Source organism: Ovis aries, chromosome 8 (assembly GCF_016772045.2).
Source record: "Ovis aries strain OAR_USU_Benz2616 breed Rambouillet chromosome 8, ARS-UI_Ramb_v3.0, whole genome shotgun sequence".
NCBI lineage: Eukaryota > Metazoa > Chordata > Mammalia > Artiodactyla > Bovidae > Ovis > Ovis aries.
The window spans coordinates 75,118,258-75,262,436 of NC_056061.1; the positions used below are offsets into that span (position 1 = coordinate 75,118,258).

General features: G+C 44.7%; 1 protein-coding gene across 1 annotated transcript; it reads left to right on the top strand.

Moving 5' to 3' along the window:
* The first annotated feature begins 33,395 nt into the window (after nt 1-33,395).
* PPP1R14C (protein phosphatase 1 regulatory inhibitor subunit 14C) lies at nt 33,396-120,585 on the top strand. The gene is made up of 4 exons (XM_027972555.2): nt 33,396-34,200; nt 100,329-100,412; nt 101,763-101,795; nt 118,991-120,585. The coding sequence occupies exons 1-4, from the start codon at nt 33,889-33,891 to the stop codon at nt 119,063-119,065; spliced, it is 504 nt and encodes a 167-aa protein (XP_027828356.2). The 5' UTR covers nt 33,396-33,888; the 3' UTR covers nt 119,066-120,585.
* The last annotated feature ends 23,594 nt before the right edge of the window (nt 120,586-144,179 follow it).

Consider the following 144,179-nt stretch of genomic DNA (forward strand, 5'->3'; position numbering starts at 1 on the left):
CAGAATTCTTGGAACAAGTAGACTTTAAAGGTGGAGTTTAGGGGACAGAGGCTTTCAGTTTAGATGGCAGTCAACAACAAACAAATAAGCAAAACCAACTAAGAAAGAAGGGAAAAGAAGTAATAAAAGAAAACACAGATACGGTATTCCAATATCACGTGTCTTATCGCATGCAGTGACTTCGTGGCCTCCTATTTATTCAATGAGCATTGTTAAACACAGTCACGAGGAAGTGCATCCTTAGCTCTGGATGAAGCATACACCAAGTAGACTTGGAGGATATAGGTCTGTTAGAGAAGCTGAATTAAGTAATAATAAGTGAAAGATGGAAATTCAGAGCCTGTGTCGTGGGGCTCAGAGAAGGTGAGAGCTAGCTCAGCTGGGGCAGTACAGGAAAGGCTTGTGGGGAAGGAAGCCTGAGCACTAGGACTTGAGGAATGATGGGTGGGCTTTGGTCTTGTTGGCCTGGTTGCAGGTGGGGCGAGAATAGCAAGGACTTGGGCACAGAATGAGCAGCGCCGGGCTCAATAAGAGGAGAGAGCCTGAAGGAGGCCTGGCATGGACTGGGAGAAAATTGTGCTGGGAGGAAGTTCAGAACCAAGCTGTGGAGCTCCCTGAACTCTTTATGGTCTTCGGGAGTCATTGGCAACCCTGGGCTTGTCAGTAGATGGCTGAAAGTAGTACTGTGTGGATTAGAGGTGATGATCTGGCCTAGGGTGAATACAAAGCCCTCTTCTAATTATCTAAGACAAAAATCAGCACCAAAACATTCCCCTCTCGCCTTCTCAGTCTTACATGTGGAAACCACAGTGTCAGAAAATTGGGCGGGAGTCGTCTCTCACACTTCCCTCTACGTATTTGGTGGTTGGAGGTCTGCATTAATGTATTTGTGATGTTGGACCTGCAAGACAGAAGCTTCCCCACAAATAGCACAGGAAGTGCTGCCAAGAGGGGAGTCACTGGCCAGCAGGGCCTCCCCGACGCAACCCAGCCTTGGTTTCCTGTCTCACTTCTTGGTTGGTGGTGGTGGTGGTTTCATTGCCAAGCCGTGTCCAACTCTCGCAACCCCATGGACTGTAGCCTGCTAGACTCCTCTGTCCATGGGATTCTCTAGGCAAGAATACTGGAGTGGGTTGCCATTTGGTTAGGGGAAAAAAAATAGATGACTTTTGTCAAACTCCCTGAGAGACAAGGGAGAATTCAATTGAACAATGGTTGGAAAACATTGTTTGAAAGCTTGAAAACTACTGCCCTAGAATAGCCTTGTACTTTAGAACATATAAATTATCCCCTAATGCTGTAGTAGTAAAGATTTCTCGTGGGCCAGCTGTGTTCAGTCTCATGAGAAGCATTAGGAAAGACTTAAAACATGTAAGGCACAGCCTTCTCAAAAGGCCACTTATACGCATGAACCATTAGCACAAGGTCAGAGCATCAGGTGCGGAATTGTATGGGCAGAGATGGAAGCTGTTGGAGATTTTACAACATCCTGAAGAATCAATACTGGGGAAAAAAAAATCTATGAAGGAACCGCTTGGGGGCCTTATATTGTATTTTGGAACTGTAGTTCACAACCTATCCAGTGTGTTTGGTTTTCATGGAATATTATGGTGAGAACATATTTGACTTGATTGGGGTTTCACTGAAAGTTCATAAGGCACCTTTTCTTGTAGTTCTAGTTACTGGTTATTTTTCTGGATGATGAAACATGGGTATGAAGATAGAAAAATTCAGTCATCTGTCTGCTTTTTGCTTACTTTGCAGGGCTGAATTTTAAACTGTTCTTTTAAATGTTGGCAGCATGTAGACTGAGACATGGGAAATGATAAGAGATTCTAACCATGGTTAATGAAATCTGTAAGGAAATAACCATGGATATGTTGCCTTCTGTCAGTGTTTACTGTATGACATGGAGATTAATTTTTTTTTTTAATTAGGATCATCACTGTGGCCTCCATTTCTTTGATGAAAGCCAGGTTAAATCCATGACTTACTTCACAGATGTGAATGGGTTCCAATCTTTGTTAATATTTGCATATTACAGAGGTCAGGTTTTTTCTTTCTTCATGGAAGTGGGATTTTTCCTGGTCTTTCATGTTTAGGATATTTAAAATTGTTGGCTCTGTCAAAAACTAAACAGAAATAACAGTTATGATCACTGATTTTTAGGCTGAATGGACTCCTTGACTTAGGGTAAAACTTTCCAACATCTAACAGAAGGGATTTATTCTTAAGACATACCTTAGATGATTCCTTCAGTTGGGTCAAACTCAACACATCTGGTATGGGTTGAACTGCGTCCTTTAAAATTCATATGTTGAAGCCCTAATCCTCACTACCTCAAAATAAGACCATCTTTGAGAGAGATTCTAAAGAGGTGATTAAGTGAAAATGAGGCCATTAGGTTTAGCTGTTATCCAACCTGACTGGTGTCCATGTAGGAAGAGGAAATTTGGATACACAAAGAGACACCAGGGGTGGGCAGAGAGGTCCTCCATGTGAGAACAAGTGAGGAGACAGCCATTTGTAAGCCAAGGAGAAAGGCCTCAGGAAAAACCAAAATGTTGACCTCTTGATCCTGGACTTCTAGCCTCAGTAGCTATGAGAAAATGATGCTCAATTATTTAAGCTACCCAATCTTTGATATTTTCCTATGGCAGCTCTAGCAAACTAATACAACACCCAAACCCAAATTTATTGCCTGTTCAAAGCCATTCATTTTGTGGCAGAGGAATTTACTACTCACTGAACATCAGGGAATGGCAACCCACTCCAGTACTCTTTGCCTGGAAAATCCTATGGGCAGAGGAGCCTGGTAGGCTGCAGTCTGTGGCGTTGCTAAGAGTCGGACACAACTGAGCTACCTCACTTTCACTTTTCACTTTCATGCATTGGAGAAGGAAATGGCAGCCCACTCCAATGTTCTTGCCTGGAGAATCCCGGGGATGGGGGAGCTTGGTGGGCTGGCGTCTATGGGGTCGCACAGAGTCGGACACGACTGAAGCGACTTAGCAGCAGCAGAACATTCACATAATTCCCCTGAAAGACCTGCCCGCCCACAGCCAGGTGGGGCTGTGCACTAGCTGGTCTGTGGGCATCCACAGTCTTATCCCCGGACCCAGTGACCAAGGAGGCGACAGTCCCGGAGGGGGAGCTCCACGATGGTGGGGTTTCCACCTGGTCCCTGGGAGACTGAGTGGAGCAAAGCCTCCCCCAACCATGTAGAGTATGTCTCCCAGGTGAGACACAGTTCATTACTGTATTAAGCCTGGGATTTGGAAGGTTTCGTTTGTTTCTTCTGCTTAGCTTTGTTTATCATGAGCAGTAAAGTCTTCAGCCTCCTAGTTCATCTGGAAGTGCACATTTAGCCGCATATTTGGACTCATAATTTCACATCTGACTGATGATCAGTCTTTCGTTCTACTCTTGCAGCTTCCCACAGGCCTGCCCCTCCTTTCCTTTCATAGAGGTGCTACAGTTATCTCTCTAAACAAGTGATAGCATGATGATGATAATGATGGAGGAGCACTGTTCCAGGCACTGACCTAGTGCTTTCTGTACATCAAGTCCTTTATGAAGTAAGGCAATATTATCATATTATTCTTTCCAACAAAGAAATTGAGGTGCAGAGTCTGATGTGTTCAAGTTCACACAGCTGGTAAGTGGTACAGCCAAGATTTGAACTTGGTAATATGGTTTCCATTGCTTTCTTATAAACTCTGAGTTAACAGCCTTTCCAGTTCTGTTCCCAGGGTATCCTATCCCTTTTCCCATCAAGGACCACCCTCTTCTTCTGACCGCTTCCAGCCCTTCATTCCAGTTACAGTCTTCATTGCTTCTGCCCTCTAAACAAATTCTGCATTCGTCACCGTTGCTTCCATTGCTCTCTGAATTGCTCTGTTGCCCATTCTTTTTCTCCCTTGGCCCCGCCTGTCAGCATCTTGTGCATCCTGCTGCTGCTAAGTCACTTCAGCTGTGTCCGACTCTGTGCGACCCCATAGACGGCAGCCTACCAGGCTCCCCCGTCCCTGGGATTCTCCAGGCAAGAACACTGGAGTGGGTTGCCATTTCCTTCTCCAGTGCATGAAAGTGAAAAGTGAAAGTGAAGTCGTTCAGTTGTGTCCGACTCTTAGTGACCCCATGGACTGCAGCCTACCAGGCTCCTCTGTCCATGGGATTTTCCAGGCAAGAGTACTGGAGTGGGCATCCCTCAGAGCCCCATTCATTTGCCACCTCTTCTGGGAAACCTTTCTTCAGTCTTCATTCAGCACTCCCATAATCCCTTGCCCACAGACACTCATGGTTCACTTATTTGTGTCTATTTCTCTCTCTAAAGGATAAGTTCCCTGAGTGCTGAGACTATATATATATATATATATATATATATATATATATATATATATATATATTTGTCTTTAGATCTCCTCTGCAAGCAGTGGACACAGTATACACACACACACACTCACAATCTTTGGGTTACACTTCTTGATTGCAATTAAGAGAAAGGAAAGTTTCCTTGAATGCCTTGCACTTAACAAGAGATAACAATGTTACCCCTCCTCACTTTGGCCACCATAGTTTAGGATTCCCAGTCCCTGTGTGGGAGTGACTTTGTTAACATCAAAACACTTTCCTTCATCCTCTCTCTGCGTTCGTTTCTCTGAGCTGGATGCTACCACTTCTCATCTGTGTCATGTTAGCAAATTGTCCCTTTGGTCTTTATATTAGAACTGTTTTTCACTGGGTTTCAATTCTTTCTTAGCTGTGATTTATTGATTAAGAGCAGCCTTTCATCCTGGTGGCACTTTTCAAGCATGTGGTGATATAGGTTCCAGGGAGTTGCAAGGAAAGAGAAGAATAGCACTCCTGCCGCTCTCCTTCCCTGCAGGTCTCCACCCTTCAGCCTTTTGTGAAGCCCACGGCCCTCTTCTCTCAGGGGTGGGCAGCAAGTTGAAAGGAAAGTGGAGTTCAGTCACTTCTGCCACAAGTATTTCTGGGTCAAATGCAGGACAGATTTGAAAGTTGAACACAATTGGATTTTCTGAGGATTTCAGCTAAGAATGTATTTGTGTTTGTCATTGTCTTACATAGACATGCATTTTCCCAGACATGGCGGTGACTTTCTAACATGGCCTTCAGTAATCCTCACCTTCTGGAGTTATGCTTTTGTCTTGTTTCTTCCCAAACGAAGTAGGGGAGCAGTTCTGTAAATAATGGGCTATTGCAGAAGGGATGGGTGTGATTAGAAGCTAAATCATAAAAGTGTGGCTTCCACCGTGAGGCCATGCAGAGGTCCGTGTGGCAGTGAATGGTCTCCTGCCAGGCGCCAGCGCTGAGAACAGCCATGTGTGTGGACCGTCTTGGGACAGATGCTCCAGCCCCAGCCAAGCCTTTGGACGACTGTAGCCCCAACTTCAGCTCATGAGAAACTGGAGCTGGGTCAGCCCAGCCAAGTGACTCCCCAGATCCTGACCTGCAGAATCCATGTGAGATGATAAATGTTTATGTTTGTGTTAAGCTGCCAAGTCTGGCACTAACTGCTTGTGCGGCCGCAAACAATATACATGGTACACGAAATTGCATTTTCTAGGCTCTTTGAGAGTCTATTGTGTTTTCAGTTCTAATAATACTTTTGGCACTACAGAGAGTCTGACTCTGTGATTGAAATTAAAAGTCAGTGTAGAAAGGAAAATGGAAAGATCATCATGGTTTGGTCAAATGCTCAGCATAGCGAGATTGCCTCAGTTCCCTCCTTCGGGTATGCCTGGACGCTTGGAACGGCCCCAAGACAAGCTGCCCTTACCTGTCCCTCCCCAAGCTCCTCTGCTCCCTGCTCTTGGCCACCCACCCCCACGGTGCACTATCACTGCCATGAGGACACAGAGACACCCACCAACCCCCCAGGCAACCTGGATGTCCACTCGCCTTCCATCTGCCAGCATCCCAACTGCTCTGATGAGGATGCTGTGACTTTGAACTTCGTGAAATGTTTTCTTCATTAACCCCAGAAGAGGAGACGGCCTGCTGAGACACAGATGCAAGTGCAAAATCAACAGAGGCCAGGTCTTCTTTTGGCGACTGGAAGAAAGAGCCGAAGGCAGTGAAATCTGCCTTTCACCGGGTGGGAGAACGTGAGTCATTCATGACTTCGACAGAATGAACCAGTCCCAGAGCCAGACGGACCCCTTTACCTGAATGAGCAGGTAAAATCACCAACAGTGACTTGCACAAAATGGGATCTCATCTTCCCATACAACAGTTATCTCTTTGTCAAGGGGACCTGGAGATAGCTACAGCAGGAGTCCAGTCATGCACTGCTTCGCTCTGGTCTTGAAAAAGATGGACTTGCCCGCTCCTGTTTCAGGAGGGGCCTTTGGCCATCAGGGGCTATCTGTACCACCAGTCTGAAACACTGAACACTTCTCTCCTCCTCCCCATCGTTCTCTCTCTACCCTCCTCCTTCTCTGCCCTCTTCCACACCAGCACACTTATAAAGTCCATCCTTACCATTCTAGATAGTGTGTTTGGGGCACCTTATTATTTAATGGAATTCTGCAGTGCTTTACAGGCCAGGAGTATGGAAGACATTGTGTAACATTCTGTAGGAATGCATCTTGTTACTTAACAAAGATCATAACCGAAGCAAATATATATATTAAGTGTGTACATGCGTTCCTGTAAAATGTTTAAAAACACAAGTCATCTCCAACTTAAATATTTGTGGTGGATCCATATAATTTAGAGAGAAATGCAAGTTTAAAGCTCCATGGTTAATGTATTCAGTGTTCAAACCATACCGAGTCATTTAGGCATGAAAATATACTTCATCTACTTTGACTACATCTGCAAGACCCTGTAGCTGCCAAATTTTCAGTTGGCTTCCTGTCTCATGGATAGTTTTTGGAAGATATTCTCAATAATTCCTGCTTTAGGGACACACACAACACCTGCCACTGCCCACCTCAGATCACTTGGGGTTTTAATCTACTGATGCTCACGCTACGAACAGGTCAGACGTGGCCAAGTGCCCATGACAGTGACCTTGGTGGTCCAACACACTCCTGATAATTTAGCTGAGCCCCTGGCCTAAGGGAGGACAGGTGATTCCGGTCCTTTTCAGCCTCCTTAGAAGTTCAGGCCTTTCCTGAAGATCATGGTCAACTCCAAGCCTGTCTATAGGGGCTGGGGTCAGCCGTCTGCCCCTCAAGCTCCTGACTTCTCTTTCCTGCTTGCCCAGGGCTGGTCAACTCAGACCAGCTCCAGGTGACACAGCACATTCTGGGACAGAATGGTGCCTGCCTTTTCCTCTTCACAGTGTCAATCAGGTGCTCCAAACAGTCCCCTTCTCCACCCCTACCCTGCCCAAACCCAACAAGAGCTATCGTGTTACCGAAGTTTCCTGGGAATGTGTAATTCATCAAACAGAAACTCACAATGAGAAGTATGAACAAATTCTACAAGTGTTTGCTCCCCTGGGGGCAGTCAGGGCAGAAAAGCACTTTGTGCTTCTTGTCTCGGGGAGACTCTGGGGGCCTCCCAGCCAGCTGCCCCTAAACTACAGTCATAAGTCACATGTGCAAAGTCTGGAGGAAAGCCCTGTTCTCCAGGAGGACTGTTGCTCCATCAGTGGCTGGGCTGGGCAGCTCTGCAGCAGTGGGCTTGTTTCGTGGTCTCCCTCCTGTGGTCCTCTCTCTTCTGCCACATCCTCTCCAGTTTCTTCATTCTGTCCTCTCACCAGCCCTGTTCCTACCACCACACCTTTCTTACCACCAGCCCCCCACTACCCAGGCCAGCGGGCTTCATCCAAGGCCAGTCTCCTCTAGGCTGTTAAGACTCTAAGCTTCACCTCCTCACTTTCTCTAGGCTGGTACCTTGATAAAGTCTTCCCTGCTGATGCCCCAGTTTGAGACCTCAGCACCTTCCAGAGCCTTCTCTGCTCTTGAGGGAGCACACACACATCCTACAATGCTCTGTGCACACGAATATAACACACAGGCCTTCGGTAACCCAGAGGTGACTGTCTGGGGAGAAAGTGCAACCTTAAGGAACATGGTCATGGGGAGGATGGGGGGACCATCTCTAGGGGCCGGATGGTAACCCTCCAATGAGACAAAGCTGGCAAACTTCAGCCCACAGCTAAACAGGGATCACAGACAGCTTTTGTTTTGCTTGTGCACTTTTCTAAAATTCTTATTTAGTTGTCATGCATGCTAAGTTACTTCAGTCATGTCCAACTCTTTATGACGCTATGGACTAGAGCCTGCCAGGCTCCTCTGTCCCTGGGATTCTCTAGGCAAGAATACTGGAGTGGGTTGCCATGCCTTCCTCCAGGGGGTCTTCCCGATCCAGGGACAAAACCAGTGTTTCTTAAGTCTCCTGCATTGGCAGCTGAGTTCTTTGCCACTTGCGCCACCTGGGAAGCCCATTTAGTTATCAACATTGTACAATTAGGAGAATTCACATGAAAAACTGTATTTCTGGAGTCTTTTGAAAACTTGAAGATGTAGCCACGTGGAATCTACATGGCCACGTGTAGATTTAGGGGGACTAAAGATTGATGCTTTTGAACTGTGGTGTTGGAGAAGACTCCTGAGAGTCCCTTGGACTGCAAGGAGATCCAACCAGTCCATTCTTTGGAAGGAATGATGCTAAAGCTGAAGCTCCAGTACTTTGGCCACCTCATGCGAAGAGTTGACTCATTGGAAAAGACTCTTATGCTGGGAGAGATTGGGGGCAGGAGGAGAAGGGGACGACAGAGGATGAGATGGCTGGATGGCATCACTGACTTGATGGACATGAGTCTGAGTGAACTCCAGGAGTTGGTGATGGACAGGGAGGCCTGGCGTGCTGCGATTCATGGGGTCACAAGAGTCGGACACGACTGAGCGACTGAACTGAAAGACTGTACCAGAATTTATTTATGTATGTGGCTGTGCCAGGTCTTACTGATCACACATGGGATCTTTGATCTCATGCAAGATCTTTAGTTGCCACCTGTGAACTCTCAGTTGTGGCCTGTGGGATCTAGTTCCCTGACCATGAATCAAACCCAGGCCCCATACATTGGGAACTCGGAGTCTTAGCCACTGGACTGCCAGGGAAATTCCTGTGCCTGAATTTAACATGCCATTGGGGCTGCTCTACTTTCCTGGGGCCCTAAGGGCTTCAGGCTGGGGAAGGTCTTTCTTCCCCAGGGGATGGGCGAGGGGCCACCAGCCCCCTGGGTAACCAGTGCCAGGTGAGGATTTGGAGGAATTCAGAGTCAGGATTCTCTGCTCAGTACCTGCATGTCTAGAATCAAAAGCAAGCAAGTGAAAAAACTTGCACCTGAATAAACATGGTTTCTCAGTGACGCTGATGTCAACACTTCTAACCAACTCAGAGGCTGTGTCACTCAGGAAGTTCCTCAGAGGTCAAGGAAAATCAGTTTTGGGGAGGCCCCTGGGGAAGGGAAGGGAAGGGAGGGGGTTGCTGGCTTCAGGGACAAGTGACCTGTAGTCACATAGGGTCCATGCTTGGTTTAATGCTCTGCTGATGTTATCTTAAATTAATGATGTTTTGAACAAGGGTCCCAGAGTTTCATTTGCGCTAAGAATCTGCCAGCAGTACAGGAGACCTGGGTTCAATCCCTGGATCAGGAAGATCCCATGGAGAAGGGAATGATAACCCATGCCAGTATTCTTGCCTGGAGAATTCAATGGACAGAGGAACCTGGTGGACTATAGTCCATGGGGTTGCAAAGAATCAGATATGACGGAGCGACTGACACTTTCACTATCAAGCAATTTCCCCCAATTATGTAGCCAGTCCTAGCAGAGCTTAACCAACCCAGGACCACCCATCTCACCAAAGAGATATTTTTCACATGAGATGCTTTAAAAGAAATTTTATTATTCTTTTGACCACCCTGTTCTGGCACGCAGGATCTTTGTTCCCCAATCAGGGATTGAACCCATGCTTCCTGCAGTGGAACTCAGTGTCTTAATCATTGGACCACCAGGGAATTCCCCAGGTAAGATGCTTTAAAGAGACTTGAAATGTTGATGGGTGCCCCCGGGGCTCTAGTGCTCTGAGCAGAGAGTGATTTCGTGTGAATTGTGCCCATCAGTGAAATTAGAGAATCCAGTCAATAGACGATGGAGCTTCCAAGAGAATGTGGGAACAACTTAACACACTGTTAAGTGATCAGAGGGCTGCTGCTGTCTCCGGGGGCTGAAGTTAACAACATCTTTTCTGCTTTAAGAAATTTTGCAGATTGTTGGATGGGTGGACCTGAGTCAGCTGGGCTACAAGTGGAGTTGTGGTGTTGTGAAACTGCAATGCTCACAGCCTTCAAGTAAATGTAAATGTTTTGGAAACCTCTGGAGAGTAATCTGTGGGGTTGCTACTTTCCTTCCAAAGGAGTGCACATAAATACCTCGCTGCCACAACAGTAACTTAGACAAATGCTTTCAGGATTTAAACTCCCGCAATGGAGTATTTCTGCAAGTATATTAGGGTGATGAAAGTGAAAGAGGAGAGTGAAAAAGTTGGCTTAAAGCTCAACATTCAGAAAATGAAGATCATGGCATCTGGTCCCATCACTGCATGGCAAATAGATGGGAAACAGTGGAAACAGTGTCAGACTTTATTTTGGGGGGCTCCAAAATCACTGGATCTTCCCTGGTGGCTCAGACGGTAAAGCGTCTTCCTACAATGTGGGAGACCCAGGTTCGACCCCTGGGTCAGGAAGATCCTCTGGAGAAGGAAATGGCAACCCAGTCCAGTACTCTTGCCTGGAAAATTCCATGGATGGAGAAGCATAGTGGGCTACAGTCCATGGGGTCGCAAAAAGTTGGATATGACTGAGTGACTTCACTTTCACTTTCAAAATCACTGCAGATGGTGACTGCAACCATGAAATTAAAAGACACTTACTCCTTGGAAGGAAAGTTATGACCAACCTAGATAGCATATTGAAAAGCAGAGACATTACTTTGCCAACTAAGGTCCGTCTAGTCAAGGCTATAGTTTTCCAGTAGTCATGTATGTATGTGAGAGTTGGACTGTGAAGAAAGCTAAGTGCCGAAGAATTGATGCTTTTGAACTATGGTGTTGGAGAAGACTCTTGAGAATCCCTTGAACTGCAAGGAGATCCAACCAGTCCATTCTGAAGGAGATCAGTCCTGGGTGTTCTTTGAAAGGAATGATGCTAAAGCTGAAACTCCAGTACTTTGGCCACCTCATGCGAAGAGTTGGCTCATTGGAAAAGACTCTGATACTGGGAGGGATTAGGGGCAGGAGGAGAAGGGGACGACAGAGGATAAGATGGCTGGATGGCATCACTGACTCGATGGACGTGAGTGTGAGTGAACTCCAGGAGTTGGTGATGGACAGGGAGTCATGGAGTGCTGCGATTCATGGAGTCACAAAGAGTTGGACACGATTGAGTGGCTGAACTGAACTGGACTAATTAGAGTCTTTTGCTAAAATTCTAGCTCATACATGGTGCTGTGCTCAGTCACTTAGTTGTGTCTGACTCTTTGTGACCCTGTAGACTGTAGCCCTCTAGGCTCTGCTGTCAGTGGAATATTCCAGGCAAGGATAGTGGAGTGGATTGCCATTTCCTCCTCCAGAGAATCTTCCTGACCCAGAGACTGAATCCATACATCTTGCGTCTCCTGCACTGGCAGGTGGATTCTTTACCACTGTGCCACCTGGGAAGCTCATATGTGGACCTTATAGTAATTAAAAGATGAAATGAGGAAATTCTTTGCTGGTCCAATGATTGGGACTCAATGGCACCCCACTCCAGTATTCTTGCCTGGAAAATCCCATGGACAGAGGAGCCTGGTGGGCTGCAGTTCATGGGGTCACTAAGAGTCGGACACAACTGAGAGACTTCCCTTTCACTTTTCACCTTCATGCATTGGAGAAGGAAATGGCAACCCACTCCAGTGTTCTTGCTTGGAGAATCCCAGAGATGAGTGAGGCTGGTGGGCTGCTGTCTATGGGTCACACAGGGTTGGACACGACTGAAGCGACTTAGCAGCAGCAGCAGCAGCTTCCACTGCAGGGAACTCAGGCTTGATCCCTATTTGGGGAACTGAGATCCTGCAAGCTGTATGGTTCAGCAAAAAACAAAAAGGGAATTGATAGATTTTAATGGGTTGAATTGTGTCCTTTCCCAAGCAAATGTTGAAGTCCTAAGCCCCAGTACCTCAGAACGTGTCATTGTTTAGAAGGTCAATATTGATGTAATTAGTTAAGATGCGATCACACTGGAGTTGGTGGAAGCTTAATCTAATGTGACCAGTATCCTTGTAAGAAGAGGGAAGGACACATAGACACCCAGGTGAGACAGCCATGTGACAATGACCGAGGCGGAGGTGAAACACTACAGCTGCTGGATGGTGAGAGTCAAGATTTGGTGGCCACCCTAGGAGAGGATGGGGCTCTGAAGGTTTCTTCTCTCCAGCTCATTGAGGGCCCTTGACTTTGAACTTCACCCCTGAAAGTGTGTAAGAGCACATTTCTGTTGCTTCAAGCCACCCAAGTTGTGGTAGCCAACCAGCAGTCCTAGGAAACTAACCTGAAATATATAAGTAAAAAAAAAAAAAAAAAGTGAAGTCGCTCAGTTGTGTCCAACTCTTCGCGACCCCACGGACACCAGGATCCTCCATCCACGGGATTTTCTAGGCAAGAGTACTGCAGTGGGTTGCCATTTCCTATATAGGTCTTCCTCAAATGGATCTTTTCTCTTTTTGGGTAAATCCAATTCTTTGTGGATCTCTAGATTTACAATTTTAAGGAAAAAGAGGCACTCCATATTTTTTTATATCTTGATCTCACTTCAGTTCAGTTCAGTTCAGTCGCTCAGTCATGTCTGACTCTTTGTGACCCCATGAATCGCAGCATGCCAGGCCTCCCTGTCCATCACCAACTCCCGGAGTTCACTCACAATCACATCCATCGAGTCAGTGATGCCATCCAGCCATCTCATCCTCTATCGTCCCCTTCTCCTCCTGCCCCTAATCCCTCCCAATATCAGAGTCTTTTCCAATGAGTCAACTCTTCGCATGAGGTGGCCAAAGTACTGGAGTTTCAGCCTTAGCATCATTCCCTCCAAAGAAATCCCTGGGCTGATCTCCTTTAGAATGGACTGGTTGGATCTCTTTGCAGTCCAAGGGACTCTCAAGAGTCTCCTTCAATACCACAGTTCAAAAGCATCAATTTTTCAGCACTCAGCTTTCTTCCCAGTCCAGCTCTCACATCCATACATGACCACTGGAAAACCATAGCCTTGACTAGACAGATCTTTGTTGGCAAAGTCATGTCTCTGCTTTTCAATATGCTATCTAGGTTGGTCATAGCTTTCCTTCCAAGGAGTGTCTTTTAATTTCATGGCTGCAGTCACCATCTGCAGTGATTTTGGAGCCCCACAAAATAAAGTCAACCACTGTTTCCACTGTTTCCCCATCTATTTCCCATGAAGTGATGGGACCAGATGCCATGATCTTCGTTTTCTGAATGTTGAGCTTTAAGCCAACTTTTTCACTCTCCTCTTTCACGTTCATCAAGAGGCTTTTGAGTTCCTCTTCACTTTCTGCCATAAGGGTGGTGTCATCTGCATATCTGAGGTTATTGGTATTTCTCCCGGCAGTCTTGATTCCAGCTTGTGCTTAAAGCTCCCCAAATGTTGGCCTCATTAGTAAATTTCAGTATTTTTAATGCGTGCTGTAGTGCTTAGTACTATAAATACTATTAACAAGAGGTGATGCTAGTCTGAGTATTACATTAAGGAGAGTAGCTTTCATGAACAAGGGTGTAAATATTATAGTGAATGTGTAGGAATCCTCAAATGTGATCACAGGCTGTGGCACTTTTGTCTCTCATTCTCAAGTTTCTCTGTAGGCTTAGTCCTCTCCTTGTCCAGGCTGAAAGAACTAGAAGATTTTCTGGTCATTTACAGTTTTTTTCTGGTCACTTTCAGGCCCAACTTAAAAATTAATATGCCCAGGTTGGTATGGTATTGAAGCTTGAACCTTCTCTAAAACTTCTTTCCTGTTCATCCATCCAGGATTAATACGTGAGCACAGAGTGAACTTCTGGAGTGATGGAGCCAGTACACTTTTGGATCGTTTGCAATAACGCTTAGCTGTTCTAATGAACACAAGCTGTGCTACTGATCCAGAAGCAGGTGCATAAGCGAAGTGCGCGGCTCATGGGCCAGATGGAAATAAGTGATGCATGAAATCCATGCATGATATTTATTTCCCAGAGAAGTGATGCATCGACTGAAGTTTTCCTGAATCGCTTTAAGACATCGTTTAGTGCCAATAAAAGGTCTGCTAACTAGCTACATCCTGGGACATGTCCTGGGGTTGGTCTAATGAGTCTGTAAATAGTCTGTAAATAAACATGATCCATGTATAATCTTAGCCTGAATGAGCCACACTAGCAAAACTCCCTCATTCCCATTCTAATTTCTCATGTGCAGTCCGAAAATTTACTAAAATCTCCAGGAGGTTTGGCCAAAGGAAGTTATGGGTCTTGACCCTGCAAACAAAACCATTGCGGCTGTCGTCTTTCTTGTCTGCTTAAAATTTAATTTCAATTGTGGTCATTCAAACCATAGCCAGGGGAAATGTGGCATCTGGAAAGATAGCTATCTAAGGAAACAAAGAGTTCAGCTTTTAAAACAGGCTATAGGAATGTATGTGCAATCACTAACTTTCCCTCTTAGGAAGGCAAGCCAGCACTCTAGGTCTCTCCCAATGAATACACTATGATTGACACCTTGACCATAGGATGTTAATATCTGAAAGGATTCTCTATAACTGCCTGACTCGGGAGAGAGAATTGAGTAAGTGAGAGCTCTTTGAGTCTGAAAGTAGTTTCATGGAGGAGGCTATGCAGTGCCAGAGTCTCAGGTTTGGAGGAACATGAGTGAGCTATGACCCGGAAGAGCTTTCCCGGCAGTGACTCAGTGGTGCTTCTTCATCTCAAAATGATGCCCAGACATAGTACTCACATTCAGTGGCTTCTTCATAAACATTTACTGGAAGAGGAACTCCTAGTGAGAGGCTGTGTTGTGTAGATGGGGCTATACTGGCTAGCTCTGCCCCTTATTTCCTGTGTGGTTTTGACAAGTTACTTAGCCTCTCTGTGTTTCCATTGCCTCATCTGCAAAATGATGAGTTGTTGTGAGGATTAAACAATGGTTCGGCTGATAAAGAATCTACCTGCAATGCAGGATACCTGGGTTCGAATCCCTGGGTAGGATCTATCCTGTGGATAAGTGAATGGCTACCCACTCCAGTGTTATTGCCTGGAAAATTCCATGGGTGTAGGAGCCTGGTGGACTGCAGTCCATGGAGTTGCAAAAAGTTGGACATGACTAACATTTTCACTTTTTTTTTTCTTCAGATGTAAAAGAAACAATTATGATAGTAATTGGCACTTAGCAGGGTTATATAAGTGTTGCTGTTGTTATTACAGTAGACGTATTTATAGTCCCCTTGAATACTGACTTTCAGAATGTTGAAGTGGTTCTCCATATTTCATTAGCTCATTAGAAGAGTATAGAAGAGTTATAGCTTATCAAGATATTTTCATGTCCAAATAGCATTTGATATTTAAAAATCTTGAAGTTTTTTTTTTTAATTAACATATGCAGTCGAGTACTTATTCATTAAATTTACTGCTTGCCAAATTCCATGCTAGGTACTAAGGAAACCAAGCAGTTAGCGAAAAAGTTAATGTGTTAGTCGCTCAGTTGTGTCTGACTCTTTGTGACTCCATGGACTGTAGCCCGCCAGGCTCCTCCATCCATGGGCTTCTCCAGGCATGAATTCTGGAGTGGGTAGCCATTCCAGGGAAAGTGAATGGTAAACGAAGTCATTCTTTGTTTTTCTTCTACGTTTTTAGAATCTAAATCTTATTGGTTAAAAAACATTTAATTTTGTCCAGTCTCACAAATTTTCTGAAAGCACTTTGACTTTGTATCTTAAATATTTATACTTTCTTAAACTGGTCCTCACAGGACCGTTTTACAGCCTTCTTTGGCTTACTAACAAAGCTTCCATTAAAGAAGAAATTAACTGATGTTCAGTGTATTTGTATAAGAATAATTTCATTTTTAAAAATAGATTAGATTTATTTGAAACAGACATTTGAAAAAAGTTCTAAGTGCATTATTTTGTATTTGTTTATTTCTCCCCCCACTGAGTGAAAAACAGAAGGCGTCTCAACATAGTAGGAGAGTGGGTGATTGAGGGTGCCGAGGCTGTGACCCCTGGGAGGTGCCTCCAGCAGGGCTGGGTGTAGCTGACACAAGCTGTCACTCCCTCTTCTGGGTTCATGAATGCCATGTACCTGATGGCATTCTTCTTCGTAGAGTCTGGATGCCACCTCACAGCCCAGCTCCAAGCAGAGCACTAAGTGACTCCCCCCTGGACACAGGGAGTCTTCATTTGAAGTGAGACTTGTTTTAACCCCAAGTCTGCAGGAGACTGTGGTTAGCAGTCAGGTACATGCTTACCTTTAAAGGCTCCGTATTAGTACCTAGTGCTGGGGTAACTCAGAATTACAATCTGGATGGCTTAAACAATAGAAACGCATTGTCTCCCAGTTCTGGAGGCTCCAAGTCCAACACTGGAGATGAGGCAAGGCTGTGCGCTCTCCAGAGGCTCTGGGCGAGGATCCTTCCTTGCTTCTTCTAGCTCCTGATGGTCCTGGCAATCCTTGGCTTGTAGGTGCAACCCTGTGATCGTCACCTCACATGGTGTTCTCTGGGCGTCTGCACTCTGTCTTCCTCCAGACACAGTGTGTCTGTATGTCTATGTGGCTGTGTTTCTTTTCCTCTTGGAAGGACAGCAATCATGTTAGATTAGGGGCCCACCTACTTCAGTATGACCTCACCCATTACATCTACAGTGATCATATTTCCAAATTCAGCCACATTTGTGGAGCTGCTGGTTCCAGAGTGTGGGGAGGTGTGGGTTTAGCACCCAGGACATTGGAGGTGCCCATGGGCTCTGCAGCAAGGTTGTCAGGTGAGGCAATAGGCTCGTGGTTCTAAGAACGACTTGAATTTAGCGGGCAGGGACACTATTCAATCTGGTACAGGCTTTGCCTTCTGTCTTCATCACACAGCTGGCTTTTCCCCAGTGGTAGTTGCTGGCTTGGTCTTGGAGGGTAAGAAAGAGGGCTGGCACAGGAGACAGGGGACACAAGTAATGCGGAGAGGCCATGAGAGGCTCTGTTTGCCGGCAAAGGGTAGTGATGGTGGATGAGATGCTCGGAATACGCACCTGGGAGAGGTGGGGGCCTGCACACTAGGAAGAGGGACACATTCCACTCACTCACAGCTTGGTTCACAGCTGGATCCAACCCGCAACTGCATACTGCCCTGCTTACCATCCCTCCTCCACTCCCCCCACGTCCCCACCCCGCATCCCCTGTGTGGAGTCTGGCTTGTTCCTCTCCCAGCCCGACTGATTGTATAAGACCAATTAGGGGATAGGGACTTCCCTGGCAGTCCAGTGGTTGAGACTCTGCCCTTCCACTGCCGAGGTCACAGGTTCGATTCCTAGTCGGGGAACTAAGGTCCTGCCTACTGTGGGGCCAAAATAATGGGGCATACAGCAGAGTTGGTAAGTTAGATTCTGACCTTGTTTCCTGAAAAGTCTCCACATTTCTTGGTTCACCAGAATCACAAATTTACTAGAAGTTTTATTTTCTAAAATGTCGGCCGCAGTCACAGTCGCCATCCTGCAATATCTATGGTGACAGATATAGACGTACCTGGAGGCTTGTCTTCACTCATTACGCTCTGCAGCATTTCTGGGCTTCTCTGTACAGAGCCTCTTTCTAAGGGTTCAGACAGCCAAAGGGCATCTGTGGAATTTTTAATAATTCTCTCTCTCCGTGGGTTGAGCAGTTGGGGCAGCGAAGGTTAATGCCACTTATTACTTATTCTACAGCTTATTGCCTTGCAGTCTACACTAAGGGCATCATGCACACTCACTTCTCGCCTCATTTTCTGGGCGGTAGCATTGTTGCAGCACCATGCTATAATTTAGCTTGTTTTTCGAACATAATGTATGCAGCATAGTGACAGAGATTTTTCTGTTATCTTAAACATAAAAGCTGGAAAGAAATACCATTCTCTGCTTTTTTCAACATATTATGTTTCCTGGGATCAACATAATTCTCTGCACAAGGTTCTGACAGACCATTCTCTTCCAGTTAAAATAAAAAATTTTTTCCAGTTAAGTAATCAGATTTCTTGGTGACATGATCAATTTACATATTTATGTAACTTTACAATTATGTCTGATCCTCTTATTATTCCACAACTGGAGATGTTTTTGTCTGTCTGTAAAGATCCATTCTTTTTATGTTTCAAAACAATTGCCAAGTCACATCACCAGTTTCAAACTGTACCGTGAAACTCATACTGTGACTGAATAGTCATTTCTATAGAAATCAATGTATTTGATTAAGCACTTATGGAGGATTGATGCTGCTGTTCCTGAGGTCTTTGTGGAGCAAAGCCAGAGAGAGTAAATAAGAGTGAGAAAGAACAGAATAAGGCTGAGAACAGAGGGCAGTGTCTGGGGAGTCATGAAGCTTGTCCCCAAGTGGTCCTGGGCCCTGGCCCTCCACCCTTGCTGCACAGTGGATTCACCTGGGAACTTTTAGCACTGATGCCCAGGCCTGACCCCCAGAGACATTGACTTCATTGATATGAGGTGGACCAGCATCAGATTTTCATCCCACGTGTCAGGGAACCGGAAACTGTACACCTAGTGGATGCCATATATAATTGCCAATTGATTTCAGAACATCTCAGTTCTCGAAGTGGAGAAGGGGAAAGGAAAAACTTCCTTCCTCACTTAAAATTAAAACTTGACTACTCCAGATCTGGAACCAGACTAGAGATCTCTGTGAGGAGAGGGTTTATGGTCCCTTGAACGCTGCTTGTGCCCTGAGGCTCTCTCACAGTGACCCTGGCTCCACCAAGCCAAGTTCCAAAGGAAGGAAAGGGGATGCTCCATGTCTATAACTCCCTGGCTCAGTCCTAAGCTCACAGCCCGGCCCTAAAGGGCCTGTGCAGAACTGAGGAAGCTGGGACTTTCGGGTAAGGTCTTACTAAAGACCAGACTGGAAGGTAAAAGATAAGATCACAGCTCCACTACCCAAAAAGCCTCAGGGTGGAAGGCAGGGTCTCTTGCAGCTTGGTTTCTTTCTCTTTCAAATGAGTGGAATCATCAGTCTCGAAGGTAGGTTATCTGCAGGGTTGGGGGCAGGTACCAGCATTTATAATGTAGCATCTGACACATCGTTGGGTATCAGTGATGGGGAGCTTTGGGGATTATAAGATTCAAACTATTATAAACCTGCGACACTTGCTTCAGATAAGACTAGCTTGGGACCTGCTAACCTCTTCACTTCCCTCTTCAGTTTAGTTCAGTTCAGTCACTCAGTTGTGTCTGACTCTTTGCGACCCCATGGACTGCAGCACGCCAGGCTTCCCTGTCCATCACCAATTCCTGGGCCTTGCTCAAACTCAAGTCCATTGATTCAATGATGCCATGCAGCCATCTCATCTTCTGTTGTCCCCTTCTCCTCCTGCCTTCAATCTTTTTCAGCATCAGGGTCTTTTCCAGTGAGTCAGTTCTTTGCATCAGGTGGCCAAAGGATTGGAGTTTCAGCTTCAGCATCAGTCCTTCCAATGAATATTCAGGGTTGATTTATTCTAGGATGGACTAGTTTGATCTCAGAGAAGGCAATGGCACCCTACTCCAGTACTCTTGCTTGGAAAATCCCATGGATGGAAAAGCTTGGTAGGCTGCAGTTCATGGGGTTGCTGGGAGTCAGACACGCCTGAGTGACTTCACTTTCAATTTTCACTTTCATGAATTGGAGAAGGAAATGGCAACCCACTCCAGTGTTCTTGCCTGGAGAATCCCAGGGACGGGGGAGCCTGGTGGGCTGCCCTTTATGGGGTTGCACAGAGTCGGACATGACTGAAGCAACTTAGCAGCAGCAGCAGCAGCAGTTTGATCTCCTTGTGGTTCAAGGGACTCTTAAGAGTCTTCTCCAACACCACAGTTCAAAAGCATCAAGTCTTCGGTGCTCAACTTTCTTTATGGTCTAACTCCCACATCCATACATGACCACTGGAAAAACCATAGCCCATACTAGATGGACCTTTGTTGACAAAGTGATGTCTCTGCTTTTAAATATGCTATCTAGGTTGGTCATAACTTTCCTTCCAAGGAGTAAGCCTCTTTTAATTTTCTGGCTGCAATCACCATCTGCAGTGATTTTGGAGCCCAGAAAAATAAAGTCAGCCACTGTTTCCCCATCTATTTGCCATGAAGTGATGGGACCAGATGCCATAATCTTTGTGTTCTGAATGTTGAGTGCCGGGGTCCAGCCCCAGTGGATCCAGGGAATTCGAAGCTGGGGACGGCATCGGCGTCTTTGGAAAAATACATATTTAATTACAGATATAGAGAGATTAGAAATGGATAGTGCAGTAGGAGATAGTGTAGTGGAGAAAAGGAGGCTGAATCCAGATGGGAATTCAGCCAGAGAAATGGGAGCAAGAAGGAAGCGACATGGGGGAATCAGTCTTTCCGGAAAGTGATCTATTTTCTTTATTTTTAGGTTTGCTTATATACCTTTTGTTACACATAGGGATGAATACAGAGTCATGCGGGGGTCAGCAGTCCTGACCTTTATCAAAATCAGGTGCTTCACATAAAAAGGTCTTAGGGATTTTATGATCCTTTCTTCCTGATAACCAAAAAACTTATTTCTTCCAAAGGTGTTTTTTCTTAAACCAGGTACCACCCTCCAAATAAAGTTACATTCCTATAGAGTGAGGGTGTAGTGAGTTACAGTCAAGAAAGGAATTTATTTAACCCAAGGTTAACATGATTAATCTTAAAGGTTAATGCTTATTTCTCCTATATGCTTAAAGGTTAATACTTACTTCTTCCTATATGCTAGTTATATTCATTATAAGGGTAGGGAACATGGAGATTTAGCAGCAAACATCAGCCCAACAAATGAAAATCCTTTCACCAATGCTCCCCTTAAGATCTGTTTAGTCTTAAGATAGTGATAAAGTTACATTTTTACATAACAAGGACACAGTGATTTATAACAAAGCACAGTGATCTATTACAAAAGAGAAAATTCATTAACTCAAAAAGTCTAGTATTGCTAACCTTAAAAACTACTATATTTCCTTTTCTATAGTCCAAATACATTGATTAATATATTCCCAGGTGCCTAAGGATATGGAGGCCTGGCAGCAATCATTGACTCAACAAGAAGAAAAAGCCCTATGCTAATTAAGACTCCCAAAATACTCCAAAACTCTCTGTGCTGTTTATGGTTGAGAGGTAGTAAACAATCATGTGCGTAGTGGCAGGAGTATGGATAATCCTGTCACACAAGCTAGTCTGTCAGCAGAGAGGTTTGACCTGAGACACCCTTGTCCCACCCAGAGCAGGGAATTAGCAGCAACTATTGACACAACAAATGAAAAACCCTTCACCAATATAATTCCTAACCAACCCACTATACTAATAACTTCTAACTCCCCAAAAGAATTTGCCTTTAGTGAGTCTAAAATATCTAGTGCCTCTCAGATTGGGAGGCTGTAAACAATCACATGTGGCCGGACGAACCTATACAGGCAGGCTAGATAACCTTCAGAGCAGTCCGTAAGCTGAAACACTCTTGTCACGCCCAAGAATTTTTATTGCCTTGGAGCTGCACGTTTACTCCTTCTCCGAGAGAAATGGTTATGGGGGAGAGCCCCCCGGAAAGTCAGAGGTGTAGGTGAGAGCATAAAACAGACTCTGATTTTGGGGTAGATGCTCAGGAACAGAGGGTTTCCTAAGGCTTGATCACGCCTTTGGGTATGCCAAGGCTCCTTCCTCACGACCTTTGCCATGGGTGGAGTTCCTCACACTGGCCCCCGGCAGTTGAGCTTTAAGGCAACTTTTTCACTCTCCTCTTTCACTTTCATCAAGAGGCCCTTTAGTTCTTCTTCACCTTCTGCCATAAGGGTGGTGTCATCTGCATATCTGAGGTGATTGATATTTCTCCCGGCAATCTTAATTCCAGCTTGTGCTTCTTCCAGTCCAGTGTTTCTCATGATGTACTCTGCATATTAGTTAAACAAGCAGGGTGACAATATACTCCTTTTCCTATTTGGAATCAGTCTGTGGTTCCATGTCCAGTTCTAACTTGCTTCCTGACCTGCATGCAGGTTTCTCAAGAGGCAGGTCAGGTGGTCTGGTGTTCCCATCTCTTTCAGAATCTTCCACAGTTTATTGTGGTCCACGCAGTCAAAGGCTTTGGCGTAGATATAACCAGCCCCTTTGCCTTGTGCTGGAGCCCACTGTAACACAGCGCAACACACGGTACAACACGACACAACGCAGTGAGGCCAACAGTCCTCAGAGACACGCAGGAATAAGAGGTGGATTATTTTCTTTTTTCTTTTGTTATTTTTAAAACATAATTTTATGATTACATTTATCTGTTTGTTTTTGACCATGCTGGGCCGTCGCTGTGGCTCAGGCTTTCTCTAGTTGCAGTGAGTGGGGCCAACCCTTCTTCGGGGTGTGTGGGCTTCTCATTGTGGTGGTTTCTCTCGTTGCAGAGCACAGGCTCTAAGGCACACGGGCTTTGGAAGTTGTGGCTCCCGGGATCTAGAACACAGGCTCAGTAGCTGTGGCACACGGGCTTGGTTGCCCAGAGGCATGTGGGATCTTCCTGGAGCAAGGATGGAACCCACGTCTCCTGGATGAGCAGGCAGATCCTTTACCACTGAGCCACCAGGGAAGCCTGGGGTGTGGATTTCTAAAGGAAGGTGTCTTGTGCCATCCTCCACAGCACGTGGCGGGCAGAGTGCAGAGGCTACACACGCTTTTCAGAAGGTGAACGTCCTTCTGGGTCGCTAGAATCAGCCCCGTTCTAACGGAGACTTCCAGAGGAGGAAGTGAAGACCAGCACCTCATTCACCCAAGCTGGGGGGCAATATCCCACTATTATTGCTATTGATATTATTACAGCTATTAGAGTTGGTAAGCCACTCATCATGACAACACGGGACCTGTGGCACAGGGATTTTCAGAAGGTTGTTCCTGAGCTGGTGCCCGTGGCTCGTCTGGTCTGTTTCTGGGTCACGGCAAGATAAGCACAGAACGTGAGGGTAGATGTTTGAAAAATTTTAGAGACAACTGATGTTGCCGGGGACCAGTGGTACACACAGGCATCAGACAGCAGGGTTTGGAGCAGTCTGAGCGCTGTGACACTCGCTTGGTGAGTCAAAGACGACGCTGGCTGCAGATTAGCTGTGCCCTGTGGGACCACGCCTCAGTCCATGATGACCTGGTCCTTTACCACACACAGATGGCCTGAGGTGGTAGCCTTTGGAATCATTCCTCATTTTGCAGATGGAAAAATAACTGCTCAGCCCACAGCAGAGTCAGGTGAGAGGAGAACTGGAGTCATCATCGGACTTCACACCTGATTCCTCAGCCACTGTCTCATAACAGCCTCAAACCAACAAGGTGTTGAAAAGCTGAAACTAAATACTGAAAGGGCGTTAGAGCTCCAGCTGGTGTGCGGGCCCTGGGGAGAACAGAGAGACAGTTATTTCTTTTGTTTACTATGGAAACATAGTAAAAACCCTGGAGCATCTCTGTAGAGGGGAGAAGTGTGATTTCCTGTAAAAGAACAGCCACCACCAGACTGAGCCTATACTGAGGAGAGATGGGAGAGACCTGCATTTCTGTATATTTGTATTGGAGAGCCAAGGGGGAGGTGGAAAATAGCATATAACCAAAGTAGAGATTAGCTTCACTCATTCCCTATTTTGGGGCATCTAACATGTGGTGAGCACACTGTTCTTGGTGCTGAGAATATAAACTCCAATTAGCCACCTCCTCCTCTTCCAGAGTTTGCAATCTAGTGGGAGGGACAGATGACTTAGCAGACACCTTCTGCTGACAATGAGAAGCCTAGTGCTACTACTGTTTTGAAAAATGAAAGCGAAGTTGTTCAGTCGTATCCGACTCTTTGTGACCCCATGGACTGTAGCCTGCCAGGCTCCTCCGTCTATGGGATTCTCCAGGCAAGAACACTGGAGTGGGGTGCCATTTCCTTCCCCAACTACTGTTTTAGGAAGTGGAAAAAGTGAACAGTGGAGTCCCTGCCCTCATGAAATTTACATTCCAGCGGGAGAGTGAGTCAGTTAACAAGTACATATGCACTTTTCAAGAAGTCATTCGAATGAGAAGGAGAAAAGAAAGCGATCAAGGGGTGAGAGGGTGCGGACAGGAGGCCTGTTGAGGAGGTGACTTTGGAGCAGAGATGTAATCACGAAAAGCTTGATGGGCGTGTGGCAGATGGTGGCCAATGTGCAGACATGAGAGTGACACCGAGCTGAGACCAAGGATATCTTGAAGAGCTTAGTCCAGCAGGTGAGACCTGAGATGATCCTGGAGGGGGTGAGGGGTCAGCCTAGCACCATGGGGAGCTTGGAAGGGGTGTATGAAAGTGAAAGTGAAAGTTAAGTCACTCAGTCATGTCCGACTCTTTGCAACTCCGTGGACTGTATGTAGCCCACCAGGCTTCTCCATCCACGGGATTCTCCAGGCAAGAGTACTGGAGTGGGTTGCCACTTCCTTCTCCAGGGGATCTCCCGGACCCAGGGATTGAACCCAGGTCTCCCACATTGCAGGCAGACACTTTAACCTCTGAGCCACCAGGGAAGGGGTGTATAGGCACAGGTAAAAGTAGATGGTGAGTGTTCTGTATTTGGGAATCCACGTTCAGGGAGATGTTGGGCAGAGTGAGGTATGTATGTGCTGGGATGTGGAATGTTTGAACAGATGCTGGAGCAAAAAGCAAGGGCTGGAGCAAGAAAAGCCTGTATGCCATGCGAGGTTGTTTGTACTTTAGCCTGAGAGGAATGGGGGATATGGAGGGATTTTTTAAGCACAGGATCTTGACCACCTTTGCTTTCAGAAATCTCTCTGTGGGAGCAGTATAGAGAACGGATGGAAGGCAGGTCATGAAGACAGAGTCGGAGAGCACAGGAAACATCCAGGGGAGAGTGTGAGGACCAGAGAAGGAGGCAGATCTTAGATCCAGACAAACATGGGACCATAAAGATTTGCTTATTGATTGGACAAGGTGGACAAGAGAAAGAGGGAGATGGTTCTCAAGTTTCTAGATTAAACAAAGAAGTGAGTGGTGCTAAATAGTCCTAAAAAAAGGAAACTAGGAAAAGGAAGTAGGACCTATGAAGTTGGTGATGCCATTTAGAATTTGTTAATTTGAGGTGACTTCAAGGCATGTAGGTGAAGGTGCCAACTAGGTAAGCAGTGGCTACGTGTGTTTCCTCCATTTATTGGAACTTGTCGATGGGAATGCTGAGTCTGCTGTGTCATGACGGGAGCAGGTTCCCTGTGGAGATGTTTCCCACCGTTCACTCCACATCCCTGGAGTCAGGACATGCCTATGGCCATAGTTTCTCTGCGACATTATTGGAACTATGGTGAGTTCTCTCTGCGGTGTTTAGGATCCCTTCACACTTAACAGCAGGCGCTGTTCTAGGTGCTTTTTCTCCAGGTGTCCATTCTCCCTCAGAACAATCTGGGAAACAAGTGCTACTGATCCCTTTATAGATGGACAAATGGAGGCACAGTGAAGTTAAGTAACTTGCCAGGGTCACACAGGGCCTAAGCGGCAGAAGTGAAGTGAAGTCGCTCAGTTGTTTCAGACTCTTTGTGACCCCATAGACTGTAGCTTGCAGGCTTCTCCCTCCATGGGATTTTCCAGGCAAGAATACTGGAGTAGGTTGCCATTGCCTTCTCCATAAGTGGCAGAGGTCAGATTCAATCCAGGCACTTGGGATATGGGCTTTGTGCTGGGTTTTTGTTGTTGTTGGTTAGTCACATCCCACTCTTGTGCCGCGTGGAGTGCAGCATGCCAGGCTTCGCTACCCAGTTCTATCCTCCAGTTCTCTACTATCGCCCAGAGTTTGGTCAAATTTGTGTCCACTGAGTGGGTGATGCTCTTTAACCATCTCATCCTTTGCCTTCAATCTTTCCCAGCACCCAATTCTTGTCCTGAGGCTGGAGGCTCTACCAATCCCTGATGGCCTTCTGTCTTTACCCTCCAGGGACTCCCCCATTTCCTGAGGGAGTGTGGAGGTTCAGCAAAGGCCCATGCTCATGTCCAGAGCATTCCTTTTTAGTTCTTTTGCAGCACTTTCAGGAGGATCACACTCAAGTTCTGTGTCAGTCATTTGGGGTCAAAATTGTTGACCAGAACACTTAATTTAATAGTGACAGAAAGAGAGCACTGGAGAAATAAACCATCCTAGAGTGTGCCAGGACTGACGCTCCTAGGTATGGTTCTGGCTGACAGCAGCTCTTTTCCAATTCTGGGTTGCAACCCTTTAGGAGGTTGGGAAATCTGTTCAGTAGACTGTGAGCAGCAGTCTTTAGAAATAATAGACCAGAATAGAAGAGGATGTGTCAGAGTATATTACACATAACATGGGTAAGTTATGTGTGTAGACATATATTTAGGTCATACCAGAAATGTATTTCTTATTGTGGTTTGTGGTTAAAAAATGTTTGAATGAACTGGGCTAGAGTAGCCTTTACTGTGCTAACCATCCATGACCAAAACAACATTCACTGTACTGTTTTGCTCTCAAATGAATTGAGATCAATATATATTTGTGTTGTTGTTACTTAGTTGCTAACTCAAGTCCTACTGTTTGTGACTCCATAGATTGTAGCCCACCAGGGTCCTCAGTCCATGGGATTTCCCAAGTTCTTTACCACTGAACCACCAGGGAAGCCCCCTGAATCTGCGTATTTTAACAGTAAACACACTTGCATAGTGCTTGGGCACTAAAGGTGATGTACCTGTAGATATAAAGCTTGGATCAGGATTCTGCTGGAGGCTGTTCATCTGGAGAGTCTGTGACAGGTGGAGGGTAGGTTGTCAAAGTAGAAGAGTCATTAGGAGACAGAGTCACCTTGAGTGAGCGTATGAATGAATAAAAAAGCAGAGGGAAGAACCCTGGAGAACCACTTATCTTGAAGGTGGAGATGAAGGAAAAGGAGTTCACCAGAATCACTGTGATGGGCTTCCCAGGTGGCGTGAGTGGTAAAGAAAGTGAAAGTGAAAGTCGCTCAGTCATGTCTGACTCTTTGAGACCCCAAAGACTATACAGTCCATGGAGTTCTCCAGGCCAGAATACTGGAGTGGGTAGCCTTTCCCTTCTCCAGGGGATCTTCCCAACCCGGGGATTGAACCCAGGTCTCCCGAATGGCAGGTGGATTCTTTACCAGCTGAGCCACCAGGGAAGAACCTGCCTGTGATGTAAGAGACAAAGAGACATGGGTTTGATTCCTGGGTCTGGAAGATCCCCTGGAGGAGGGCATGGCAACTCACTCCAGTATTCTTGTCAGGAGAGTCCCAAGGACAGAGGAGCCTGGTCACAAAGACTCGGACACAACTGAAGTGACTTAGCAAGCACGGATGCATGGTGATGGAATAGGCAGAGGTGGGAGCAAAAGCAGGAGGATGCTGGCCAGGAGAGATTCAAGACTGTCAAGTGTGGCGAAGTAGAGAAGCGCTGAAAAAGCACAGACTGAGCTGAGCAACATGAAGACTTTGCTTGGCAGCGGTGGCAGTCACACTGCAGAGGGCTGAGTGTGAGTGAAGACAGAGATGTTGGGGAATGGACAACTCTTCCAGAACACTGGACAGTGAAAGAGGGAGGGCAGGAGGCCATTGGCTGGACAGGAGAGAATCGGCTTCTCTCGAGAGTTTCAGTTCAGTTCAGTTGCTCAGTCATGTCCTACTCTTTGCGACCCCATGAATCGCAGCACGCCAGGCCTCCCTGTCCATCACCATCTCCTGGAGTTCACTCAGACTCACGTCCATCGGAGCCCGTGATGCCATCCAGCCATCTCATCCTCGGTCGTCCCCTTCTCCTCCTACCCCCAATCCCTCCCAGCGTCAGTCTTTTCCAATGAGTCAACTCTTCACATGAGGTGGCCAAAGTACTGGAGTTTCAGCTTCAGCATCATTCCTTCCAAAGAAATCCCAGGGTTGATCTCCTTCAGAATGGACTGGTTGGATCTCCTTGCGGTCCAAGGGACTCTCAAGAGTCTTCTCCAACACCACAAAAGCATCAGTTCTTTGGCTCTCAGCTTTCTTCACAGTCCAACTCTCACATCCATACATGACCACTTCAAAAACCATAGCCTTGACTAGACAGACCTTAGTCGGCAAAGTAATGTCTCTGCTTTTGAATATACTGTCTAGGTTGGCCATAACTTTTCTTCCAAGAAGTAAGCGTCTTTTAATTTCATGGCTGCAGTCGCCATCTGCAGTGATTTTGGAGCCCAAAAAAATAAAGTCTGACACTGTTTCCCATCTATTTCCCATGAAGTGATGGGACCAGATGCCATGATCTTCATTTTCTGAATGTTGAGCTTGAAGCCAATTTTTTGCTCTCCTCTTTCACTTTCATCACAGAAAAAGACAAAATGTTTGATAAGCGAGGCTTACAGGAAGCCACAGGGATACTTAATCTTTGTTAGAAGGGATGCAATGAAGCTATGGGTTTCTCCCCCTGTTTTTCATCATCTCTGAACTGTCCCATAAGAATTTCTATTAATTGTTAAGACAAAGAACTGTGACAGTGACTGCTGTTGATTGTGGTTATGCAAATAGTGGCTAAGTTCATTTAGGAATTATGATTTTAAATTGTAGTACATAATACAATCAAATGCCCAGAATTAAGAAGGAGAAAAAAAAAAAATCAGTGAGGGAAGGGGAGATGAAGTAGTAGCCGAAAGGAAACTACACTGATATAGGTTAACAATATCAGTTTTCTCACTCCATAAAGAATAATGAAATAATGTACTGTATTCTGAAAACTAAAAATACTGTGAACAGTTGATAGAATCCCAAAGAACAGATGATATTTTCTCTACTTTTATAATGAAAAACAGACTTATTAAGTTACTTTTGTTTGTCTATTTGCTTTATCGCATCTTTGAGAGAAATCAGGGGCAGGCATCTTATCACTGACCTGTATGAGTCAAGATAAGAATTCTCTGTTGAGGTCTGTAGCTTTGGGGACTGTAATTATCACAGTCTCAAAGTAGATTTCCAAGTGTTGCATAATTATTGTGACAATTAGCCTTTAAAAAGTAAGGAAATTGGGTCTAAGTATGAACATTTGTATTTTAGTCCTTCTTTCCTCCAGGAATGAAGAAAGCCCTGGAACTCTTGATTTTCACCATTTTCTAACAACCTTTAGCTAGGATTTTTCCAGTAGTCATGTATGGATGTGCGATTTGAACTACAAAGAAAGTTGAGCCCCAAAGAATTGATGCTTTTGAACTGTGGTTTGGAGAGGACTCTTGAGAGTCCCTTGGACTGCAAGGAGACCCAACCAGTCACTCCTAAAGGAAATCAGTCCTGAATGTTCATTGAAAGGACTGACGCTGAAGCTGAAGCTCCAATACTTTGGCCACCTGATGCAAAGAACTGAGTCATTTGAAAAGACCTTGATGCTGGGAAAGATTGAGGGCAGGAGGAGAAGAGGACAGCAGAGGATGAGATGGTTGGATGGCCTCACTGACTTGATGCATATGAGTTTGAGTAAGCTCCCAGGGAGTTGGTGATGAACAGGGAGGCCTGGCGTGCTGTGGTCCATGGGGTTGCAAAGAGTCGGACACGACTAAGAGACTGAACTGAACTGATTAATTGTTTTTGATTAACTGCCATTAAAAAATTATTTAAAGTAGAAAAGAAAGTGTTTGCCCTGAACAAATTTACACATAAATCTTATAGATAAGAAATATCTTTGGTTTTACTGAATTTAAATATTCATCTGTGTAAATGGTTTCTAGCCCTTGCTCCCAAATACTTGGTCTTCAGTATTTGAAGTCTGCAAAACACAGTAATTCTATGATCCATCAAGATTTGAACATTGAGTTTTGATTATTCAAACATGGAGAGTCGTGTGTGTGTGTGTGTGTGTGTGTGTGTGTGTATTTGTGGTGGGAATGAGGCTGTGCAGTTCACATTGAATATTCCACTTCCCCGGAAGTCCAATGGTTAAGACTCCCAGCTCTCAATGCAGAGGATACAGATTTGATCCCTAGGCAGGGAATTAAGATCTCACGTGGCCCACAGTGTGGCAAAACAACAACAACAACAAAAAGATGTCCATGGTATATTCTTATGTTAAAAACAAAAAAGGTAAATTATGTTCTGGGTGGAGCTATGGGATTTATAGGAAGATGGGACTCTTGTTTAGTTCAACTTATAATTCCAAGTCAAGGTGACTCATTTGGGCATCTAAAGGTCAGTGGACCTCTGGAAGGAGGCTGACTCCTCCCTGGCTATTTTTCTACAAGTCAGGATGCAAAAACTCTAAATTTCTTCTTAAATGTCTCTTAGTACTTGTCACTTTTGAAGTCATGAAAATGAAAGCTGAATTTTAAGCATAAAGGAAAAAGCATCTTATACAGTGAGAAAAAACTGGCACAAGAAATTCTCAGAAAGAACTTGGTGAATTTTTATAAATCCTTTGAAGTTATTCTCGAATGACTGAATTCATTGTCCAAAGACTCAAAATAGGGAGTTAGAATTTCCCACTCTTTGCCACACTCCTGGATCCCAGGCATAGTTTTCAAAATAAATGGGAATAGCCAGGCCCCAGTGCCAGAATGAGGCTGAGGTTTTATATAGTTTCTCCCTCATGAAGTACAATTTTAGCTGTTTTTGTTTTGAACAAAATTCTCTTGGTTAGTCCAGTTGGTTAAAGCTGGTGCTAGCTAACTTGAATAAGTGCCAGACGTCTAGAGGGAGACAAGCTTAGTCTCTCTCTGGGTTGGGGGGAGAGTCTTGTTGATCACTGCCTACCCTCCTCTGCCTCCTCAGCCTGGCTGACAAAGCTTCTTTTTGTTGATGTGCTTGCCCTCTTGGTTATGAGCACAGGGTTTAAAATGATCTACCCCCTAAGGCAGGTGGGGGTGGAGGTCATGGGGAGAATTCACATCAGTCTCTCAGGAGCAAGTCAGGATAGTTTTGTCTCCCTTCTCCATGAGTAGCTGGGTAGGAAACCTACCACCTTAAGGACACCTGGCCTCTTCCAGGGGGCAGGGATTTTAGCCTCAACCCCTTCTAATTATGAGAAGGGTCCAAGACCTAGGGACTTCCCAGGTGGCACAGTGGTAAAGAATCCCCTGCCAATGAAGGAGAAGCAGGAGATGCAGTTTCAATCCTTGGGTTGGAAAGATCCCTGGAAGAGGAAATAGCAACCCACTCTAATATTCTTGACCAGATAATCCCATGGACAGAGGAGCCTGGCAGACCACAGACCGTGGGGTCGCAGAGTTGGACAGAACTGAAGCGACTGAGCATGCATGCACCAAGACCTATACCAGCCACTTTTTTTTCCCCACACAATCCCCACTAGATCTTTCCTTTCATTCTGCAAGGCCAGACATGTCCCCATGATGAACATCGGGCATGGAACGCTTTAGGAAAATCCCATTCACAGTCATGTTCTGGCTGGAAAACCCCAAATGAAAGAATAAAGCAGACACAAACCTGGGCAGAAGAAACCAGGGAACCAGATGCAAAGCCAGAGGAGTCAGAATAAACCTCTGGCCACTTTTATATCCAGTGTCTTTATGTCTTTATAGCTGTGAGTCTAAGGGCCCAGCTAGAATCCTCTCCATTGAACAAAGTGTTCAGAGGAAATTGACTTGATTCTTTATCTCTGAGAAACTCGGGTAGCTGCTAGTAACCTTTGCTGCTGTGCTGTCCGACTCTTTGTGGCCCAATGGACTGTAGTCCACCAGGCTCCTCTGTCCATGAGATTTTTCAGGCAAGAATACTTGAGTGGGTTGCCATTTCCTCCTCCAGGGGATCTCCCCAGCCCAGGGACTGAACCCAAGTTTCCTTAGTCTCCTGCATTGGCAGCCAGATTCTCTACCACTGAGCCACCTTGAGAAGTGCCCAGTAGCATTTAAAAGAATTTCGTACAAGCAGCTTACTTGTGTTTGAGTATCTTTATGATTTCTTTCAATGGTCTGAACAGAAATGTATTGTTATGTACCAATACTACATAAATATATGTCTCCCAATAATTTTATACACATAAACAGGCAGTTTTCTGCTTATAACTTCTGCTCCATCTCCTTGCCCTCAACCTTATAAGAAACTCATTCATTTATAACTTTTCCTGGCTGTATAGGTTGGTCATAACTTTCCTTCCTCACCAACCTAGACAGCATATTAAAAAGCAGAGACATTACTTTATTAACAAAGGTCCACCTAGTCAAGGCTATGGTTTTCCCAGTGGTCATGTATGGATGTGACAGTTGGGCTGTGAAGAAAGCTGAGCCCTGAAGAATTGATGCTTTTGAACTGTGGTGTTGGAGAAGACTCTTGAGAGTCCCTTGGACTGCAAGGAGATCCAACCAGTCCATCCTACAGGAAATCAGTCCTGGGTATTCACTGGAAGGACTGATGTTGAAGCTGAAACTCCAGTACTTTGGCCACCTGATGCAAAGAGCTGACTCTTTTGAAAAGACACTGATGATGCAAAAGATTGAGAGCAGGAGGAGAAGGGGACGACAGAGGATGAGAAGGTTGGATGGTATCACCGACTCAATCGACATGGGTTTGGGTGGACTCCGGAAGCTGGTGATGGACAGGGAGGACTGGTGTGCTGCGGTCCATGGGGTCGCAGAGTCAGACACGACTGAGCGACGGAACTGAACTGGCTGCATAAAGTTTTAAAAATAGTCTCTGCTGTTATTTTCCTAGCTAAAAAGAAGTTGTCTGGCAATGGTATTGAGAGAGGAAAGGCGGCCGTGCAGGGAATACTACAATACCAGAAATGGAAGACCGGGAACCAGCAGGGACTCACAGAGAAAGATTTGCGTCCCCAGTCTCTTGCCCAAGAGACAGAGAGTCTTCTGCCCTTTAGATATAAAGATACCTTCATGCTTTGTCTATGAAGAAACAAGACACGGTGTAAGAGGAGGAAAACTGGTCTGGAGAGTATTTTTCAAGCGCGGGATTGCCTCATGGCACAAACGTCGCCTAGTCAATTTTCTCACCAACCGAGGGAGAAAGCTGCATGAATAGGGATGGGTGTTTGGAGCGGTGGGGTGGGGCCAGGAGGGGAGGAGACACGTCCCCGCCCTCCCAGGAGGCGGGAGGGAGTGGAAAAACCTTTGCCAGGGACCTGCGGCCCCGTGCCTTTCCGCGTCGCCTGCCCCCCCCCACCCCCCCCCCCGCCCTCGGCCATCGCCAGTCCCCCGGTAGCGCTGGCCGGGGCCGCTGGCGGCTGTGGGTTTCCTGCGCTTCGGGACGGCGGGAGAAGAGCAATCCTTGTGTCCCGGGGCACAGAGCACGGTCATCCGCGCAGAGGACCATCCCTGGCGGCAGACCCTCACCAGTCCTCCCGGTGTCCACACCCCGGCGCCCGCGTCGTCTGCGCGCCCACATTCGCTCCGCCGCGCGCAGCTCCCACGCCCCTGGCTGCTGCCTGCCGGGCGACGGATCCGCCTCCCCGGTTGGACCGTGAGGGTCGTCGGCGGCGTCTTTAAGGCTGCGTCCCCGCCCCTACCTCCTCCCCGCTCTCCCCCGCCCTCGCTTCTCCAGACCTCCCTGGAGCTGGCGGCGGCGAGGAGCAGGTGCCGGCGAAGCCTTCGCATGCCGCTGCCCGGCCCGAGGTGGTAGCGGCGCCCGGCGCTCCGCCTGCCCTCCTCCGGGCCGCACTTCGGCTCCTACGCGCGCGGGGACATGTCGGTGGCGACGGGCAGCAGCGAGGCGGCCGGCGGGGCCGCGGGCAGCGGTGCGCGGGTTTTCTTCCAGAGTCCCCGGGGCGGTGCCGGCGGCAGCCCGGGCTCGAGCAGCGGCTCGGGCTCCTCCCGGGAGGACTCGGCGCCCGTGGCCACCGCGGCTCCCGCCGGGCACGTTCAGCAGCAGCAGCAGCAGCAGCGGCGCCACCAGCAGGGAAAAGTGACGGTAAAATACGATCGCAAGGAGCTTCGGAAACGGCTCGTGCTGGAGGAGTGGATCGTGGAGCAGCTGGGACAGCTGTATGGCTGCGAGGTACCTGGGCGCGGGGTCGGGAGGGTCGCGGGGCGGGGGGCAGACTCGCGCACCGGGTTGTGCTAACACAGGAATTCTCCACGGCTCTGGCTCCCGGCTGCGCGCCGCCCTGGTTCCTGGGGACCGAGGGCTGGGAGCGAGACGCGGCGCGTTCTCTCCCCAGGGTGCCCTCTGGTGCCAGGGCTCACCCTGCTTAGGTTCAGCTGCCGGGTGCCCAGAGAGCTGGGGGCCCCTTGATGATCGTGGGGAGGTCGGGTCTTGCTCAGCGCTCCCAACCCCGGGCTCTCCTCGGCTTCAGCTGCATCTTCCCAAAGTGGGGCTCGGAGGGGCTCACCCAGCTGCGCGCAAGAACAGGACTCCCTGCTAGGATCCTGGCAACCCCGAGTTTTGTGGAGAGGGAGCAGGGAAGAGACTGAAAGCCGCTTCACCGAGAGGAGAGGTTCTGGGGATCCCAGAGGCCCCCTGCGTTCTTGAAATAATATCACAAAACCGTAAGCTGAACGCGTTCCCTGTTCCAGCCAGCCCCGACGCGTGTCTCCACGATTTGTCCTTGCTTTACCAAAGCTGCACGCGTTGAGCTTTGTTGAAGCAGGTTTCTTTCTTCCTGCCCAGTTTCAGTTACTCCCGTTGATGGGAGCAGAATGAGAGCCTTGGGCAACCTGGAAGGGTTCGGGGTGGAGGAAGGGAGCCTGCGGGTGTGCTGGGAATTCCCCAGCTCCCACTCCGCCGCGATATTTACTTCCCACAGTTCAGGGGCTAAGCCTGTACGCAAACCTGCCGCATAAGGAGAAATGGTTGATGTGTTTTTGGAGAAATATTAAGAACAAACTGTAACAAAACTGTGCTTACCGAGAAACGACAGAAGCTAAAATGCTCTCCCAGGAGACTTTTTAATGGCAGTGATTGTAAATGAAGTATTCTACTTCTCTTAAGGGAGTGGAGTTTGGAAAGGGTGGAAGGATGAAGAGGGTTAATAATTAAGGATATGGCTTCTGAGTTAAAGCTGGGTTTGCGTTCATCCGGCTGTTACCCTCTTCAGCAAAAATGAAAGCCAGATGAACCCACTGGCTTTTCCTCTGGTTTGGATTTCACACATTTTATGGCCTATTGTGAATACCTATTTTCCTTAATATTCTCATCGAGTGAGGAAACAGCATTCTCATTACGGACTCCTGATGAATGATTATGATATAATGAAGCTTGACTATATGACTAATGGGCTTGTAAATTTCCTCCAGCCCAGCTCTTATAAAAGCACTTTAATTGCATAAATAAAAACTGGCCCAAATCGAAAGTGTTTATGGTGTTTTTTTAAGTAGGAAGTTGGCAAAACTCTTTAAAGAAACAATATATTTGATTTCAATGGGATTACTGTGGGGGTGGATGGAAGACTCAGTCTTGCCTCTGTAGAATCCAATTAGTTTTCATTTATTTCATAGTAGTCTTTATGCTCCATTTTGGGTTTAGAGAAGATTTGGGTTAATAGAGAAACCACTGTTGAAATTATGCTTTAGTAATGCTGCTTTTATGGCAGACCAATTACATGTAGCTTGGGAAAGAGTTCCAGCCTCTTAGCAAGGTTGGTAAATCATGTATTTTCAAAATTCTCCTAATTGGTAAAAAAAAAAAAAAAAAAAAAGGAAGATTGAATGCTCATTGTATTAAACATGTATATTAGGTACCTATTTTAAAGGGTAAAGATGACCTTGAGTCTTTTCCTTGTGCTTCTCACATTTCAGACCTCCACATATAGCAAACAGCTAAAAATCTGAGAGGTTTTGTGGTAAAATGACACAAGATGCTATATGCTGCCGGCTTGTTATTAAAATGTGGCAGGTATTTCTGTGCAAGTTGCTTGTTCTGTCATGTTAGGTTAAAGAGCTATAAGTCATGTTGGCAATTTATAAATACTATGCTGATGCTACACCTTCACTGAATAATAAAAAGCCTGTGGACTAATAAGTAGCCATATAAAGGACTATCTTCTTCCATCTCTTTCTCCACTAGTACGGCTCTATTTTTAGCTTCAGCTCTCTGGTCTGATAGCCTCTCCTTGCTGATAGTTTCAAGTATTTCAGCCTCTGGTATGTAAACTGAGAAGAACCTAGCTGGTTTGTAGCTCTGAATCTCCTGAATATGAAGGTTAGTAAATGTCCAAATGGTGTGTGTGTGAAATTGACATGGAAAGCCAACTTGCCAGACTTCAGCTCGGCCAGAGGCTTGAGCTGTCTACTAGCTTGGGGGCCTTCTAGATGTAATTTCAGAAAAACTTGCATCAGGCAGGTCAGCAGTTAGATGATCTATCCTTTTCAGAATAGGAAATAGTGGTCTTTTAGAGTGCCATAAAGTGTGATATTTTAAATTAGAAAGGAGTGGGGATAAAGAAATACACAGAATAACTTCCCAGCTATGGTTTTATCTAGAAGTTTGCAGTGGCCAATCAGTTTCGTATAGAGAATAACACAAAGAGAATTTATGGAGTAAGTACTTGTGTTAGGTCCCAGGTGTTGTTCTAGGCACTTTGTATACACTGACTCATTAGTCTTTACAACAACCCATATGAACAGGGTGCTGTTACCCTCTCAGACACAGCAGAATTAAAAGGCTTTCCCAAGCTCCGTAGCTGGTGGATGGCACTGGGTGGACGGCATGCACTCTGAGTCCATGTTCCAACCACCAAAACTGCTTCTAACTCTGCAGCGATCTGTGTAAGAAAACAGGTGGAGGCCTCACAGCATGTGTCTGAATATTTAAAAGTGTCTCTTTAAAATGTGTTCTATCCTCCTACCTTGACAACTGTATCTTCATAATGACCCAGAAAGGGAGGTTTGAACCGTGAATTCCCAGATCTCCCAAAGCTGAGAACTGATCAAAAGAACCATTCCCTGGCCCAGGGCCTGCTTCCTTTGGCTGTTCACCTGTGATACCATCCTACCTGGTGAAGGGCATTGTATCCACTTGCACGTCCAGTCTGTCCACACCCTCCGCCACCCCCTAACCATGCCTCTGGCTCCAACCAAGGAGGCCAGACCTGGGAAGAGCTGGTTCATGCCTTGGAAGTGTCTGCATATTTGATCAGGGGATGCTGGGGACTTGAAGTGTAGCCTAAAACCAGATGGAGGCTTACCGGTCCTGGATGAGGAAGTCTACCTGGTACTCTGCAGGAAAATGCCTGTGGCAGGAGTGGCCCAGGGCTGTGACCCCTCTTACACAGTCTAAGCATAGTATTGTTAAACAGCATAGCCTTTTGGATATAAAAATAAATGTCTTTATAGATTCTAAAATGGTTATGTTTATAGTTATTTTCCATTTCATCTACTTGTACAGGTAGTTACATTTTCACCTAGGAATTTGATCATCCTGGAACTGCAAGGTTAACTCTGCATCAGCATGTAAGGATTTCTGTTTTAAGACATTTTCATATCTCTCCCAAACCCTGATGGTTTTAAAGAGCACTTGATATCTGGCATAATTCTACTTTGACAAGTATTGCAAGAGGACTTACTGGATAAGTCATGTCAAGTTTTCTCATCTTGCCCAGCATCAAGATAACATCGGTACTTCCAGTTTTGCAATTTGATTTGCTTTGGAAATAAAAGCCCGTCGTTAATCTTGAATTACTGAAACCCCCACAGCAGCCTAGGCATAAACAGACTTGTACACAGAGGGCATCCCCTGGTGATCCTGACTGTCCATTCAGAAGGACTTTCCTTTTCCAGCATCAGTCTGCATTTTAAAAAATTTTATTTATTTTTTTAATTGAAGGATAATGGCTTTACAGAATTTTGTTATTTTCTGTCAAACCTCAACATGATGTCTACGTTTTAAAAAGTGGTTTCTGGCACATTACACTTTTTCATCTTCCCTTACTCCCTACCATCTTCATTCTGTAAATCAGTGGTTCTCAAAATATTTTGATTGTGGCCCTAGAAAGAAATTCCCTTGCTTCCTGATACCTACACTGACATATGGATGGGTGCAGAGATTCACAAAGACCAGTTAATATTACCATGTATGCAAAAGAAAAATTACCAAGTTAATCTAAAATGTATGCATACAAGCCAAGTTGCTTCAGTCGTGTCTGACTCTTTGCAGCCCCATAGACTCTCGCCTGCCAGGCTCCTCTGTCCATGGGATTCTCCAAGCAAGAGTACTAGACTGGGTTGCCATGCCCTCTTCCAGGGGATCTACCTGACATAAGAATCGAACCCACATCTCTTAAGTCTCCTGCATTGGCAGGCAGGTTCTTTACCACTAGCACCATCTGGGAAGCCCCTAATATAAAATATGACTTTATTAATATTTAAATACAATATTCTGTTCTATTTAATTTACCAGAATTGCTGGCTGTGACTCTCTAAATTGATTTCATCACACATTTGGGGGGTTGTGACCTGCCATTAAAAATGTACTGCTCCAGAAAGGGAAACACTTAAACATATTTAAGAGACAAAGCTAAAATTTATTAAGTACTTTCTGTATCAGGTATGACTCATGTAATCCTAGTAACAACCTCTGATAGTCCCGTGGATGTGGAAACTGAGGCTCAGAGAAGTCTAGAAGTTGCCTGAAGCCCCTCAGCTGGAACACAGCAGAGCAGGGCTGTGTCCAGAAAGCCAGATGTACCCTAACCACTGCTTCCTGAGATGGGACAGTGCCTGGCAGTCTCTGTGAACCCTGTAGGTTACCTGCTCCTGGATGCAGCTGTGATAACTTTTGGGTAGACTGATGTTGCATGTAGAGGGACACAGGTGTCTGTGGGTTTGTTCTTGGATCAGGCTGCTTCTTTTCAGTTCGGGTCCTTACTTTGTTCTCAACTCCCACTCTACAACATCTAATTAGCCTGCTTTGCTGGAAGGTAGAAACTGCTGTCTAGAAGATGGTTTGCGGATAATGTGGCGAATCCCCATTTAGGTAGCTATTTGAGAATGAGTCGGCTTTTCAACAAAACTGCTTAAAATGGATACCAAGGAGGAAGGGGGGATGGGATGAATTGGGAGATTGGGATTGACAAATATACCCTACTATGAAGTGGGTTGCCATTCCCTTCTCCAGGGGGATCTTCCTGACCCAGGGGTCAAACCTGGGTCTCCCGTGTTGCAGGCAGATTCTTTACTGTCTGAGTCACCAGGGAAGCCCCTAATGTATAAAATAGACCACTAATGAGAACCTACTGTATAGCACGGGGAACTCCACTCAGTGCTCTGATCACCTAAATGGGAAGGAAATCCAAGGACAGGGGCTATCTGTATCCATGCAACTGGTTTCACTTTGCTGTGTAGCAGAAACTAACACAGCACTGTAACACAACTATACTCCAACTAAAAAAAAAAAGAACTGCTTAAAGAAAACACCATAAACTCAATCTGTAAAATGTTATGGAATAAATTAAACATGTTTACAATTCTATGAATAAAAGAATTGAAATTGCCAAAGGCTGAAAAGGAAACTGTGCTTAACAAGTTCCCTTTGGAGCAATGGTTAGGGAAATCTGACGCGGAGGCAGCAGGTAAAAGAGTAAATGCTTTGAAGTGAGGGAACCTGAAAGCTACACTGGCCCCTGCATTGAGTAGTGCTGAGATGGGGCATCTTCCTTATTAACTTCTGAGCCCCACTTTCCCCTGTGTTTAAGGCGGGGTCATTATGAGTTCTGCATGGGTCAGACCACGGAGCTGGAACTCAGTGGGTGTAATTTGAACCACGCATGCATGCGTGCTAGGTCAGTCAGTTGTGTCTGACTCTCTGTGACCCCAAGGACTGTACCTCGCCAGGCTCCTCTGTCCATGGGATTTTCCACCCAAGAATACTGGGGTAGGTTGCCATTTCCTCTTCCAGGGGATCTTCCCGCTGCGTCTCTTCCATTGGAAGATGGATTCTTTACTACTGAGCCTCCTGGGAAGCCCCAGTTGGAACCATAACCAGCCACTAACTGTTGGTCATTCTCTATGATACAGGAGGGCAGAAGTGGGGAAGAAAATGAAGTCTTCATACCTAGTTGTTGGTAGAGTTTGGAGATGGATATGAGGTCAGAGGTGTTGGTGTGTCTCTGAACTTGAACATGAGCAAATATCATCCCCCTCCCCTTTTTTTCTAGCGCCTTCCTTATTCTGGAAGTGCTTGTGAATTTTCATTTATGTGGAGAGACCTTGCTATTGTTCAGTCACTAAGTCGTGTTCGACTCTTTGCGACTACAGCATGGACTGCAGCATGCCAGGATCCTCTGTCCTCCACTCTCTCTCTGAGTTTGCTCAAATTCATGTCTGTTAAGTCGGTGATGCTACCTAGCCATCTCATCCTCTGCTGCCCTTGTCTCCCTTTGTCTTCAGTCTTTCTCAGCATCAGGGTCTTAGGCATCAACAGTTTGAAGGCAGGGTTGATTTTAATTTTCTTCGTCTGTGTCCTTAGTAGGGCTCAAACATGAAGCAATAGCGTGAATGAATGAAAAAGAATCAACCTTCAGAAAACTTTTGAAAAGTCCTTGTTGTTTTAGTCCTGTATTATTTTTAGCGATGCTCCTTTATCATACTCCTGGCTATGGAAAAATACTAATCTAGGGTTTTGTTAAACAGTCATCCATATCAAGCTCTTGCATCTTCACTGTTTGATTTCAACATTTTTGGATATACGCCTACCTTCATTGACTTATTTGCTTGAACTAGGAACTTAAAGACAGTGGCTGCAGCTAATTGATTTTTAAGCTTAGATTGAGAGAATTCTCTTGACAATTGAACTTCTTCCTCCAGTGTCCTGTTCACTCTTTCCCTTTGCTTCTACTGTGCCCCTCACCACACTAACCTACCTGCCCTTCTCATCTCTGGCAACTCTTTGCTTCCAGGATCTTCTGTTTTTCTCCCACCATTGAAACAACCTGGCTTCCTAGGGTGCCCTTGCTCACCTCACAGCTGTCCTCTTTCTAGATGGAGGGCGCAGTGAAGTCTGTTTCATCTTCCTTCTGGTCTGCACACCATGTGCATAACTGCGTCTTGCGGTCTGCTATCCTGTCTCTGTCTCCTGTACTTGGCTATTTCACACCTTCACCTGGCTTTGCAAGGTACCTTTCTTGTTACCTGAACTGCCCCTCTCAGCCTCCCGTGTTCAAGCCAGGCCACTGCCCTCCCAAGCGGGCTGTTAATTACTCTACTATCTGGGCTGCTTTTTCAGCCTCCCCTTTTCACCCCAGCACACACACAAGTTGCAGTGTTGCTTTTTGTTACCAACAACCCCCTACCACAAAAATGCTTTCCTTTTTCAATCCTGTACTTCCTTTGATTGTGGCCCTATCTTCTCCTTCCCTTACTATTTTTCCAGATCTTTCTCCTCCATGACACCATTGTTTATCCATCACCATCTGATGTTGGCTTCTGCCACGGTTTCCCTGAGGATCTCCTTGTTGCTCAATCCAGTGGGTTTGTTTGGGTCTCTATTTCATTGACCTTCTGAGGCCTTCGGTGCCCTTCCGCATTTCCTTGGGAACCCCTTTGCTCTAAGCAGATCTCTCCTGGGTCTCATCCTTATCACTAGTGACTCTTCCAGCCTCCTCTCTGCGTTTTCTTCCTCTGTCTTCCTCTTCAGTGATGTCACACCGGGTCTGTCTTTGGGTCCCTATTCTGTTCTCTCTATTTTTCTTCCCACTGCTACATCCTCTTTCTGGGTGATATGAATATTCCTGTGGCTTCAGTTGCTGTTCACACACTGACAACTCTTCGATCTCCATTTTTAGCCCTGATCTGTTTTCGGAGTACCAGACATATTCAGATACCGGGTGGGAGCCTCACCTTCAGCTGCTCTGAAGCTGAGTTTCTTGTCATCCTCTGCAAACCCGCCCTCTTCCTCAGTTGCCTCGGTGGGTGGTGGGCACGCTGTCCGCAGGTGTCCCAGCCCAAATCACGCTGGCTCCCTTCTCTGACCTCTCCCTGCGGGTCACACCCAGCAGTCAGGAGACCTTGTTGATGCCTGCGCCTTCAAGCCCTGGAGTCTGACTGCGTGGCTTCTCACTGCCACCCCTTTAGTCCAGCACCTTACAACGTCTCACCTGTATTATAGCACCAGACGCTTTGGTCTCCTGTCCCTCAAATTCCTGCTACTACGAGTACTAGTACTACTACGAGTACTGGTACTACTACAGTCCCTCCACTAGTGCTGCTGGTATTATTACTTCTGCTGCTCAAATAGCTCTCGGTCAAGGGCCGGGTGATGTAGACATTCTATCTCCTTTATGGGATGGGAAGTATTATCTTCACTGCTTCACATTACAGAGGAAGAAACTGAGGTCAGAGAAGTTGCTCCTTGTCCCTGTCCAAGGTCACGGTGACTCCCAAAGTCACACGGCCTCCATGCTGCCATTGCTCCCATCAGCTGCTTGTCTCAAGTTCTTACTGCACACCCGATCCTTGCTGAGCTGGAGTTCAGTCCTTGCAGTAAGTCGGGAAGGGAGGTCAAGAGACTGCAATACAGAGATCTTGAACCACAGGTCTTGTTCAGAAGTAATATCGTCTCAAGTGGCGAGGCTGGAGCGAAGCCCTGTCTCCAGTTCCTGGGATGGGGTCTTCTCCTCTGATCCCTCACCTCCAGCTCTCCCTCCCCACAGGAGCTTTGGAGCCCCATCCACGTGGCTGGAGTGTTTCCAAAATCCCGACCCGATCTAGTCACCCCCATAGCCTTTGGGGCTATGACAAAGATCAGGGGTCCCCTCTCTGGTCCCATCTCTTGTCCCCACGCCACCCCTGCTTCTTCAGTTATCAACCGAGATCCCAGTGCAGGTGAGGCGGGAACCCCATCCCCCTTGCTTTCTCCCTCTGCCAGCGTCACCTCTTTCTTCCTCCTCCTCCTCACCTGTCTACCTCTTACCTGTTCTCCTCCAGGAAGCCTCTGTGGCAGGTGCTGTCCCTGGCAAGCTGGCCGACAGGCCTTTGCCGGCTTGTGCCTACCCGTGTCTCAGCACCTTTCTGTAATCCTGTCCCCTGGCCTTGCTGCCAGCTTCATCAGGGTGGAATCTTGTGGTCCCTGCAGCCTGGGTGGCCTCTTCATCCTGTCTGCACTCAGGGCTCCAGGACCTGGCTGTCAAGTAAGTGATGCACAGACTGGCCCTGTAGACCAGTTGGCAGCATCTTCTGGTGCCGTGCATTTCAGAAGTACATAACCCAAATTAAGTGCATTAATGTAGTATGATCTGCCTGTATTAAAAACCTGCTCTTCTTGGGACTTCCCTAGTGGTCCAGAGATTAAGACTCCTCTCTTCCACTGCAGGGGACTCGGGTTCAATCCCTAGTGAGGGAACTCAGATCCCACATACAGCATGCAGCATGACAAAAAAAAAAAAACAAAAACTTATCTTCTATCATTGATGAAGTTTTGATTCTTTTTCATGGTTAGGAATTATATCCATGTAGTTTTTTTTTTTTTTTTTTTTCCTGGAAAATTCCCTGAGCAGAGGAGCCTGGCAGGCTATAGTCCATGGTGCCACTAAGAGTTGGACATGACTGAGCAACCCAGCACACAGTTTTTTGAGACTGTGAATTAAAAGAGTATCTTGATGGAATAAGGCATTGATGCCCTGGTCATAAAAGTCTTCAAAGGGAGTAATCACACATTACTGCTGTTCTTCTCTGTAATTTTAATTTTTTATTATGGACAAGAATATTACTTTGTTTGCACAGTAATTGTTCACTTCTTTGGGAGTGGAGGTGCTTGCTGTACTGGGAAGAGGTGAGGTCTTTTCCAGCAGCAGATAACATTCAGAGCGACAGGCTCACACATGTCTTGATGGAACAAGGAATGAAAGCCAGGATTCCTGCCTCTGCTTAAAAGTTCAGGCCAATAAATTCTCACCAGGGTTTTCTTAGTCAGCACTGGCATTTTGGAAATCTGTTCCACTGCGTAAAAGCTGAGAAAAAAGGAGACCAGAGTGTGATTTAGTCTCTAAAGCATCACTTTATGGTTGAAGATAAAATGATCACAAGGGTTTTTCCTTTTTGAAAGAACCCTGGGGGCAAACTGTGGAAAGACTTGTGGAGGGCAAGAATATTCATTTATTCATTCATTCCAACAGACATTTGCATAGATGGGGAAAGAGGAATAAGACGCCATCATCCATTTAAATTAGGTAAGAGAAAAAGAGAAAGTAAAGGAACCCTGTCCATTATAGGAGGAGAATGGAGGCATCCACATAGTTGGAAGTCCTTTGATGGCAGCAGCTCTCTCCTGTTTGCAGTTGAATATGTGTTTTCCATACATTTCTTTACTGTCTTTTCATACTGCTTATGGGATTCTTGAGGCAAGAGTACTGAAATGGTTTGCCATTCCCTTTTCCAGTGGACCATGTTTTGTCAGAACTCTCCACCCATCCATCTTGGGTGGCCCTGCACAGCGTGGCTCATAGCTTCCTTGAGTTACACAAGGCTGTGATCCATGTGATAATTTTGATTAGTTTCTGTGATTGTGGTTTTCATTCTGGAGGCTGTAGAATTATAGTTCTTTTTTTCTGTCTGTCATAAGGGTGGTGTCATCTGCATATCTGAGATTGTTGATATTTCTCCTGGCAGTCTTGATTCCAGCTTGTGCTTCATCCAGCCTGGCATTTCCCATGATGTACTCTGCATATAAGTTAAATAAGCAGGATGACAATATAGAGCCTTGACATACTCCTTTCCCAATTCTGAACCAATTTTCTGCCACCCTTATGGCAGAAAGTGAAGAGAAACTAAAGAGCTTCTTGATGAAGGTGGAAGAGAAGAGTGAAAAAGCTGGCTTAAAACACAACATTCAAAAAGCCAAGATCATGGCATCCAGTCCCATCACTTCATGGCAACTAGATGGGGAAACAATGAAAACAGTGGCAGACTGCTTTCTTGGGCTCCAAAATCACTGCATAAGGTGACTGCAGCCATGAAGTTAAAAGACACTTGCCCTTTGGAAGGAAAGCTATGACAAACCTAGACAGCATATTAAAAAGCAGAGACACTACTTTGCTGACAAAGGTCTGTCTAGTCAGAGCTATGGTTTTTCCAGTAGTCATGTATAGATGTGAGAGCTGGACCATAAAGTAGGCTGAGGCCCAAAGAATTGATGCTTTTGAACTATGGTGTTGGAGAAGACTCTTGAGAGTCCCTTGGACTGCAAGGAGATCCAACCAGTCAATCCTGAATACTCACTGGAAGGACTGATGCTGCAGCTAAAGCTCCAATACTTTGACCACTTGATACAAAGAGCCAGCTCATTGCTGGGAAAGATTGAGGGCAGGAGGAGAAGGGGACAACGGAGGATGAGATGGTTGGATGGCATCACTGCCTTAATGGACACGAGAGCAAACTCTGGGAGATGGTGAAAGACAGGGAAGCCTGATGTCCTGCAGTTCGTGGGATCACAAAGAGTCAGACACGACTTAACAACTGAACAACGACGACAAATGTACCGCCTAGTGGTTGTGTCCTTCCTTTCCTCTAAGCCTGTTTTCGGGAAGATTACCTTAAATTCATTGACATTATGATGTAAATGATTAAAAACATGTTATCTTTCATTTTAATAGGAAGTAAAGTCTTCAGTAAGAGAAAGTCATCATTTAATAACTGAACTTCAGGAATGAATAAACAGGGCAGGCTATATCATTTATGGGCTGTGGGACCTTGTTGGTGTCTATGAAATCTATGACTCAAAATCTGTTTCTAATATGATGCTGTGGGAATGACCTGGCCTCTGTTCTAGTGGGCGGCCTGCTTACCAGCCAGATGACCTTGGCGACCTATCATATTCATGATAGGCTTTTGTTTTCAGGTTTTCTTTCCTCATCTAAAAAACAGGGGGAGGAAGTCTAGGGCTTCCTTGACTGATCTTCAGAGGTTCTATAATAAATCCGGATGTGCACTGGAGAAAAGGAGATTTATTAAAGGGAGGGTGATGCTGTAAGCAGTAATAGAGGGGCTTTCCTTTCAAGGCAAACCTGAGACAATTATTAGACTAGTTCACTCAAAGATCATCTGATTTCCATAGTCATTTCAGTAGCTAAAGTGAGTGTCTCCACCCTTCCCTTGCATAATCTCTTGTGTGATGCCACTTGGATGGAAAGGATCAAATTGAGAAGGCTTTTAAAAAAGAGAAAAACACTCTTTCCCCTTCTAGTACTTTCCCCCTACCATTGACTTCCAAGTTGAATTTGAAATCTAACAGTGCAGATACTCGGAGCTACTCTTATCTGCCTTCTTTTTTTTTTTTTTTTGCATTTAATTGGGCTAACCTTTAAGAAGAGCTGGCATATCTGACTTAAAGCTTTTAGGCATATAATTTTTAATATTGGCTGTTAGGGACTTTTCCAGTTCTAATTATTTGTCCTTTATCTTGGCAGCTCATAATTAACTAATGGTGGTATTTATTTTAACTTGAGGAGGATTTGTGTTGAGATATAAAATGAGCATTCGAGAGAGAAAAGTGCGGCAGATTTAGGAAATAAATTTTTAAAAAGGCGAGGAGCATAAATTAGCCTAAATAAGAGGCTGAAGAAATCTGTACTCAACAAATTAATTTCCACTGGGGAATTTATTCCTGGAATGTCACTTTATAGTTAGATTTAGAACTAACATAACAGGATAGAAAAATGAAATTAAGATTTTTCATAGACAGTTCTGGTAGAAAGTGGAAAGCAGAATTGATAGCTCCTTATAATACTGGTTTATTTTGTTTTATGATAGGATCCATAAAGCCCCATCAGATAATCCCATTCAATCTGTGCAAAAGCTCTGTGATGTAAGCAGTCATCCTATTTCTAAATGAGAAAATTGAGTCTCAGAAGGGCTTAGTAACATGCCCAAGTTTAAATTGCCAGTACGAAGAACAAGACTCAGACTCAGAAGCAGTTCTTGGAAACCGTGAACATCAGTTTCACCTTCACCCCTGATCATTTCCAAGTATTCTAGCATTTTTGACCAATACATCAGGCAAAACTTTTCAGCTTAATTTATTTTATATACTTTCAAATATTCTGCATCTTAGTTAAACAATTTATAGCATTCTGTTACTTTTCAGATGAATCATTTACCGGATTCAGCTGTTTCTTTAGAAAAATTCAAATCCATTAGTTTTCAAGTGTATATCACAGTTAAGTGTATTACTTATTTCGTTTTGCCAGGTTTGCATGAGTAGTTAGTATTGGGGTTCATGAAGGATAAAATACCTACTCTGTATCCTATGGCTTATTTAAAGTGAGTTTCCAACTTTTTACTTCAAAACTCCATTTGAGCAGATAAATGGAGAACAAGTAAAAAGTTGGAAACTCACTTTAAATAAGCCATAGGATACAGAGTAGGTATTTTATCCTTCATGTTTGAAAATCCCCAATATTATCTTTGACATGAAGTAAAGAAATAATGCTTCTTCCAAATAAAATATGAAAAATCCTAAACAATATCTTTTGCTTTTGCTAAAGAATATTTTTGTCCCGAGCTTTGTGGTCAACCATCTGTTAATATCTTTTATGTTTTCTTTGTCAGTAGTACTACTGACAGAGCTACTTTATTCATTTCTGCGAATATTAATTGAATCGAGTCTGTTTCAAGGCAAGCAAGTAAGGTGATGCATTTTCAGACTGGTAAAGATGACTTTCCTGTTCTCATGAGCTAATATTGCACATAACAGTTCTAATTAGTCAGCTGGTTTTTCTCCTGTTTGTGATGGGGTGTGGCAGCTCTTTAACAAGTTGAAAGAAAATGAGTCATTGATTGGGTGCTAAAACATGATTATGCTTGCTATAATGATAACACTCTCCAAATATTACAACTAAAAAAAATAACATGTACTATCTCTGGTAGACAAGTGTCTTTTGTTAAGCTAAAATATTCCATTTCTTCATCAAACCCAGATGGTTGAATATTTAGTAATCTATGCCAGAAGCAGTTTATATGGATGGATGTTTAGATAATGAAAGTGTGTGTGTGTGTGTGTGTGTGCAGGTGTGTGTGTGCGCACAGGTGTGTGTGTGTATCTAGGTAAACAGACCATCACCCAAACTAGCCTGAGACTTTAAAAGCATTTAGTTGACAGTCACGTCTCAAACTTCTGGACTATTTCCACATTAAACTTCAGAGAGGGATAGTAGGCCGCCTTTAATACGTGGAAGATCTGTCAGTTGAGTTCATCATTATTCTAAAGAGGAGCTAGTTTATTTATCCTTGACACTGTACTATAAATTGCCTGCTTAAAGCAATTTAGAGCAGTCAAGGAGGGCAAAGAATGAGATACGGAGAACATACAAAGCACGCAAAGTGCAATCCAAATTCTCAAGCCAACCGTTATGACTAAGACACTATCCTACTCAGCTGCCTCTACGGTACCAGCTTGAGTTCTGAGCAGCCCTGGTGGGTGTGAGTGTGAGTGAGCAACACTCTTACCTCCTCTCAGGAGCCTCCATCCTGCTGCTCAAGGAGGGACTTACTTCTTCATCTTCAGCCTTTCCTTCAGAAGTCACAGAGCAGGACACTGAAAATCTGTGCATTTCATTGTATGGAAATGATGCCTCAGTAAAGTACCAGACACGCATACACAGAAGACTCTCCCTGTTTCTTCCTGTCTTTGCCCAGATCTAAGGTCCCCTGGAGAAGGGCATGGCTACCCACTCCAGTATTATTGCCTGGAGAATTCCATGGACAGAGGAGCCTGGTGGACTACAGTCTATGGAGTTGCATAGAGTCGGAAGCATACACAGCAGGGAGCTTGTGTACACCTTCTGCTCACCCTCAGCCCATTGCCGTGTGGCTGTCTCTCCTCTCCACGGATGGGGCTCACGCCCTCCCAGGTGCTGAGACCCTCATGCCCATCTCGTCTTCTGTGCTCTCAGCAGTGGTTGTCTGCCCTGCTTTCTGGAGCCACTCAACCCATTATCCATCCATCAGCCATCTTACCCTCTGCCCATCCTCCCATCAGTCATTTTGCCATCCATCTCTCCCTCTTTCCAATATCCATCTACCAGTCCTGCGATCACCTTCTGCTGGGCCCACTCAAAAAAAAGTTTATAGATTTACAGAAAAATTATGAATGTAGTATTCCAAACTAAGTTGACAGACTTTATTTTCTTGGTCTCCAAAATCACTGTGGAGATCTGCAGCCATGAAATTAAAAGACGCTTGCTCCTTGGAATAAAAGCTATGGCAAACCAAAAGAGCATATTAAAAAGCAGAGACATTACTTTGCTGAAAAAGGTCTGTCTAGTCAAAGCTATGATTTTTCCAATAGTCATGTGTGAATGTGAGAGTTGGACCGTAAAGAAGGCTAAGCACAGAAGAATCAATGCTTTTGAACTGTGCTGTTGGAGAAGACTCTTGACAGTCCCTTGGACTGCAAGGAGATTAAACCAGTCAATCCTAAAGGAAATCAACCCTGAATATTCACTGGAAGGACTGATGCTAAAGCTGCAATATGTTGGCCACCTGATGTGAAGAGTCAAGTCTTTGGAAAAGACCCTGATGCTGGGAAAGATTGAAGGCAGGAGGAGAAGGGGATGACAGAGGATGAGATGGTTGGATTTCATCACTGACTCGATGGACATGAGTCTGAGGATACTCTGGGAGATGCTGAAGGACAGGGAAGCCTGGCGTGCTGCAGTCCATGGTGTCGCAAAGAGTCAGATATGACAGTGACTGAACTGAGCTGAACTCCATGTACTCTGCAACCAGTTTTACCTATTAGCAACATCTTAAATTAGTATGGCACATTTGTTACAATTAATGAACCAATATCAGTACATTATTCTAACTAGAATTTATACTTTATTCAGTTTCCTGGTTTTTATCCAGCGTCTTTTTTTCTGTTCCAGAATTCACCCAAGACACCGTGTGACACTTAGTTGTCACGCCATTTAGATTCCTCTTGACTACGGTGGTTTCTCCGGTGCCTCTCGTCTTTCATAACTTTGACAGTTGTGTGAGGTACTGTTAGCTATTTTGTAGAACGCCCCTCAAATGGGACTTGTGTGATGTTTTTCTTATAATTAGACTGGGATTATGAGTTTGGGCGAGGAAAATCGCAGAGGTGAAGGGTAGTTTTCATCACATCCTGTCAAGGGACTTCTTATCATCAGGACTTGTCACTGTTGATGTCAATCTCGATCACCTGGCTGGCATAGAGTCTTCCAGGTTCCGTCACACCTAAGGAGGGGGGACTTACGCTCCAACTCCTTATATTTCTACATAAGCTAAATGGAATTCTTCTGCGTGAGACATTCGTCTCCTCTCTCCCACTTGTTTATTTAGCCAATAATTTATTTAAATCTTTGTGGGCTGTGGGTATTTATTATGTACTTTGGGTTAAAATTTGTTCCTTCTGTATTTATTTTATTGCCTGAATTGTTCCAACTTTGGAAGCTGTTTCAATTGGCTCCTTTGTTTGTATGTTTGACATACTCCCATCATTTTATGTGTGTGCGTGTGTTTGCGCGTGTGTGTTTGTGTGTGTTTAATACTTCTTTACTCTCTGGTTCTACAAGATATTCCAAGTTCCTCTTGTGTACTTTTTGCCCTAGGCATAGAGTCAGCCATTTCTACAAGGAGATTTAGTTCTTTTTGTAGAAGAATGGTATTAGAAACCAGGACATGGATGTTCGGTGTGGCTATTGGGGTCATTGCTTCTAGGGTCTGTCAGCTGTCAGAGTGAAGAAAGGGATGTGTGAATAACTATGGTATATACGTATATCTGTAAATATTTCTATAGGTAACCAACCATCACTCTCTATATTACGCCAAACATGAGTTCAAGGTGATGTCTCCCACTCTAATCCATCACCATGTGCATTATTCTAGCCTCTTTCTCTTGCTCACCTGTAAATTTTTATTCCATCGATGAGAAACTTGAGGTTCCCACCACCTGAAATCCGTTCACTTTGTGCAGTTGTGGGGTACATGTACAGCAGTTATCAGAACTGTTACCCATACCCCTGTGGGAAATAGCTTTATCAACGGGAGTGCAGTATTTGTGCACAGTTCACTTTGCATTTAGAGTTATAGACTCTACTCATTTCCAGGTACTTAGGTCAGCACCTCTTCCCCATACCCCTTTCAGTGAGGTTGTTTCATACATTTGTAATATACTTAGATTGATTTTGCAATATTCTGCATTCCATTTTGGGATCGCACAAACTCTTAAGTGATTATTTACTTTTTATTATTATTTTGGACATACCATGCAACTTGCAGGATCTTAGCTCCCTGACCAGGGATTGAACTTGCACTTCCTGCAGTGGAAGCCTGAAGTTCTAACCACTGGACCATCAAGGAATTTCCTTAAAATTTTTTCTTGAAACTTGCACATCCTAAATTGTCCTTTGTGCTGTAAAGTACTTTGCGTTTTGACAAATACATGATGTCATGTATTCATCCTTACAGTATCCTATAGAATGGCTTCATCGTGCTGAAAAATCTCCCATAATTTACTCATTCAACCTTTCCTACTTCCCCCTGAGCTCCTGACAACCACTGATGTTTTCACCATTGCCACAGTTTTGTCTTTCCTAGATGTCACATAATTGGAACCATGTAGTATATAGCCTTTTCAATCTGGCTTGTTTCACTTCAGTTCAGTCACTCAGTTGTGTCCAACTCTTTGAGACCCCATGGACTGCAGCACGACAGGCTTCCCTGTCCTTCACCAACTCCTGGGGCTTACCCAAACTCATGTCCATCAAGTCGGTGATGCCATCCAACCATCTTATCTTCTGTCATCTTATCTTCTTATCTTCTTATATTCTTATCATCTTATCTCCCCTCCGCCTCCTGCCTTCAATCTTTCCCACATCAGGGTCTTTTCCAGTGAGTCAGTTCTTTGCATCAGGTGGCCAACAGATTGGAGCTTCAGCTTCAGTCCTTCCAATGAATATTTAGGATTGATTTCCTTTAAGATTGACTGATTTGATCTCCTTGCGGTCCAAGGGACTCTCAAGAATTTTCTCTAATGCCACAGTTCAAAAGCATCAACTCTTCGGCACTCAGTTTTCTTTATGGTTAGCCACATGTATTTAAGATTCATTTACATCTTTTCATGACTTGATAGCTCATTTCTTTTTATAGCTAAATAATATTCCTTTGCATACCACAATTTGTCCATTCAACTATTGAAGGGTATCTTGGTTGCTTCAAGTTTAGGGGCAATTATAAATAAACCTGGCATAGACATTCGCTCACAGGCTCTTGAGTGGACATAAACTTAAAATTATTTGGGTAAATAAGCCAGATGTAGTTCTGAATACTAGAGATACGGGTAGTAGGGACACAGCAATAAACCAGAGAGACAAAATCCTTGTACTCTGGAACCAAATACCCAAGAGTAAAACAAAATGCTTTCAGCTCATGAGAAGTGCTGTGGGAGAAATAAAACAGACTAAGGGAATAAAGACTAAATGAGTGTGCCTAGCTTGCTGGCACCAGGGGCAGCCTCTCTGAGGAAGTTCATTGCATTTGGACCAGGACCTACACAATGAGAGTTGACATCAGCTGCGCAAAGACTGGAGAGGATGAGTTTTTCTGCAGTAGGATTCAGTTAATGCTGAGACCCCGAGGCAGGATGGACCTTGACATAATCAAGGGACTAGAGACAGAAAAAATTGTGAGATGAGATCATGAGTGAGAGCATTTTTAAAAAAAAAACTTTTTCTTGTAGTATAACAGACAGGGTACACAAATCCTAAGTGTACGGGTTGATGAATTGTCTCAAATTGAATCTGCCACGATTCATCCAGATCAAGCAACGGAACATTGCTAGTACCACATGAGTCCCTGTTGTACCCTCTTTCCATCGTTAGTATACCCCCCAGTCTCGCCTGCAAGGGTGATGGCCTTTTTAAATAACTTTCATGTCTTTTGTTCAGCATTGTGTTAAACACGTCCAAGTCAGTGCACGCCATCGAGGTTTATCCACTTGAGTTGCTGTACAGTGCTTGGTGTCTGAATACATCTCTGTTGTTTTTTAATGTGTTCTGCTTTCGATGGGCATTGGGGAGGTTTCCAGTTTGGAATTATTCTGAAGTGAACTGCTGTGAACATTATTGCGTGCGTCTTTTGGTGAACATATGTCTGCATTTTTGTTGGGTGGTATACACAACAGTGAAATTGCTGGCTTACAGGGCATACATATGCTCAGCTTTGCTAGATATTCCCAGACAGTGTTCCAAAGCAGTGACAGTGACTTACGTTCCCACTAGAGTATCGCAAAGTTCCAGTTGTTTCACATCCTTGCCATCACTTGGTATTTTCTCTCTTTCACTTTAACTGTCTGTTAAGTATGCAGTGTTTTCACATTGTGGTTTTGTCTGCATTTATCATGAAGTTTAGTCCTTTTTTATGTTTATTGACCCTCAGGGTATTCTCTTTGTGAAGTACCTGTTCAACTCTTTTGCCCATTAAAAAATAAACTTTTGATTGAGTTGTCTTACTGATTTTTATGTATCCTGGATACTAATCTTTTATGCATCCTAGATGTCAGTCATTTGTCAGAAATACGTAGTGTATGTATTTTCTCCCACTTTGTAAGTTGCCTTTCCCACTATTGTAATGTCTAAGTGTTTTTGATGAACAGAAGTTCTTAATGTTGATGTTGCCCTGTTTACCAGTTTTTTTCATTTATACTTAGTGTATTTTGCATCCTGTTTAAGAAATCTTAGTCTGCTCTAAGGTCATGAAGATGTTCTCCAATGTTATCTTTTGGATCCTTCATTGTTTTAGTTTTTATAGTTAGATCTATAATCTACTTGAAATTGATGGTATACTATAGACCTCAAGATTCATTTTTTTTCCCTTGGGGACATCCAGTTGACCCAGCACCATTCACTGAAAAGCTCATCCTCTTCCCTACCGTGCTATAGTCAAGAAACAAGGACCTTGTGTGTGTGTGTGTGGGGGGTGCTGTTTTAGATTCTGATGGTGTGTTTTCTTGCTGGATGGGATCTTCCCATTGTGCTTACTATACTCTGTCTTCCATTCCTGGCACAATGGCCTACAGACAGGAAATGATCAGTAGGTATCAGCTGGTTGATGGTCAGGTCTGAACTTGCCTTTTCAGCAAGAGTATGTGAAATCCCTAGGTTCAGACTCAAAGAGAAGGTTCTCAGATTTGATTTTAGAGAAGACTTGCCTTGACAACTTAATTATATTTCTTCAACAGGTCCAAATATGGTTTTAGACAAGTCCTATTGGCCACAGTCCTAAGAAAGGCCAGGTAGCTTCAGACTAGTCAATAGGACTTCATCTATTCAACCATCCAGTCATCCATCTGATCAATATTTGTTATGGGCCTACTGTGTGTCAGGCCTGAAGTAGAACTATGAAATTATGGGATTCTTTCCAGAGTTTCTGTTTTTCATTTTAGAGCATTTGTTTCTTTCTTTGTAAGTTAAACATTCCAGTGTGAGGAGGGTAATTTTTGGAATTTTCTATTTCTGGGGTAGCTTTGTTGTTCTATTATAGTTATTTAAAATTTTGTGTGTGTGTGTGACAGTTTGGGTAAACAGGCCACAAGCCTATGAATTAGAGCTTTTATGTTGCTATCAGAATATTTTAAAACAAAACTCTACAGAGGAAAAGAGAGTAAACAAAAACATTTTAAAGCACATTATTTCACCCAGTGAATTTAGTGAGCAGTGAAATATATTTCTTATTTTCAGAATTCAGTGCCAGTGCAAAGACCACATTCAGGAGAGTAGAGACGCGCCTTTTCAGGAGGTTGGCACTGTACCTAGGAGCGGGAATTGGCGTTGCACAGCAGGCGAGTCTCACACGAGTGCCGCTGGCGGCCTGTCAGTGGTGGCTTCCCCGTGGCCGCCATCTTGCTCCGTTATGCTGGGGCCGCCGTTCATGTCCCAGGGCCTCTCTGCCCCGTGCCTCCCTCCTCCAGGGACGTGAACGAGGTGGGGTGTGTTCAGCAGATGCTGGAAGCTGGAGCCAGTTCGCTCGCCCCACCCCGCCCCGCCCCGCAGTAGCTGCTGGAAGGTGGGGCCGCTTCTGCCAGCATTTTCTTGGCCACTGCTCCTGTTTCTGGTGGTTTCCAGTTCCAGCTGCTCGGAGCCCTTTGTGGACACTGGGACAGGCAGCCCTGCGGCTGGGCCAGGGCTGGCTCTGTCCTCTGCTTCAGGAAAGAGACAGAGACTGGCCAGAGAGCTGAGGGTCCATGCGCTCCACTATCCCTTACAGACAGGGCTTTGATTCCCTCTCTTATGTAGTGACCGCTGGCTTTTAAGTTTTATTTTCTAAGTTTGTCTCCATTGAATGTTTTCACCTACTGAGTGAAACCTTACCTCTCTGGAGGTCACTCATTTGGAATACAGAGATGGACCTGGAAGAAAGCAGAAGGAGGAGATTTGGGAAGTGAAGGAGCTGCCCTGGAGAGTCTGTTCTTTCTTCTTTGGAGGAGCTTGTTTCCTCTTCCTTTAGCCACGGTTCTAACAGGCTTGATTTCTTAGTTCATTCTGATTTAGAAGCCACAAAGTAGGCTGCTAGATGTAAGTACTGGGAGATGTAAGTACTGTCTCAAAGTGACAGCTGACAGCCTGACAGTAGGGGGTTGACAGGGAAGCTATAAAAAGCACAGGAGATTGGCACCGTCTTCCCAGAAGACAAAGAACTGTGTGCGTGTCGCTGGCCTGGAGGGTGGCAGCGCAACGCATAGGACATCTGACCCGAGTTATCAAGAAAATGTTCAATGCTAACGATAGCCTCTGCTTCAGAAGGCAGGTGCATTTAGAGCAAATTTTAGAAAAAGAGTGTCAATATTGGTTATCTGAAATAATTTGCTTATACATGTGGAGCCACTGTTTTCCTCAGGACACTAAATAGATAAAATACTCCTCTTTCTCTCTCTGTCTTCTGGTCTCTCCCCCTCCATCCTCCCCTCTTCCTTAGCCTCCTTCTTGCCTTCTTCCCACCCATTCTCTGCCCCTTCCTCTCCCCTTGTCTTCCTCCTCCCATCTCCTCTCTCTGCTTCCTCTTCACTTCCACACTCTCTCTCTCCCCATCACCTTACCCTACCCCTCAACACAACTTGGATGGATAGAACTGCAAAGATAGTATCAATTTTTCTCATATCCGCATTCACTCAGCTTCCTCTGATGCTAACATCTTGTAATCTAGTACATATAGCCAAACTAAGAAATCAACCTCAGTGTAATATTAATGCTGTTAGCTGAACTACAGTCTTTATTTAGATTTCCTTGCTGTTGTTGTTGTTTTCCCCCTAGATTAGGTCCTTTTTCTCTTCCAAGACCTAATCTAGAATATTTCACTGTATTTAGTGGAGTTTGTTTTTGATTCTCCTCCACCAGGAGGAGCCACTAGGGAAGCCCATAGAGGATGAGATGGTTGGATGGCATCACCAACTCATGGACATGAGTTTGAGCAAACTCTGGGAGATAGTAAAGGACAGGGGAACTTGGTGTGCTTCAGTCCATGGGGTTGCAAAGAGTCGGACACAACTGAGCAAGTAACACACACACACACACACACACACACACACCCTCGACCCAAAGCATCTTAGTATTTATAAGCCAATCAAAAATAAGTGTGATAGCATTGCTCAGCTGGCACTTCCCATATGCTGCCTGTGGTGTGGTTTCTTCTGTATATCTATCTTATCTTCCTAATTTGTCTCTAAGCTCCTAGCGGGGAGGGACATTGGCTCATAACATATTAGGTCCTCCAAAAAGTCCAGCAAATGTTCTCTGTTGAATCAGTTCAGTTAAGTTCAGTCGCTCAGTCATGTCCGACTCTTTGCAACCCCATGAATCATAGCACATTAGGCCTCCCTGTCCATCACCAACTCCCGGAGTTCACTCAAACTCATGTCCATTGAGTCAGTGATGCCATCCAGCCATCTCATCCTCTGTCATCCCCTTCTCCTCCTGCCACCAATCCCTCCCAGCATCAAAGTCTTTTCCAATGAGTCAACTCTTCACATGAGGTGGCCAAAGTACTGGAGTTTCAGCTTTAGCATCATTCCTTCCAAAGAACACCCAGAACTGACCTCCTTTAGAATGGACTGGTTGGATTTCCTTGCAGTCCAAGGGACTCTCAGGAGTCTTCTCCAACACCACAGTTCAAAAGCATTATTTCTTCGGCGCTCTGCTTTCGTCATGGTCCAACTCTCACATCCATACATGATCAGTGGAAACACCATAGCCTTGACTAGATGAACCTTTGTTGGCAAAGTAATGTCTCTGCTTTTCAATATGCTGTCTAGTTTGGTCATAATGTTTCTTCCAAGGAGTAAGTAAGCATCTTTTAATTTCATGGCTACAGTCACCAACTGCAGTGATTTTGGAGCCCAAAAAATAAAGTCTGACACTGTTTCCACTGTTTCCCCATCTATTTCCCATGAAGTGATGGGACTGAATGCCATGATCTTCATTTCCTGAATGTTGAGCTTTAAGCCAGCTTTTTCACTCTCCTTTCACTTTCATCAAGAGGCTTCTTAGTTCCTCTTCACTTTCTGCCATAAGGGTGGTATCATCTGTGTATCTGAGGTGACTGATATTTTTCCCAGCAATCTTGATTCCAGCTTGTGCTTCTTCCAGTCCAGCACTTCTCATGATATACTCTGCATAGAATTTAAATAAGCAGGGTGACAATATACAGCCTTGATGGACTCCTTTTCCTATTTGGAACCAGTCTGTTGTTCCATGTCCAGTTCTAACTGTTGCTTCCTGACCTGCATATAGGTTTCTCAAGAGGCAGGTCAGGTGGTCTGGTATTCCCATCTCTTTCAGAATTTTCCACAGTTTCTTGTGATCCACACAGCCAAAGGTTTTGGCATAGTCAATAAAGCAGAAATAGATGTTTTTCTGGAACTCTCTTCCTTTTTTGATGATCCAGCAGATGTTGGCAACTTGATCTCTGGTTCCTCTGCCTTTTCGAAAACCAGCTTGAACATCTGGAAGTTCACAGTTCACATATTGCTGAAGCCTGGCTTGGAGAATTTTGAGCATTACTTTACTAGCGTGTGAGATGAGTGCAATTGTGCAGTAGTTTGAGCATTCTTTGGCATTGCCGTTCTTTGGGTTTGGAATGAAAACTGAGCTTTTCCAGTCCTGTGGCCACTGCTGAGTTTTCCAAGTTTGCTGGCATATTGAGTGCAGCACTTTGACAGCATCATCTTTCAGGATTTGAACTAGCTCAACTGGAATTCCATCACCTCCCCTAGCTTTGTTCATAGTGATGCTTTCTAAGGCCCACTTGACTTCACATTCCAGGATGTCTGGCTCTAGGTGAGTGATCACACCATCGTGATTATCTGGGTTGTGAAGCTCTCTTTTGTACAGTTCTTCTGTGTATTCTTGCCACCTCTTCTTATCTTTTGCTTCTGTTAGGTCCTTACCATTTCTGTCCTTTATCAAGCCCATCTTTGCATGAAATATTCCCTTGGTATCTCTAATTTTCTTGAAGAGATCTCTAGTCTTTCCCATTCTGTTGTTTTCCTCTATTTCTTTGCATTGAAAACTGAGGAAGCCTTTTTTTTGGAAGGCTTTCTTATCTCTTCTTGCCATTCTTTGGAACTCTGCATTCAGATGTTTATATCTTTCCTTTTCTCCTTTGCTTTTCACTTCTCTTCTTTTCACAGCTATTTGTAAGACCTCCCCAGACAGCCATTTTGCTGTTTTGCATTTTTTTTTCCATAGGGATGGCTTGATCCCTGTCTCCTATACAATGTCACGAACCTCAGTCCATAGTTCATCAGGCACTCTTATCTATCAGATCTAGGCCCTTAAATCTATTTCTCACTTCCACTGTATAATCATAAGGGATTTGATTTAGGTCGTACCTGAATGGTCTAGTGGTTTTCCCTACTTTCTTCAATTTAAGTCTGAATTTGGCAATAAGGAGTTCATGATCTGAGCCACAGTCAGCTCCCCAGTCTTGTTTTTGCTGACTGTATAGAGCTTCTCCATCTTTGGCTGCAAAGAATATAATCAATCTGATTTTGGTGTTGACCATCTGGTGATGTCCATGTGTAGTCTTCTCTTGTGTTGTTGGAAGAGGGTGTTCGCAATGACCAGTGCATTCTCTTGGCAAAACTCAAGTAGCCTTTGCCCTGCTTCATTCCGGATTCCAAGGCCAAATTTTCCTGTTACTCCAGGTGTTTCTTGACTTCCTACTTTTGCGTTCCAGTCCCCTATAATGAAAAAAGACATCTTTTTTGGGTGTTAGTTCTAAAAGGTCTTGTAGGTCCTCATGGAACCGTTCAACTTCAACTTCTTCAGTGTTACTGGTTGGGGCATAGACTTGGATTACTGTGATATTGAATGTTTTGCCTTGGAAACAAATAGAGATCATTCTGTCATTTTTGAAATTGCATCCAAGTACTGCATTCCTTGATGGCTACTCCATTTCTTTGTTGAATACATTTGTTTTAATAAGTAAGTGTGATTTCCTGGAATGTCACATGATGATAAATAATGAAGGATTTGTCTTTTTGGTCTCATGGTACTTGAAACATACCATGAATGGTTTGAATGTTGCTGATGGTGCTACTATGGCATTTAATCCCTATTGAGCAAATAATAAAGCCCAAACAACATTGAGCCTTCTTCATATTAACTCTTTATCCTCTTAACAAACCTATGAGGTGTGTGAGAATGCTACGTTACTTGAGTTGTGTCCAACTCTGTGACCGCATGGATTGTAGCCCACCAAGCTCCTTTGTCCTTGGGATTCTCCAAACAAGAATACTGGAGTGGGTTGCCATGCACTCCTACATTCGATCTTCCCAGCCCAGGGATGGCACTTGTGTCTCTTCTGCCTCCTGCATTGGCAGGCAGGTTTCTTTTACCACTAGTACCACCTGGGAAGCCCCTGGATACTATCACTGGTCCCATTTTTAAAAAGCTGGAAACCAGGCACAGAGAGATTCAGTAACTTCCCGAGGGCTGCAGAACAGCTGGTGGGGTGGGAAGGCTTGTCCCCTGTGGATCTCTTGGATCTGATTCACTGGGGTCTTTGCCATCAAGCGTCACAGAACCCACCTCCTCTTTTCCTGAGATCAGAGTGATCTTGTACTAAGGATACAGAAACTTGATACATTGAGCATAGTTTGGAGAAAGTGAGTTTGTTTATATTGTGGGTCTTTATAAATATTTAACTCCTCTCTCTTCATGACATCACAGTAATTTCCATGTAAAACATTACTTCAACCATAAAAAGCACAAACAAAGGTGAGCTCCCTAGCTTGGCATTTGTGGGCATTTCTCACTGCAAGAAAGTCACTCTGACATTTCCTGGGTGGTGGTTCCCCCAACAGGAATGTAGGCAGTTACCAGAACTCTTACTTTGTGCAGTTTGTTTGTTCCAATGCTTAATCATTTTACAGCACCCAAACCCTGCGTTACTGGGTAACCATAACAAACAGCTTTTGACACTACGAGGTTTCAGGCTGATTGTTTATTTCAGCAGAAACGGTTAAAATAAAACTCAGATGTCTTACCACCAGTGTGTTTGGGAAGAGCAGTTTGAACCACAGGTTCAAAAAAAAAAAAAACCTTGTGGTATTTTAATCACCATTCGGTTTGCTCCAGTGGGTCTTGAACTTTCTGAAGTTCTCCCTTTGATAACAGGAGTTTTAAACCATCTGCATGTAAGTCATTAGTTACTCTAAGAAAGAATTTAAACCCCCTCTGGAAATATTTGGTGCTCTAGCCTGTCGCGGCTTGTGGGGGTCCCGCCCTTTCTTGTGGGTTTATCCTTTGATTGGGTTACCTGGTTTGAGGGTAGGGGGGAAAGAGTTCTCATGATTGGGATGAACAAGAGGGTCCCTGTTGGACCGCTAGGTGACGGAGTGTGGGGCTGGGGTATGACGCTGACAGTCACCTGCTGACCGGTCTGGATAAGCCACCCTGGAAGCTGTCTCCGTCTCTAAGGGGCACCCATGCTAAGTCGCTTCAGTCGTGTCTGACTCTTTGTGACCCCAAGGGCTGTAACCTGCCAGGCTCCTCTGTCCCTGGAATTCTCCAGGCAAGAATACAGGAGTAGGTTGCCATTTCCTTCTCCAGGGATTGAACCCAGGTCTCCTGCATTGCAGGCAGCTTCTTTACCATCTGAGCCACCTTGGGAAGTCCCAAGGGGCACCCATGGCCTCCTTGAGTTACAAAACCAGGAATGGTTCCTAAAAATCAAGCTTGGGAAATTCCCTGGAAGCCTTGTAGTTAGGACTCCGTGCTTCCACTATTGCAGGGGCCCCAGGTTTGATCCCTGGTCAAAGAACTAAGATCTCACGTGCCACTTGGGGTGGCGCTCCCCCCCCCCCCCCCCCCAAAATAATCAAGGATAAAGAAGGATGCTTATGGTACAGTTTGCATCTGACTCCCTTGGGGCAAGTACCTCTTGTCTTGTTTCCTGTTTCAAGATAGTATCTTTTGGCTTAAACTGAACTTTCCCCTTGATTATCAGTCTTAGTGCCAAAGGGATGACAGAAAAGCAGCATCCTGTTTCCGTTGGTGCAGACACTTAAAGTACCAAGTTCAGGCTCCACAGATGCGAGAACTTCCTTAGCTCTTGTGAAGGAGTTGTTCTGTCTAATTTGCGCTCTACTTCTTTCTATGGATATTTCAGAGGATTAGTGGATTGGTGTCGTGGGAGCCAGTAGAGCTCTTATGATCGTCTTCAAGTAGTCCACATTCAAACAAAAGCTTTTCGGGTCAGAGAAGTGAGATTTTTCTTTCCAGCTGTTCCTGGTGGTCAGGTGCGTGTCAGAAAGGTCCCTGTCACTGTGCAGGTGTCTGGGTTCAGCAGAGCACTTGGAGGGGAGTCTGAATCAGGAGAATACTGTTCACTGTGTTGGGGACATTGGGGGTGAGGCAGTGCCTTTTATGCTGACTGATGAGGTCCCTCAAGGAAGTGGGATGAAAGAGCTGCAGGAATTATTTAAGGCAAGTGCCACCGCAGGCAACTACCCCAGCCGCACCATGTGTCAGCTGCCCCGTCTCTCTACTGTCTGGCTTCCCAAGTTCCTGACTCCACGTCCTGTTTGCTGCCTTCCTTTTTTACCAGGAATTCTAATATCCGTGTTCCCAGCCTGCAAACGTGACCCTAGTTCCTGACAGATGATTTGCTGGCTTTTCTTGCGGATGTTTCGGGCCCTCTGGTGCCCTCTGAACACAGTTAAGCCCCGTCTTAACCGTCAGCAGAGAACTCAGGCCCTGTCCTTGCACTGTGGATTGGCTGAGGGAGAAGTGCTTTCAGGAGAAGCATTTGGTTAGTTCCAGAGAAACGAAGGTGCACCGCTCTGTATCCGTTGTTTCTGCAAAGGGATCTGGGAGAAGAGAAGGAAACCAAAGTGATCGTTTGGGTCCATGTGTGGGTCTTAGTGGCGCTTTCAGGTCAAGTCTATATTGGGAAGGGAACTATCTTGGTAGATAAGAGGTAAAAATCCTTGTCATGTGTCCGAGGCCTGGACCCTGTCTGTTGACAGCAAAGAAGGGAAACCAGGTCATGTGAGGCGTGTCTGAGAAGCTATCAGGAGCTGTGGTGATTCCACTGCAGGGATGCGGTAGCCCCCCGGTGCCCTCTTCTTTCCATCCTGCTGGCGTATCTTCTTCTCCTGCAGATGAAGGCAGAGGGCGGGTGAGGCAGAGTTACTGTAATTGGACCAACTGGACCTACATCCAAACACCAGCAGCCAGGGTGGCCCAGCGGCCCTCCCAGCAGGTAGATGGGTCGGGCCTCATCGTCAAGGCCCGGTCTCGGGTGAGGAAGATGTGCTTCTCCTGGCTGTCCGTGTCCTTCCTCTTTGCTCCTGGCCTAGGCTGTGGGACGAACTTTGTTCAGTTGCTCATCAGTTTAAGGTTTTATCTCGGTCATGAACACACTTTCCCCACAAGGCTGTGGGTTGTGACATCATTTCCCAGCAGGGTTCCTGTGTGTTCCCTGGTACTCAGGGCTCCACGCCGCCGCCCGCTATGGGAATTATTTAAGGTAGATGCCACCCCAGGCTAGTGATCGGGCCACACCCTATGTATCATTTGCCCTGTCCCTCTACCCTCTGGTTTCTCAAGTTCCTGACTCCATGTCCTATTTGCTGCTTTCCTTTCACCAGAAATTCTGATATCTGTGTTCCCAGCCTGTAAACTTCACCTTCATTCCTGACAGACAACTTGCTGGGTTTGTTGTAGATGTTTTGGGCCCTCTGGTGCCCTCCGAACACAGGTACCCTGAGGAGGCTCTGTGCCCTCCTAGTCTGACACCCCCTGGGAAGGCTCGTGGGGACCTGTCTTGGGCACATCTGGGAACAGCGATGGGAGGTCGGGATGAAGGGTCTCGTCTGTCTGATAATGCGGCCCGTGTGGAAGACTGGAGGAAAACCTAAGTATGGGCAGAGGAGCATGTTGGGGGCCATGAGGACAGTGAAGCCCTTAAGGGGGCTGACAGAGAGGGCAAAGCCGGCTGGAGAAATCTCAGGAGACTCGGGCTCTGATTGGAGGGGGAGGGGGTGCAGCAGGTGGAGATTTGTCGTTTTCCTTTTATGCCCGACCAGCCCTTGAAGTTCAGTTCTTCAGAGTTAGCACGGTCAGCATGACAGGTGGATAGACCTGCTGGAAGAGTGTCTCAACCCAAGAGATGACTGCGTGTCTGAGGAAAGCCCAGTCATAGACTCATTACCGTGATGGCTTGGTTTCTGCTTTCATTTTTTGGAATCAAACTTACCCCTGGCTGTCGGAACAGTCACAACGCTACAAAATCCTGGGTCAGGAACACTGAAGAGGATCTTTATGCCATTGGTTGTTTTGTTACTATGCGTGGAAGCGATAATCTGAGATGAAGCGCCCATTGACTCTGAGCCAGCCTGAGGAGATCCAGAGGCTTCTGGGATCCCTGATATGCAAGTTTTTAGCTCTCACGGCTGACTTGTCTCTCCATCCACAGAGAAGGATTGAAGAGAAGATCTGTGTACCTGTTGGGTACTGCAGGCATAGCACGTTCTCCAAGGAAAGCCCACCAACTCTGCTCATTGACTTCCGAGACTGTCTGCATCACTCTGAGTGGACAAGTCCCCTTCAAAGCCCTGTTCTACTTCCCAAGTTCCTCTCCAAGCCCACTTCCTCTGAGGAGGAAGGGAGTCCTGTGGTGTCTGCCATCCTCAGAGTGGGGAGGTCTCGGGAGGGGCCCAGGGAGGGAAGAGACTTCCAGCCTTGGGGCCTTCATCCTCAGTGAGGGAAATGGCCCCCGGGGGGCTGAAGAGCCCAGTAAGGAGGCCTAAGCACTGGCCTGTCTTCTTAAGTGGAAACTAACCCAGCAGTTTTGCCCTTTGTTAGAATCTGAATCCCCAAATACGCATCTCGTGTTAAAACTCAGTTGTTGGTTCATGAGCTATTAAAATAATTGTCATTATTCATGATGATGATTTTATATAAGGGTAAAGAAACATCTGTCTGATTATTTTTAGTGTGTTTGTGGTGAAACTGAAGGGTAATATCATGCATAGAATGAGTGAGGAAGAGGAAAGTTTGAGTCCCAGCTGGGCCACATAGTGACTGTACAGCCTTGGGGAAATCAGCCTTCCTGCTCCTTGGTTTTCTCATCTGTAAAATTGAGAGTCATGCGAAGGATGTTGTGAGAATGAATTGAGATGATTTAGGTAATAAAGCGCCCAGGTGGCTCAGTGGTAAAGAAATCTACCTGCCAATGCAGGAAATGCAAGAGACACAGGTTCAATCCCTGGGTTAGTAAGATTCCCTGGAGGAGGAAATGGCAACCCACTTCAATATTCTAGCCTGGAAAACCCCATGGACAGAGGAGCCTGGCAGTCTACAGTCCATAGGGTTGCACAGAGTCAGATCTGACTTAGCACTGAGCACTTATGGGGTCTAGTAGCTACTAGGCTCTCAGTAAATGTCAGCTATTATTATATTTGAAGTTGAATAGCATAAACTTGGAGAAGGCAATGGCACCCCACTCCAGTACTCTTGACTGGAAAATCCCATGGATGGAGGAGCCTGGTAGGCTGCAGTACCTGGACAGGGGAGCCTGGTGGGCTGCCACCTAAGGGGTCACACAGAGTCGGACATGACTGAAGCAACTTCGCAGCAGCAGCAGCAGCATAAACTGATACAAGGTTCTGGTTGTGTGACTTCGGGCAAATAACCTTTCTCTGAGCCTCAGTTTCTTCATCATGAAATGGGAAATTAGTTCCCACTTATATGAAGGAGCTGTCACTAGAACAATGTGTAACAGCATTTGGGAAAAGTACTTTAATGACATGTAAGTACTTGGGACTGTCAGGCATGGTAGTTTAATATTTCATCCAGAATTGCAGAAAGGAATCCACACATTCAGGAAAATCTCAAAAGCTCCTCATTTCGCCTTTGGTTTTCTCTGATGTAAACCTTGCTACAGCCATACAAACCCTTCTCAGAAGTGATGCTTTGAGTGCATGTTTGGAGGACCTCCCTGGGGTCACTTCAGTGGGAGATGCAGGAGGAAGCATCAGTATGAGCTCCTAAAGCACATGTGATATGGAGATCAGAGTGCAATTGGGTGATTTTGCAGAGATTTGAGACTGTCGCCGAACAGTGTGACTGGCAGGAGGGGCCGGTGAGTGTAAAAACCACAGGCTTGATTGAACTTGCAGGAAGCCTGTGTGCAGTTGGAAGGGCCAAGTGCTGATACTGAACTGTATCATCCGGTCTCAGAGGAGCTCTACTTGAAGTAATAAATGACTCAGTGCCAATCTGCATCATCACTAGAAAAATTAATGTCCACATTTTTGTCACAGTGCCTCCAAAGTAAGGACGCACTGTCAAAGTTTAGGTTTATTTGGGGGAGAGGAAGGTCGACCAACTATAGCTTCTCCCTTAGGAACTCATGGTCAGATTTAAATTTAGTAGTAAGTGATATGTGGAGAAGGCAATGGCAACCCACTCTGGTACTCTTGCCTGGAAAATCCCATGGGCAGAGGAGCCTGGCAGGCTGCAGTTCCATGGGGTCGCTAAGAGTAAGACACGACTGAGCGACTTCACTTTCACTTTTCACTTTCATGCATTGGAGAAGGAAATGGCAACCCACTCCAGTGTTCTTGCCTGGAGAATCCAGGGACGGGGGAGCCTGGTGGGCTGCCGTCTACGGGATCGCACGGAGTCGGACACTACTGAAGCGACTTAGCAGCAGCAGTAAGTGATAAGTATCTTTTTAAAAGTGGAATCAATGAGGCCTGTCCTCAGAACCGCAGTTTTTCTTCTCTCTGCTTGCCTGTTAATGAGTGGCCCACTGCTTCCGGTGAGGCTGACCATTGAGATCGTTTTGATAAGGATTGCTCAGCCTGGTGGGCAATCAGCTCCTCTCATTCGAGGGTACTTTTCAGTGAGGGGAGGCACTGGTAGGCATTTTCCCTTTCTTTCTGCTGTAGGATGTAGACTGTCCTTAGAGGAGAAATGTTAATAGTATGGTTGAACCTTTAAACGATCTTGACTTGAGTAACTGTTAGTTATTCATGTTCTTCTCTGTTACCCTGGCTCGTCACTTTTGCGGTTTCCTGTTTCCCCAGATGTGGCACTTCTCAAATTAAAAAAAAAAAAAAAAAAAGATGGTTTCTTGCACGTAATGGTTTCCTGGGTTATGCTTTAATTAGGAAAAAATGTCACATAGGAGCCTAGCCCTCTTGTTTCTAAACATAATAAGATGTTTTGTCCTTCGCCTTAACTGGAGCTCTCTGGAGAGAGAGGTTGCTCTGAGTCTGTGTGAGCCATCTACCTGACAAACACGCACCCTTTGTGAGTATCTTTGTTAAGATCTTTCTTTAGCATGATGATTATTTTTGAGTTGGGGCTCTGACAGGTTTTCTTTTTCATTGCTCCTCTAATTTGAGACTCGAAATAAAATTACCTCGTGCAGTAAATAGTTTGCAGTATGTTTACCCCTTTCTTCTTTTTTTTTCCATAGCAGCTGCTAGAAGCAGTGGGAAATTGGATGCAAGAGGTAGAATAAGACTCCATTTTTTAAAAATGCTGGGCTTGACATGGACCATGCAGCTAACTAGCTTGGGTATAAACGCTATTAAAGGAAAATAAAACAGTCTTGTCATTTGACTAAACTGAGTCATTTTTATCAAATTGATTAGGGTCAGTAACAGAGCACTTTTAGTTTGGTATGGCCTAGGGAGCATTCTCAACATTCAGACCTCCTGGGTTTGAATCTGGCTCTGTCATTTTCAAGCTGTGTGCCTTGGGGCCAGTTACTCAGCCTCTTTGTTTGCTTAACTATAAAATGAGGATAATAAAGGTGTATACCTACTTTATAGGATCAGTGTGAGGATTAAATGAGATGATATATAATATGTAAGGTACACGGTATAGTGCCTGTCACCAAGTAAGCACGCTATCACTGTAGAAATTCATAAATGCCCATTTAAGGTGCAAATATTCTGCTGGTCTGTGGATTATCCTTTTCATAACTGCTGTATAGTTGAGACTTTTTACATTTCAGTGGGAGTGATTTTTTTAAAATGAGTTATCTTGGATTTTTTAGCAAGCAACTCTAGCTAATGTTAGTCATAAATTTCACTTGAATTTTCTATATTATAGCTATCTCTAGAAAGGAAAACAAGTTGGTGAAAATGGGTTTATAAATTCTGTCTTTCTCCACAGAATGGAAATAGAATGAAAAATAAAATGTATTTTGTCTTAGGACTTCAGGGAAGTTCAGTGTTCAGAAAAATCCTTCCAAATGTCATAGGACATGGAGAGTTCTTACAAACCTATGGCTGAGCATCTGAGTGTTGGTTTCTACCCGTGTCACTAAACTGGGAAATTTCTTGAGTAAGTAAAAGGTAGAAAAGTTTCAGTGATTATGTGAAATCTCACACTGGTGCAGGTGTTACTAAGTATGTTTACTTTGAACATCTGAGAAAAGCAGAAGAGACGTGTTCTGGTGTGAGGCTCTCCTTTTGACCGTTCAAAGGTTTCTCAAGTTCTGAGTAGTCACTTTGAGTGTCAGGTCGGTGATTCATCCAGCTTTTGAAGATGGGTTTGTTGTCGAAACTTGATGCACCACTGAATCGGGCAGGTTAAAGATCGTTGTCTTCTTTGTCATAGGCGGATCAGAAGTTAGTGTCTGGGCTCTCCATGAGCTAATCTGCAGGCGTCGTCACCTGTCTGAGTACAGTAAATGCTGCACCTGGTGAACATCTTTCCCAGGTAGAATGTGATGCTCTCTCTTGCAAGAGAGGCTTAGCACTGGGCCCGACCCACCTTTGAGCTGCGGTGACTCTCGTGCGGAGCACAGAGGGGCTCTTGCACTCACTGACACCTCCTCCTGTTAGCAGGCAACCTGCCTTCTCCTGGCTGGGCAGACCCCACCTCCTCCAGGGAAACGTGGATGCCCGACTCTTTATCCCCATCCCCACCGCGTTCCCTTTACGGCCATGTGTGTGATTTGCCATCGCTTGCAATTTGGGGGACGTTACTTTCTGGCATGTTTAGAGCTTCTCCTTGCCAAAGATCTGGATAAGTGACCTCTGTTTTGCCCAGGGGAGTCCTCACTCCCAGTTTGTCTTCTTCATTGGAGGAAAGGCTCTTGGAGTGCAGCCACTACATGGGTCACTCATGATTGTATATTTGAATGTCCAACAGTTCCTTGCACATGGCAGGTGTCCCAAAAGATTTGTGAATGAGTCAGTGAATGAATGAACTATGTCTTTGAGCAGACCTCAGCTGGCCCACATGGCCTGGCTGAGATACAATCAAGAGAGGTTTTGGTCATGACTCATCCTTTGAGGGAGAGGAAGACTAATTCTCTCTTTTTTCCCTTGATTTCTGGGTGAGCAGTCAGGGCCTTCTCTTGGCTAGCCATACCATCTGTGGTTGGATCTTAGCTGTCACATTCTGTTACAGATCTCTTCCCCTTTTAATTTCAGATTATTATTAAGATAGCTAATTTCTTATGTCTGCATTCCCACATCCCTACCTCTCAGCCTCACTGGATCGCCTAGGGTGAGTTGTTGAACTTCTTTCCTTATCACTTTCCTTATCTGTGAAATGACAACTGTGGTTTCTGCCTATCTGATAGGCTGGCTGAGAGGTTGAGAGGAGTTAATGGTGTAAAGTACTTAGAAAGTGCCTGGCCATAGTCAGCTCTGATCACCCACAGTCACTCTCATTGTCACGGACACATGCTAAGCTGCTCTGACTGAGGCCCCAGGCTTCTTGGCCTTTGCTCTTGGCCCTGCCAGCTAACTCACTGTTTTCCTGACTTTGTCCAACTTGCCATAGGGACCCTCCTCACAGCCACCAGAACAGTTTTCCAGCAATAGTCAATGGTACCCCTCGCATTTAGCCCAGGGTCTGACAATGTGTATCAGTAAGTAATTGTTGATTGAAGGAAGCTGATGTTCCCTGCCTAGTCCCCTGCTGGGTGTGGGGCTCAGGGCTTCCCAGTCTGAAGGCTGCTACTGCATAACAGTTCTGCAGACTCTTAGTCTGTAATAGAAAACTGACGACAGTTTTAATTCCAACAATCAGTGACAAATCAGCGTTATCTGTCAAGATAGGTTAGGTTATGTTGCACTCAGCTTGCTTTTGCTGCTGTGCTCAGTCATGTCTGACTCTTTGAGACCCCATGAACTGTAGCCCCCCCGGCTCCTCTGTCCATGATGTTCTCCAGGCAAGAATACTGGAGTGCTTTGCCATGCCCTCCTCCAGGGGAATCTTCCTGGCCCAGGGATGGAACCCATGTTTCTTATGTCTCCTGCATTGGCAGGCGGAGCTCTTTATCATGAGTGCCACCATGATGTGATTGCCAAGAAGCAATCAGATGTGACCCCAAATTTCAGTGGTCTGAAACAACAAATCATAGCTCTCACTCGTGCGGTGTGTCCAGTGTTGGCTGACGTGGGGTTCTGCTCCTCACTGTCACTTGGGCCCAGGCCGATGGGGCTCCCCCTTGGACACAATTAACAAAACAGATCCAGTGGCATGTGAGTCATCCATGGCTCTTAGAGCTTCTAGCAGACACGGTGCACAGCACTTCCCCGCCCAGTTTATTGGCCCTAACGAGTCACTCCCCACCGCCAACTTCAGAGGGAGCAGCAAAGTGCAGACCCGCCCTATACCAGGAAGGAGCTACCAGAATATTTGCAACCAGAGAGATTTTGCTGATACATGGAGTGTTACTGTCACTCCTCAAAGGGATTGCTCCTGCTACATCTCTACCCTCATATTAAATCATTATTTAATGTAGTCAAGGAGAAAAACTAATCCCAGGAAGCTTTACACACGGGGTTTTCCTTTGTGAGGGTCTTCCGGGGCTCTTGGGACAGCCTTCCCATCCTTGTTGAAGGAAATCACTCTGCAGTGTGAAGAGCATGTGTCCTCTGTAATCTAGAACCAAGCTTCAAGGGGAGTGTTTTACAGGAAAAGCCCCTATGGGGTCACAAAAGGGTCCACACGACTGAGTGACTGAACTGAATTAACTCAGCTATTTCATCAGGCTTTTGCCAGGGATTGTTTAAATGGCCTTTCATCATGACGACCAAGTGGGCTTGTCATGGTATGGAGAAACGTCACATCAAGTAAGCCTGCATTAATAATCTCATAGTATTCTATGGTTATATGATTCATAAACACAACGGTTTGAGAGAAGCAGCAGAGGGAAGCCCTGGGCTGATGAATAAAGGGAGGGTTGGGCCCCGGAGGCGCTGGGCAGATCAGGCCTCTCCCAGGCACTGATTGGGAGGCTGTGAAGCCAGCTGGCCTGCGGTGAATGGGGGACTGGCACTTTAATGAAGCTGGTGGAGTCAGACCAGGAGAGCATTGTAGGCAAGTCAAGGAGTCAGAATTTTGAGTTTAGTCAGACATTGAAGCAATCAAGGGAGTGAGATGGTCAGGTTGGATATTTTTCAAAGTTGTTCTGGATTTATTCATGAATTTTTGTTTCACATGCTTTACTTCTTGGTATGATTTATATTTCCACAACTAATGACTCTTCACAATATTGCTGTCTTAAACCTAAAGTTTTAGTTTACACCGAATGTGTGTGTGTGTGTTTGTTAAGTTACTTCAGTAGTGTCTGATGCTTTGAGGCCCTTTGGACTGTAGCGTGCCAGGATTCTCTGTCCATGGGATTTCCCAAGCAAGTATACTGGAATAGGTTGCCCTTCTCTTCTTCAGGGGATCTTCCTGACCCAGGGATCGAACCCATGTCTCTTGTGTCTCCTGCATTGGCAAGCGGGTTCTTTACTGCTAGCGCCACCTAGGAAGCCCTTTACACCAGATAACCACATTTAAATCTCATCTTTTCCAGTATTTTTCACTCACACAGAAATTTCAACTATATGAAAAGACCAAGGGAGTATATTATATTCTCAGATTCAATTACAGTGGAGAGAGATCTGTTTATTATCAACGTTTATTTATCTTATTAGATGATGGCTACCATTTATTGTCTTGTGAAAATTTAACTTTGTGTGTTCTTAAAACATTGTTTCTAATTTAGAACAGATTAATCTACTTCTGGTTTTATGGTGGGATAATCTACTTGAATCTTTCTTCTTTTGGTTAAGGGTTTAATTAGATGGTCAGACAAATATTTATCCAACGCACTCTTAAATGGTAAGTTCTGTTTCTAAATGTTTGAAGGCAGATTAGAATTTGGAGAAATCCGGTGTGGTTGCTGTGGGTAGAACAGGCCGAGTACCCAGGGCTGAAGGCCAGAGAGAGTTAGGAGGCTGGAGCGGGTGTGTGGCCTGGACCAAGGGGATGGAGGTGGGGGAGCGGTGAATGGGGTGGGTACAGATGCTCCCCAGAGGTGAGATTGACGGGACTCGCCCGTGGATGGCTGGTGTGTAGCAGGAAGGTGACAGTGGTCATTTGCTCAGGGCAGCTCTCCAGGAGGGCAGGGGCACCTGGGAACTGAGGAGGGACATCAGAAGATTGGTGTTGAACTGAACAAAGGGAACTACCTTCACAGCAGGTGTTTTCTTTACCCCTGTTCAATCTCTAAGTTCTCCCTCCTTTGTGTTATTTTTTATGGGTGTAACTGAAATCAGTCCTTGAGGGTCAGTGGGAAGAATGATACAGCTGGCATGTTTGTGTCCCCGTTCCCCACCCCTGTGCTTCTTAATGTATTTCCTTCTGTTGACACAGTGCCAGCTCAGATGGAGGTCGGAATGCAATAGCGCAGAACACAGTGTTCTCTGATGACTTAATTGACATCCTTGTCCCATTTTTCATGGTCACTGTTATTGGATTTGAGGGAGACTCTGGTCTCTTGATTGGATAAGGAAGATACCTGTGTGTCCCTGATCGAATTTGGCAGTTCCGGTAGTCTTGTGGAGGACTGAGGAAATACCTGAGTCTCATCCGCAATGTATCATCATCTGAAGGAAAGCTACACAGCTCAAAATAGCCTGGAGTTAAAACTCCCCTCCAGGTCCTCCTCACCATTCTATACAGAATAAAGAACTTTCTCCCCCGAAGAAAGAAATGGACATTAGGATTGATTACGTTCAGCTTCCAGCGGATCCCAGTCTCCAGCTGGTCTCAGGAATTCCTTACCCCAGTTGTCGAAAGCTAACTAATCAAAAATAATCATGAGGAAAAACAGACCCCCTCAAAACGATGTACCTCCACATATATATGTTTTCTATATATACCTACTCTCTTCTTGACTTAGCGCAGCAGCCCACTAAGCTGACTGCTGCCCCTTCTCACCTCATTGAAGGTGATCTGTTCCTGTAAAGTGCTGGTCTCTCTCTCTCTTTTTTTTTTTTCCTGAGCCTCGCCTTCTCTAACTCCCTTACCCTACGTCATCAAGCTGTCTTTTACCTGGGAGGGATTTCTGGGGATGGCCAAGCTCATCATGTGGATGTTGATTTGTTGTAGTTTTTTTTTTTTTTTCTTTTTTCGGAGGGAACGTTTTCTCACCTTACTTTCGAGGGCTGCTCCCATTGGAAGCTTTAAAACTGATGTTTACATACTTGTTGTTGTTCAGTCGCTCAGTCATGTCTGACTCATTGTGACCCCATGGACTGCAGCACGCCAGGCTTCCCTGTCTATCACCATCTCCTGGAGCTTGCTCAAACTCTTGTCCATCGAGTCAGTGATGCCATCCAGCCATCTCATCCTCAGTCGTCCCCTTCTCCTCCCACCTTCAATCTTCCCCAGCAGCAGGGTCTTTTCCAATGAGTTAGTTCTTTGAATCAGGTGGTCAACATATTGGAGTTTCAGCTTCAGCATTGGTCCTTCCAATGAATATTCAGAATTGATTTCCTTGAGGACTGGCTTGTTTGATCTCCTCGCAGTCTAAGGGACTCTCAAGATGTTTACATATGGAATACTTTGTCATTAAGCATACCTATACCTCTGGGTAGAGTTTAAAAGTTGTAGACATCTTAACACCAACAACCATGGTTTGGAATCTTAATCCTGGCTGATTCTGTACTGAATTTAACCCCCTTCCTGCTCATCTTTGGAATCTGTGGAGTCACACAGATCTGTTCTGGATTGTAACCTCCCACTGCCCCCCAAAATCTCCTGGAAGGTGAAGGCCAAGTCGGTGACTGCCCAGCAAGGCCTTCTCACCTCTGGCTTTGAGTCCCCATCCCACTTGCAGGTTAGGAGAGGTAAAAGATATTTTTGGTCAAATCACCTTTGGGTCAAGCTGCCTGATCCAGGACAAATCTTGTAACCTCTGAAAGTCTTTATTTCCTCATTTGTCATATGAGCACCTACAATTAGGTTGAGATGACAAGTAATTAAACTCTTGACTGTAAAAGTTATAGGCACAGTGCCTGGCACAGAGGTATTGGTAAATATTAGCAATTATTCTTTAGAAGAAAAAAAAAAAGAAGACTACCTTATTTAGTTTTGCGCTATTCCACCAGACCCAGGACTATGCTTTGTGATGGTTTGTGCTTTACCCAAATTTCTTGGAAAAAAGACACGTAGGCTGTAAGTTACTGATTCATAGCTAATTTGTGCTTCAGGACTTTGCCTTTTTAATCAGTGGATGTAATAGTCTGTACTCTGGGATTCTCAGAGGCTATAGATGCAGTGTTAGCTAAGCAGTCTTCTGGACAGAGGCCAGTCGCCCTGTAAAGCTGCATAATAAAATGTTTTGAACTCTGTAAACAAAAGCATCACTCAGATATGATAAAGAATTTGAATAGAGACTAATCTTTTCTCTGGCCTGGGTCCACGGTTGACTTCCTCAGACTCACAGAAGCTCTTATTGGAGAAGTGCCTGCTATACAGCAGGCATTGTGTTAAGCAAAGGACATGCCATTGAATCCTTGAAACGGCCCAGTGAGGTAGGCTCTCTCATCCTTATTCCCATCTTACGGAGGAGGAGACTAAGGAGCAGAGAGGTTAAGTTGCACAGCCTGTAACTGGCAGCGCCAGGACCCACACCTTGGTCTGCTTGGCTCTACTGTCTGTTCTGAAATGCCGTTATGGCTTGACGGTGCAGGTGATGTTGAGTTTGAGAATATTCTGTTGGGCGCAAATATTGAATGGAGTGTCAACAGTGTGTGAAGTGATGTGTGAGGTCCACTGAAAAGGAACCTGCGTTATTGTGTTCAGCTGGGGCTTCTGCCTCCAGCACTGCACCAAGGCTGTTCTTGTCAGGAAGCTGTCACATCCATGGCGCTCAGTGCAGTGGCCCAGTCTCACTTGGGGGTCTGATGCAGCTGATCAGCCCTTCTCCCTAAAACTTGTTCCCCTCCGCTGGTTTTCCAGACACTGTTCTCTTCCCACTCCCTCTGCTGGTCCTCTGACATCTTTCTAATTTCTGCACATTCGAGGCCTCAGGGATTAGCCCTCAGACCTCTTCTCTTTCTACATCCCATCTCTTGGGGTTCTTATTTGGTCTCATGGCTTAAAATATCATCTATACACTTGTGAATCCCAAATTTCTGTCTCTAGCCTGGACCTCTCCATCAGAGTTTATCCTTCCATATCCAACAGCATCTTCTATATCAACACTTAGATGCCTAGAAGGTGGCTCAGCCTCAGTATATCCAAAACCAAGCTCCATCTGCAGCTCCATCGCCCCCACCCCCACCTGCCCTTCCAGCCCATCTTGCTCAGCTAAGACCTGGCAGCCCATCTGAATGGTTCCTCAAGTCAGAAACCTTCGAGCCATTCTCTCCTTGCATCCTGTATTCTGTTGGTCAACAGACCCCATTGGCTCTGCTTTCCAAGTATCCCAGAGCTGACCTCCTCCTCTGTGATCTATGTCACCCACTTCACTTGCCTGGATTACTTTAGCTCTACTGCTCTCCTTTCTTCCTCCTTTGCCTCCTCCCCCTTCATCCTCAACACAGGAGCTAGAGTGATCTCATTACTGTAATTCAGATTATGTATATGTCCTTATACTGATCTATGAGATCTGTGTTCTGGCCCCCAGGCCTTACCTCTCTGATCTTCCCCTTCATTTCCCTGCACTGACTCTGCTCTCTCACACTGGTGTCCTCATTTTCCAAGCCATTTGTGTTTCCTCTTTAGGGTTTTGCAACTTGCTCTTCCTCTGCTCAAAACATTCTTCCCCTGGACATCTTCACAGTTCAGTCCCTCACTGCCTTCAGAACTTTACTCACTATGAACCCTCAACATCTGGGGAATTGCAATACCTCAATCCTTCCTACCTCTCTTGCCTGCTTTAATTTTCCTTATGGCACTTGCGTCCATTCAACATTATTTTGCATACTTATGTCCCTGGAGGGTAGAATTTTGTAAATTTTGTTTCCTGCTCTCTTCCTAGTACCTAGAACAAGGCCTTGCCTATAGTAGGCGCTCAATAAATATCTGCAGAATGAATTTATCTGCCAAATGTTTGGTTATTATCACAATGTGCAAAGAACAGTGCTTAGAAATGGGAGGGACACAAAAATAAATTAGGTGTGTATAATACTCTCAGAGTGTTCCCTATCAGTTCAGTTCAGTGGCTCAGTCGTGTCCGACTCTTTGCAACTCCATGAATTGCAGCACGCCAGGCCTCCCTGTCCATCACCAACTCCCGGAGTTCACTCAGACTCACATCCATTGAGTCAGTGATGCCGTCCAGCCATCTCATCCTCTGTCGTCCCCTTCTCCTCCTGCCCCCAATCCCTCCCAGCATCAGAGTCTTTTCCAATGAGTCAACTCTTCGCATGAGATGGCCAAAGTACTGGAGTTTCAGCTTTAGCATCATTCCTTCCAAAGAAATCCCAGCGCTGATCTCCTTCAGAATGGACTGGTTGGGTCTCCTTGCAGTCCAAGGGAATCTCAAGAGTCTTCTCCAACACCACAGTTCAAAAGCATCAATTCTTCGGCTCTCAGCCTTCTTCACAGTCCAACTCTCACATCCATACATGACCACTGGAAAAACCGTAGCCTTGACTAGATGGACCTTAGTCGGCAAAGTAATGTCTCTGCTTTTGAATATGCTATCTAGGTTGTTCATAACTTTTCTTCCAAGGAGTAAGCGTCTTTTAATTTCATGGCTGCAGTCACCATCTGCAGGATACTGAACGAGGAACTCCCCAGGTCAGTAGGTGCCCAATAAGCTACTGGAGATCAGTGGAGAAATAACTCCAGAAAGAATGAAGGGATGGAGCCAAAGCAAAAACAATACCCAGCTGTGGATGTGACTGGTGATAGAAGCAAGGTCCGATGCTGTATAGAGCAATATTGCATAGGAACCTGGAATGTCAGGTCCATGAATCAAGGCAAATTGGAAGTGGTCAAACAAGAGATGGCAAGAGTGAACGTCGACATTCTAGGAATCAGTGAACTAAAATGAACTGGAAAGGGTGAATTTAACTCAGATGACCTTTAAGAAAAGACATGTGCCTCACATCAACTTTTAGAATCACTATTTAAGTGCCATTCTGATTGTTGTTTTTCAATTGCTAAGTCGTGTCCAGCTCTTTGCAACCCCATGGCCTGTAGCACACCAGGCTCCTCTGTCCTCCACTAGCTCCCACTTGCTCAAATTCATGTCCATTGAGTCGGTGATGCTGTCTAACTGTCTTACTGTCTTATCCTCTGTTGTCCTCTTCTTTTCTCTTCAGCCTTTCCCACCATCATGGTCTTTTTCAATGACTTGGCTCTTTGCATGAGGTGGCCTAAGTATTGGGGCTTCAGATTCAGCATCAGTCCTTCCAAAGAATACTCAGGGTTGATTTCCTTTAGGACTGATCTCTTTGCAGATCAAAGGACTCTCAAGAGTCTTCTCCAGCACCGTAATTTGAAAGCATCAATTCTTCAACATTCAGCCTTCTTTACGGTCCAACTCTCACATCCATACACGATTACTGGAAAACCATAGCCTTGACTAGACGGACCTTTGCCAGCAAAGTGGTGTCTCTGCTTTTTAATACACTGTCTAGATTTGTCATAGCTTTCCTTCTGAGGAGTGAACATCTTTTAAAATTTCATGGCTGCAGTCACCTTCCAAAGTGATTTTAGAGCTCAAGAAAAGAAAATTTGTCACTGTTTCCACTTTTCCTCCTTCTATTTACCATGAAGTGATGAGGCTGGATGCCATGATCTTTGCTTTTTGAATGCTGAATTTTAAGCCAGCTTTTTCACTCTCTTCTTTCACCCTCATCAAGAGGCTCTTTAGTTCCTCTTCACTTCTAGCCATCCTGATATGAGACTTTAAAAGAGACCTTACCCTGCCAGCTGTTCTAGAAGGAAATGGTTTCAGGCACTACAGTGATCTTAAGCTGGGAGTTGGGTTTATATGAGGACAGAGGAGCATTCCAGGTGTGGACACCCATGTGCACAGAGGTGGGAGCTTTCAGACTCGGTGTACAAAATGAGTCACTTGGTTTGCGGTATCACTTTGTCTGTTTCTAAGCTTCCCGTGTGTGAGGTGCTGTGTCTCCTTGGAGAGGTCCTGAATACTTTGCCTCAGGTCCACCCAAAGCATAGGAACTCAATGCTTGAGATCTGATTGACTAAGTTTGCACTGGTCCATTTTTACTTTGCCCATCCATTCTGTGGACTTGATCTGGATGCCAGCTCTCTGTGTAGTAATTTACATGTCTCTTAAGTCCTGGCCTGAATTGTTCGTGTTGTTCTTGAGTGTTACTTGAGTGTCCTACAGGATGCCATGGGCACAGTTATAAACCTAGTCAGCCTTTTAGTGGGAAGGAGAGAGATCCTGAAATATTCTGAGTGCTCACTGCTATTTTCTGCATGTCTTCTTTCTTACTCCCCTATTTTACTGCAAAGTACAAATCATTTGTGTAGGCTGCCACTGGACCACAGGTAAGGGCCAGGCTTTGATTCACAGAGAGAAGAGTTTCAGTTCAGTTCAGTTCAGTTCAGTCACTCAGTCGTGTCCGACTCCTTGCGACCCCATGAATGGCAGCACGCCAGGCCTCCCTGTCCATCACCAACTCCCGGAGTTCACCCAAATTCATGTGCATCGAGCCGGTGATGCCATCCAGTCATCTCATCCTCTGTCGTCCCCTTCTCCTCCTGCCCCCAATCCCTCCCAGCATCAGGGTTTTTTCCAATGAGTCAGCTCTTCGCATGACGTGGTCAAAGTATTGGAGTTTCAGCCTCAGCATCGGTCCTTCCAATGAACACTCAGGACTGATTTCCTTTAGGCTGTGTTTCCCAAGCTTGATGCTTATCAGAGTCATCAGGGGAGCCTTCTTTTCAAAATACTTTATTTTTTTATTGGAATATTTGCTGTCTATGTTAGTTTCTGCTGTACAGCAAAGTGAATGAACCATACGTATACATATATCCCCTCTTCTTTTGGATTTCCTTCCCATTAAGGTCACCACAGAGCACTGAGCGGAGCTCCCTGTGTTGTACAGCAGGTTCTCGCTGTCTATTTTGTACGTAGTAGTCTCCCGATCCATCCCACCCATCCCAGGGGAGCTTTCTAAAGCCGCTTCGGTCACATTGCCAGAGAAAGGGTGCAAGAATCAACATTAATAAACACAAGGAAACTATATTCTGGAGGAGGAATGGCACCCTCTATCAGCCTCTGCTGATTCAGGTTTGGAATACCTTCCGACACATCTCATTCTGGTTTTGAATAGTTCCTCTTGATAATAACTCATTCCCCTTTTCCTTTAACTGTTGTTCCAGGGATAGAGCCCCTGAACCCACTGTCCTAAGCCTCCTTACCCTGCCTCTCACCCTGGCAGATGTTTACTGAATGCTTGATGTGGGCATGGTTCCCTTATCTCTTTTCCCTCAACATCCCTCTTCCATTTTGATTGCCCTTCTCTTATCCCAAGAAACAGTTACTCAACCGATCCATAGGCCTACTGAGGATTTGGACGCAGCCTGAGCCAAGATTTGCCTTTGTATTGCATATCTCTGTTTGTTTTCCCTTTAAAGAATGTGTACAAAAGGATATGGGTGGCCGGATCTTTAAGTGGTAAGTGTAACTTAGTGACGAAAACCACAGAATGTCCTGCTACAATTTGTATGTCAATTACATATCATTCCTTTTCCATTAATTAAAGGCAGAACCCTCCAACTGTCTACCAAGAAATACTTTATTATCCTAGAATGGTTTTTTGAATGTTACTTTGAAGTGATGAGAAAAACCCAACAATTTTTCATTTAAAATATTTTGGGGCTTCCCTGATAGTCCAGTGGTTAAGAATCCACCTTGCAGTACCGGGGACGTGAGCTCGATCCCTGGTCCAAGAAGATCCCGCATGCTGCAGAGTGGCTAAGCCTGTGCACCGCAGCTTCTGCAGCCCGCCTGCCCTAGAGCTCACGCTCTGCAACAGAAGCCACCACAGTGAGAAGACCGTGCACGGCAACTGGAGAGGTGGCCCTCCCTGCTCGACACAACTAGAGAAAAGCCCCTGGGGCCGTGAAGACCCAGCACAGAGAAAAATAAACATTTTACATTTTATTAAGTTGCATTGGCCTCTCCTCACTCTGAAATGACTAACCCCTTTACTTAGTAGGAGGCGGGCTACTCTTGCTTTATGTCAGACAGCAAGAGTTTCCAGACATTTCAGACAGCTCTGGCATTTGTTAACCTGATAAAATAACTGCCTTGGCGAATTGCAAGATGTAAAAGATGCTCTTATATAATTTGTTCTGTAATTGAAAACCCTGTTTCATTTAATTAAGCTCCTTGGCAGTAGATATTTTCTGTTCTTTAACATCTCAGTGAGTCAAGGGGAAATCCTCTTGTTTAAGCTCTGATGCTTGTTGAATTTAATTACTGACGTGGAATTTAAAGGTGAGATAGAGCCAGTTTATAAATATAACAATTGATCCAAGAGGTTCTCTGTCTGGGTTGAATCATTCAACAAAGGCAAGAGTTATAAAAAGAATATATGCCCACTTTCCCTTTGGACTAGCTTTACTTACATACCTAGAGGAGTTACTATTTATAGCCTCTCTTATATAACCTGCATGATTATCTTATCTCCAATTCTGGGTCAATTTCAAGAGGAAATTAAGTACCTATGTAATTATATGGGTTCCTCGTTAACTTGAATCATTTAGAAAATGTGTTTAATGGTAAAGTTTGAGGCCTGAGCATTTTATTTGGGAGAGGGCTTCAATTTATTCACTGACTATAAAAAGGTCACTGTGTGTGTATGTGAGTTGGATACCATGATCTGTAATGGGCAGGGGAGGAAGTTACAAGAATAAGGGAAGCGCAGTCCCGCCTTCCCAGAGCTCTGAGTTTGCTGGTGGAGACAGCAGATATACATCTTGGTGGGTTTTAATATGCTAGTGACTGTGGGGAGATGGAATCTGCCAAGGACCACAGGGCATGGGCAACCAGAGAATGGGAGACTCCGGATGCTAACACAGTGTCCGGCCATGGGCAGTGATTGGCCTGAATGGGCTGCACCCATCTCCTCATGTGCACTGGGTACCAAGGGGAGAAGACTGAGACCCTCTGGCCTGGTCACTGTCCGGGCAGAAGAACCTGTCTCAGGGAGTGGAGAAACGGGATTCCCCTGTTCCGTGTCATAGACCCTGAGAACGGTCATCCTAGTAGACCCTCCCTTTATAAGTAGGAGTAACAGCGGGACTTTCAGAAGGGAATCATCACAGTATACTGTTGTTATGCCTGCTGAATACTAGCTGGATTGCTTCAAACAGCCTAGAGGCTGGCAAAGACTTATAGTCCTAGGGGCAACTGGGCCGTCATAAATCTTCATCCTTCTTGCCTTTATAACACTGGCGTTAGCTTGCTAGAGCAAAGGCCCACTGGGACTCGGAATAAATCATTCAGGCAGTCACCCAGCAGATAATTATGGAGTGGCCACTAGGTGTGAGGCCTTCTGGTCCCTCTTTCATTTATGTCAATGTTTAAGCAGAGTAGGAGCAAGGCATTGGATTCTTGAATCTCATTTCTGTTCTAAGGACTTAAAAAAAAAATTGATAAGGTGCACTGAGGGGAGAGGCTTCCAGAATTGGTCTCTGCACATGCAGGTGTCTTCCATGGCCAGGGCAAATGCCAGGGCATGGGTGCTGAGATGCACAGCATGGATCAGGCTTAATGGTGTATGGCATTTGTTGGTATTTATACAGAAAAGCAGAGAAGGCAATGGCACCCCACTCCAGTATTCTTGCCTGGAAAATCCCATGGACGGAGGAGCCTGGTGTGTTGCAGTCCATGGGGTGGCTAAGAGTCGGACACGACTGAGCGACTTCCCTTTCACCTTTCCCTTTCATGCATTGGAGAAGGAAATGGCAACCCACTCTAGTGTTCTTGCCTGGAGAATCCCTGGGACGGGGAAGCCTGGTGGGCTTCTGTCTATGGGGTCGCACGGAGTCGGACATGACTGAAGCGACTTAGCAGTAGCAGCAGCAGCAGATACAGAAAAGAGGGGGCTTCCTTGGTGGTGCAGTGGTAAAGAATCCACCTGCCACTGCTGGAGATGTGGGTTTGACCCCTGGGTTGGGAAGAGAACCCCTGGAGGAGGAAATGGCAACCCACTCCAGTATCCTTACCTGGAAAATCCCATGGACAGAGGAGCCCAGCAGACTAGAGTCCTTGGGGTCACAAAGAGTTGAACATGACTGTGGACTGAGCACACCAGGTGGCTTTGAATATGTCATCCTCAATCGAAATTGTTCCCTGCTCACAACAAAATTAATGAAGCTCCGGGGAAAGATTTGAGCATTCAGTAGCTTTTTGGGAATAAAATCAGAGTAAGTGTGAGAAATTTGTCCCCCTCATTATTTATCACCATTTTTTCTCCTTCTAAAAATAAATCTGTCATTCAGTCAATTCTTGTGTTAAAATGAAAGTATGGAGCCCCTACTCTTCTTCCATCTGCCACTGTTTGTGATCTCCAATGAGGGTCTGTCCTAGGAGCAGAAGTCACAGGTGGACGTGAGGCAGCAACCTACTGCCTCACTAGCGGAAGTTTGCTTTGTGGCTGAATCAGAATAACAGAATCAGAATTTTGAGAATTACTGGAATTATGTGTGACTCACCTAGGGTCTAAGTCCCAGAGCTGTTACCATAAAGGGGAAACTTTATCATAATCAGGGCTGGCAGCATTTATGGAAAACAGATGAGAATTTCTAAGTTTCAGGAAGGCCTGGGTACCCTCCCCTCCCCTCCCAACAGCACCACATAAAGCTAGTAACCCTCCACTCGCCACCCACTAAGCCTTGAACTGCTCTGCTTGCTTCACCCCTTTAGTTCCCCGACAGGTAACCTGGGGGAATTACTCAGCTGCAAGGATCATCAGCTGCACTTGCCTCCCTCCGGCCATGCACAAGTGAGGGTGGGGAGGTATCTTTGTGGGAGAAAGTCAGGAGTGCAGCCCAGGCTGAGACCTCAGCCCCACCTGAGAATTTAATCTGGACCCGCTGCAGGTTCAACTCAGGTGAAGACCGCTTTCTTCTTCCTGTTGTTTGTCTAGGAAGTTCCGCTCTGGACCTCTTCTCGCCAGCACTCGCTTCTAGAAGCCGTTCCAGCAGTGGCTCAGGAGGGCACTTGGCTTGCATGTTAAAGGCACCAAGTGTTTGAGTTGCATTTGATGTTTGCCATGTCCCCAGAATCTGTGAAATTAGGGAGAAGGAGGCCACAAAGTTAAAGGGCTGCTTTGTAGGTTGGCAAATTGCTGAATTCCAGGCTCTTATGGGATGACTCTCCAATGTGGTGGCAATCTGCCTGTGACATCTGTCCCCTGATTGATTGCTGTGGTCAATGAAGAAGAGGATATGGGTTGGATCCTGCTCTGGCTGCACTGTTGCCAGATGACCTCTGACCCCTGGGGGAGGAGGGCTGCTCCTCGGTGAGAGCTGTGTGATGGCTCGGGTCCCCGCCACAGCTTCCTTCACCCTGGGCATTTGACTGAGCGTGCATCAGTGTGTGTGCAAGACCTGCACAATTACAAAAGCTAAGGAAGATTTTGTTTTTTATGGGAGGCGAGGCTCATTTTCAAAATAGGGTTACCAGCAGGAGGTGAGGAACACTCAGATGATGTCTTCATTGAGGGTCCCGGAGGAAGCGAGGTTGAGCAATGTCAGTGCAATGGTGGCCTCGGACCTGGAGACAACCTCCCAGGCCCAATTTGATGGGGACGGTGCGGCCACACTCACTCAGCTGAGCCTCAGTGCCTGGCCAAGCAGCAGTGTGCCTTGGGTCATGGCCATCTGCCTCCATCAGCATCATCTCTGCATGGGTGTGGGTCTCTTGTCTTATTGATAGTTGTTTTCAGTACCCAGCCCCTGGCCAGCCCCTAGTAGGCAGCCAGTGCGGAATGAAGGTTCTACAAGGGCCGTGGAAATCAGTGATCGTGCACACGGAATGGCTTTTCCCTTTTTTGTTGTCACTGTCTTAGGAGACACTCAGAACCTCCTGAGGCAGGGTTTGTAAGCTTTTGTTGCTGTTGTTAGTTGTTCCATCGTGTCCGACTCTTTACACCCCATAGACTATAACCTGCCAGACTCCTCTGTCCATGGGAGTCTCCAGGCAAGAATACTGGAGTGGGTTGCAATTTCCTTCTCCAGGGGATCTTCCTGACCCAGGAATCGAACCCAAGTCTTATACACTTCAGGCAGATCTTTACCATTGAGCCCCTGGGGAAAGGAAGTCCTGCAAGCTTTAACTGACTTTAAATCTCCTGGGCTCCGGTTCCCTGTGGGGGTCCTGAGTTCCTCCCTGTGTGTCAGGGTCCAGTGACCCTGAGGGGGGTGCCCAGGAATCTGCATCTTCACAAGGGTTTCTCAGGCAGGTATTCCATGAATCATGACTTGAGAAAGAGCCCTTCAAGCTTCTAGCTGGGACGTGCCCTGGAAAAATCTCTCGGGACTTCCCTGGCAGTCCAGTGGTGGGCTGGATTCTGAACTTCCACTGTAGGGGGCATGAGTTTGATCCCTGGTGGGAGAACTAAGATTCCACATGCTGTGTGGTATAGCCAAGAAAGTATTAAATTTTTTAAAAAGTGAAAAATCTCTCCAAGTAGGGAATCAAGAGTTGGAGAAGGGAGTTCTGGCCCTTGCCCTGCTTTCATCTTGCGCCTGCGGTTTCCCAAACTTTGATATCTTATGCTGCCCTGCATTGAGTCCCTGAGGCATACTCTAAAATTCTCTCCAAGTGCACTTTAAATTTTCAATGACATTGTTGAAAGCAGTTGACGTTTTAAAAATTGAGTGCTGTTATAGGAGAACAATAGTAAAAAATTACTGGACATACATTAAAAAAAAAAAAAAGTTAAGTGTCCAAATATCAGATCTTAAAGAAATTTGATTTTAGCCCTGGGAGACTAGGCAATGCCTCACAACCACCCCTTATGGCATCAAGGTTATAATTAATTGTTTCTATGAAACAGTTGCTTTTTTTTTCCCTCTGTAACCTTGAACCCTTCTCTACCTAAGTCTCCAGACTTAAGCGTATCTTTTGCACTGTAAGGAAATCCATCCTGTACCAGCTTCCAGCCTGGGGGAGATGATTAGCTTAGACTTGGAAAGTGGTTAAAGTGCAGGTTCAGGAGACACTTAAGCCATGAATTGATAGACTTGGTGATGATTTGATGGTGGGGACAGAGGGGGAGGAGGCTTCAGGGGCAGGGCCTCTCTGAATAGTCACATTGGCTGCATCGAGCAAGCCCTCATTAAATGCAAATTATTATGGTAATTGTTTACAAAGCAGCTGTCTCTCCCTTTGGTCTGCTCAGTTCTCACGGAAGCTCTGGTTAAATGGCTTTTGAGGGGTGAAGAGGAAGCTGCCCTGTTCCCTCAGCCTGGCAGTTGACCCATGGCAGTCGGGACCTTGTTGTTATTCAGTTGCTCAGTCGTGTCCGACTCTTTGCCACCCCATGGCCTGCAGCACGTCAGGCTTCTCTGTCCTTCACCGTCTCCTGGAGCTTGCTCAAACTCAGGTCCATTGAGTCGGTGATGCCATCCAACCATCTCATCTTCTGTCGCCCCCTTTTCCTCCTGCCTTCAATCTTTCCCTGCATCAGGATGTGTTACACTTCCATATGTTATAATAAGGATTCTCAAAGCTATTAGTGAGAGGGTCAGCCTGTCACCACAACAGTAGTCATTTTTTAAAATTATAAGCACATTTTAAAATTGAAGTTTAGTTGACATCCCTTATGTTTCAGGTGTACAACATAATGATTTGATGTATATACTGAAAAATGATCACCAAAATAAGCCTAACAAACATTCATCACCATAACAGAATTTCTTTCTTGTGATGGGAATTTCTAAACCTAGCAGCTTTCAAATATGCAATACAGTTTGCTAACTGTAGTCGCTATGCTGTGACATTATATCCCCATGACTTATTTATTCATAATTGGAAGTTTCCAAGTTTTGACTCCCTCCCCCCTTTTTACCCCCATCACCCCACCCCAGCCAATCACCAGTCTATTCTCTGTATCTAATAGTCATTTTTTTAAAAATCAATAGACTTTACTTTTAGAACAGCTTTATATTAGATGGAAAACTGACCAGAAATTACAGAGCTCCCCTACACCCCCTCACCAATTCCACCCTCCCTGTTTTCTCTCTTATTAATGCAGCTGTGCTTATTGCAGTTGGTGAGTCACTATTGATACATTATTATTAACTGAAGTCCATGGTTTCCATTAGGGTTCACTGTGTGTACATTCTATGGGATTTGACAGTAATGGCATGGATCCACCATGACGGTTTAAGAATGATTTCTCTGCTCCCAAAATGCCTGTGCTCAGCCACCCATCCCTCCTTTCCTGTGAGCCCTTGATATCCACTGGTCTTTTTACTGTCTCCATAGTTTTGGCTTTTCCAGGATGTCCTATAGTTGGAGTCTTTTCAGATGGGCTGCTTTCACTTAGCATGAAGGTTCCCCCATGTCTTCTCATGACTTGGTAGCTCATTTCACCAAGTCTTGCATATTCCATCTGCACCTGGAAGTCTCCGTATGGGAATCACAGTTTCTTTTTGGTGCCTGGCCTCTCTTCCAAGTGGCATTTCCACATCGTTTTCTCCTCCATCTTGCTCTTCTGTGCACCTTCAGCCCTGGAGACATTTAGCCATAGCTGATTTAGGAACCTTCCCAACATAGGAACTGGAAAATGATTGGATTCAGTGTTCGTGTTCAGGAAATAAGACACCACAGTGACTCCATATTCCTACTGAATGATTCAGTGAAAGTTTTGGTAGCATGGGAGAACTGCCTTTTCTCTAAGAATAGGGTTGTACCAGACTTAGAGTTATTAATGCCTTTGTAACACCCTGGGGATAAATTGAGCATTTCTAGCTGAAAGAGTTTGGCTTGGCACCTAAGTAGTTTTGTTGCAAGGGAGAGTGTATGCCATCTTGCATCAGAAGACAGCTCTGGCCAAATCACTGAAAATGAGAAATGGGACACAGACAAGTATGACTTCCTAGAGACAGGCTGCATGGCTGTGGCCTCTTGCTCTCTTTGAACATCACCGCCCTGTTCTAGAACACTCCTTTATTCTTCCCCAGAGTCCTCAGTCATTGCCTGCAGTCCAGGACCGATTTGAGGTCATTGCTGAGTTGCCTTGCTCATAGTTTGCAGCTGCCCAGTCCCTTGTCTTTTTATGGTGTCTTAATGTCTGGGTCATCCACCTCCCTCAGGACCCGCTTACGTGTGGTGTTCCTCGTGATGTAGGTGCTGCCGTGGAGAGTGAGGGTCAGAGGTGAGGCATTGCTGTCAGTCAGCACGGGGGTGTGAGGATGGTGGCCGTCCGCCTGCTGTATCTGGAGCCTTTAGGACGTCCTGTCCTCCCCATCCTCAGGTGTGCCACGGCTGAGAAGGTTGTCCCTGCCATCTCTGCCATCTGCCTCAGCCATCGATGGTTTCAAATCCCTTATTAGGAGCCATCTCTCCTCCCTCTTCTTGTCAGTTTGGTGCTGTTAGCAGCCAGCCATGCATCTTTAATGTTCACATGCAGAAATGCGGAACCAAGTGCTATTGTTTTCAGAAAGCTTGGCATCTGGAGATTTTTGCTTATATTTCCTTTCTTTTTTCTTCCTTTGAGTCCTTGTGCTTTTGAACAAGTTGGTAATGTGTTAGGTCTTCACTTGCCCTTTTCAGGCATCAGGAATGAAGGATTCCTTGGAAGACACTTTCACATTGAGCTTTATTTTTTAAAGAGAAATCCAGCCATCAGAAGCACCCAGTCAACTGAGCACTTTCTGAGGTCATGTTATCATCTGTTAGTTTGCGCTACCCAGCCGGGCACCTTCAGGCCAGTGGCTTATTCATCCCTGAGGATTATGGATGTTGGGGACCCAGGTTAGGAGATGAATTATCTTGCCTGATTTGCATGTTGTAAGAGACAAGAACAGAATTTAAACCTAGGCCTGTCTCTCTGCAAACTCGATGCCCTGTGCCACTTCCTGCCGCCTGCTGGAGGGGTCTCATTTGCACTGAGAAGCAGGGCCACCTGGGCCTGTGTGGAAAGAGGCAGCTTTTGAGCCCTGGTCACCCAGATGTCCACTGAGACCAAGGATGGGACACATAATGTCATTTCTGCCCTGACTCTGAGAGCCCTTTTTAAAAACTGTTTGGGGAGCTACATTATCTCTCCAAGGACAATCTTCTTTTAAAACGAATTGCTAAATGTTTTAGAGAGGGCAGAGATTTGGGGGTGGGGAAGACCAGCTCCTCAGAGACCTATGGAGGGGGAGCAATGTGCCAAGAGGGGAGGGAAGGGAACTGGGGTGCAACCCCTCGGCTAACTCCGCATGACTTGCTGCTTCCCCGGGCAGCTCCTAGTATCTAGGTCGCCTCTGGCCTGGGCACGCACACCAAGTGTCCTGCATTGCCAGTGGCTCACAGCCACCATCACACCCACCCAAGCTCAGTAGGGTGCCTTTATGCATGCACCTAGAAAAGCGCTCAGGCTCAGCCCACTTTGTTAACCCATGCAGCTGCTCGTATAGAAGTTCGCCCCTTGAGGTTTGAATTAAAAGTGAAAGTGTTAGTCACTCAGTCGTACCTGACTCTTTGCGGCCCCATGAACTGTAGCCTGCCAGGCTCCTCTGTCCTTGGGATTCTCCAGGCAAGAATACTGAAGTGGGTTGCCATTTTCTTCTCCAGAGGATCTTCCCTACCCAGGGAATGAACCCAGGTCTCCTGCATTGCAGGCAGATTCTTTACTGTCTGAGCCATCAGCTGCTGCTGCTAAGTCACTTCAGTCGTGTTCGACTCTGTGCGACCCCATAGATGACACCCAACCAGGCTCCCCCGTCCCTGGGATTCTCCAGGCAAGAACACTGGAGTGGGTTGCCATTGCCTTCTCCAATGCATGAAAGTGAAAAGTGAAAGTGAAGTCGCTCAGTCATGTCCGACTCTTAGCGACCCCAAGGACTGCAGCCTTCCAGGCTCCTCCATCCATGGGATTTTCCAGGCAAGAGTACTGGAGTGGGGTGCCAGAGACACCAGGGAAACCCCTTTATCACCATTTGTGTATATTGTACTTAGGTGTTTATTGTCTGTCTTCCCCATCAACTTCCTTGAGAGCAAGTATTTTTGTCCATAATTCATTCTCTAACCCTGGCATCTAGAAAGTTTTGGCAAATAGCAGGTCCTCAGTAAATATTAACGGCTGTCACATGGATTTGCCTGGGGTGTTTAGATCCCAGTGTAAATGTGCCTAGATCTGGAGTATCCTCCTGTGACCAATGGTGTGAATCTTTATATCTCTGGGCTGGCATTTGTTTTGTATTATTTTAAAATTATTATTATTATTTTTTGGCCACCTTGTTCAGCATGTGGGATCTTAGTTCCCTGAATGGAACCTGCACCCCTCTCAGTGGAACTTGTTGTTGTTCAGTCGCTCAGTCATGTCTGACTCTTCCCAACCCCATGGACTGCAGCATATGAGGCTTCCCTATCCCTCACTGTCTCCTGGAGTTAGCCCAAGTTCATGTCCATTGAATTGGGGATGCCATCCAACTGTCTCTGCCCTCTTCTCTTTCTGCCTTCAATCTTTCCAAGCATCAGGGTCTTTTCCAAGGAGTCAACTGTCAGGTGGCCAAAATATTGGAGCTTCAGCTTTAGCATCATTCCTTCCAAAGAGTGTTCAGGGTTGATTTCCTTTAGGATTGACTGGTTTTATCTCCTTGCTTTCCAGGGGACTCTCAAAAGTCTTCTCCAGCACTAAAATTTGAAAGTATCATTTCTTCAGTGCTCAGCTTTTTTCACGGTTCAGCTGTCACATTCGTACGTGACTACTGGAAAGACCAGAAGTACAGAGTCTTAACCACCAGACCTCCAGGGAAGCCCCTGTTTTGTATTGTTGATTGGGCTTCCCTGGTGGCTCAGATGGTAAAGAATCTGCCTGCAATGCAGGAGACCTAGGTTCGATCCCTGGATGGGGAAAATCCCCTGGAGGAGGGCATAGCAACCCATGCCACTGTTCTTGCCTGGAGAATCCCCATGGACAGAGGAACCTGGTGGGCTATAGTCCACGGGGTCACAAAGAGTCAGACATGACTGAGTGACTAAGAACAGAACAGGGTGACAGTTCTCAACTGGATTGCTGTGACACAAGGATGTATCTCAAATAATTTATTCAATGATAATAGTGAAAGTACCAAGTAAAGGTGGTGAACTATCAGAAAGTTAAAATATATTCTAGGTGTTGTGAAGTAACGTCAGTCTTGCTCACTGGTATCACAGTGTTTCCTTGAGCAGGACGAGAGGGAGACACGCTGCCTGTGGCCCTGGGGATGGGGTTTGCCCTGTGGCTTTCCTGCTGTCTCCTGCCACCGCTGTGTGTATGCGCTGACACCCCAGAAATGAACCTTAGCTGTGGGGAGTGCGGGATAGAGGGATGTCTGACCGGGAGGCAAGGAGGGCAGCCTCTCTGCTTATTATTTAAATCATCCCTTCGCTTTATCACAGGGTGAAGCCCAGTCAGGCTGTTCTAATCTTTTTAAAGGAGGAGTTTGACGGATTTTGCTGTTTGGCTCGGAGCAAGCTTCAGCCTTTGAAGGTTATTTAACTTTCAAAACAAGAATTGGGTGATTGGGACTGACATATATACACTATCAATACTATGTATAAAAGAGATGACTAATGAGAACCTGCTGTATAGAACAGGGAACTGGATTTGGTGCTCAGTGGTGACCTAATGGGAAGGCAATCCAAGAAAAAGGGGATGTAAACAAACAAACTCAAAAAAGCAAAAACCAAGCGTGTATTAGATATGTGCTAGCGACATGGGATTGTCAGTGTTGAATCTGGAATGGTGTGTGCTCGTTTAACTCTTTGAGTTCTATTACAGGACTCTCCTACCCCAGCTCCTCTAAAGTGCCTGGTGGATGTGGGCCCATCAGGGACTGGATCTGGTGCCCCTATTAAAAAGAGGCTCATCTCCTCTCCTTTCACTCAGCTTTCCAGCTCTTTACGCCTCCCCACTCAGTCTTGGTCCCTTCCCAGTTCTTCATGCCCCCCTCCTCAGTCCTGATCCTCGTACGCCCTCTGGCCTCCACGGTCCACAGCAACAGATGACTCTCTTAGTTTATTTGTTTCACTGGAGCATTTCTTCCTGAAACAGGAGGTAAACATATTAAGATATAAAACCTGATGTGTCATAAAATGTCTGTGATTTTTCCCTATCTCTTAGTTGACAGTCCGGGGGGATGTAGGCATCGTTTTCCCTTAGGATCTTGGCACGTTTGCTCTCTTGGCTTCCAGCTCACAGCACTGTTGTTGGGAAGCCTGATGACATTGATTTTCTGTCCTTGTGTGTGTGACCTGTTTTCCTTCTGAAAGCTTCCCAGATCTCCGCTTCATCTCCAGTGTTCTGATATTTCACAGTGATGTGCCTTAGGGTAGGCTGGGCTCCTTTTTAAGTAAAAATTTCTTACAAATTTGAGGGCTTTAAAGGTTTACTATGATGTGATTTAAAGGTTTAATATGATAATATTTAGATATAAGCCGCTTAAAACCAAGCATAAACTTTTTATGCTTGCGGTTCTTCTGACTACAAAATCAAAATTGCAAATTAACCATAAAGTACCCAACCAACTCAAATGTACAATGTGAATTGACTGAGATGGCTGATGTCATTCCTTCTCTAAGGGGAATTAGGCACAGTTGGCTTCCCTGGTGGTTCAAATGATAAAAAATCTGCCTGCAACGCAGGAGACATGGGTTTGATACCTGGGTCAGGAAGATTCCCTGGAGAAGGGAATGGCTACCCACTCCAGTCTTTTTGCCTGGAGAATTCCATGGACAGAGGAGCCTGGTGGGCTACAGTCCATGGGGTCACAAAGAGTCTGACACAGCTGAGCCACTAACACAACAGCAAGGCAGAGTTGTGGGCAGCACAGTCTTTTGAGCAGTGGCTTGGGGCTTCACTTGGTGTGAATGAGTCAGTGTTAAATCTATCTGTTGGCTTTTTTCTCCTTAGGCCATTAACATAGTTCTGCTTGATGATAAACACAGAGCTGGATCTAGTTATGGGATGGTCATCCAGATAATTCTTAGAAGAAATGTGCTTGCTTACAGAAATGGTTTTGGGCTGTCATTAATGAAAACATGAAATGCAAATATTTTCAGAGAAAATAAATAACACTCACATAGTCCCTGGGAGTGGGGACCTTCTTTGGTTTTTCCTCCTCCAGTTCCCCCTTAAGCCTGTGGAGGGGAGCTGTGGGGAGTGCGGGTATCAGAATAGGCGAGTGCCCACCCGGCCCCACTGCCCTGTCTCCCTCGCTGGCACCAAGCTCACAACACAGCCCTTCACGTCCTTATTTTCGGGTGGAGACTGTGGAGAACAATGAGCCACTGTCACTTTCGGGAAGCCCTTCGGCTGTGTGGTGGAGCTTAAAAACCATTCTCCGTTTTCAAAGTGCTTGAGGGTTTTCAAGCTGCTTTAGCATCTTCCTTCCTGCCGCCTTCCCTGTTGTGGAGGGAGGCGAACATTTGTACTTTTTACGGCTGACCCCACACTTGTCGGGGTTCATGGTGTAAAATCTCTGGTTAGCAGTGTATGAGTGTGTGTGTTTTCCCCACAGGCCGTCTGTGTTTCAGGAACGCAATATGAGGTTGCATCACTGTGTCCTGGTGCGTGAGCCGGGGGTGGTCACAGGCCCTGCAGAGTCCTGCCTGCACGGGGATGTGGCAGCGTGGGGGTCCCCCTTGTGCTTAGGGGTGGGGCTGCTGGAGATAGCTGCCCTCTGAACTGCGTTTTGGTTTGTGAGGTATCTTCAGGGTCCGAGGCATGTCCTGTCTTTGTGTGTTTCTTCAAAACTGCACAGGCTTGGGACTTCCCTTGTGGTCCAGTGGCTGAGATCCTGAGCTACCAATGCAGGGAACTCAAGTTCAATCCCTGATTAGGGAACTAGAGCCCATATGCTGCAACTAAAGATCCTGCATGCCGCAACAAAGACCCGGCCCAGCAGCAAATGATAAAATAAATTTTTTTAAAAAGAAAGAAATTGTAAGCAAAACAAACAAAAAACCTCTCAGGCTGGAAACCTGCATCTTCTCTTTCCCTCTTCCAACTTCCAGTTCATCTCCAAATTCCATCTCTTTCTCCTTCCTATTTATCACTGTTGAAATCTTTCCGTTCTTGCCTCAACTGGCATCCAGGCCCTGTTAGCTCCCATAGATGAGTGCAGCAGCCTCTCAGCAGCAACCCTACCCCGTACCCTGGGCCCCTGGACCCCTGGGCCCCTGGGCTGGGACTGCGCAGCTGGGCCAGTTCTCCCAACGTTATTCCCCACCCTTGCTCTAGAGCCCTCCGTTGCTACAGTCTGCAAGGAAAGGCTGGCAACATGAAGGGGATGGATTTTGTTTGTCTTTCACAATATTTTAAGGACTTGTAAGCCAACTGGAAAAAAAAAATCAGGATATTTTAACATTAAAAAATCCATCTTTTCAACTTTTCTGAAAACTTGGAAAATCTGGTAACACTGAGCATTTGTTCCTAAAAGGTTGCAGTGGTCGGGAATGGAGGGTTTTGAGTTTTTTGTTTTCTTTTCTTTTGCTGGTTTTCCATGGGGCATGTTTTCTCTTGCCTGTTGCACTCATACTCCATACTCCCACCTGCCTCAGCTCTCATTTCTGGCTTTCATAGGCAATAGTATTAATATTTGCAGCCCAGAGCAGTCTGACTCCCTTTCTGTACCCGATATTTAGAACAATTCTGGTATTTTGCCTCCTGTATACCATCCTGTCTCTTTTGGGTGCTCTCTGTCCCCTTCTCAGTTCAGTTCAGTTCAGTTCAGTGGCTCAGTTGTGTCCAACTCTTTGCAACCCCATGAATTGCAGCATGCCAGGCCTCCCTGTCCATCACTAACTCCCAGAGTCCACTCAGACTCACGTCCATCGAGTCAGTGATGCCATCCAGCCTCTGTCATCCCCTTCTCCTCCTACCCCCAAATCCCTCCCAGCATCAGGGTCTTTTCTAATAAGTCAACTCTTCGCATGAGGTGGCCAAAGTATTGGAGTGTCAGCTTCAGCATCAGTCCTTCAAATGAACACCCAGGACTGATCTCCTTTAGGATGGACTGGTTGGATATCCTTGCAATCCATGGGACTCTCAAGAGTCTTCTCCAACACCACAGTTCAAAAGCATCAATTATTCAGTGCTCAGCTTTCTTCACAGTCCAACTCTCACATCCATAGATGACTACTGGAAAACCTTGACTAGATGGACCTTTGTTGGTAAAGAAATGTCTCTGCTTTTGAATATGCTATCTAGGTTGGTCATAACTTTCCTTCCAAGGAGTAAGCGCCTTTTAATTTCATGGCTGCAGTCACCACCTGCAGTGATTTTGGAGCCCAAAAAGATAAAGTCTGACACTGTTTCCGCTGTTGCCCCATCCATTTCCCATGAAGTGATGGGACCAGATGCCGTGATCTTCATTTTCTGAATGTTGAGCTTTAAGCCAACTTTTTCACTGTCCTCTAAGCCTGTCCAAATCCTGCCATTCTACAAGGCCAGCTTCTCCTCTGTGAAACCCTCCCTCCCTGCTCCAGGTGGAAGTGTTCCCCTTCCTTCATCATAAAGCACTTTGGTTTGTCTGTCTTTTGGTGCCTCTGGATATCATTTTGTTTTTGTGTGTCGGCTGCCTCTCCAGAGCATGGCCTCACAGGGTTGACACACAGAGCCTCACTCATGGTGAACGCTCAATGGATACTTTCTTAACCAGAAGGATGCACACGTGATCAACGGCCTCGTTCTGTGGGTACCAACAGGAAGACCTCTCACTCAGTGGGGATGATGTTAGCTAGTGACTTACCCAGCCACTTTGAAGAGGTTGTTTCATATCTTGTCACCTGAGCCCCTGTTGGCATATCTATTTTTAGTGCAGGGAAGTCCCTGAACACAACTAAATTCTAGCAAACCAGAGTATGTCATGGGTGGAGTTTCTTCCTTGTAAGTGACCTGATCTGTCCCCAAGGTTATTCACTGATACTGCTTTACACAGAAGATAGAGCTCAAGAGAACATCAATTGAATTTGGACTATGTCCACACTCCTCATTGAAATGATTAAACCCCAAATATACGCAGGATTCTATGCTTGATGCTAGATCTGCTTTGTCTTCCCGCCTGTACCTCCGTGGCCCCGTCTCTCTGTCCTCCCCAGGGCTTTGGTTTCAGGATCACCAACCTTCAGAATCCACCCTGCTCTGTGTTCCATGCTCTGCTCTTGTCCATACACTCAACCTGACCTCCTCCTGGCTTCTGAGAGAAGCAGGTGGGGGTCCTGAGAAGCTCATCGGTTGGTAGAAAATGCTGATACCTAGTGATTCGGTACAATTACTCAACGAGTAAATACTTGGTTTGCATCAACCTTCCCACTTAGAAAGCCAAACCCAGGATTTCTCAGCTATATGCCCTTGGGGCATGGCGGTGACCTTGGGATGCTGGCTGCTTTCTTTATTCCTGTCAAGCTCCTTTAAGAGGGGAAGGGGCTTTGCTTTGTTGGGGCCAGAGAGTGAGTGGACCCTAGGGCCATGGTGTCCAGTGAAATGAAAGACCCCATGTCACTTGCCCATGTGGTAGCTGAGCCCTAAAATGTGGCTAAGGTGACTGGGGAACCAGATTTTGAATTCTATTTCATCTTAGTGAATTTAAACATAAATACCACATGTGGTGGCCACGTTGGATGGCCCAGACCTCAAGGGTGGGGGAAATGGGTCATACGAGGTCAGAACTTTTGGGGAGCCCGGTACAGTCGTGGTGAGAGGACACCTAATTGCAGACGCTGCCGTGTAGGCGAGACTCTGCCGCTGTGCAAGTAAAAGCTTGTTTGACCAAATTTGGCCTCAAAGCTGAACGATGTTTGCGGGGAAACCTGTGCTGTGCTGTGCTGACGAGGGCATTGTTCATTTATTCTTTTATTTCCTTTCAGAAGAGCAGGCACGGAGCTCCCCTCAGCTGTAATTACTTGAACGAGTTTCTATATCCTGTTTCCTCTACTTGATTTCATTAAACCGTGACATAAATGCACACTTTGCACCCAAAGCGTGTCTAATCACTGAACCCAAATGACTGCTTTGAGAGAGGAGTCAGGGAACTTCCGGCGAGGCTGTATAGACTGTTACACTGAAACTTGTGAGGTTCTCGCTTTTACTTGGTTTTTCTTGAACAGCATCAGCTGAAACGGGCTCTGGGTGTTTTGCCCTTACATGGTGGTTATTAAAGTCGTGCTGAGCTGTGGGCTTAGGTGAATTAATCTTGCACCACATTTGCTAGAATATCCGCACCGTGTGTGCCGTGGCGTCAGTCTTCCCTGGCTCCAGGGAGGGTCCATGTGTTCAGGCGTCATTTATCCCACACTGCGTCTTCCCAGGGGCAATCTGTGGTCATGGGCTGCCAGTTGTCCCGTCATCTAGTGAGTTTCTTTGTTGGTGTGTTAGCTCCCACCAGTCCTTTCACTGTGGAAAGTCTGGCAGCCCCTTGAGAGCCACACTGCTCTTTGTGGCTCCCCAAATGGCTCCCCTCTCCACCCACAGTCTTTCTTTCAACCACAATTTCAAATATACACAATATAAGAAGTCAGCACAGGCAGCACTGGAGCAAGAAAATACCAGCGTGAAGGGTAAATGCTGAACAGGGAGACTGGCACCCACACGGGGAAGCGTCAGTGTGGTCTTCCCCAGCATCCTGACTGAGTGGAGTGCAGCCCTGGGGTCCTCCGGCATCCTCCCCCAGTAGAGGCCACATCTGTCCCCATCTCTCTGCTCTGTCCTTTGTTCAGTTGCTCAGTCGTGTCCAAATCTTTGCAACCCCATGAACTGTAGCATGCCTGGCTTCCCTGTCCTTCACCATCTTCCAGAGTTTACTCAAACTCATGTCCATTGAGTCAGTGATAACCATCTCATCCTCTGTTGCTCCCTTCTCTTCTTGCCTTCAATCTTTCCAAGCATCAGGGTCTTTTCCAAGGAGTCTGTTCTCTTCACATCAGGTGGCCAAAGTATTGGAGTTTCAGCTTCAGCATCAGTCCTTCTGATGAATATTCAGGACTGATTTCCTTTAGGATGAACTGGTTTGATCTCTGTTCAGTCCAAGGGACTCTCAAGAGTCTTCTTCAGCACCACATTTCCAAAGCCCTCACTTCAGTTCAGTTCAGTTCAGTGGCTCAGTCATGTCCGACTCTTTGTGACCCCATGAATCGTAGCACGCCAGGCCTCCCTGTACATCACCAACTCCCAGAGTTCACCCAAACTCATGTCCATCGAGTTGGTGATGCCATCCAGCCATCTCTTCCTCTGTCATCCCCTTCTCCTCCTGCCTCCAATCCCTCCCAGCATCAGAGTCTTCTAATGAGTCAGCTGTTCGAGTGAGGTGGCCAAAGTATGGGAGTTTCAGCTTTAGCATCAGTCCTTCCAAAGAACAGCCAGGGCTGATCTCCTTTTGAATGGACTGGTTGGATCTCCTTGCAGTCCAAGGGACTCTCAAGAGTCTTCTCCAACACCACAGTTCAAAAGCATCAGTTCTTCAGTGCTCAACTTTCTTCACAGTCCAACTTTCACATCCATAGATGACTACTGGAAAAACCATAGCCTTGACTAGATGGACATTTGTTGGCAAAGTCATGTCTCTGCTTTTCAATATGCTATCTAGGTTGGTCGTAACTTTCCTTCCAAGGAGTAAGCATCTTTGAATTTCATGGCTGCAATCACCATCTGCAGTGATTTTGGAGCCCAAAAAAATAAAGTCTGACACTGTTTCCACTGTTTTCCCAGATATTTCCCATGAAGTGATGGGACCAGATGCCATGATCTTTGTTTTCTGAATGTTGAGCTTTAAGCCAACTTTTTCACTCTCCTCTTTCATCAAGAGGCTTTTTAGCTCCTCTTCACTTTCTACCATAAGGGTGGTGTCATCTGCATATCTGAGGTGATTGATATTTCTCCCGGCAGTCTTGATTCCAGCTTGTGTTTCTTCCAGTCCAGTATTTCTCATGATGTACCCTGCATAGAAGTTAAATAAGCAAGGTGACAATATACAGCCTTGACATACTCCTTTTCCTATTTGGAACCAGTCTGTTGGTCCATGTCCAGTTCTAACTGTTGCTTCCAAAGCCCTGGGGAGGGCTTAAAATTGGTTATCTCATTTGAAAGAATGGCTCTGTACCAGCCTGAGAGACAGACTGGCTGGATAAAAGTGTGGGCTGGATGGCTTCCAGGAAAGGAGGGAAAAGGCTCAGCAGCCCAGCCAGCTCTAAGTGGAGCACAGTGATGCTGTGTTCATTGCCTCATGTAGACTGAGTCTTAGGGCCTGTAAGGTACTGTCAAATATTCCTATAGGCAGATACATACCTCCAACCCTGTACTGCTTTTCTGATGTCCTGGAAGACCAGGTGATTATGTTTTACTTTTATTCCTATCCCTACCCTCCAGCAAGAATCATTCTTCCCCAGTTCTGAGGTCATTTGACTTCTCTAAGGAGACTTGCTTTTTCCTTCCCATTTTTTGTTAGTATTATTAACAATTTTAAAAAGAGATTTTAACTTTAATAAGACTAACGTCTTAGACTTGCCCCTCTACTTTGGGTTCAGTTTTCCTTCTGCTTTATCTGAACTTTCCAATATCGACTTCATATCTTATAATAGTTAAACACACACACACACACACACAATAGTCACCTATTTACAAGGATTTACAAGGATTTCCGTGGTGGCTCAGACGGTAAAGCATCTGCCTACAATGTGGGAGTCCTGGGTTCGATCCCTGGGTTGGGAAGATCCCCTGGAGAAGGAAATGGCAACCCACTCCAGTACTCTTGCTTGGAGAATCCCATAGATGGAGGAGGCTTGTGGGCTACAGTCCATGGGGTTGCAAAGAGTTGGAGGTGACTGAGCGACTTCACTTTCACTTTCACTATTTACAAGGGTTTGAAGAGCTCTGTGTCAGGAACTGGGATACAGACAGCAATAAACATTTACTTATTATTTCACAGTAGTATATCATCTGCCTCAGTTTCCTCAAAACACTTGGGTCCTCACTTTTGTGTAGGAGCAGGAAAAAGAATGGTTGAGCACCATTACCTAGTGAAAAACATGCTTTGCTAGAAAGGAAATTCTCAGAAAGTCAGCCTTGCCTCTGAGGACCAGACCATGCAGCTGGCACCGAGCAGCGAAGCCCAGGTGGACGCGCAGGTGTCCACGCACAAGTTTCTCTCTGACTTCTGTAAATACTCCTCGCCATCCCTGAGGCTGGGATGAGTTGGCATGCAGGTGACTCCTCATGGGAAGGGGAAATGCGAAATTAAAGCACTCTTCTAAATGCGATCTTTCTCTCTGCTTTCTCAGACGGAGATGTGGGGAATATCAGGTAACAGAGAGGAGAGGGAGCCGGGATTGACCGGGCGCTGGAGGTCAGATTCCAGATCAGGCGCTGGAGGTCAGATTCCAGATCAGGCGGTCCATCACTGCTCTGCCGCTGCACTTCCCCGCCGCCCCCTGTTATGGACGGGATGTCTTTGGCTGCAGCAATATTAAACTCGATTCACAATAATAGGGCTCTACTGGAATGTAGGTGGGCTTCAGAGGCGACATTTTCTAGAACCCTCTTTTCTTACTTCTCCCCAGTCTGCCCACCATGAGTCAGACTCTCCCTTCATGATTGCACAATGGTTGCAGCAGTTTCTAGGTAACGGGCTGCCTCAGCCCGCTCTCCAGCCAGGATGCTGCTGTTGAAAGAACAAGGAGTCTATAACTGGGGCTGGGGTGACACTGACCCAAGAGCCCTGGCTCAGAAACCCCTGGTGGACTCAGATTTTTCCAGACCCAGAGCTAGGAAGGGAAATGCAGATCCATGTCCCCCCCCCCCCGTACCCCCGACCCTTGAAAACAGACACAGTAGTCACTAAGGGAAGTGTAGATGTTGGGTGGGAAGCTGCAAGTCACACTACTCTTCCTATAATTGATCAACCCCCCCATTAAAAACTCAGAAAGGCAATTTCCTCTGAGAAAGTGGGAAATCCTCATTGTTGAGGTAGCATTAGTGTCTGCTTTGTGACGCTAATGTCTCCTTTGCTCCCACTCCTCCCTCTGTTCCTTTTCCCTCCTTCCCCTTCCCACCTCTTCTTCATTTTTCTTCTCTTTCCTCCTTTCTGTCTCCTAGTTCCCCTTCCTTCTTCTTTCCCTCTTCCTCCGAGTTTCTTCCCTGTGCCCCCACCCCCGTTAATTGTCAGCACATCTATATGACTCAATGACATTTGTTCGATACAGTGCAGTATCTTACTAAGACATTGGTTTGATACAATGCAGTATCTTACTAAATAGAATGTTTCCATATTTGTCCCCCAGGAAGAAGAAATGCCCGATGTGGAAATTGACATTGATGATCTTCTTGATGCAGACAGTGAAGAAGAGAGGGCTTTAAAATTACGAGTAAGTAGTACTCAAAATCTCAATCCTTTGGTGAATGCTTGAATCCACTTGGGTCTCCAGAGCATGGCTCTCACTGATCCTGCCCTCGGGTGGTATTGGCACCAGCACTTGGGGAATGGCAGTTTGCAGAGGGAATCAATAGGAGGCTGAGTATTCACCCACATAAACTGCATATCTGGGGATAAAACAGCCCAAAAGACCTGACTATAGTCACATCTTACACCACCTTACGGATATGGGTTTCTTCAGCTCCAGCTTCTTGGGAGAAGGATGTTTCTGCCTCCAGAGATCCATTTGCCAGAGAAGGAAGGCATGTCCCACAATTGTATGAGAAGGAGAGGGGCTGAGCTAGAACTGGAATACCTAAACCCAGGATTCTGGTCTTGCAGTTGTGGATTATACCATTCATGAAATTCATTTCTAGATAAGATTGTTTACAACATAATTCTAATAAAATATCTTTTATTGGTTCATGCTCACCTAATACAATGGATATTGAGATTCCCCCATCTCCTTTGTCCAGAGCAAAAAAATACTTATTTCCCTTTCCACAGGAAGTCAAATCTATCATTTTAAAATTGGCATTTGTGAGTTTCTAAAACCAATTAACCTGTGACCTGCCATGGTTCTCACTGTTCATTGATAATTACTGTTAATGGCTGTTAGTTATCACAGAAGACAAATGATCACTAGAGGCAAGTAAAGGACACATTTAAATGTGTTAATGTGTTTAGTGTGTTAATAATTACTGGTGTCTCAGTTTAATGTGGTAGAGCCAGGCTCTTATTTCTTGTTGGTAAATTAGTTGGGAGATGATAGCATCCCAGTTATGAAAGTTACAAAAGCGAAACAAAAACAAGCAAAAAACCCCAGGCACCAGTTCTATAGAAGATGTAATGACATAATTTTTTTTTTTTAATCAAAAAAGTAATTACTTGAAAGAAGCTTTAACTGCCATCAGGTCACCCTGTCTGGTTCCCAGGGAAGGATAACCAAAGCCTGCAGAGGTGAGACAAGCTACTTTGTGATTGAATCACAGCCAGGCTCTCATTCTCCACGTCCAGTGTGATTGCCACCATCTCTCACAGGCTGTCTCAACTTAAGTGTACCCAGATTGTTATGAACCACATAGGCAGCCCGAAGGACAGATGTGTGTGTGTATGTTCTAAAGAGTGAAAGTGAAAGGTACAATTTTGTCTTCAGAGGGCTAACAGATAGTGAAATACAGTGTGATTCTTGGTAGTCAGTATGAAATATTGATTTACCCTGTTAATAATGTTATAAAAATTAAATGATTTCACTTAAATGATGTTGAATTTTAAAATAAAGCTTCTGTGTATTTTCTTCTAGGAAGCTCTTGTAGACTGCTACAAACCAACAGAGGTAAGCAAATCACTTTCCCTAAATGTCAAGTTTGAGCTGGTTTTTTCCTCTTTTTTTAATTAAATCAATTTCTCCATTTTTAAGGCAGAACCACAATAAGTGGTTTGATTATGTGTACACTAAGTAACCATTATATCCATAAGTGAAGCGCATGTGTTTGAATAACACTGACTTCCTTATTTGTAAACCTAAACATGTCTGGTTCTAGAAGACTTAAAACTAATAGAATTGGCTGTGTTGCATGCTTTTATATCATATAAAAGCCAAACTTCAAAGGAAATTAAGAAGATTTGGAATCATTTTAGCAAAAATTTTAGATTTATGACTGGAGAATACATTCTATTAGTGTAGAGGTATGTATTTTTAAAAAGCTTAAAGCTGATTCTGTTATTCATAATTGAATGGTTGCCTTTATTGGAAGGATAAATTTTATGCTTTGTGTGGATATTCATCAAGAGCAGAAGTATTAATGTAAAACACGTGGATATTAGTTTGATTAGACCAAAGCATTTAATGAATACTCTAATGACCAGTGTACAAATTAAGGATTTGATCATTTATGAAAATATATGTAAAAGAGGTATTTGCACTTTGCTCCTATGATAACTAAGAGAAATTAGAAGATCTATCAGATGTTTTGAAGTTAATTTACTGTATCAAAGCAATAATGAGAGGACTTCTATTTTTGATGTGGTATAACTACAAAGTGAGAGGAAAGCATGCTTTTAAGAGTGTGTAAAATTTAAATGAATGGGAGGTTTTAGGGTCATTTGCCTTGAGGTCAGTTACTTATTTGAGCTTTATTCTTACAATCTCCAGTTTTCCTTTATATTGATTACATACTGTATTCATAGAGATTTTAAAATTTTAGTTATCAAAACATATATATTTTTAATCAATGTGATATATATATTCATAATTTTGAAAACCCAAAACAGGCTTATGATGAAAAAGTAGCATTGTCTTTCCCATTCCTTAGTTCCCCTCCCTAGAGTATATATTTTATATTTATGTATCTTTATATAACAACAATTTTGGCTGTGTCCCTGCTGTTTACTCTTATATTGCTAAGTATGAATTTACTATTTTTTTCACTCCTTGACTTAAGAGAAATATGATAGATCTCTTACTCTCCACACAATTCATTTCCTTCCATCCCTTCAATAAAATTATATAACAGTATTGTTTTAACCCAGTAGTCAAGATTAATAATATTATGATTTAAACAAATGGTTTTCACTGATAAGTCAAACAGTGAAATATTACCAATGCTTCTTTCTTGCATAGCCGTTTGTTTTTCCTAGAGCTGATAAGTACCTTGTCATTTGTTTTTGTCTAGTGCCTATTGGTATTTTTTGTTGAACTCTCCAGAATCTTTGTCTATGTAGTATATTTTTTGTATGCTCAAATGCATCATTACTCACTGTACACCAGGCTTTCCTCCTGGAGCCCCTTTGCAACAATATGGAAAAGTTATTCTCTGGGTCTGCTGAGTAGCTATTGTGTTGAGACTTCTGTTCACTGCTGTCCCATGTCAGATGCTTTGTTTCTTAAATCTCAGTCTTCCTCATTTAAGTTGGAGTACATCATCCTACAATAGCTTTCTGGGAAAGGATGTATAAAAGGTAAAATTTTTGAATCCTTGCATATATAAAAGTGTATCTTGATTGACAGTTTGGATGGTATGGAATTCTAAATAAAATTCATTTCTAAAACTCAATTTTAAGGGCATTATTCTATTGTTGTATTACTTCGGTTGTGAAGAATTCTGAAGCTTTTTCCATTCTTAGAATCTAGGTGACCTATTCTTTTCCTTTCAGTTAACTTGGATTATCTCCATGTTTTGGAATTTTACAATGATATGCTCTAGGGTGGGTTCTTTTCTGTTCATATGCTGGGTAATTTGTAAACTCTTTTAGTCTGAAGATTTATGCCTTTCAGCTCTTCAAAACTAACTGTTTACTATTTATTATTTTTATAAATTTTTCCCCTCAATATTCTGTATTTTTCGTTCTCTTATTATTCAGATGTTACATCTTCTGGATGGAGCCTCTAATTTCTTATCTTTCTCCTTTTGTTTTTCGTCTCTTTGATCTTTTGTTCTACTTTCTGAAAGATTTCCCTGACTTTATCTTCTGTACTTTTTATTGATATTTTTAAATTTCAGCTGTCTTATTTTTAATATTCAAGAACTGTTTCTTGATCACTGTTCACTATTTTGTTTGAGTATTTCTTCTGATATTATGGATGCATTTATTTCTTTTTTCTTTTTGAGGATATCAGTCAATGTTTTGTTTCCTTTTGAAGATTATTCTGCATTCTGCATTTTCTCTTTTTTCTCTGAATCACCTTTTTCTCTGTCTTTGTCCATCCTTGCTAATTCTGGGCAGTGTATTCATGTTTGAATGTTAGGACTCAGTAAGCTGATTGGAATATGTGTGTATGAGCACAATTTGTCCATTGGTGGGTCTCACCATGGAGTGACCAGGTTGCAAATCAGATTTTTTTTTTTTTTATTGTATGTGGGTATGGAGAAGGGGGTGCATTTCAGGTGGTTCAGTGGTAAAGAATATGCCTGCCAGTGCAGGAGATGCAGAAGACACAGGTTCTATTCCTGGCTCAGGAAGATGCCCTGGAGTAGGAAATGGCAACCCAATCCAGTATTCTTGCCTGGAGAATCCTGTGGACATAGGAGCCTGGTAGACTATAGTCCATAATGTTGCAGAGAGTCAGACACGACTGAGCGCAAACACACACACACACCCATATGGAACAGGGGGCTTCTCAAACTGTTGCTGTTTGGACATCTCTTTTCTGGAGAGGTTTTTAGGTTTTTCTGTTTTTTTTTTTTTTTTTTTTTTAAGATTTGACCTGGTAAACTCCTATCTGAGGGTTGATAATCTGACTTTAGGCTTTGTTGAAGTAAGGACAGAACGGCAGCGGGAGACTTCCCCCTTAGCTCTTCGGGGACTAGAACTCCTTTATTTATACATAGTTGGGAAATTAAGATTAACTCTTAACAATTAGATATTAGACAATTAGATATTTGGAGAGCAGTATCAAATTGTTGCAAAGGGTTGGACAAGCTTAGTGGAATCTTAGTCAGGATAAGTGATGAATTATGCAGATAAATTAACATGTCATGTGGGGGTGAGGGATGGCTGCTGAGAGTAGATGCAGACTGGTGGGTGCAGACATGCCCCGTACTCACTTATCAGTCCCTTTTTTCTTCGGTTCTTCTGCGTGGGGAAGTGCCTCTTTTGGTATTTAGGTGAGAAAGGTTGGATATGCATGAGAGGCCTCCTCCCCTTTCCCCAGGTTTTGCAATGTTCAAGGAGAAAAGTGTTTATACTCTTTATAATTAAATGAGATGGAGGATCTTTTCCTCCTGCAATAATAGTATTCCTTAAAGTAGAGACATTACTTTACCGACAAAGGTCCATATAGTCAAAGCTGTGAGTTTTCCAGTGGTCATGTATGGACGTGAGAATTGGACTGAAAAGAATGCTGAGCGCAGAAGAATTGACGCTTTTGAACTGTGGTGTTGGAGAAGACTCTTGAGAGTCCCTTGGACGGCAAGGAGATCAAACCGGTCAATCCTAAAGGAAATAAGTCCTGAACATTCATTGGAAGGACTGATGCTGAAGCTGAAACTCCAATACTTTGGCTATCTGATGTGAAGAACTGACTCATTGGAAAAGACCCTGATGCTGGGAATGGGTATAGGCAAGAGGAGAAGAGAACGACAAAGGATGAGATGGTTGGATGGCATCACTGACTCGCAATGGACATGAGTTTGAGTAAGCTCTGGGAGTTGGTGATGGACAGGGAAGCCTGGCATGCTGCAGTCCTTGGGGTCGCCAAAGAGTCAGATACACTAAGCCACTGAACTGAGCTGGTCTCTTTGAGGAGGCTTATGAGATGAGAGGATGTGGTATTTGAATGTTCATCGGAGTCCCAAAGGAAGAAGGAAGGAAAAGGTGCTGGAGTTTATGAGGGAGCCTCTCTTGCCCGCTTTTTTAGCTCATGGTTCCTAGGAATAGAAATGGTATAAAATGCTGGGGAATTTCAGTCAATGTCATTGATGTATTAAAGGATCATTTCAGAAAAGTTTGGATAGTTTTGTCTTTAAGCTTATGTGTACAAGAAACAGAGTTTACTGGCACCTGGATTGTGATGATAAAAATAATAGCTTGTGTTTCCCCCGAGCTCTAGAGTTCACACTGAGGGAACAAGTATTATCTTATTTAATCCTCACAACCATCACTTGAAGCAGAGAATTTGGGTGACTTGTCTAAGATCTCACAGCAGTGAGCAGAGAGACCCGCGACTTATCCTTGAGTTTCTGACACCTGATCTTGTGCTCTTTCTTTCCATCCTGCCAGTCTTCCTAAGCTGCTTGCACAGCAAGACATGCAGGACATTAAAGGACTTTGACTTATCTCAGCTAAATGCCTGACAATTAATGATGTTCCTTTTCAAGTCGCCTTCTCTGGAAGTACTATTTTTTGATCAAAAGAATTTTACATACAATTATTATGCCTCTTTGAAGTTAGAAATGTAAGGAAGCCGTCTTTGCTGAATCAGACAGATCTATTTATAGTCTCATTGCAAAGGATGAGTTGGCGGTTGGGGTGGGGACCGGGGAGTGGAAAGAAGACTGGACTTTGAATCTAGAGTCTTAAACCAGCACCAAATTTGTGTGACTTATAGCAATTTTCTCAACCTCTCTAAGCCTCCTTTTCTTCCTTTATGAAAATGGAGGTAGTTAATAACCACCTCCTTAGGTTTTAGTAAGGGCTATTTGCAATGAGAATATTAGTGATATCAACAATAATAATAGCTTAGTCATCTCAAAGCACATGCCAGGCACTGATCTAATACATGTATTAATCATTTCATCTTCACAGCAGAGTTATGAGGTTGGCACTATGATCATCAGTTGAGACACAGAACAGCCTGTGTAAATTGCCTCAGGTGACATAGTTAATAAGTGGAGAAGTCAGGGTACGTAGGAGAGCACATAACATGAAGCTTGCCACATGGCTGGCTGAATCTGGCTCCATATAAGGCAATATTTCTCCATTACATATTAATTGCATAAAATGCCCAAATGCACTGATAATGATATTCTTGCATTATTTAATTTGAAGAGCAGGTTTGAAAGAATCTGCTGATTTCACAGAATTGATATTGTTCTGTCACAGACTTTGGGTCCGTGGTTTCATCCTGTGTGGCTCCCTCGTTAGGAAGAAAGAGACCTGTATTTGCCCATTTTGATTGATATGCCAAACTGTGGACTCTTGACATTTAAATCTTTCCTGACTTGGGCCCTTTAGAAAACACAGCAGTATAATTGAAGTTCCCACACTAATGGATTAGTGAATGACTAGTCAGAATGATGCCTTCATTTTTCCCACTTCAATAGATGCCATTTCTGATGTAGTTGATACTAACATAGAGCTGATAGGTAGAAAAAGGATATTTCTAGGTAAAACATGAAGAAAATAAGTAATTTTGCTTTGGTTATTACTTGAAGTATGCCAGTGGATTTTGTAGGGCTTCCCAGGTGGCTCGATGGTAAAGAATCCACATGCCTCTGCAGGAGATGCAGGAGACACACGTTCAATCTCTGGATTAGGAAGATCCCTTGGAGGAGGAAATGGCAACCTACTCCAGTATTCTTGCCTGGAAAATCCTATAGACAGAGGAGCCTGGTGGACTACAGTCCATGGGGTTGCAAAGAGTGAACATGACGGAGCCACTGAGCAAGCATGCAGTGGGCTTTGTAGAAATCAAGGATGGGGATGTCAAGGCTAATTAGCCAGACTAGGGGGGAGCAGAGACTTTAGCGACTCTGAGCCATCAGAGTCTGTCCATTGATATGCATGAGAGGTTCACTCAGGATGAGTCAGTCTGTGAGTAGGCGGTGAGAGGCATCTTTGATCCCGGTAGTCGGCTGGGTCATGGAAATGTCATGCCACGTGTGACGGTACAGAAGAAGGATGTCTAACTACTGTTTGCAAATGGGAACTGACTAGCGTTTTCAGAAGGACAGGCCTGCTCCGTTGTTCATCGTGTGTTGGTGGGTAGGAAGGCAGATGCTCTTTCCTTGCTTTGATGTCCCAGTGGCTCTTACATTGCTGATAGGCGTTGCTGCCGGCCACTGTCACCTTCCTACTCACACCCACCATTTAGTATCTTAATCTGTCATTTAAATATTGTTCAGTTTATGTGTACATGGAAGTACTCCCGGCCCTGATTACTGAGCTGACTGCAACAGAAAAAAAATGCAAACTAGGAGAATCAGTGTGAGTGACTGGAGAAGGCTTGGCTTGGTGTTTTGCTATATTCTCTTTGTTCATCTGCTCAACAAATATTTATAGAAGATTTCTGTAATCTAGGGAGTTAGAGAGGGTGGCGAACATGTGTGTCCAGTTTGAAAACAATCTCTTAGAGACTTCCCTGGTGGTCCAGTGGCTAAGACTCCACGCTCCCAATTCAGGGGACCCGGGTTCCATCCCTGGTCAGGGAACTAGATCCCACATGCTGAAACTAAGACCCAGTGCAGCCAAAATAAATAAAAACATTAAATAATAAATAGAAAATAAGAACAATCTTTTTAAAGGCCACAGCCACCTATGGTGAGAATTTCAATGCTCACAAAATTTTTAAATAGGGATAAAAGGACAGATATGCTGGGGTGTCAGCTTATCTCACGGTTCTCTAAGTTAGAAATCAAACTGATGAATGGAGAGTGATTTTAGGGGATCTGTGCTTTGCTGGAAAAAGCCAAGGAGGCCATGGTTTTGCATGCAGGGAAAACTTTTCATCTGGCTTCTCACGGGATTTCCTCAAAAGAGACTGCTGTTTGGGGCTGGGAAGAGGAGTAGAACTTGAATGTGAGATTAATGAGTGGAAATCTACCCTTTGAAAACTGTCACCTTCAGAATGATGTTTCTGAAAAGTGAGAATTGGGAAATTACAAAGAAAGACCGGAGTCAAGTAGGAACAACATTCTAGCGGTTGGAGCCATTGGCTACAAGAGCCTAATTACGTGTTAGAGTAATTAGGTGGGCAGATCATAAAGAGTTCAGATTTATTAGCCAGAAACATGGGAAGCTTTATCAAGTGCCAAAAGGGTTTTAGTCCCAGTATGTCAGTTGTTCACACACTTTCATTAGGGCTCTTTAGGCTCCAGACCTCTTCTGCCCAGGGAGAAAGAGCCAGGATGTGTTGGAGCTGACTTTTGGACCCATTTTTAAAGTAGATTTATTTATTTATTTTTTGGCTTTGCTGGAAGAACCACATGCATCTTGCCATTGGACGGTCCTCCTCCCCCCAATAATTAATGATTATTATTTTATAAAAGACTCAGTGGAGGAGGTAGAGGCTTTAAAGGGCAGTGACTTTAAACAGTTGGCATTTTCCAGTGATTGATTGTGCTTTTATGGCCTTTTCTTTTTCTATTAAATTCAAATGAGTGATCATGTGACGCCATGATCATGTTTTAAAAGCTGATCATCCCTATATTAAAATCATCTTTATGTTCTCTTCTTGTGTTTAGATTTATCTGGGCAGGAGAAAAACTGTTAAAGGCAATTTGACACATGATTTTTGATTTCTGTATCTTTAGCAAAGGGAGTCACAATCACACAAGTCTCAAACAATTTAGAAATGGATTTCTTTCCTTTAGACACAATTCAGGTGTTTGTACTAAATAATATTGTCCTTCATTGATAATGGGACCCTCGATGAAATTAGTTTTCTTAGGAATTATGAAGTGGGAAATTATAATTCTGCTGAGTTTAGTCCACTGATTATTTATTGGAGTTGGATTACTTATGTGGACTTTATGTGGTATAAATTTCAGGTGTATGGTATGTGAGAAACCCATTAGTAAGTGAAGGAAGAATTAAATGCCAATTAGGTTGGATCTGGTGAGGGCAAATGAACTGTTCTGCTGCATATACAAAAAGGTTAGAATTTGGATACAAAATAAATTAATCTAAGAGCAGTGGTCTGTATCTCTAAAATAGATTCATGAGACTGCTCTCATCAGCAGAGCAAATTAATCTTTAATGGTGGGTAGTCAAGGAAATTAATGGACAAAATGAATGCAGTTAAGACCTTCAGGAATTTATGTTGGCAGAAGTCATTATAAGCACAGCAGGCACAAACCCTCACCCAAAACAGATTCATAAGCCTCCCTTCAGATCATGAAAAATAGGATCAGTTCTGGTGTGGTCCTGTCAGCAAATGAACTCCTCTGAAGATAAACCCTCTCTCCTCCTCTTCTCCCCCAAAAGACAGAGAAGTGAAGTATTTCAGTGATGAGTGATGAAGGCACTGGTGCTGCTAAATAATGCCAGTGACTGAGGAGAGCAAATCCCAGGGTCACACAGGGATGGGCTAGCCCCCAAAGCCACGTTCGTCAGGACTGATTCACGGCCTCCTCCTTTGGCATCCTGTGTGACCTGGATAGTCAAGCCAGTGAAAGTTTGCAGCGTGATTTTTATAATGCTTAGCTGTTTCATTGAGGGGGTACATTTTGCCATTTGGAATAGTTTTCAGGTGTTGCCATCATGTTTAAGAAGAGGCACGTACTGCCTACACTTCCATTGTTCTCACATATCTAATCTTTGCTGGATCTTGAAATTCTTCTCATAGAGCCTGGTAACTGTGGTTCACAGTGCTGTTTTGTATATTTGAAAGTTGCTAAGAGAAAAAATTGTAACTGTGTGGTGATGGATGTTAACTAGACTTACTGTCATGATTATCTTGCGATATATTCTTATATTATGTCGTATGGTGGTTTAGTTGCTAAGTCATGTCCAACTCTTGCAATCCCATGGACTGTAGCTTGCCAGGCTCCTCTGTCTATGGGATTCTCCAGGCAAGAATACTGGAGTGGGTTGCCATTTCCTTCTGCAGAGGATCTTCCCAACCTAGGACTCAAACCTGGGCCTCCTGCATTGCAGGCAGATTCTTTACCTACTGAGCTATGAGGGAACCCCATTATGTCGTATACCTGAAACTAATATGTTGTATGTCAATTATATGTCGATTAAAAAAATGAAATTCTTCCATCTCTGCCAATCACAACTTGCCTGACTCCCATGTCATCTGTTGAATGCTAGGCTTTTTGGAAGAAGTGTCAGGTAGCTACATGAAACAGGTGCAAGCTGACTTGATTTGCCGTCATTTGGCAGCGAGGCTCAGGGACAGATGGTCCCCGAATGTGCCTTTTTAGGAAATGCTTGGTGCAGTGATTGGGTTGACCAAGAGGAGGCACACAAGAAGTTGCTGATCCTCATGGGTTCCAGCCTTCAGAATCCTCCCCTGCTGTTTCTCTTCATGCCACCTAAGGGGTGGGTGGTGTTCTTTGGACAAGCAGGTAAAGCCCCCAGAGTTCTGCCGGGCGCCCTTTGTCAGAACTTGCATGTTGCACACGATTGTTCTCACTGGTGACATCATTCACCAAGCGGCAGTTTTAAGCATTTCTTTGGAAAAATCTGTTTGTTGGGAAATATTTCTCATCAAGGGGCTGCGTCATAATATCCATTTATCTTGTTTATCTTTTCCAATGACTTGAAACGCTTGAAAGAGCGACATGAGTGAGTGCAGCTTAGTCATGCACACAGCAGCGGTCTGTAGTGACACCCAGATTTCTCCTTCTCCCGCTTTTCGAGGGACCCACCCAGAGCAGCGCAGTGTCATCACTAACAGATGAGTCACTTTGAGCGACTAGGGAAGGGCTGCAGACGCCTGGCTCTGGTGATAATTGCAAAATGCGCATCCATCTGCCACCTCTGGCACAGACCCCAGCAGGCGAGAGGGGGTGGCAGCTGAAAGCCACAGGGCTCAGGAGGGATTAGGAACGAGAGCTCAGAGTGTGGCCACTGCAAGGCCATGCCCCGTGCCAGCCCACACCGCCCAAACTCCAGAGCAAGGAGGAACCTTCTGTTTTCACAAAGCTGCCAGGTCCCCTCAGAAGCCTGCTTTGCTTTTTCTTTCCTAGGACTCTCTCCATAAATCCGGTGCCCGCTTGTCATTGAGTCAGGTTTCCAGGGTCACTGGAGATGTTTCTTTTCTTTCTTTTGTTCTCTGATCTCTTCCGTGTGTGTGCTTGTGCACAGCTCTCCTCCATTCGCTGCCCTCCCCGCCTCCAGCATCCTAGACTCCACTCTCCCCCAAGTGTTCCTCCTCTTCCCTAACTCTCCCAGGAGGCCTAGGGTTCCAGCGCTGAAGAGAGAACTCTGGAACCTTCCTCCAGAGTAGCTGGGGCCAGTTGATACTTTGCACCGTTCCAGCCTTCTCCACTGACATACAAAGATTTTCATGTTTTCTCTCCCTGCTGCTTCACTTTAATGCCTTGTTATGTGGATTAATTGCTTTTTGTACATATTTCTTGGCTTTACAAACCTTTGTTGAGCACCTCCTGTATTATGCACCGTGCTAGGAAAACAAGAAGGAACTGGATTCTTGCAGCCAAGTAGGAGTGACAAGGGTGCAGGGATTATCTTGAATCCTTTATATGAATGATACTTTGTAACATTTCTTCTTCAGCCTGCTTATTGTGCCCAACATGAGACTTCTGAGATTTGTCCATGCTCACACAGAAGGCTCTAGTTTATTCATTTTTATTGATTTCCTGTGCAATAACATTGTTTAAATGTAGATAATCCTCTTTACTATAATTCATGACTACATTAAAAACTGACATGGATCTGTTTGCTAAGACACTAGATTCTTATGGGCATCTGCTTTCTACTCATTAGAAAATCTACTGTTTATTTGAGAATGGTAAAAGAAAGAAGGAAAGAAAGAAAGAAAGAAAAGGCTAGTATCTTAGTCATTATGTCTTCACCTCATAGGAAACCTAGAAAGGTCTCTGGGTCTCCCAGGTCTATACTATAAAACAATACAGTCTCATGTGTCTCTCTACCCCTACTCAAGTGTCTTCTGGAATTCCTTGTGAATTTCAGTGGGCACCTTGGCAACAGAACTTTCTATTACTCTGCTGACTTTTAAGAGTTAAATAATTCCAAAATTTAACATTTTTGAACTGTCCAGTCTTATCTTCCTAAAATAGTGTGTTACTCACTAACTCTCCTTGCCAAATAAAGGCCCCTCAAATACTAAGTGTTAACTGCAAAGAAGTTAGGTGAAGCTCCTCTTCTCTCCCCAAATCAAGTTATTTGGAGTCTCAAGTGAATGTAAGCACCGCAAACACAGGTCTTTCTCAAAGAAGGCAATAACATTATATGTTACAATATACTGTAACATATTTATCCCCTCTTCTGCTATTCACTTAGGCTATCTTTATTAACATACAGCATGATTGTCTATGTAGAAAATCCAAGAGTGTACCCAAAAGTTATCAGAAATAATTTCAGCAAGCTTGCAGGATACAAGATAAATATATAAAAATGCAGCATTGTATTTCTATATACTAGCAACAATCAAAATTGAAATAAATCCACACCACTCACAATAACATCAACAATATTAAATACTTAGAAATAAATCTGACAGAAGATGTGTAATATTTGTACACTGAAAACCAAAAATGTTGCTTAAACAAGACTTAAATGGGTACAGAGATATACCATTTTCATGGGTGAGAAGATTTATTATTGTTAAGATGTCAGTTCTCTCCAAATTCATCTATAGATTTAATGCAGTCTCAATGAAAACCCAGCCAGTTTTCATTGGTAGGCATTTACAAACAAAACAAATCTAAAATTATCAAGGAAATTTAAAGGACCTAGAATAGTTTTTAAAAAGATTAATAAATTTGGCTGATTAACATTACCTGATTTAAGACTTATTATAAAAATCTATACTTTCCTTATTGGTGTAAGGATAGACACATAAATAGATCAATGCCTCAGCTGTTCTACTCCTAGGTATTTACCCAAAGTAAGAGGATGCATATTTCATACAAAGACTTGTACATGATGTTTTTAGCAATTTTTTTTTATGATTTGTGTAGTTTTCTAGTTTTGAAATTGCTTTACAATATTGTGTTAGTTTCTGCCATACAGCAACATGAATCAGCCATAGGTATACATATATCCCCTCCCTCTTGAACCTCCCCTTCCACCTGCCACCCCATCCTACCCCTCCAGCTTGTCGCAGAGCACTGGATTTGAACTCCCAGCATCATACAGCAAATTCCCACTGGCTATCTATTTTACGTATGGTGGTGTATATGTTTCAATGTTCAGTTCAGTTCAATTCAGTTGCTTAGTCGTGTCCAGCTCCTTGCAAGCCCATGGATTGCCACACGCCAGGCTTCCCTGTCCATCACCAACTCCTGGAGCTTGCTCAAACTCATGTCCATCCAGTCGGTGATGCCATCCAACCATCTCATTCTCTGACGTCCCCTTCTCCTCCTGCCCTCAATCTTTCCCAGCATCAGGATCTTTTCCAGTGAGTCAGTTCTTCGCATCACGTGGCCAAAGTATTGGAGTTTCAGCTTCAGCATCAGTCCTTCCAATGAATATTCAGGACTGATTTCCTTTAGGATGGACTGGTTGGATCTCCTTGCAGTCCAAGGGACTGCAGTGTTTCAGTGTCGCTCTTCCAATTCATCCCTCCCTGTCCTTCCAGCACCATGGCCATAAGTCTGTTCTCTATGTCTGCGTCACCACTGCTGCTCTGCAGATAAGTTCGTCAGTTCCATCTTTCCAAATTCCATATATATTAATGTACAATATTTATTTTTCTCTTTCTGACTTACTTCATTCTATATAATAGGCTCTAGGTTTATCCACCCCCTCAGAGCTGACTCAAATGCATTCCTTTTTATGACTGGGTAATATTTCATGGTATATATGTACCAAAGCTTCTTTATCCGTTCATCTGTTGGTGAACATCCAGGTTGCTTCCATGTCCTAGCTATAGTAAAGAGTGCTGCAGTGAACACTGGGGGTGCATGTGTCTTTTTCGGTTATGGCTTCCTCAGGGTATATGCCTAGTAGTGGTATTGTTGGATCACGTGGTGGTTTTACTCCTAGTTTTTAAAGAAATCTCCATACTGTTCTCCACACTGGCTGTATCAGTTTACATTCCCACCAACAGTGCAAGGGGATTCCTTTTTCTCCACACTCTCTCTAACATTTATGTTTTTAAGCAATTTTATTCATAATAGCCCCAAGGTGGGAATAACTCAAATTTCCATCAACAGGTGACTAGGTAAAACAAATTGTGATACTTCTCTAAAGTGGTATGCCAACTGGCAACAAAGTTGGAATGAACTATTAATACATGCAGCAGTATTGCTGAACCTCAAAATAGTTTTGCTGAGTTAAAGAAGCCAGACTAAAAAGTATAGAGTGTTATAATTGTATTTATAGAAAACTCTAGAAAATGCAAATGAATCTAGAATGACCGAAAACAGATCAGTGTTTTCCTGGGGCAGGAGAACTGGGGTAGGAGGGGAGGATTACAAGGAAAATGAAAAATCACCTGGAGGTGTTAGATATGTCCATTCTATTCACTGTGCAGATAGTATGCCCATAGTAGTTGTATACTTCAACTATGTGTATTTTGTGGCATATCAATTATATCTTAGTGAAGCTGTTTACAAAAAAAGTCCCTGGGATCCTTTCAGTGTTAAGAGCTTCCATCCCACCATTCTATTAAAATTTCTCTCCTCCAAGACACAACGGCCCCTTCTTGCCTAATTCAGTAGCTTTGTCTTTGACTTAATCTCTCATCACTAATTCCTTCTTTTGGCTTCTTAACCACACACTTTCTTCGCAATATTGGAAATCAACTAAACTTCAATTTTTAAAAAATAATAAAATAAAACCAGAACACTTTCTTGAGTTTCCCCTAATTTCATTGGTTCCTCTTTTTCAGTCTTGTTTGCTGGCTCCAAGCCTTTAGATCTCACTTGTTAGGGAGCCTCTGCCCTTGGTCTTTGGCCTTTTTTCCCTCTCTATTTGCACTTTTCTCCAAGGTTTTTGCATCTAGTTTTGTGATTCCAAGTACTGTCATCTTGAGCAGTTCAATAGAATTTTCTGAGATGATGGAAAAATCCTACTGTTCAATATGATAACCATTAGCTAGTTTAACATATTATATGTGGCGACTGAGTATTTGAAATGTGACTTGTGTGACTAAGGAAGTGAATTTTAATTTTTATTTATTTTAATTAGTTTAAATTGAAATAGCCACATGTGGTTAGGGATTAATGTATTGAATAACCTTGGTCTAGATTCCTGTGTTTACAAATTATAGATGGTAACCATTACGTGATCTTGATCTGTATTTTTTTCAAAATAGAATAGAATAGAAAATATCTTACATATAGTATTACATATAGTATTTTTATGCGAAGCTTTTGTTTCCATCTTGCATCTCTGTGTACTAGGTTGCTATAACTATATAGATCACAAGACTTTTCGGGTTTTTCGTTTGTTTTTGTTTTTAGTTGAAAGCCATTTGGATCAGTGCTAGTCATACCCATATTTATGTTTTCTGTCCAAGTTCAGAAATGGTAGTGATTAAAATGTTTGTGTCCTTTGACCTACTACAGAATAGCTCTCCAAGGGGAATAATCCAAATTGTATACAGAGATTTATACATAAAGATGTTAATTGTGGCATTGTTTATACTTTTGAAAAGCCAGAAACCAACCAAATATCCAGTGATGGAGGAATTAAACAGATTGTAGAACATCCATGTAATAAAGGACTGTATAACTATTAAAATTAATTTTTAAAATGACTATTTAATATTGTGGGGAAAAGACGACATACTGCTAAGTGTGGGCTTTCCTGGTGGCTCAGATAATAAAGAATCTGCCTGCAATGCAGGAGACCCAGGTTCAATCACTGGGTTGGGAAGATCCCCTGGAGAAGGGAATGGCTACCCACTCCAGTATTCTTACCTGGAGAATTCCAAGGACAAAGAAGCCAGGCGGGCTGGAGTCAGAGTCCGTGGGGTCACAAAGAGTTGGACTTGACTGAGTGACTTACACACACACACACTGCTAAGTGCAAATAAAGGATATATTTATATAGTATAATCTTAATTAGGTAAAAATAATTTCCATAGAAGAAAATATGTTAATAGTGGTTCGTTCTGAGGAGTAATTGTTATTGGTTTATATTTTCTAGGTTTTCTAGAAAAAGCACATGTAACTTTCATATTAGCAAAAAGATTATTAAAAACTAAATCATGGCAGCTCATCATATATTAACTGTTTAAGCACATTATGTTTTAGAGCTGGATAGAAGCACAGGGACCATTTAGTCTGGGAGCTATGGCTTGGGGTTGTAATTGGTGGGTGACTGTTTTTCAGAGGTCTTAAAGGAAAGGAAGTCTTAACGTTTTTGCTCTCGGATGTCCCTACTGTGCACAGCTCTATCAATCACTGGCTGTCCCTTGCTGATCAGAAAGTCTGATTGGCTGTCAGCTTTGTTTCAACAAATCTAAAAAAAGAAGACAAAGTGATTATTATCTAATAAAGGTGACTTATTTAGTAGCCAGAAACTTTAATACATGAGGCAACAATGAAAGATTGCTAATGGCTTAAAGTGAGAACTATTCTAGATTATTCTTTGGGTTCTGATCCATGAATAGTCACAACATCATTTTAGTGGGTCTTCCCACTATTATGTTTTAAATGAAATTAGAGTGGAATAAAAAAGAGTGTGTGGCATATCAGTTCAGTTCAGTTCAGTAGCTCAGTCGTGTCCAACTCTTTGTGACCCCATGAATCGCAGCACGCCAGGCCTCCTTGTCCATCACCAACTCCCGGAGTTCACTCACACTCACTTGCATCGAGTCAGTGATGCCATCCAGCCATGTCATCCTCTGTCGTCCCCTTCTCCTCCTACCCCCAATCCCTCCCAGCATCAGAGTCTTTTCCAATGAGTCAACTCTTCGCATGAAGTGGCCAAAGTACTGGAGTTTCAGCTTTAGCATGTTTCCCTCCAAAGAAATACCAGGGCTGATCTCCTTTTGAATGGACTGGTTGGATCTCCTTGCAGTGCAAGGGACTCTCAAGAGTCTTCTCCAACACCACAGTTCAAAAGCATCAATTCTTCGGCACTAAGCTTTCTTCACAGTCCAACTTTCACGTCCATAGATAACTACTGGAAAAACCATAGCCTTGACTAGATGGACCTTTGTTGGCAAAGTCATGTCTCTGCTTTTCAATATGCTATCTAGGTTGGTCATAGCTTTTCTTCCAAGGAGTAAGCGTCTTTTAATTTCATGGCTGCAGTCACCATCTGCAGTGATCTTGGAGTCCCCCAAAATAAAGTCTGACACTATTTCCACTGTTTCCCCATCTATTTCCCATGAAGCGATGGGACCAGATGCCATGATCTTCATTTTCTGAATGTTGAGCTTTAAGCCAACTTTTTCACTCTCCTCTTTCACTTTCATCATAGTAAGTGTTCATTCTTCAAGTTTTTATTTCAGATGTATTTTTGTATGTACTGAATTGTAAATATAAATGTGTCTTGTTTTTCTTTTCAAACTGTGATTTGCAGTCCAAAAAAGTCAAGAGACTTCTATTACAATCTAGACCCATGGTTCTCAGTAAGATCCTGAGACCAGAAGCATAGGTATCACCTGGAAGCTTGTCAGAAATGCAAGTTCTCAGGCCACAGCCTGTATCTACTGAATCAGAAACTCTGGGGGAGTGGGCCTAGCACTCTGGAGTTTATTTAATAAGCCCTCCTGCCCACCTGTGATTTGATGTGCATTCAAGTTTGAAAACCACGGGTCTAGTTTAGCTATTTCAAGTGAGGTTCAGAGACTAACGCTAGCATCATTTGGTGGCCAGTTGGAAATGCAAAATATTCAGCCCCAACCAGACTTATTCATTCAGAATCCACACATTTCCCTGGTGAGTTGTAAGCAAGTGTTAAAGATGTAGTGAAGTTTGCGTAGCATTGATCTAAACCACATAGGCCTTCAGGGGCCAAGTAGATAATGTCAATGAGTGAAGGCAGCTTGGTTTTCTCTTTAGAGAGAGTACAGCAGTGAGAACACAAGATGGTGAGAAGTTTAAGTATCTTCATTTGTTTAAAAAATGTCCTATACTGTGCCGGTTGGGTTAACACACCCAACCAAGCTCATCAATTAAGGTTAGCTGCCTTAAGCAGATTTTAAACCCTTATTTGAATAGTGTCTCTCTCATAATAACTTCTTCTGATCTCTTTTAGGAGTTCATTAAGGAGCTGCTCTCTCGGATAAGAGGCATGAGGAAATTGAGCCCCCCACAGAAGAAGGCTGTATAATTCCAGCCCAGGTGGAACTCTGCTGGAGATGCAGGGAGGAATTTGGACTTCACGAAGACTTTTCTTAAAGAACTGTTGTCCTTATGAGCAACTTTTTTGGGGGTGGGGAGGGGTGATATCTATTAGACATTTATTCAAGAGTGTTCCTTTTTTGGTTTTTAAAGGTTTGGTTGGTGTAATATTTTAATAGCAAAGATATCACAGACTCTGGCTTCAGCCCAACCAGAGAGCATCAAATCAGGCAGACATGCAAGGAGGGGCTGGACCAGGCAGCATCTTCTTGGAGAAACCAGATATTAAGGACCTAATGATACAGGGATGATGGTTTTCTTACAGCTAGTTTGGTAATACTTTTTTCTTGAGTTGTACATTTGACACAAAGGTCAAATTTCTTGTACTTGTATATATCTACAGGCAACTAAGTTAAAATGTGGATGTGAGTTTTATTTCACATGGATGGAATAAACTTGTGGTCATCCTTTAATTGGAGGTCACGGCATGTGTGTTTTCAAAAGGCCGCTAGGTCTTCTCATGTGAGTGCTGGAGACCGCCAATGTTCACTTTCTGCACCAAAGTGAAAGAACTCAGCGTATCCGTTATTTTAATGAGCTACACTACGACAATGTGGAGTTGGTCAAGGGCTTAATTTATGGACTTTGTATTATTCTGTTAATCGGGATGCTTCGCCAGGTCATGTACTTATTGCCTCATTTGTGGTATTTTAAAGTTTTCTGAACCCTTTCTTTGAATGACTATTCGAATTTCTCGAGAAACGTTCACACTATCTGAGGGGTGTTTGGCGGTGGAACCAGGAAGCGCCGTGTAGCAATTCATTCTGTGCTTTCTACCAAATACCATATATTATTCTCTCTCCATGAAAGCAGGTCATAAGGAAGTGAGCAGATTCAATATCTTCCTCCTTAGAAGTAGATCTGGGCACTTCTGTGCCTGGGGGGCATCAGACCAGAGTGGGTGAGCTGAGCGATGAGTGGGTGTACAACTGAGAAAACCTCCGCTCTTCTGGAGAAAGTCGATGCAGGAGCATTGGCTGGTTTGGAAGTGTGGTAGAGATTTCCTTTCTGGCTTCTCTCAGTGGCTTATGGTGAGGACTCTGGCCCTAATTGTGCACCCTGACCTGATCCCTTTGCTTGGAGCTGAGCCTGGGGCACCTGCTGAGCCCCTCTCAGTTTTATACCAGCTCCTTGGAGAAGGATCAAAATGCAGTTGGATGTGGGTGGGGTCAAAGGTCAGAGTAGAAACTCTTGGCGTCCTCCAGGAAGCCCCCACTGCCTCCCATAGAAACCCCCTCCCTACTGTAAGGTGTCTCTAGGTGGCCCTGTCAGAGGACAGGGGTCAGGCATTTTATATCAAGGGTGCTCTGAACATATTTTATTTTTTAAAAGAACTATGTTTGTGAATTTTATGTACACTGGCAAGCTTTGAAAATGTATTTAATTTTGTAATGTTTACCAATGATTTATTTACAAGCTATTTACTCAAATAAACAAAGCTGCTTACAACTCTGCTTACACGTTTGCCTTGCAAAACAACATGGGCGTGATTTTACTTTGTCAGATGCTCTGAAGACGAGGGCATGTGCGCATATGCTCAGTTGTGTCCGACTCTGCGACGCCATAGACTGAAGCCCGCCAGGCTCCTCTGTCCATGGGATTTCCCAGGCAAGAATACTGGAGTGGGTTGCCTTGCCCTCCTCCAGGGGATCTTCCTGACCCAAGGATCAGACCCACGGATCGAACCCACACCTCCTGCATTGGCAGGTGGGTTCTTTACAACTGAGAAGCCACAGACAAGGGTACCAAGCACCCCTGGCTTTTCATTTTCAGGTCTTTTGTTCATTTGATCCTGGACCTCACCTGAGGCATCCTCAGATCAGGGGGCGAAAGGAGGGGAGCTGGGACAGAATCCCCGCTTAAGCAGGAAACAGAAAATAACTCTGTGCCTTGGCCCTGCCTGCCTTCTACAGCACTCCCCCAGGCCATGCGTCTTTCACTTCATTCAAACTGCCTTTTGCCCATCTGGTGTATATTCTCAAGATTTCAGATTAATCAGATATTCCAGTTATTGTTAGAATGCCTTACACGCTATGAGTACACAAAAATCAAAACTTGCAGGAGTTCTGTTAGGTTTGACCAGCCCAAATTATAATGTTTTCCTTTGAACTTTTCCTTTGAAGGCCTCTGAGGCCTACCACATCACACACTTCCTGCCCCCCTCCCACCCCCCGCGGCCTTGCTCTTGGCCTGGCATCACCTGACTCCCTGGAGCACTCAAGCCACAAGCTGGGACCTCCTCTTCGCCTCTTCATCCGGGTCCCAATGCATCCATAGTCACCAAGCTTTTCCTCTGTTAATACTGCTTAAATCTGTCCCAGGGAAATCTTGCCGTGATTGCTACAACTATCTTGGATTTGACTTCCCTGTGTTCTGTCTTATGTCCCTCTAATCTGTTTTCCACCCAGTAATCAGAATAATTTTTCCCCAAAAGAGCTCTGATCACTCCACTCCCCTACCTAAAACCCAAACCCCTCTGACTTCTCTTCAAGGAATTGGTCCCTATCTCTCCAGCCTTCTCTTTTGGCCTTTCGGACTGATGTCTGGTCCTACTGAATTCCTTGGGGTGTCTGAAATGTTCTCTGTATTTTTTTTCCTCAGAAATTTTACAGAAATTACCTGCGTCTGGTACACCCTCTCCACCAACAGGCTGTATCTGGAGAGCTGGGTTGGACCCTTCCTAAGTGTGTGTACAGCCTAGTGGCATGTCTCCACTGTTACTACTGGCCATTCACCTGTTGTCTCATCTGTTAGACTCTAGGATTCTTGAGGTTGGAACTGGGTCTTATCAATCACGCCCCTGGTTCTGTGCTTGACCCATCAGAGTGATCAATATGTGTTTTCCAATTGAATAAACATTATAAATGATTCTTTGAGAAAACTCAACTGACTCCTTCCCACCTTGGAGAGTGCATATTACACCCAAGCGTATGTTTGAACCACCCGCGAAGCTTTAAAAGCTGCTGATGCCTAGACCCTAGTCCTGACCAACTTAATCAGAATCTGTAGGTAGGAGCAGAGGTTAGGCATTTTTAAGGTCCCCAAGTTGAGTACCCTGGGCCACTGGCCATTCTTGTGTAGCCCAATGCCCACGTTTGACGGCAGGATCAGCTTGGGCTGTTATGACAGGCGGCCCCCATGACGTGAGCACGCTAACTATTTCTCATTTTATTTTCTACTGGAGAGCAATTAAGGGTCAGCACTTGGGGAATGACTTCAAAGGAACCAATTTCTGGCTCAGTGATTGCTTGAACCCTGGGAAATCCACGTTTAAATGGAGTGGTATCCATTTACAGCAATCGTAATAGTGGCTCCCACTTCTTGATCACCGTGTTAAGTGTTTATCTGCCTTATCTCATTATATCTGACATTAGTCTCATGGGGTGGACTGCTATTCTCATTTTACAGGTGAGAAAAAATCAACTCAGAAAAGGTAAGCAGCTTACCTGAGATCACACAGTTATAGAGCCGAGATTCAAGCCCTTGACCATTACCTGCCTCTTACAGGGGGATATTCAGTCCCATACACAGGAGAAGGGCCCCTGCATCTGCATCTATCAGGGAATCTCACTGCGTCTACAGTGGGCTGGGCCCCTGAGCTGGTGGGTGCGGTGGGGAGGCTCTGTGGTAGGAGGGGTCCTCGGCCTCCTGACAGTCCTCTCCATCTGTAGGTAGAAGCAGAGCTTAGGCAATTTTCAAGGTCCCCCGATTGAGTGACTGGGCCACTGGCCATTCTTGTATAACCCAATGCTCACGTCTGATAGCAGGTCATCAGCTTGTGCTGTTGTGACAGGTGGCAGCCATGATGTGAGCACATTGTTTCTCATTTTATTTTCTACTGGAGAACCCAGGGCCCCGCCTGCTCTGGAGCTGTGGCACAGCCTATTCCAGGCTCTTCTTGTTGTCTCCCCTAACAAAAAGCTCCTGGGTTTGGCCTTGGCAGCAAAGTACAGAGCACCCTTTCTTCAGTTTCCTGGGAAGGCAAATTTAGGAGAAAGAGAAGCCCAGGGTGATGTGGTTTCCAGCTCTTGTTACACACAGATGTTTGATTTTCATTTACAAACTGAAGACCCCATGAAAGGCTGTGTGCTGTGCAGAAATCAGTTGATCAACAGTAGATGAGTAAGTCATTATTTCCGATTCTTTCCAAGAAGATGGAGTGGCTGGGGACATGACCTCTGTGCGAGCCACACTGAGGGGTACAGGCTGAAGGGGTCAATGCCGAGAGATTGCCAGGCAGGCACCAGGCCCCCACCTGGAGACGCAGGTGGGCGAGCATCTGGGAGGTGACCTCATCCCTTTCCATGGCCAGAGTGGGAGCCACGTGTTTGCCTTGGTGCCTAGTGTTGCTCTGGGTGCTGCTCCACGCCCGGCCTGCAAGCACGGGGCTTGTTCTTATTCCTGTCCCTCCAGTGTTGCTCGGCGAGACACCCGGGCTCAGAGCCAGCCCTTCGTGTGACTGCTGAGTGACACTCCTGCACTTCACCCTGCTTCTGCTTCTGAGTTAAAGTTGTGATTCCCTCTGCTTCTTAGGGATCTTCCTCGAATGCCAACACTTTGGGGAGCTTCCTACCACCCCCCTCACCCACATCCTTTCACCCCTGCTTTGGGCACTAACCTGAGGACACTTTGATAGTAGAAATGGCCTAAGTGGTCTTGGGTGGGGAGAAGTACTGTGGATGGGAGGGCCCCTTGTCTATGGTCTAAAAACACACAAAGAACTCAGCGTATTTGGCATTGGAACTTTGGGAAAGCTGGTTTCAGATTGAACAGAGGCAGGGGTCCTAGTGATTTTCCCCACTGCTGTTTTCTTCTTTGAATTTATTTCAACCCAGAGGATCCTGGAGAGTTATCACTGAGAGCTGGTGACATTCTCTCTGAAGTTTGGGATGTAACTAGCTGGGTGTTTGTAATTTGCTGTGAAAAACAGGTGGATTCTCCCAGTCTTCTGTGAGCAAGAAAGATCCAGACTTCCTGGAGATCCCCTCCTCCCCGACTCAGACACCAGAGCTGGAAATGCTTCACTTCTTCAGTGTTCTGATGCCACCGTGGCATCGTGCACTTGGGAATGAATGGTTTGTATAAGACTGAATTGTTCTTCACCTCTCTCAGCTGTGTGGGTGTTCCCACCACAGCATATTGGATGAGCATCTCAGTGGAGTACTGTTACAACAACTGCAAACTAGGCCCTGGAGATCTGGTCTTCTGATGCTTTTGTTGGGTCCGTTGGATAAATAAGACCAGATTTATCTCTGGTACATATTTCCTTCAGCTTCAAGCTCTTCAAAGTAGGGTGTATTAAATGGCCTTGCTGGGTTTGGGTTCACCTTATTATGGTGGATTCTAGAGGTAGAAAGTCCTATCAAGTATATGGGGGTTTAAAAAAGTGTTTGTGCTATGTTGACTTAGTCACATTTTACAGACACACATATGCACACAAATTCAGTGTTATCCTTGTTGGGAGACAGTTATATATGGGTCTCTAGTGTTTCTGCGTGTTTGTGGCCAGACACTGCCTTAAGGCTGCACAAGTGTTTTCAAGTATGATTGTATGTGCAGCAAACTGTGTTGGAAGATAGAGATTGCTTCTCCTTCTAGAGCAGAAAATAGGTAAGCTTACTGCCTATTATAAAAGATACGGGTTCCCTAAGTCCAGAGTTCTTTCTTCTGTAGTGCAACCCTTTGCAAGTACAGTTGTCACTCAGCCTTCTTTGCAACCCCCTGTGTGAATTGGGACTTGCAAAATCATCATTCCAAAATGCTGCTTCTCTAGCTACTATTCTTGTGAATAATAAGCTGTCCTCTCTCTCTGACCCAGGAGTATTGGGTCTTTGATGCATTCCTGGCTCTCAGGCAGGCTAACTTTTCAACTTGGAAATAGGGTCAAATCTCATACGCCACCCAAGTCTTGGCAATGATCAGTCTTCCTGGTCTCTTTGAGTATGATTTGCATCATTTGTGTAACTAGTAGATACTTTTTCTTGTTTAGACGCTAATCTGATCCATCGTTTTCAATCATAGAGTCAGAAATTTTCTTTGGAGAGATTTCATGTCTGGAAATGATTTTCTGTTGGCAGAATTTACTTTTACTTTCACAAAAGCTATTTTTTATCTCTCTCCTTGTTAGCAACAAAAGGAAGATGCTGTATGGTAGAGATAGGGGAAATAGGCTGATGGAAGAGAGACATAACAAATTTACAGAAAAATGACACTCGAGTGAAGCTGAGAAGATAGGCAGATGGCAGTTCTTGTCTTGAATCTTTCTCTTTAAAATAGGTACTTAAATAATATGAGTGGCAGTTTATCACATGCTACCTTGACATCCTCAAATTAAACTCCAAAAGCAGTTTAGTGACTGTAAACTTTATTTGCAGTATCACAGTCAATCCAGTAGTCCCTGAACAAGAAAATAGGAAAGCAAGCTCATGGAATGAATTCCTGGTGCTCCCAGATAGCAAAGTGATCCATATAAAGTGTAACACATCATGCCCCTTGGGGTCACAAATTGTTTGAGGGTAAGTGATTTTGCAGGTTGGTTTTCCTTTTATTAGTAGTAGGAAATTACTCCTGGTGTGCTTTAGATTTGTAAAGGGGGCCGTTAGTGACTCAAACCCCCTTTCTGATAGCTATGGATTAGGAGACAAATAAGGCAAAGTATCTTAATTTAAAAAATATTTTTATAGCATTTAGCACCTCACTCTTTTTGGCTGTAACCCCAACATGGAGCACCAAAATGCATAATCTATAGTGTAGGCTTAGAGAATCATCTCTTTCTGAAATTAATGATGGGTGAGGAGTTGAACAAAACCTCCCAACCTGCTTTAAAAAAAAAAAAAAGTATAGTTTTTAAATCTTTTATTCTGTTTCAAACATGTGCTCCTTTTTTCATTTAAAAAAATTTTTACTTTTTGGCTATGCTGCGTGGCATGTGGGAATTTAGTTCCCTGACCAGGGACCAAATATGCACCCCCTGCATTGAAAGTGTGGAGGCTTAACCACCAGACCACCAGGGAAGCCCCACATGCTCCTTTCAGAGCTGAGAGCGCCCTGCCTATCTCCTTAAGCTCGTGCTGTGCTAAGGCACTTCAGTTGTGTTGGGACTCTCTGTGGCCCCATGCACCGTAGCCCGCCAGGCTCATCTGTCCATGGGGTTCTTCAGGCAAGAATACTGGAGTGGGTTACGATGCCCTTCTCCAGGGGATCTTCCTGATCCAGGGATCGAACCCACGTGTCTTATGTCTCCTGCATTGGCAGGCAGGTTCTTTACCTTCGAGCCACCAGAAAAGTTGCATCTTTAAGCTAGGAGTTCTTAAAGCTACAGCTCATGTGGCCTTAAGGGGAGACTTCAAAACCTCTGAAACTTTGTAAGAGAGAGAGAAAGAGATCAGACAGAGATAGAGATACACACAGAGCAACAGAGAGAGAGAGAGAGAGAGTGCTCTAAAGGAGAGATAAATTGCTTCAGAGAGGGAAGAGCAGAGAGGTGGGAACATTTCGGGAAGGAGAGGGTCTAGGCTCTCTTCAGGTTCCCACAGTGTCCATCCTGAGAACAGGTGAAGAACCAAGCTCTGGAGGCCATAGTCCTACAGGAAGCCAGGGTTGCTGGGTGTTCCAGAAGAGCTGGGCAAGCCCAGCCTCCCGTCCTGGGCCCCAGCCTTCCCTGATTCCCTGGTTTCTGTCTTTCCCACCTCATCCTCAGAGGTTCCACTTGCTAAATTGCTTCTGTGAATATTAGCTTCTCCCTGAGATGCTACTCCCAGAGCAAACAGCAACCTGCCCAGCAGGGAAGCCGCTGGGGATGGTCCTGAGCAGCCCCCCCCCCCACCCCCACGCACATACACTGACTTATTCAGGAGTGAGCTCCACGTCCCTTTCCTCTTCTGCTTTTGTGGGATGAATTCCACTCATAGGCTCTGAGGATCACACGTTTTTGATGTAGATTCACCTCCAGTAGGCTCAGCTTCCCAGGTCTGCTTCGGTAGCCAGTGCCCTTTGCCTCAGCAGTGCATACCCTGAGCTGATGGAACACCTGGAGGAATGTCTTTCCTCCCCTTCCTGTCCCTTCTGGAATCTTGCTTAGGTCATCAAACAAGAAAATGCATGAAAACAAGCCTGTGAATAGTGGTATACCATGCATCGGAAGGAGTGGAAGAAAATCCACACTTTGTCATCCTGTCCCTGGGAAAAAGCAAGGAAAGAAAGGGTAGGAATAATGCCTTGGCCTTCTGCAAACCACTTCTCTGTATATGCTTCTGTTGTTCCAGAAGCATACAAATGTATTATATTTGGTCTGGGAATTTAAATTCCATAAAATATTTTTTAATTTCTAGGAGGAAGTCAACCCTTAATTGTTCTTGCTCATGTTTTATCATGAGTTTCATCTAATCCAAAGTGTTGCTTCCTAATTTACAATCTTTTTGCGGAGGAAACATGAAAGATGCTTCTTAAAGCCACTCTGCAAGCAGGATGCACATTTCAGAACAGAATTTGCCCCCTGCTTAAGTAGTTGCTTACCCTTCCACCTCCTGAGATCAAGAATGACTCATTCGTGTACAGAATGAACCAGACAAAGCAACATTTCTAATGCGCTCCAGACCCTGAAGGCAGAAACCCTTTGAGAATTGAAATTCCCATTTTATTGCCAACAACAAATATTAGACAGAATGTCCATTCAGTGGTGATCGCCCAGAGGAAAACAAGCAGGAGCGGACACGACTGAAGTGACTTAGCAGCAGCAGCAAGAGCTCTTAAGATTATAACCAATCATCAATCCAGTCAACTCCCTCAGATACTAACTTCATTACTAAAGGGTCATCACATTTGTGTTGTCAGGGTTTTCTTGAAAAGTCCTTGGTGGCTATTTATGGGTCACTGGGAAAGTAAGTGTTAATGTCTGCCTTGGATGCTTTAGGACTGACCCTTCAAATGCTTATATGGGATTGGCTGAGTCTGGAAGTTGTGTTGGTTTTCCACCCAAGGCTTCACAAGCACTTTTAAATTACCTGTAGCTGTCAGAGGGGATCATCTCCTTAGGAAAGTGGGTGGAGCTTGCCCATCACCCCACGGGGTTCAGGTTTTTACAATAATGCTGCTGTGGCCTCTGGTCTCCCCTTTCACTTTAAATGGTGGTTCTGAAGGAAAGCTATTGTGCTGCTGATGTGGGGCTTCCCTGGTGGCTCAGATAATAAAGAATCTGCCTGCAGTGCAGGAGACCTGGGTTTGATCCCTGAGTGGGGAAGATTCCCTAGAGAAGGGAATGGCAACCCACTCAGGTATTCTTGCCTGGAGAATTCCATGGAGAAAAGAGCCTGGGGGGCTATAGTTTATGAGGTTGCAAAGAGTTGGGAATGACTGAGCAACCAAGCGCAGGCGGCTTTGGCCGGGAGCGCGGGTGGCTGCAGATGGCGCCCTGAGCGCAGGTGGCTGCGGCGAGGCCAGGGGCGGGGGCCGATAGGAGCAACCCCATGTCCAAGGAGCGGTGGCTGCATGGGCGCAGGAGGCCCTAGAGGAGTTATCCCACGTTGAAGGTCAGGAAGGGTGGCAGTGAGGAGATACCCCTCATCTAAGGTAAGGAACAGCAGCTGCACTTTGCTGGAGCAGCCATGAAGAGGTACCCCACACCAAAGGTAAGAGAAACCCAAGTAAGATGGTAGGTGTTGCAAGAGGGCATCAGAGGGCAGACACACTGAAACCATATTCACAGAAAACTAGTCAGTCTAATCACACTAGGACCACAGCCTTGTCTAACTCAATGAAACTAAGCCATGCCCGCAGGGCAACCCAAGATGGGCGGGTCATGGTGGAGAGGTCTGACAGAATGTGGTCCACTGGAGAAGGGAATGGCAAACCACTTCAATATTCTTGCCTTGAGAACGCCCATGAACAGTATGAAAAGGCAAAATGATAGGATACTGAAAGAGGAACTCCCCAGGTCAGTAGGTGCCCAATCTGCTACTGGAGATCAGTGGAGAAATAACTTTAGAAGGGATGGAGTCAAAGCAAAAACAATACCCAGCTGTGGATGTGACTGGTGATAGAAGCAAGGTCCGATGCTGTAAAGAGCAATATTGCATAGGAACCTGGAATGTCAGGTCCGTGAATCAAGGCAAATTGGAAGTGGTCAGACAAGAGATGGCAAGAGTGAACGTCGACATTCTAGGAATCAGCGAACTAAAATGGACTGGAATGGGTGAATTTAACTCAGATGACTATTATATCTACTACTGCAGGCAGGAATCCCTCAGAAGAAATGGAGTAGCCAACATGGTCAACAAAAGAGTCTGAAATACAGTACTTGGATGCAGTCTCAAAAATGACAGAATGATCTCTGTTTGTCTTCAAGGCAAATCATTCAATATCACGGTAATCCAAGTCTATGCCCCAGCCAGCAACACTGAAGAAACTGAAGTTGAATGGTTCTATGAGGACCTACAAGACCTTTTAGAACTAACACCTAAAAAAGATGTCCTTTTCATTATAAGGGACTGGAATGCAAAAGTAGGAAGTCAAGAAACACCTGGAGTAACAGGAAAATTTGGCCTTGGAATGTGGAATGAAGCAGGGCAGACTAATAGAATTTTGCCAAAAAAATGCACTGGTCATAGCAAACACCCTCTTCCAACAACACAAGAGAAGACTCTACATATGGACATCACCAGATGGTCAACACCGAAATCAGATTGATTATGTTCTTTGCAGACAAAGATGGAGAATCTCTATACTGGCAACAAAAACAAGACTGGGAGCTGACTGTGGCTCAGATCATGAGCTCCTTATTACCAAATTCAGACTTAAATTGAAGAAAGTAGGGAAAACCACTAGACCATTCAGGTATGACCTAAATCAAATCCCTTATGATTATACAGTGGAAGTGAGGAATAGATTTAAGAGCCTAGATCTGATAGATAGAGTGCCTGCTGAACTATGGACTGAGGTTCGTGACACTGTACAGGAGACAGAGATCAAGACCATCCCCATGGAAAAGAAATGCAAAAAAGCAAAATGGCTGTCTGAGGAGGCCTTACAAATAGCTGTGAAAAGAAGAGAAGTGAAAAGCAAAGGAGAAAAGAAAAGATATAAGCATCTGAATGCAGAATTCCAAAGAATAGCAACACGAGATAAGAAAGCCTTCTTCAGCAATCAATGCAAAGAAATAGAGGAAAACAACAGAATGGGAAAGACTAGAGATCTCTTCAAGAAAATTAGAGATACCAAGGGAACATTTCATGCAAAGATGGGCTTGATAAAGGACAGAAATGGTATGGACCTAACAGAAGCAGAAGATATTAAGAAGAGGTGACAAGAATACACAGAAGAACTGTACAAAAAAGATCTTCATGACCAAGATAATCACAATGGTGTGATCACTCATCTAGAGCCAGACATCCTGGAATGTGAAGTCAAGTGGGCCTTAGAAAGCATCACTATGAACAAAGCTAGTGGAGGTGATGGAATTCCAGTTGAGCTAGTTCAAATCCTGAAAGATGATGCTGTGAAAGTGCTGCACTCAATATGCCAGCAAATTTGGAAAACTCAGCAGTGGCCACAGGACTGGAAAAGCTCAGTTTTCATTCCAATCCCAAAGAAAGGCAATGCCAAAGAATGCTCAAACTACCACACAATTGCACTCATCTCACATGCTAGTAAAGTAATGCTCAAAATTCTCCAAGCCAGGCTTCAGCAATATGTGAACTGTGAACTTCCTGATGTTCAAGCTGGATTTAGAGAAGGCAGAGGAACCAGAGATCAAGTTGCCAACATCCGCTGGATCATGGGAAAAGCAAGAGAGTTCCAGAAAAAACATCTTTTCTGCTTTCTTGACTATGCCAAAGCCTTTGACTGTGTGGGTCACAATAAACTGGGGAAAATTCTGAGAGAGATGGGAATACCAGACCACCTGACCTGCCTCTTGAGAAACCTATATGCAGGTCAGGAAGCAACAGTTAGAACTGGACATGGAACAACAGACTGGTTCCAAATAGGAAAAGGAGTCCATCAAGGCTGTATATTGTCACCCTGCTTATTTAACTTATATGAAGAGTACATCATGAGAAACGCCTGGCTGGAAGAAGCACAAGCTGGAATCAAGGTTGCCGGGAGAAATATCAATAACCTCAGATATGCAGATGACACCACCCTTATGTCAGAAAGTGAAGAGGAACTAAAGAGCCTCTTGATGAAAGTGAAAGAGGAGAGTGAAAAAGTTGGCTTAAAGCTCAACATTCAGAAAATGAAGATCATGGCATCTGGTCCCATCACTTCATGGGAAATAGATGGGGAAACAGTGGAAACAGTGTCAGACTTTATGTTTTTGGGCTCCAAAATCACTGCAGATGGTGACTGCAACCATGAAATTAAAAAATGCTTACTCCCTGGAAGGAAAGTTATGAGTAACCTAGATAGCATATTCAAAAGCAGAGACATTACTTTGCCAACAAAGGTCCATTTAGTCAAGGATATGGTTTTTCCAGTGGTCATGTATGGATGCCAGAGATGGACTGTGAAGAAAGCTGAGTGCTGAAGAATTGATGCTTTTAAAGTGCAGTGTTGGAGAAGACTCTTGAGAGTCCCTTGGACTGCAAGGAGATCCAACCAGTCCATTCTGAAAGAGATCAACCCTGGGTGTTCTTTGGAAGGAATGATGCTAAAACTGAAACTCCAGTACTTTGGCCACCTCATGTGAAGAGTTGACTCATTGGAAAAGACTCTGATGCTGGGAGGGATTGAGGGCAGGAGGAGAAGGGAATGACAGAGGATGAGATGGCTGGATGGCATCACCGACTCGATGGACGTGAGTTTGAGTGAACTCCGGGAGATGGTGTTGGACAGGGAGGCCTGGCGTGCTGCAATTCATGGGGTCACAAAGAGTCGGACACGACTGAGCGACTCAACTGAACTGAATTCATATATATGTATATATATATATATATATTCTTTTAAAAATTCTTTTCTATTATGGTTATTCACAAGATATTGAATATGGTTCCCTTAGTGCTGTGTTGCTGATTTTATAAGAATCTTATAGGAAGCAAGCTTGGGGTACTAAGAGGGGTGGGGTTAGCACACACCTTCTAGAAGAGGCTTAAGCAGCCATAGCAAGGTCCCTGGGCCCCTGTTTTCCTCCACACAGTGACCCCCCCCCCCTACCAATTTATCAGAGGCCCCACAGTCATTCATTCTCCTTCACGTTAAGCACATACTCCTGGGATCTTAAGCTTTAATCATCTTCGCTTTTGTCAAGTGTGGACCATCATGTCTTTTGGCCCCCACTGTGATATAGGGCTCCCCAAACAAAGTACTTCCCTGGTAGCTCAATCAGTAGAGAATCTGCCTGCATTGCAGAAGACCTGGGTTCAACCCCTGCGTCGAGAAGATCCCTTGGAGGAGGAAATGGCAACCCACTGCAGTATTCTTGCCTGGGAAATCCCATGGACAGAGAAGCCTGGCAGGCTACAGTCCATGGGTTACAAAGAGTCGGACACCACTGAGTGACTAAATCACCACCAAACAAAGTAAGGGCATCTCTTGTAATTAAAATGCTAAAATAGCAAAACTAAATATGTATCGAGGCAGGCCCTGCTTTGGCACTAGATGAAACAGTCTGTGATTCTGGTACGTGGATCTGAATATTTTGTCCACAGAATGTTTCATGTGATGCAAATATTTCAGAGAAAGGTAAAGCTCAGAAAATTACCAGAGGGGCCTTGGATAAGTTTGCAAAGGGGTGGATGGGGCAGGTATGGCCTTCACTGTGATAAAGTTCACTGACGGCCCCACGTGGGCCCTAGGAGGTTGGCAGAGTGAAAAAAGCACTTGGATCTGTCAGAACACAGCCTGGTGTCTTTGGGCAAGTGATTCTGTCTGGGCTTCCATCTCCTCCTCTTAAAATTAAGAATATTTGCCCTAACTATCTTGCGGAGTAGGAATGAGCAGTAAACATTAAAGGTCGGCCACAGCATTAATGTCTACTGGAAGCTTGACTGGTTTGATCTCCTTGCTGTCCAGGGGACCCTTAAGAGTCTTCTCCAGCACCACAATTCGAAAGCATCAATTCTTCAGTGCACAGCCTTTTTTATGGTCCAACTCTCACATCTTACATCTCACCCAGCACCTTATTACTATTACATGCATGTCATTACTTAGAATATCTTTCTTGCTCATTCTCAGTTTCAAAAATGATGATCATTACCCTTAGGGCCCTTGCTTTTTCTCCTCTCTCTTGCTTCTCCATCTGTTACCATTATTGATCTGATTCGGTTCAACCACAAGGGTGAAGCCGGGGGAAGTCAGTGGAGTTGACAGCATAGCTTAAGTCTGTGAGTCTCCAGGGGCAAGGCTGGAGCACCTGCCCATGGGGGACAAGGATCTGAACCCCAGGGTTCTCCAGGTTTTCCAATTCCATAGTTAGAAGCTTGGAGGAACTGAAAGAACTTTGGGTTGATCCTTGCTGTCTGTGTATTACATTTTGTCCTCATTAGTACTGAAATGTGTTTGTATCACTTCTCCTTCTTGGGGTCATACCTGGCTGGGGGTGGAGATGGCCTTTGGGTCAGTACCCTAAATCCAGCAGGCATCCGCAAAATTGTGGATGGGAAAATGGCCCTCCATAGCTAAGGCTCAAAGAAGGTGAAATCCATCTAACAAGGCACACGCTTTTTTTTTTTTTTTTTTTTAAATCCCCAGTGTTTCTAGGGGCCAGTGTTTTTTAAATCAAGGACAAGGTTATAGAAAATCATCTTTAATTAAACCTGCATCAGTCCCTCTAGGGCTTTGTGCTGTGTTCACCTCTTAAATTATCCACTCCAATTAGCAGAATCCTTCCTCCCAGCCTCGAGGTTTTATTTGCAGGTCTCACAGTGCTCTGACAGCTCCAATCTGTTTCATTGTGTCTGGAAGCAGCATTTGTAGAATTTCTTCCCTGGCTGCCTCAGGCTGCATTCTTTTTCTCTCCCAGTGTGTCTTTGTTGTGAGCCCAGCTAAGGCCACAGCCAGCTTTGTCTCTTAAACCACCACCCCCCGCCTATTGCTACCCTACTGACTTTTATTCCCGGCTCTTCCTAGAATTAGTCTCCACCTGTCCATGTATTTAATCAAGATATTGACCAGCATTCCTTACTACTTTCAGAAAGAAACTTACGGAAGCCATGCTCCCTCCTTCAGCCAGAAAAACCAAAGTGGCAGAGCCTTCTCACTCAAGCATCCACCCAGCTGACACTGCACCCTAAAATGATTAGAAAAACTCAGTTGGTATTTTAAATCATCATTCAATTAATTAATCTAAAAAGAAAAGGGAACAGAAAATGTGCACTTTCTTTCATGTGATCCACATGTTGCGCCTTAAATACTTCAGCTTCCTGGAATATCTATTGTTGTTGTTGAGTCACTAAATCATGTCTGACTCTTTGTGACCTGCAGCATGCCAGGCTGCAGCACACCAGGCTTCCCTGTCCTTCACTATCTCCCAGAGTTTGCTCAGGTTCATGTCCATTGAGTCAGTGATGCTATCTATCCATCTCATCCTCTGCCGCCCTCTTCTTTTGCCTTCAATCTTTCCCAGCATCAGGGTCTTTTCCAATGAGCTGGCTCTTGGCATCAGGTGGCCAATGGATTGGAGCTTCAGTTTCAGCATCTGTCCTTCCAATGAATATTCAGGATTGATTTCCTTTAGGATTGACAGGTTGGATCTCCTTGCAGTCCAAAGGATTCTCAAGAGTCTTCTTCTGCACTGTATTGGATATCTATTAAGAGCTATAAATTACTGAACAGTAATTTTAAAAAGAAATCATTATAACAAAATATTTATAGTGTACAAAAAATCCAAGGAAGAATATTCAAATATGTTTTATACTTGTATCTATCTATGTCTGTGTAAATACCTGTATATATTTATCACCTGTGATATCTACAAGCCATTAAGCTTAAGATGTGAAACATAGATAAATTGAAGTCCTCTTTATGCCCCTCTGCTGATCCCTCTCTCTACAGTGGTAACTATGAACCTGACTTTGGCGTGTATCCTTGCCATGTATGTCTTCATACTTTCACTACTTATGAAGGATCCATAAATAATACTACATTAAAAACTTCGTGTAAATAGCATCATATTCTATGTATCTGTCTGCAACCTGTTTTTCATGTGTGAGGATTTCCTGTGTAAATATTAATAATTTGGCCACTTCATTTACTCTAAAGGAGGTGTGCCCTTTCTCTTTTGGATGGATGTTTAGGCCCTGACTTTCAGTAATTATGAACAATGCTGTGATGGATTCATCATTACAGGGGATCTGTGTGCGTGACAGTCTTCCCAAGTGAATCAAGGTGATCAGGCAAGTCTGGGAAACTCTAGAGCAAACTTTTCCTGTAAAAGGCCAGATCATAAATAGTTTCAGCTTTGTGGTGACAAAGCTCTTGACAGGCCCTGTCAATTCCCTCCAGCCCACCTTCTTCACAATCCTCAGAAAAATATAAAAACCACTCTTAATTTGAGGGCTGTCTATAGTATGCTGGCAGATTTGGTCCACTAGCCTGTGCCTGACCCTGCTCTGAGTACCACTGAGATGAGGCTACCTATGTCCGTAAACCTATTCAGTTCAGTTCAGTTCAGTTCAGTCGCTCAGTCGTGTCCGACTCTTTGCGACCCCATGAATCGCAGCACGCCAGGCCTCCCTGTCCATCACCAGCTCCCGGAGTTCACTCAGATTCACGTCCATCAAGTCAGTGATGCCATCCAGCCATCTCATCCTCTGTCGTCCCCTTCTTCTCCTGTCCCCAATCCCTCCCAGCATCAGAGACTTTTCCAATGAGTCACCTCTTCACATGAGGTGGCCAAAGTACTGGAGTTTCAGCTTCAGTATCAGTCCTTCCAAAGAACATTCAGGACTGATCTCCTTCAGAATGGACTTGTTGGATCTCCTCGCAGTCCAAGGGACTCTCAAGAGTCTTCTCCAACACCACAGTTCAAAAGCATCAATTCTTTGGCGCTCAGCCTTCTTCACAGTCCAACTCTGGCATCCATACATGACCACTGGAAAAACCATAGCCTTGACTAGATGACTTTGGAATGCCATAAAATCTGTCGCCTCCCCTGTCTCCCTGATAGTCCATGACTTTCTTCCTCCTTCCTTCCTTCTGGTATGGTTATGTGTTGCAAGATTTATCATTTCTATGGAAACGTCTTGCTTGAACTCAGAGGTTTACTTTGGAGAAGGAGAGTGCCAGAGTCACTCTTCCTCTATAAAATTCTTACAGACTGAAGTTTATCCCACTTCTGAAAACCGGTGTGTGGCTGGGGCAGGTGGTAAACTGTGGGAACAGTGGAAATGCTTTCCGCCTCTAGAACTACAGCCTCAGAACAGGTGCCACGTGGGGACAAGGGGAGAAGACAGTGTTCATTGGACGCAAAGCCATAAATGTGCTTAGGAAACTTGGCATCATCAATGGTGCATGCTAGTGAAGGCTTTTAATTTTTATGATTATCTAGGGGAGAAAACATATGGGGAATGGTGATAATGTTCTGGAGGACAAAGAAAACACTAACAGAGAACAGTCTTGAAAATACAAAAGAAAAATATGACACATCCTGAGAGCTGAATACAAAATCAATATTTGTCATGACAAGTATATGGTAAGAAGCTTTGAGAAAATGGAGAAATTCCAGACCATGGGCTGCAGGACGTCAAACAAGCTCACACCAGTCATACTTGACACATTTTAAGTTAGAGCTACAATATTAGCGGAATGGATTGGTTCTATTGGATATGAGATGCAAACATTTTGTTCTCAGAAATAATTTGTTGGCCTGGATAAAACCCCAAAGACCAGGGGAATAGTGGCCCTGTGACCCTACAGGTGTGGTGTCATTTGGCTTTTGGGGTCATTGGCTTAAAGAGGAGTAGAGAGAAGGGATGCATGGAGACTGCCCCCTCAAAACTGGAGAGGGTGACTGCTGAGCACCCTGTAATGCATGAGGCTGAAGCAGGTGGAGTCACTGGGGGCTTCCGGGAGGACTCAGCCAAACCAGCAGCATGGCATCCTTCTTGTGTAGACAGAGAAGTAACTGCAGGGCATCCCAGACACTGTGAGGAAGGTGCTGTTGGGTGGCTAGCTTGTCTACACCTTTCTGAATACAGCAAATAGAGTGCTCCTCTCATGATACCCTTGCTGGGTTCCCTGGCACCTTGCACCCCATCTCTCATGCCTTCCCCATGTCTAACCCACCAGAAGGCTCCTCTTCTGAGGGATATCACTCCTAACCCAGCCAAACGCTCTATGCTTCTGAAGGCTTATTCCAGGCCCTGTATAGGGTCAGGGGGGCTTCCCCTCCACCTCTCATATCACAGGGGGCTGCTCAGCTAGAACTCAGGGACCTCTGGACCCAAGATGCTGAAGCTTCAGAGGGCAGTTTCACTGCACAACTCTGAGCAGTCCCCTCTGCCTGCTGATTTTCCAGGTCATGCGTCTCCTAAGAAGATTGCAGGGCTGATGGAAAATACCTTCTTCCTCTGTCTCCATGCCAACAGTACATGCAGGTCCTGCCTGCCTCTGTCCTCCCTGTGCCCCCGGCAAGGATGCCCCACGGTGTGTGTTGATCACCTTCTGGCACCGACTCACCATGACCTCCAGTCAGCTCTGTCTCCATTCATTCCCTCTGATACCCAGCATGTCTTTTTACTGTCCCACTTTGAGGCCAGTTGTGCTAAGTTGGAAAGAAAAAGAAATAGCCACCTACACTTGTAAGAATTATGCCCTTGGAATGTAATAACTGACACTGGTTTGGCATTTTGTTTCAAAACTATTTTTAATCTGTGTCATTCGACACATCTCTAGGAAGCAGGTGAAGCAAATTTTATTCAAACATTTAAATTTTTTTCATTTTATAAGTAAGGAATTTAAAGCTTGAAGAGAATTTCTGAAGAGAATTTTTAGGCCTTCCAGAAATTTCTGAAATTTCCAGAGCTGGTATGTGATAGATCTGGGACTCAGAGCCAAATCTTCAACCTTAATCTCGTGATTTTTAATGAGAATATTATTTCCTCACGGTTCTCCAGAGAAACAGAACCAATAGAATACACATATACAAATACACATTCGCATATACCCATACAAACGTGTATGTCTATATTTATGTGTGTACACTATTTTTAAAATATTAGGTTTCAGAATTATATATTATGATATTATTATTTATTAATATTATCATTTTATTATCTTAAGGATTGTCTTACATGATTACAGGAACTGGTAGGTTCAAAAATCTGTTGAGCAGACTGGAAGTTCAGAACTCAGATAAGAGTTGATGGTGCAGTTTTGAGGCAGAATTTCTCTTCTCTGGGAAACTTAAGTTTTTGTTCTTGAAGCCTTGAGCTGAGTGAATGAGGCCCACCTACATTATCAAGCTTACTTTCCTTATTTACTATCAACCACTTGAAAAAATTGTGTACATCTACAAAATACCTTCTCAGCAGCACCTAGATTACTGTTTGATAAAATGACTGAGTACCGTAGTCTGGGGCTTCCCTGATAGCTCAGTTGGTAAAGAATCTGCCTGCAATGTGGGAGACCTGGGTTTGATCCCTGGGTTGGGAAGATTCCCTGGAGAAGGGAAAGGCTACCCACTCCAATATTTTGGCCTGGAGAATGCCATGGAGTGTATAGTAAATGGGGTGGCAAAGAGTCGGACACGACTGAGCGACTTTCACTTCACTTCACTTCACACCTTGGTCTAGCCAAGCTGAAACATAAAGTAAGCATCACAGCTATATGATAAAAATCTTTCCTAGGATAAGTCTCAGTTCTGTGGTGGGCAGAACAAAGAGTTAGCAGAGAAATGCAAATAAGACTGAAGATTTGGGCCCTAACCCGTGCTCTACGGCCTGCACCCCCTGCAGGCAGGGTCTGCATTAGGCTCAGCTTTGCTTTCCCAGTGCCTGGAATGATGGGTAGCCATGAGAGGCCATCAGTGAATATGGACTCAAGGGGTGTACTTAAAACTTCCTCATTATCTCAAAGATGTCAATGATGGAGTTAATCATATCTTTTTTTTTTTTTTTTTGGCTGCCCTGCAGGGCATGTGGTATCTTACTTCCCAGACCAGGGATCAAACCCACGCCCCCGGCAGTGGAAGCACAGATTCTTAACCATTGGACCACCAGGGAAGGCCCTGGGTTAGCCATAGCTTATAAAACTGGTGGCTTCCAGCTCTTTCTAGCCATTAGAGTGTGCTCTGGAGCCTGACTGTCAAGGACTGAAATTCACAAAATTCCCACCTACTAGCTGTGCCACCTCAGGCAAGTAACTAAACCTTTCTGACTGACTTCCTCATTTTAAAAATGGGGGTGATGACTGTGTCTACTACATAAGGTTGTTGTGCAAAGTAAATGAGTTAATGCATGTGAAGGGCTGAACTCAGTGCCTGGCACGTAGAAAGAGCCAGTAAATGTTAGCTATAATTTCCTTTGATATTTGTACATCTTCCTAGATTCTTTTGCTTTGAGCTCCACATTCTTATATGAAGGCCAGAGTTCTACAAGTTCTTCTTTCTCAAACATTTCCTAGGTTACCACTGCTAACTGCACACTGGAAGCTATGTGCTAGTTAAATAATTGAGAAGATATTACCTTATGGAAGAGAGTCCCTCTAAATTAAAAAAACCGACGGTAGCTTAGTATATTAGTTTGCTAATATACTAGCAATATACCTGCTAAGACAAACAGCCACAAACCAGGTGGCTTAAACAAATTCATATTCATCATTGTTCATTAGATGAGAAGTTTAAGTTCAGGTGTTGGCAGGATTGGTTTCTTCTGAGGGCTGGGGAAAAAAATCTGTTCCATGCTTCTTTCCTAGGTTCGGAAGCTTAGCCTCTGTTCTTCCTTGGCTTGTAGAAGGCTGGCTCCTCCTTGTGTCTTTACCTGACTGTTGTCTTCTTTCTATGCATGTCTGTCTCTGTGTCCATTTCCACTTCTTGTAAAGACACAGCTATGTAGGGCTAGGGCCTGCCTTAACGACTTCATCTTAACTCGACCATCTGTGAAGACTGTAAGACCATATTCACAGGTATTGGGGTTAGGATTTCAGTATCTTTTGGGGGGACACAAACTCATGACATTCAGCTTTCGTGTTGGGTCTAGTGAATTATAATCAGCTTATGCTCTGGCCTGGGCAGGGCCCTCTGCTGCTGCTGCTGCTGCTGCTAAGTCTCTTCAGTCGTGTCCGACTCTGTGAGACCCCCATAGAGCCCACTAGGCTTCTCTGTCCCTGGTATTCTCCAGTCAGGAATACTGGAGTAGTTTGCCATTTCCTTCTCCAATGCATGAAAGTGAAAAGTGAAAGTGAAGTTGCTAGCTGATGAGTAAATACCCAATTTCAAGCCACACAGTGGTATGTGCTGAGGAACCTCAGCCAGAGTGACGTTGGGGGCCATCATGCTGTTGTTAATATTCCCTGTCGTTTTAACATCTTTTCTGTATCTCATAAGCACTCGCTTAGTTGGTGGTGTTCATGCTGAAAGATGGGTTGGAACGATTTGGAAATAAAAAGCTATGATGAAGTCCAAACACCTTGACACACCATGGACATTTTAGAGAAAAAGCTATACTATTTTTAAAAAGCATGACTCCATGGTTTTTTACTTACATGCTGTGAGAAAATACTTCTCCCATTTTACATTTATCCTAGTGTTGAGAGTCCCTTGGACTGCAAGGAAATCAAACCAGTCCATCCTAAAGGAAATCAGTTCTGAATATTCATTGGAGGGACTGATGCTGAAGCTGAAGCTTTAATACTTTGGCCACCTGATGCAAAGAACTGACTAGTTGGAAAAGACCCTGATGCTGGGAAAGATTGAAGGTAGGAGGAAAAGAGGACCACAGAGGATGAAATGGTTGGATGGCATCACCAACTCGATGGACATGAGTTTGAGCAAGCTCCAGGAGTTGGTGATGAATAGGAGACCTGGCGTGCTGCAGTCCATGGGGTCGCAAAGAGTCAGACATGACTGAACAACTGAACTGAAATGAAAAATTAGTTTGGGTTACGGAAGACCTTCAGGCTGAGTTCCTCCCATGTAAGCTCCTGCCCTGTATGTGCGTAACTCTGCAAACTCTCCCAGGCTTTTTCACAAGTACCGCCCAGCTGATATAGATACTCAATCTGTCCTATCTCAGAAGTCACTCTGAGGTCTGTGGGGAAGGTGATGCTCCCTACTTTACAAGTGTGGTCACTGAGATGCACAGAGAGTGAGAGGCCGGGCCAGGATAGAGCTACCATTCCAGGGCTGATTCCATGACCACAGATGGAAGACCTTGGTAGAAGGACAGCAAAATCCTTTCATGTCAATAGACAGCCAATGGGAGTTTGCTGTATGGCTTAGGAAATTCAAATAGGGGCTGTGTATCAACCTAGGGGGATGTGAGGAGATAGATGAGAGGGAGGTTCAAAAGGGAGGGGATTTATACCCTCCCTTTTGTATACCTATGGCTGATTTATGTTGAGGTTTGACAGAAAACAGCAAAATTCTGTAAAGCAATTATCTTTCAATAAAAATAAATTAATTTAAAAAATCCTTTCGTGTCTGTACACCACTGAGTTCACACTACACAAAGGACTGGTTCAGACCAAACTCTAATCCTGAAAGATATATGCACCCTATGTTCATAGCAGCACTATACACAATAGCCAAGATGTGGAAACCAGCTAAATGTACATCAATAGAGGAGCAGATAAAGAAGATGGGGTACTTGTATACATTGGAATATTACTCAACCATTAAAACGGAATGAAATATTTCCATTTGCAGCAACATGGGTGCCACTAGAGATTACCGTACTAAGTGAGGTAAGTCAGAAAGAGAAAGCACCATATGATTTCATTTTTATGTGAAATCTAAAATATGACACAGATGAACCTATCTATGAGCCAGAAATAGACCCAGGGACATGGAGAACAGATTTATGGCTTCCAAGGGGAAGGGAGTTGAAGGAGGGCTGGAGTGGGAGGCTGGGCTTAGCAGATGTAAGCTATTCTACTTGGAACAGATAAACAACAAGGTCCTACTGCATAGCGCAAGGAGATGTATTGTGTATACTACGCAAAACTATAAAGGAAAAGAATACATGAAAAGAATGCATATGTATGTGTAACTGAATCACTTTGCTGTACAGCAGAAACTAACACAATATTGCAAATCAACTATACTTCAATTAAAAAAAATTAGCTAAGGACTTGTTAAAAGCTTCCAGAAAGACAGGCGAGGCCTTAATGGTGGGAAAAATGAAACTGCACAATGTCAATTCATTCCCCTGGGTCCTGTTTCTCCTCCAAGTGGAAATCAAATACTGGATAATGAGTTGTCCCGAGGTCTCCATCTTTTGAAGGTGATTGGCCAAAAATCAATTTCCCTACTGAAGTCATTTTTACTATTAACTGAAGGTCAAGCTGGTCACTAAAGACCTCCGTTTGTCACCTGTTGGGAATAGTCCTCAGGGCAGCTGCTCCAGGCACTTACAGCCTTTCACAGACATCTATCCTGTCATCACCTTTCCAGCAAGACAAGACACTTCCCTTCCCACTGCTCCTGTCTGGGGGCATGCTAGCAGCGTTCTGCAAGACAAGGCCCTGAGATGCTCGTAGGCACAGATGCAGCTGCTGGCAGGATAGGAGAGGGAGTCAGGTGGCAATGTGCAGGTCTCCACAAGAACCTGTCATGTGCCGGAAGCCTGCTGGGTGCTGGAGTACGTAGAGAATGACTGTCAGAGCTACTGTTTTCTGGAGACCTACTGTGTGTCAGCAGACCCTCAGCACATTCTGTGTATTGCTTCATTTAATTCTCAATATTCCTGTGAGGCTCGTAGGCACTAATGCGATCCCATTTTACAGATAAGAAAACTGAGGCCCAGGTGGTTAGAAAGCTTGCCCAGCTATACAGCTAAAAGTGGAAGAGTTGGGACTTTAGCCTAGTAGGTCTGACTTCAGAGCAAGGTCTCAAGAGCATTTTAACAACGTCAGGGACTTTACGGTCAGGAGAGAGAGAATACTAGCCCGCAAGAATTACGGTAAGGAGTGTAGTGAGGGCTGTTGGAACAGAGAGAAAGGACCTTGGATGGAGTCTTAGGGGGTGGTCACGAAAGCACTTCCAGAGTCAAGGGCCTGGCTGTGTGTCCCCACAGCACCTTGTGATGGTTTCTTCTGTGTGTCAGGTTGGCTGGGTTACAGGATAATTAGTTCAGGCATCATCCTGGGTGTTTCTCTGAAGGTGTTTTGGATGAGATTAACATTTAAATGTGTGGACCAAATAAAGCAGACAGCCCTGCCTAGTGTGGGTGGACCTCACACAATCAGATGAAGGCTGGGCTAGAACAAAGAGCTGACCCTACCCTGAGTGAGGGGGGTGGTTCCTCCTGCCTGCCTGCCTGCCTGTGAGCTGGGACATTGGATATTTTTCTGCTTTTGGGCTAGAATTGAAACATCAGTTTTTTCCCAGATCTTCAGCCAGCTGGCCTTTGGACTGGAACTCCACCACTGGCTGTCCTGGTTCTCAAGCTTTCAGAGATGGACTAGAATTAGAGCCAATGGGCTCTTATGGGTCTCAGTTTGATGACTCCCACCCTGCAGGACTGGAGACTTGCCTACTCTGTGATCACATGAGCCAAGTGTTTATAATACATCTCTTTATCCTTATTTCGATCTGCACGCACACTCATTCCTTCTAGTGTCTATTGGCTGTTTCTCTGGACAACCTTGAATACACACCCTGTTCTTATCCTTTCACACCACCTACCCCAGCATCTTATCACTGCCTGTTTACTTACGCCTCTTCACTGGGCTGTGAACTCTGGGTGGCAGGGACCAGTTCCCCTTATTCCTTGTCATATCCTCAGAGTCCAACAACACCACGTAGGGGGAGGACTAGCAGAATGCCTGTTGATCGATTGAATGAAAGGGTGAATGGGATTCTGGGACCCTAAGGATGAGTAAAGATGAGTATGAGGAGGCATCAGAGGTGGTGGGTTGGCAGCTGGAGAAGAAAGTTCTAGCAGCGGTAACGG

Bases quoted from the DNA above. Each gene is read 5' to 3' on its own strand.
- PPP1R14C (XM_027972555.2), top strand. From the start codon at position 33,889: ATGTCGGTGGCGACGGGCAGCAGCGAGGCGGCCGGCGGGGCCGCGGGC. The intron at 34,201-100,328 runs GTACCTGGGCGC...TTTGTCCCCCAG, and splicing joins GACAGCTGTATGGCTGCGAG to GAAGAAGAAATGCCCGATGT. The intron at 100,413-101,762 runs GTAAGTAGTACT...ATTTTCTTCTAG, and splicing joins AGAGGGCTTTAAAATTACGA to GAAGCTCTTGTAGACTGCTA.